The following is a 142,628-nucleotide window of genomic DNA, read 5'->3' as shown; positions in this document are numbered from 1 at the left end:
TCGTGGGGTGCCGTGTGAAGCTCCTCAGCCATTAATTACGACTACCCCCTGCGTATTAATGTTACAAGATATAGTCTAACAAGCGATAACCAATTCGATTCTTAAGTTTAGATGAGATTTTTATATCCTAGATGACTATAATATTAGATGATCGCCTAAAGGATCATTTAATAATTAATTCCACTTAAGAAGAACGTTATATTCTTAAAGCAGCACAGGTTCCGAGAACACGCAGTACAAAAAACATCATATTCTTACATTCTCAGTAAATATGGTGTGATTATATATGTTCAACATTTGATTGTTAAATTTAAAAACAACTTTTTTATTCACATACTATGTCCTCTGAGACAAAAGCATCGTCCTCTTGAGTACAGGTGCTTTAAGATACAACTTTAACACATTGCAAAGCAAAGCAATCTAATTAATACTCTTCGACTTAATGTTAGATCCCAAGCACTTGTCAAAGTGGTCTACTAATAATACGACAAACACCAAGATATGTTGTGCTAAGGACGTGCACTGTCCACTTAATTTGTAAGTGAAGGGGTTGGAATGTTAAATATACTCACAACATCAGTAGTTTTTTCGTGATCAGTCTCAATGAGAGTACACAAGTATCATACTTGCCAACTGCGGTCTCCCCCCTCCTCTATGAAAAAAAACTTCACCTAATTGTTAATTATCTGTCAGCCAAAAGCCCACCTGTATAGATTCCTTGTTTTAGACCACTAAAGATATCCGGAATTTATTGTACATGTGGAAAGTCTATTTAGATTTGTCTATCTTAATTGTGCAGATTTCATAATGGGAGAGTAATTGAATGATTCAACATTAATCAAGAAGATAGGGTTCTCCTAAAGTGAATAGATGTAGATGAGTTTGTGGGATCCGTGCAGAATTGACAAGTGGTGATCACAGTAGTTTATCGGAGAAAAATGTCAAGAAAGCCATTTACTGAATGGCAGGGCGACTTGGGAGAGTTTGCTAGTACTACTACATCTTAGAGGTGGTGTAATACCAAATCCTATAAGTACTGAAAACCTTTTTCGAGTCTGTAATTAGTTTTAATTTTCAGCAGGCAAAGAAAAGAAGTAACTGAACATGGTCATATAACATGTAAATGCAATGTTGACAAATTAGATGCTAATTGGGCATGATCAGATACTGTAAGAAACCATGATAATCGGACAAGCATTTTGTCAATAGTTATAGGTTTGAAGCTAAACACAATTTCTTATGAATTCGAACGGAGAAATCCATGCTTTTATCCTGTATCTGGATCCATGTATTTGAGTGCATGATAATTTAATCTTTGTTAATGTCAATTAAAATGCTTGTGACTTGATTTCTTTGTTTCATATTTTCTAAATTCAGTATTGCAGCGGTCTCTGCCATGTATAATGACCAGCAGAATTCATGGAACGGCTGATTAAAAAACTCATTTTTTGTTGAACAAATTATGATGGTGGTAATTCATGATGCACAGAAGAGAATATTATTTAATCTGCCAAATTGCGCTGAGGGATGTCCTGGATCCCTACCATCAACATGTTTACAATAAGCTTTCACCGCTATGTGCATTGATTATACTACTCATGAGCGGCAGTACTTGCACTGGGCGTCATCTTTATGAAAACAGACTTGCAGAAGGATCTCGTCTCCCTTGCGCACATGCCATGCTATGGATAGACATGTTGCATATATGTTATGTTGCATTTTGTTTCACGTCCTTTATACATTATCGATCAGATATTCAGATTCCCTGGACCTAGCGAGATAAATGACATATGGTTGCCATAAGAGTCGACAGATAGGGGTGAAGAGAACTTCTTTTGATGGGCAAGAGACAAGTAAAAAGAAGGTGGAGGATACTTGAAGTGGCCGAATCCCCTTCCTCTTTTTTTTTCCTGCTTCGGGTTCAAAGTTGTAATTCAGAAAAATAACAGCCACAGAAATCAAATTAAAAACCAGACTTTCACCAACCTGTTAGTCCAACTAATTACACTACTCACTGTACTACACACCTCAGTGAGATGCTACAATAGCCAAATGACACAAAGTATCAATGAGTAGCAGGAGATGCTACACTAGCCAAATGACACAAGGTATGGTAGATGTGCCCGTTTACAGTCTTTATTGCAGAACACTAGAACAGACAGCAGCAGATGAGATAGTCTCATTTCCTTGTCCATGAATACAGATCAATTAACGTTGTAGATATGGATTGTAAAAAACCTATGTGCGTCGGCCTTAAACAAAAGAGTAAGTTAAAATTTAAATAAATATTTACTGCATACTAACAATGCACATCTACCCGTATTTGCCTCGGAACACGAAGGCACTGTTGGGATTGAACACTCCAAAGCATGCGTGTCACTGATTGTGCACATCACAAGAAATAGCCAAGAGTGGTCAATTTTCTCGCTGCTTCGCTTACCTACTGAGTCTTATCCTCTTTGTATTTGGACCCATTAACTGCTAGGTGGAAGTGGGAGTCATTAATGGACGCAAACGATGAACGCTTCTTCCATCTCTCTCCCCGTCGACGTTTAAGTTTGAACATGATAACGTGGAGAAAAGTTACGTTGAAGCAAGAAAGCAACAAAAAGGGCAGAGGAAAGAATCCAAGGGAATTTCTGCAGCTCCTCCCCAAGAGACCCAGAATAACGCCAGATTCTGATTCTGCCAGTGGTGGGGGGAATTAATAGCAATGAATGCCTCTTTTTCCCGTCCCTGAGCTTGACCAGTGCATGGCGTCTCGTGCCTAGAGCTCTTCCTGCCACCACCTTTTGATGCGTAAAAGAAAAAGCAGCGGCAGCAGCAGTCAGCCGTCCAAAGATGGGATGTTACTATGCCACCAAACCCCCTCCACAGTATTTTTCTCAATCATCATAACAAGTGTATACATGTATATTAAAAGCCCGGCCCTTTTCTGAGAGAAATTAAAGAAATACAGGGAACAATCACAAGAAAGAGGAACGGATTACAGAAACAAGGCAAAAGATCCCATGCAAAATTGACTATTATCTACAGTGAGCACAAGATCTTCACATTAGCGGCGAAGCTTTTCTTGTCGGAAACGCTCCAAAAGGAGCTTGAGAAAAGGAAAACAACACACAGCATCTGTTTGTGACAGAGAGAGGGGAGAAGGGGAGGGATTGGTTTAGTTTCTACTGTGTGGTGGTGGTGATGGTGATCCTTTGGAGACAATGAAGCGGGTGGGCTCGGTTGCAGGAGTCCTCCATTGAAGGGCTATGTCGCGTGCTATGCTTGAGGCATCCGCACACGCACCCAAAATCCCACGCCGTGTGAACCCCACGCTGTAGAGGCCATGCTCTCCCTTCCAACCATTGGGGAATGGCATTTTTGGCATCCCATCTTCTGAGAAATGATCTGTGCCCTGCAGAAAGCATTGAAATAATTAATAAAGTCACACAAAGGTAAGAGTCAGAATGAACAATGGAAACGGTACGTTTTCTTGGATTATATGGTACAGAATATGTATTTCTTTGGGCAGCAGAATGGAGGAACTATTTATTTATCATTATTTTGTAAAGGGCAGAGCAGCAGGTAAACAACGCATTTATGGAATAAAATATAAGAAACGAAAGCAAACATAACAAGAAACGGTTCAAGTTTCTGCATCATATATTAGAGATACAAAAAAAAGACCAACCTTCTGCAGAACCAATAGTAAAAAAAAATATAGGCAGCATTCCCATGTAAGGACATAAAACGTAAGACACCTCAGGCTCTCTCTCTCTATCTCTGCAATTGCCTTTTCCCTTCAATAAAGAGAAAAAAGACATAGCGGATGCAACAAACAGAAAAAACCCATCTCTTTGGATTTTCCTCAACAAATGGGCAGCCCAAATCTTCTCTTTTCCAAAGCAGTCAGGGTTTAGAAGCACCAATAATTTAAAAAAAAGGAAAAAAGAAAAAAGGATACCGTATAAGAGTACCAAGTTTATGAATATTATCCCTTTGGGGAAAGCTGGCAAAAGTTAATATGAAAGAAAAGAGGTAACATGCTGGTTGTTGTGAGACAGAAGCGAATGGAATTTCACAATACACGCAGAAGCTTACCTTGAGCCAGGAGGGTACGTTGCTCTTGTACCCTGTAGCCAAGACTACTGAATCAAACTCCTCCTCCTGCCCGTCCACAAATTTAGCCCCATGGCACGTGACCTCCTTCACTCCAGGCATCACCTGTAAGCATCAAAAGGACACAGATGAAGAAAACATCAAGCACTTCACGTGGCTCCAAGTTGCTAAACCCTGAAGACTCCCAATAACGCACAAGAAAGTCTTGGAGAAAGTGGAAAAGCAAAGAAGCCCATGAACCACTGACCTTAATTTTCCCTTCTCTGATCTTAGCAAGTGCACCAACATCCAAAACTGGGGTTTTCCCGGCGACATTCTTGAGCTCAAGCGGACCAATCTTGGGTCTGGGAATCCCATGCTTCTTGGTGCTCCCAAATGTAGCAAGAGCGCATAATAGCAGGAACTTATCAACAACTCTCAGCGGCAGCCATTTGAGAAGCGCCATCGATATACCAAACGTTGAGAACCCCAGTATTTCTCGTGGCAAAACATGCACCTATATGCAATCACCCAAAAACGTCAGAAAGAAGAAAACAATAATGAAGAGAACCCTCAAACTTTCAGTACTTTCTAATGAAGAGAACCCGCCCACCAGAAAAACTCTCCTGCCATCACTAAAAGGTATTAAAAACTCCCATGAACGTGTTCGAGGTTGCATACTCAAAACACAAACAGCATTCTACAAAATCAATGAAGAAGGAGGAGGAGGAAACGTACAGAATTCCTGACGACCATATAAGGGACAGCGGCTTGGTTGCAGAGGTCCAAGCTGACCTCCATGCCGGAATTGCCGCAGCCCACGACGAGGACCCTCTGCCCACGAAAGTCCTCGCCCGACTTGTACTCGCTGGTATGAAGAACGGGGCCGGCGAACTGCTCCAGCCCGGGGATGTCAGGGAGCAGGGGCTCGGCGTTCTCGCCGGAGGCGACGATAAGCCAGCGGGAGATGTACTCGACGGTGCTTTTGGAGTCAGGGGAGGAGAGGTCAAGGGTTCGGAGACGCCAGAGGCTGCAGAGGGGGTCGAAGCGGGCGGACTGGACGGACTGGTTGAACCTGGGGCGGATGTTGAAGCGGGAGGCGTAGGAGTTGACGTAGGAGAGGAACTGGTGCTTGGAAGGGTAGTCGGGGAAGTGGGGAGGGAAGGGGAGGAAGGGGAGCTGACAGAACTGCTTGGGCAGGTGCAGCTTCAGCCGGTCGTAGGTCCGGTAGTGCCACAGCGACGCGATGCGGTCGGAGCGGTCGAGCACCACGCACGGCACCCCCAGCTGCCCCAGCGACGCCGCCGTCGCCAGCCCCGACGGACCCGCCCCCACTATGATGGGCCCGTTCACCCACACGCACCTCAGCAGCTCCGCCTCTTTCGACTCCATTTTCCACTACCACCACCGATACGTCAACGCTTCTTCGGCTTTACTTCGAACAGAGTCTCTCGTAGAGTGAGGAAACAGGAAGAGCAGACGGAAGCAAGGCAGAGAGACTGAGAGAAAGAGCGGTAGTGTTGGTAATGGTGGATGGAGGGGAGAGAGAGGGAGATGGTGGTCTTAAATAGGAGGGAGGGACTGGTTGCGTGCTTGCATGTGTGCATGCATGCGCGTGAATATGGGTGTGGAACAGTGGAGGAGAAGGCGGAGGCGTGATAGTGAAGGGAACGATAGGTTTCTCCGTCGAGGTTCGATCATGGCAGTAGAGAAAGGATTTCGGTGTCATGGGGGAGGAAGAGGTGCTCAAAACCGCCCTTGTGTTTTCCTGCAACTACTTTAATATCCCTTTCTCTTTTTCATTTCCTCGAAAGTCTCACTGTAAATCTGATGAGATTCTAAAATGTTGCTCGAGTATAAAACTTAATATGCTTTCGAATGATATAGAAACACCAAGACACGTGCTTTGTGATGTGAATATCAAGACAAAAGAACGATAGTTTTACAAACAAGTGATTTTCAGTAAATATCTCAATTTTCAAGTTATCGGTGCTTTAAAATCCCACCATAAAGTCGTGTTATTTGATCCAATACGACGAAATATGACGAAAAAGACTCGGACGTTCCCTATTCTCTCTTTTTTCGGATCTTGAGTTGTATTGGTGTCAGCGAATAGCAACGGTACACCCTTCAACTTGAATGTCACACCCTACCACCTTAAAACACAGAAACATAGCGCCCATAAAAATGAAACTAAAGACCTGCCTTAATATATGCTCCTAGCTCGACCAGAGGAGCAAATCCAAGCTCATTTAGAAATGTATCGTTCTCTTGAAAAGAACCATTAGGTAACAACATGAAGGAGGCATAGCATTTGCCTTTTGAATAATAACATGGGGGCATAACATAATGTAGAGAAGTAAGCGCACATGTAACAGGCTTTTGATTCTAGTGAGTGCTATAACCTCTGGCTCACCCCCCAAAAGCATAATATTATTGTACCTTCTAAAACTAATTCACAATTCAAATTGGCTTTTCTTTGACCGAGTAAACAATGTAAGGAGCAGGACCAACCACATTTCCGTGAAGAGTGGGTCAAGGTCCAAGAGAGATTTGCGTTATCTTGCAAGATCCAAAGCAGGATCTTTTTTCAGACGGTTCTCTCTGACATTCCCCAAATCCAAAATATATGAAAGTGGACAGACCGTAGAAATCTTATTACTTTTGGTGCACCAAGTACCTGATCAGAAAAGCTTGGGTAAGCCCGTGATACGGGCAGCCGGAGTGTCATGAACAGGGTGAGAGTTGCACTACAAGTTCCAAGAACAAGTAGGCTGGATCATGTCCAAACTCCCTGCTCAACCGTAATATTATATTGCTAGTCAAGAGGCCAAGCAGCTCATAGACCCAGTTCAGATCAGTTTATACATTTTCCTTTTTGATATGCGATCTGGGCTTAGATAGACATTTACTAATACCAACTTGTAGCAAACAATGCACATTCGAATGTTAAAAGCATGATCTTTCTTAAACTTGAAAAGTCGAAGACCCTACCTAGCTAGGTGAGCAGAATGTTATGTCATGTTCAAGATTAGTTGAATCAGCTGAAGAAAAAGCAGTTATGAGCAGCTTGTTGAGCACAATAGAGCTGAACGAAAATTGAAGTCGCCAGATTCAAGTGATTCAACCACTTTAGCTCTTGGATTCGAGAGCATGTGGTACATCTCGGTTTTAGTTTCAGATGTTCCATTAAAGACAGGCATCGTCATCTTTTCTTTTTCTTAGTAACGAAAAAGATCTATATTTCTGTATTGTGGTGCTTTCCAACTCAGTAGGTGCATGTTCGCAATGGCATGTCCTGTTTCAGTGCATACTTTCGTTATGGTGCATGGAATGCAACAATATTTTAATGCTAAAAGCCCCACTGTTCTCAACTTTAAAGAACAACATGGAATTTTTGCATGGCCCAGCTTGGGGTTGCTCACATGCACTTAGTGATCAATCTGCTAGCCAAGCTTAAACCAGACATCTTCAGTTTGTTTGGCTTGTTTTAAACATTCCAAATGAACTAAACCCCATCTTAGGACATGTCATAACCATCTTGAGAACTTTATAGCCCAGTGTGTCCCAGGAGAAGTTGGGGTACTTTAAGGTTGAGGTCTGAGGGGATCTGAAATCAGCGATAGCTTAAATTTACAGCTTTAACAAACTGTGGGCTTCAGCTTCATCCCCAAGCACGGATCTCGGATCCATGCTACAAATTTTAGTATATTTGAGGATTGGGTAGGGTGGGGAGGTTGTCTGAGATCAGTATGGATCTCGGGTCCATGGTAATCAAATGTGGCCTACTACAGTAAACTGTGCTAGTAAATTCAGGCCTGCCCCACAAATCTCCTAAGGTCAGGTGCGTGCTCTTTAATTAGGTCAAGTACAAGCTGATTTCGAAGCTGTTCAAGCTTTTCAATCTAATGTTTTTGTCCTTAAGATCTCAAAGGGGTAGAACATGCACAGTGGAAGAAGCTATCACCACAGAATTTTAGGTTGCTGGAGAGGTGACCAGTGGTAGAGCAGGTTAAACCAATATGTACAAGATTCTCATATGGCTATAATAGTTTCTCTTTTTTAGATAAGCCTCAGCACTTTGGTTTCCAAATTTGGTGATTGGTAATCTAAAACAAACAGATCCTCAAAATGTACAGAAGCACCGCATTAGGGTCTAGATTAGTGTTGGACCCAGCTGCTTTTCATTAGCATTCTCCTCACGTTAGCAGGGACACATCTAGTCATCTGTCAAATTATATTCTTCTTCTATACTTGACATACTCAAACCTTGATTGGTCTCTTGGGATATATACCAGGTAACTGGTAGGAATCAAGAAAAGCAACTTTGATAATGCTCATAAAGATAACCATCTACCATCAAAATGGTCCGAAGAGCTTTTAGTTGTTTTTTGGAATTTTGAATGGTCGACGGATATATTCCTGCAAATCTATCAACTCAAACAGGTAATTTAACTAGTTGATTCAAACAAGATTAATAATTGGGGAAGGGAGACATTTTTTGTGGTATCTATGTTGTTGTGAGCAAGCATCAGTATCCTCCATCAAGGGCAACCAGGAAGTGGCCACGCAAGTCCTTGTCCTACACTTTTGCTTCCAAAGCGGTGGCAAGCTCCAACCTCCAATTTGCAACTCACCCCGCAGATGATGCCATTCAATATTAGAATTCAAAGTTAAAAAGTGCAATAAATGGAGAGAGCAAGGGCATTCAAGTCCTATGGCTTGTCTACATCAATAGGATTGGTGAAAGCAACCCATCTGTGAGGCATACTATGGTTTGTGGTCTATATGAAAGGTGTGGCTAGCTGTTCAATTATTTCTTCTAATCACCAATATAAGAATTTCTTCATAATGCTATAATGATGTAGCTTTGCTGGGATTGGGTTTATTAGTATCACTTTCATTGCATGGCGTTGTCCAATTGTTGGAGAAATACAAAACCCGTGCAGCTGAAGTGCACATGCTAAAGCATGCATTTAAAGCAATAAACGTGGAAACAGTTCACTGCATTAATGAAGCAAGACTAACCAGATAGAAAGAAAAACGGGAAAGAACAATCTGCATGAAGCACTAATTAATATACAAATTAATATTCTAACCACGACTGGGACAAAGTTTCAGTGGTGGGACATGAAGGTTGAGAAAGATTCTGGAAGATCTGATTAATGTGTATGGATACTGTTCAACTTCAGCCTGAGCTACGTGTAACGAGCATCTCCATAGTTCATAAAAGGTTGAGTTCATCCAGACTTTTAGTGCCACATATATGTCATTGTGAACAAGTTTTTGAACAAAATAGTGGGAACAAGCGTCAACAGTAACAATGAACATTAACGTAATAGAAGCAAGGGTTTACTGGATATATATGAGGAAAAATTCATTGTTTGTGTGTATGTGTATGTGTAGCACACACATACTCACACATTGCATACACACACACACACACAGAGAGAGAGAGAGAGAGAGAGAGAGAGAGAGAGAGAGAGAGAGAGAGAGAGCTAGCTAATCACATTAAAGCTCATTTTCTCATTTTCTGTATCAAGAAAGATCAGTTTCATATACAGTTGCAGAAAAGCAACAAGGTATTTTCCATTTCTAGAGTATTTCCATAAAGATCTGGAAGCATGAACAGAACACATGGTTTCAAGTCTATGGTCATGAGTCATGACAGAAAATGAGCCTAAAAGATGTTGACACTCAATGGTATCATGATGTTCGTCATGATGGTGTTTCTGGCCATCTGATTTTCAGATATGCTGTAAATTATTACATGAAATATTTGCATGCCATCCATGTGGTTACCTTTTAATGCATTAAAACCAAATGAATTGTGATTTTTTAAGGTCTGAATAAAAGGACAATCACAAGGATTTAGGGCAATTGTTGTCCCTTGGGGACAAGGGCCTACAGATGATCCTGGACTCTGTTCTGTACCCACTTGGGACTGCACCCATATCTTGTGTGCAGTATGTGTGTGTTGGGGACCCACCACCATAAAAGCAAAGAATCTTTGCTACGGACGATGGGATGGGCTTCATTTTCCTTATGTCAATGTTTGGAGGCTGCAGCTGGACTATTGAATCGACTGGGTGAGGGCTAGGCCATGAAGATGGGCGTTGGTCTGAAGCAGTGGTGTGTCGGAAACTCTGTCTGAGCTCTCTGAAATGCCGGGCTGGCTCACCAAGATCTCCTGAGTTTTGTCTCCCACGTGCAAATCAGACTCCATTGTTTAGATATGGTCGGACCTGGGTCACGTTCCAGGTGGACCATTATCCTCAGTCAGCCATACGTATCTCTTTTGAAAGTTGAAACTCCGTTCAGTTTCAAGCTTCAGAACATATGTAAATGTAGAAACTGGGCCTTGCCAATATCTAATCCAGGTTTTTCACCTCCTTAAAGATGTCACAATTGCGTCTTGAGAGAGATGGCCATGATGAGACGACTGTGGCTGTTCATGTTGTAAGAGACATACATACATATTCAAGTGTTTATCTAATTGCAGTTAACGAGTTCAAAATCTAAACTCATAATGCCTTTCAAACAATAGGTTGTGCAAATGCTCTAATTTACGCTTAACTAACCACAACAGATTAAATACTGAGGGAATGGGGTTGACGTGCTCATTTGAACTTGCATGCCTTTAGAGGAACTACTGTAGATACAGAAATCCTCCATGACCAGGGTTCAGTGCTGATGCCAACATAGTTCTTCCTTTAGTGCAAGCGTGCAAGGTTGAACTGTTATGGGGTTGTGGGTCACTAGCTCGGTCGCTGAGTGCAGAATGAAGGCCAATCATATATATTTTTAGAGCCCACTCACTTATGGTATGATCACAGTAGAGTTGTTGCAATCCTTAGAAGATGGGCCCGTAGCCAGTGAGAGATGAACAAGACGAAAGGTTGCTGAACAGTCTTAGGACCAACTATCAAGAGGAGAATGATCAGTTTCCCGCACTTCCTTGCCGACTGCTCACTTGTATGGATAATTAATAGGCTGTTTTCCATATGAATATACAACCAGAGAAGGAGAGGAACTTGAACAAGGGTTCGAGGCCGATGGGCTTCTGGGCATAGTTTATCTGCGATGTTGGACTATCAAACTTTGATGAAAATGAAGGGGAAGTTTCTCAGTTTAATTATGTCTTTGTACCAATTATGTCTATTCCTCAATAGATCTATAGTGTAAGGCCTTTTGCTAGGTAGGACATGAAACTGTTTACTTGCCCTTGTCAACAGAGTTGGTCCGAGAATAGTTTATCTAATGCATATGGTAGAGTAGAGTGTCTCTTCCTGACAAAATTCTCTCCATTGGGATCTGACCATGCCGAGTGCAATGCACCATGCACCTTCAAGCGTGTAATTCTTCTCTGTGCTTCAATATTCCCATCAATGCAGTTGAGGAAGAAAATTTTCAGATCAGGGCAGGGGGCAAAGCGAGGATCCCCCCCCTCGATCAGGGTAAGGAGACATAATTTCTTCCTAACCTTGTTTGGCAATATTGATGGAGATTCAAACGTGCGTTCCGTAGATAGAACAGACATTTTGAAAGTATTGACACCAAAGTTCTCAATTTGTCTACTGCTTCCCCTCAACCCAGTGTCTGGTAGTGTGTCTCTTCTACATCCTTCATTATACTCATAAGTGAGGAATCAAACTATTTCTCGAGTTTATTGGGATTGACATAGGGAGCCTGCCTTGTCTTTCCATCTGTTGTTGAGTCCCGGATTCTCATGTGCAGGCTCCAGCTAACTACAGATAGTTGGAAAATGGTTTCTTGGAGACATCATCTCTACCATCACGTCAGTCCTTTGTTTTATGCCTAGAACATGCTTTTCTTCAGTATGATATCACATGTCAGGCCACCTGTTTCTTTCATATGCTTCACTATACTTGATAACGGAACCGTGGAAAACTATATTGGGAGCTCTCGGGGTTTAAAAATGAAGACTTTCTATTTTGTTACCTTGTTCGAGAATGGCACTTGCAGAACTTAATTAGTTATTTAGTAACAGTAAAAATCAGTGACTCTCTTTAGTAACAGTAAAAATCAGTGACTCTCAGGATTAACTTCGTAATTGGACCATCCCTTTTACTTCCTTACTTTTGTGCTGAAGGGGTTCTTTCCTTCGGTCGAACAGTACTGTACGAAGAAGTACAATTAGCAAGTAATGTTGCAGCCATGGTAGAACAGCAGAACGGAATCTACCTATTAAATGTCTGGGCATCTCACTGTTCATCTACGAAACCTAGAAACTTTGCCTCCATCACACTTCAACTGGGAAATTTATTAATTTTATGGCTCAATCTTTCAGATTAACGCTTCCAATACAGATAACTGTCTGCACAGTGGAGAAGATTCAATTTCAAGAGTCCATGAATCTAATATATATGGAGACATATTTTTCATGGGAAATGAAACATTAGATAGTGGCGAACAAAGGCTTGATGCAATATCAGTCATCAAATGAATAGAGAGATCATCTAGATTTCTCTCCCGCAATTTCTATTGAAGATTGTGAACTGGATTCAGGTTCCCTTGGGTTTCATTCTTCTCGTTTTACGTTTCTTCCGGCGAGGCAAAGGCTCAGCGGCTCGACAACCTATGGAGGGTAGGAGCAGCAGGGCAGGCTGTCTTGTCACAGGAGCAATCACGATTCAATTTCTATCTAGAGATCTGGGTGCAGCCCCCCGGCCGGAGACGACACGCGAGGTTTTACAAATGGTTCTGTAAGCTTAGGATTGAGTTTTGTTATTTGATTATCGAAGAAAATGTTGAGGTTCCATTAGACATTGTTGAAAGCCCCCACTTTTTTCCCATACTTTGGTTGCTTTTCGTATATCTGAGTGACGCCACTGTTTATAATTTAACTTTAGAAATTTAAAACGAAAACGGACCGCCCATCAATCCCTACTCTGTCTATTGCACCAATCTTTCAAGAATCCAGTTCCATATTATATAACAAAAAGAGACATACCAAATGGCTATACATCTAAGTTACCTTCATCAGAAGTCCTTTTCCAATTACAGTCACGTAATAAGATATAGCAATGTTCCTGTTCAGAGTTCAAACTTCAAAGACACTAAAACCATGAACTAACAAGCCTCCTCCTGAATTTTCTTTAAATTAACAAGAAAAGAGAAAATAACTAAATTTTTAATTCATTTTCAAACATGCCAACATGGAACTCTGAATACCACCATTGCTTTTTTCAAGGATAAGACAGGAACCTATTATTATATCATTTTGGATATTGCACCCCCTGGTAGAAATTTCTAGCGAAGGGGCCAGCCATTCAATGGGTAACCAAGTGGTGTAAAAGACTGTACTCACTCTTTCTCATTATTCTAGTTTTGGCGTTGCTTCAAGACATAGGGAAGGGAGTATGGTACAATCAATTACAGTATTGCACACCTCACTATATGTTTAGTTTAAAGGGAAAGTGTCCACGAGAATTGAATTGATAATTGAACTTTCATCGGCTTTTCAGCCTAACCAACTACTATCTTACGTTCCTTGAGCGAATATGTAATGACTACATGATATTAACAGATAAATAAGTAATAGTTGTGTTAGTCTGCATAGAAAACTGAACACATACATGTGCCTTCCCCACTCGCTCCCCCCTAACATCACATATTAACCATGCAAATGACCTTTAGTGGATTATCGGTCTATGAAGATGTTTATGGATTTAAAATAGATTTCAAGATGTATTGACGCAAAACACCATGTTCTTGCCGAAGAAACATGATGTGATTGCATTACGAGTTTAACCTGGGGGCACTTGAGGCATTTAACCTCGAGTTAATGGTTACCCGGGTTAACTAACTAACAAAATATTTACTACATATTAGAAATGAAATAATATCAAATTGGTAGGTGCATCTTTTATGGTAGCCAAACTTTGAGTCTGGTTTTGAATATTGCCAAGAGGAAAATCCAAGGGGGGGCATCTAGTTGACGCTGAACATCAGTACTGACAAGGAGATCTCTTAAAAGTGGAGATTCCTCCAAAAACTTCTGTGGCCCCTACGCTTCAGTACTGAGGCTAGGCAATGATGGGAAATCAATCATAATTCCAGTCGTTTCTTGAAGGGAAAGAAAAATCTCCAAACACGGGACAAGTGCTAAGCACTTGCCCCATAATCTCTATTTCCCCCTTTGTTAGATCCTAATTATGTGCTTAGAAAGGCCAAAAGAGGGATTAAGAATCCACAAATTACTAAAAGGTTAGGCAAGCAAGTTATGGAGACTGATCCTTCTTTCCATGATTTTTTTTCATTAGTGAAGGATGTGCTAAGCATGGTCAGATGAGGATAAAGAATGATGAGGATTATTATTGTTGGTTTTGCTGTTGCTATTATTATTAACAAGGATATCAATGGATTGGATTGAGATCATACATCTGTCGGAACTCCTCTAATGAAGTCGAACATATACAACAAAAAACGCTTACCACCAATTAAGAAATTGGATCGAATTAAGGCATGATAATGGATTGGCTTTGATTTGGATTTAGTTTTTCATAAATACATGATTGAATAATAATAATAGTAATTAAGATTGCCAGTTAATTTTTTCTATGTCTAATATCTATAGATTTTGAAATTCGGTTCTTAACGTATTATAATGTGGTTTGAGTTTAGTTATGAATTTAAAAGTTAGATTCAAATCAGATCAGATTCAAACTTTTTAATTTTAAAATTTGGATTTGAATGGACTTTCTTTGTTTATATTTGAATCAGAATATAAGAATATATGATCATCAAGTATCACAAAACACATACAATTTATTTGAATTCAATCTGTTGACATCCCTTAGTAGTAAAAATGGCATGCAATGGCTTAACCTTCCATATGAATGACTACCACCCAATTTTTGGGAGTTAAATGGGCGCCTTAACATTTGAGAAAATATCTCAAATGGGCGGCTACTATTAGCTTAACTATAATTAAGGTAGACGTAGGTTACAAATTTGAGGGTTTCAAGTTAGATTTCGTAAGCTTCTATAGAATCGGCTGCCGGCGGCAATGGCAGGGCCGGTGAAGAAGAACAAGCAGCGGCAGTAGCAGCATCGGTGAAGGAGTGGACGACCACCATTTGACTACCTCTGAAAAGTGAAAAGCTTATTGTCTGAAAAGCAGAGTTGGACCTTGCAAGGTGGACAAAAGCATACCTCAATGATGAATATCGACTGTCACTTATCATCGCCCCTAAAATAAACGGCCAGAAAATTTCCAAAGTGCTTCTAGCGGATACTGCCAAAAAATGTAAGTAATGTGCTAATAGAATACATGATATGATACGACGGATGATATGATACGGTGGTCTCTAATTCATATCGTGGGGAGAGTGGCATTTTTCGAGGGAGCAGCAATACTGTGGTGATCTTTGTTTTGTTTTGTTTTTGTTTTTTTTTTTTTATCAAACGCCCTTTTCAACACCAGCATAGCTGTGAGAAGCAAGTGGCCGGTTTATTTATGAAAATTTTTTACACAGGTCCTGAGATGCTGCTACTTGGTGACCAAAGGTTTTGCAATTGGATAAAATACAAACTTGATTAATTGTACAAACTTGATTAATTGCGTTAGTTCACATATGCAGGTTTTTATGACCAATATACTTCTCTCAAAGGCAAAGAAGTGTCTTTGATTTTTGTTTCACTCATGCCGTGTCCAATTATCTAATATTCCTGCCATTATCTCATATCTTTGTCGTTATCATACCTATTTTATTATCTCATATGTATGTTATGATAGAGGGTGGCATGAGATAATGACATAGTTATAAAATAATGACAGGAATATGAGATAGTGAGTAAGAGATAACGACATGAATATGAGATAATGAAAGAGGTGTGAAATAGCATCATTGTTAAGAATGTTCACTATGCATGTGCAATGTTAGGGCATTGAAGTAAATATGCATATTGGTAGTAGGGTTCACTTTCCGGTATATGGCTGTTGTGTACATAGAGTAACATACAAAGCTCATTCTCTTATGAAATTGGGCACAATTATGGATGACGAAAAAACCGGCAGTTGAGATGGTAGCTGAAATTCATGAATAGCAACAATGAATGATGGTAGAACACAACGAAACACCTAAACTAATGTGGAAGGTGGACACAAAGAGAGAGAGAGAGAGAGAGAGAGAGAGAGAGAGAGAGGTAGAGAACTTACAAGCTGGTTATATGCACAAGCTTGTTCACCTTTGCATTGTACATAAGTCCATGTGCATGACATATAATCTTAGGAGTGGGCTAGGGCCCCAATGAGAGTGGGCTAGGGCCCCAATGAAAGTGAGCCAAGAGGACAGATGTTGTGCGCTAAAGGTTGTGCATGGTGCACCTCCTACATGTAACCATGCCTCCACGACTTACCTATGAATACTCTCAGTGTTGACCATTGGAAACCATAAAACTGGCTCCGTTCGAGGATGGAAAGAGGAGAAACGCGCTTTAGTTATTCAAACCAGTGTTGGAGGGTACCTAGGCATAGTTGCATCACATATAGTGTTTTCTATCCCCTCCAATGCAGTTATTTGTGAATTACTTTGCTGAAAAGTAAATCTTCAAAAGTTGGGAAGGCCTTGGTAATACATTCAAATATTGAGTGCCTTTTTTAAATGTTTCATATAATCATTTGGTAATAGAGGGAGACCTCTGATCATCCTACTAACATTCTAAACCAATGATAACCACCTATTTATATAGAACTTGTGGGTTTTTATCTTTTGAAATAACATTTTCAAAAACAAATTCACTTCCCTTATCAGTACTAATGTTTTTATTGGTAGACCACTTTCTTTTTCAACCAGCACTTTAAATTCTTTAAATTTGTCAAAGATATCTGATTTTTGTGCTAAAAGAATAAATTCAACTCATATGTGTATAATCATCAATGAATAATAAGAGATATTTCTCTTATTTATTGACAATGTGTTCATTGGCCACAAATGTCACCATGAAGAAGTTCAAGTGGTTTCCTAGCCTTCCATGCTTTTTTTATTGGAAATGAAATTCGATGTTATTTTCCAAAAACACAACATTCACAAACTTTATCAGCCATTGAAATAAATGGTAAACCATGCAACATATTCTTTTGATTTAATAAATTCAAACCACTATGGTGCAAGTGCCTATATCGTATGTGCCACAATTTCAACTTGTTATTGGTACTAGCCACTAATGAACATGTATTCATAGTTGCAACCACAAGTGGAAACAATTTATTTTGTAGGATGGGGCTTTTTGTTATGAGATAAACCATGTACAAAATACACATCTTGAATAAATTTTTCTTTGCCTGATTTGATTTTCACAACAATAATATGTTTTCCTTCCACTTTTATCTTGTTATCATCACCTAACTTGACCTCCAACTTTACAAGCTCTTTAAAAATCTCTCTTTCCTGTCATATGATTGTTGCAACCATTGTTTAGAAGCCAAGCCGCTTTTTCACAATTGTTAAGAAATAAATTAGTATAATCCTCTACAATATTTGCTTATATTGTATTTTTCTCAAGGCAATTTGCTTCAATATGCCCAATTTTTTTTGTAACAGAAGTATTGCTTTGTTTTATAGTTTGGTTTGTAGGTATTACCTTCCTTAGAGAACTATGCACAATGCCTTCCACGGCCTCTTTTTCTACCATAAAAGCTGCCTCTATAGCCTCCTCTGTTGTGACTTCTAAATCCACCTTTTTGATCATTGGTCCATTCAATCAATTTCTCTTTTGATTTTTCCATTCTAGTCTAGAGAACATACTCAACAGTTTTTTCTTCAACTCTATTCATACGACTCTCACGCAAACTCATTAAGATTGTACGATGACAAATCCTTAGATTCTTCAATTGCAGCTACTACATTATCAAACTTATGAGGAAGACTTATGAATTTTTCCACAATCTTTTGATCAGAAATATTCTCTATGAAAGACCTCATTTGGTTTATAATAACCATAAGTTTGGAAAAGAAGTCTTGCACATATTTACCATTTTTCATAAAAAAATGTTACAAAATCTCTATGTGGGGTTTGTAACTTAACGGTCACTACCTTCTTGTCTCCAGGACAATCTTGTTTTAAAATATTCCATACCTGGTTGGCTGTGATTGCATTTGCAAAATGTTATCAGTAAGACAGTAATTGCTCGTTGCAAAACCAATAATGCTTTTGCATCTTTTTTTTGTTTTTCTAATTTGCCTCCTGATTTTCTAGGTGATTTTTCATTCTCCCTAGCGACATCATTATCAACCAAATCCCATAAATCTTGAGAAATAAAAAATGTTTTAGTCTTGATGCTCCAACAAGCATAAGTTTTTACCATTGAAAATAGAAACCAAAGTGCACGACAAGTTTAAGGAAATCATACCAAATGTCATGTTTACCAATATCTCTCTACGTGCTCAACTCAGCCTTCACTTTCCAACACTTCTGCTTCAGCAGTAATATTTGCAATTCCATGGCACACCTCAAACCTGACTTTGATACCACTTTGTTGGAAATGCAGAGTTGAAAAATTCTCAAAAGAAAGAGAAAACTAGCTACACAATGCTAGAAATACATGTACTTAAACATAAAAGGCTTCTTTCATTTCTCTATTTTTATCCATGACAAATACATAGCCTATTTATAGGTCACCAAGAGACTTAAGTTACACAATTCATTTGTATCTATTTAAACATAAAACTCCTTATTTTAATAACTATTCATAATTTCATAATTTTTTTTTCTTATGAAACTTTCGAACTAATGGACCATAAAGTAAAAGTAACCACCTCACTAACTCACGCCATAACTCATATTAAAAATATAGTGAAGATATGAAACATTAACAACCGTCCCATGCCCCTTCGGACAGAAGAAAGCAGTGAGCTAGGCGACTCAGCAGAACCTATCAGAGACAAAAGGACATGTTTAAAGGAAAAAATTTGAGAGAAATATAGAAAGGAAGAGAAAAAACTGCAGATCAGCACTGCAAATATGTTAATGAATACCTCTTCCTACCTTAAACTTCTCCAAAAGAAGTAACCCAACAGAGTCTCTCTCCCTCTCTCTCTTGAGGCATCCATTGATGTGGGTAGTCCTAAATGGCAATTCTATGAGGGCATAGGCTCCTGTAGTAAAAGGGCTAAGCCCTCCCATGCATATTGGTGACATCAAATCACTGTTACTGTTGACAGCCAGAACATTTACACTAAAAGTTTGTGCTGGGTGCTGCCTTTTCTTCAGTGTGTCCTTTCCTTTATTAGGGGCACCCTTGCCACTGAGAGAGAAAAAGGAAGAGACTAGATCATGTGGGTTCCTGATCAAGAATCTTCCACTCAACCTGAATCTTCCACCTCACCTGCAGGAAACATGGCTTTTTCTTTTTTCTAATGATAAAAGTGGATTGGAGAAAAAGCAAGAAGAAAGCGCAAGAAAAAGGTTGAGAAGAGAATGATTATTGGTAACAGTAACTTGTGAATGTCTGTTGGAATTTATGGAGGGACAAACTACTATCCACTGCCCATGCAGGTCCACTAAAGGCCCATAAATAAAATGTTTCAAAGTTATGGAATGAAAAAAAAAAATTTGTTTGTTCATGAATGTATGGTAACAAATTTACAATTGGGGAAATTTTCAAAAAATGCACCAAGAAAATTGTCAACAATAGAAAAGATAAGTAAGATTACTTTGAAGGTTTAGTTGTTAATATATTAAAAAAATACCGTTTTACCTTCTTAAAGTAGGACGAGAAATTTATTCTGTAACTTTATCAATACAATTATGTCTTCCTTGAACAGCTCTGTAACATTGTTAAAAAAGCAAATAATTATTTAAATATTAATAAAAATGCTAAGTTACTTGGATACAATTAATCATGTACTGATATTATCAGATATGGTTAACAAAGCCAATGCGGACTAATGAACATACAATTTGCCATCGTATTAAATGCATTTTGGCATTGCATTTATCATCTTAAACCAAGCTCAAGTTAGTAACAACCCATGATTGAATGATTAATTATTTCTTACCAATGGAACAAAAACATTACTTGTGTTTGACATACTATGAAAATGTTAAGTGTGGTTTTTGCCATTGCCGATTACTTAGCCGTGTTTCTCCCCATAAAATAAGAAAACTGATGATGTTAACTTTGTGTTTGTTTCACCGCACATCTCAGATCATGCAGACCAGCGATGACTTGAGATTCTAAGATCTTAGATCCATGAATTTAAGAGCAGACCTCCTCCCATCCAACCTTAAATTCTTGGTTTTTAATATGTTATTGAGATCTCCTTCCATCCAACCATAAATTCTTGGTTTTTTAACATGTTATTGAGATCTTCAAGATATCTAACACATTTTTTTTTATGCAGGTACGAACCTAAGATATGAGGTGATCAAACACAACCTTAGATTCTTCTGAAATATGCCCTAAGTGTTAAAACAAATTAATTTCACATATGGAGATCACATCACCTTACATGTGATTTCACAACAACAACAACAACAATAATAATAATTTCATAACAGCCGCTGAAAAATAATAATAATATCATAACAGCAGCTGGAAAAAGCTGCGCATGCAATCATAGGAGACAACTATGGACATGCAATCCTTGGTCACAACAGTGGGTGTGATTGCCATCGTACAAGTGGTACGAATGGAGCGTCTAATCACAGGCAACATTTCTAGATTGCTTTCTTTTATGATTGCATTTATTTTGTTTGCTCTTGTTTGGCTTTGGAATATAAACATGGCTACGGTTCGCAATATATATATATATATATAAAAAGACCTGACATCTTTTCTTGACGATTTCGACATACATGTAAATTAAAGTTGATATTCTTTAATTTGCTTTTTTGAAAAAATTCGTGGAAAGTGAAAGTAGGGCTGCACATGGCCAATTTGAACTTGACTCAATTTGAAAAACTTAAACTCTGCTTAAGCTTGATCGAACAAGCCTGAGCTCGACTTGATGATACAACGTCAAGCACACATTCGACTCGTTTAACTCCTTTGTTTTAACTTATTTAACTCGTTTAGTTGCTACTCGTTTTACTATTCTTCTATTATAATCCAACGTTCATTTTGTAGTCGAGTTTAAGTGACTTGAGTTTTTGCAATTCAAATTCGACTCGTTTAAGATTTCGACTTGACATATATCTGAACTCGAGCATATAAATGAGTCAAGATCAAGTTGAGTTTTGACTGTTGAGTTCGAATTGAGCTCGAGCTGGCTCGACTTGTTATGCACCTCTAAGTGAAAGGCAATATGACATAGCTAGGGTGTGGGCAGCTATTTTCATGGTGGTTGCAGTTGTTCTCATGGTGGGTTCAGGTGAGAATTGAATCCACTGCTTCAACTCAAAAATGAAGAGATTTTTTTCTTTTCCAAAACGAATACGCAATAAAACACCCTCTAAGCGACACATCTACTCAATTGGCTTAATTTGCAAAAGATGTTTAAAGAGCTTGGATGGCCATGGCCTATAATTAGCACCCCATGAAGACAATATATTGAAGATTTTTGAATCCTCGTGAAGATTTGTAAGGCAGTTAACTAAGAGATTGGTTGTTCTGGTTCTTATCTTTTAAAAGACAAAATTATGAGGACATATTGAGACTTGTGAGGTTATGAACCCAAGCTCGATGTGAGAGTGGGTCGAGATGTTATAAAAAAAAAAAATCGTTGGGTACTTGTTTCTAGCTCTCTCAAGAGCAATAATGTCGAGAGAGTGAAATGCTATCTAAGCACGGTTTGCACCATCATTCATTCGTTTTCACCTGGGCACCAAGAGATCAGTTACACTCGAGCTGTGCAAAGACTTGAAGCCAAACAAGTAGTGAGTCCCTAAGTTTTGAATTTCACTTACTATGATGACAACCCAAACTGTTTGACAGCAGAAATATGTTTAGTGTATCATAAATGTGCTGCCTTAATATTTGATATTGATTTTCATCATCAGCCAAGAAGCCTGCAAAGTGGCCGACCTAGTGCGTTTCATGCAACATGTTAGGTGCGCCAAGAAGCCTGGTAGGACCAGACACTAGTCACAGCCAGATCCAATTAAACATGAAATTTGAGTCCAACCGATGGCGTTACGTTTCTCTTGAGTAGGACAAAGCGGGGACATTTTTGCTCCAGCTGTCCTGAACAGATTTGTTCGGGACGGAAACACGTCTAGAACACGGTCACTACCCAAAGCGCGGCCAGCTCACTAACCGTTTGACTGGACAAAAGCCAACCACGGACCGCCACGTGGACGCTTCCACCCGAAGAAACCTTTACGGGGTCCTCAAACCACCGCCCGTTAACGACTTAACGATCGCTTTTACCAACGAGTGACACTTATAAAATATCGCTGAATCAAGCCCACTTTTTTGACCAACAAAATGAGGAAACTTTCGGCGTTATGAGAAATAGATGAGATATGGTTGGAAGATAGTTTCTTTTCCAGAAACGTGGCGGGCGATGGAGGAAGGATTTATGTCGGAAATGACACCGTGGTTAGCGCATTTGAATCAAAGTAGGAAAGCGCGTCGGAATGTTGTGATCTTAGGGGAGGAGGCACGGAAGCTTCCGCCGGAGACACGGAGGACGAAATGGGTTGGAGATAAAGCGGCATGGTGTTCGGGAACCTCATGTTGGGTCCTGTCCTGTGTTCATTTCGGGAGGCTGGGGTTTGGAGGATTTGGATTTTGCGTGTATCTCGTAGATTTTTTTGACGGCGAATTGCGTTTTGGTTCTGGGGGCAATCACCGGCTGCCTTGGGGAATTTCCTGGAGAATCTTGATCTTTTCCTTCCAAGATGGTGGGGGTTCACAGAGAAGCGGAGCATTCCCTTCCCAACGAGGCGCTGAAGCTCCTTCGTTGCTTGGCGTCAGGATGGGACGACGTCGTCGATCAGAAGGAACTGAGAATCGTTCGGCTCAAGGGAGCGATGACGAACGAGGTGTACAAGTGTGGGTGGCAGACGGAGAAAGGGGCGTCCACCAGGAAGGTTTTGGTTAGGATTTACGGCGAAGGGGTCGACGCCTTCTTCGATCGCCATGATGAGATCCGGACGTTTGAGTGCATGTCGAAGCATGGGCAGGGGCCGAGACTTCTGGGCCGTTTTCCGGAAGGCCGCGTAGAGGAGTTCATTCATGCTAGGGTAATGCTTAGGCCTGTAGTTCTTTCCAATTGACTCGTGGCACTCACGTCGCTCCTTTTCTGTTTTGTTTCTTGAATACCATTGTTTTCTTTCGAAGCAAAAAGGGTTTGGCCTCTCTTATGTTCTCATTAGCTGCTAGTTCGTTTCATTTAGTCTCTAATTTACATCAACTTTGTGCTGTTTGTTTCTTTTTATTGTAAAAGGATGATGCTGCCCTGGGTTTCTGATTCTGCTTGGTGCCTTGTTCCTAAAGATATTGTTATTCTATGAGGACTCTTCTGCTTATTGATCAGTTGGAATAAATTTTCTTTTGTGACCGTGCTTGGTTCGACAGTGGTTGCTGGGACGTTTTATTTAGCATCTGAAATTCGCCAATTCTTTCTGCTTCACTTCATTTTTAAGCTAAGACGATCAAAGTGCATCAAGCTTTTGACTGATTCTGATGCTTCAATCATACGAATGTGTGTATTAAATTGGAACAGAGCGATCCATAATCAATAAAGTAACTGCTAGATTTTGTAACCGTTCGTGCTTCCATTATTTCTGGATCCCATGATTAGCATCTGAATTATAACTCTTCCTCTGTTTGCTTTAGAGATAAGAGAATGAGATTGCATCGTGCTCGTATTTTCTTGATTCCTGATAGTTTTCTTGAATGGGGTATGATAAGTTTCCTATTGGCTTCCATTTCAACATTGTGAGTTACCAGCTTCTTTTACTGCACTAATGGGTTTGTCTTTCGCTTATATGTTTTCAACCCTATTCTGCTGGTTAAATTCTACCTCTTATTATGAGTCATTTGGTTGTAGGAGGAGGAGGACATAATGTTATCCAAAAGAGAGAGAGAGAGAGAGAGAGAGAGAGAGAGAGAGTTATTTGTGTTTTTACCTTCGATTGCTTTGATAATAATAGTGAACTTGCTGAACTTGTGATTTTGCATCCTTTCTTGACTAAATATGTTCTGTTTCCTCTTTTCTCACGACATGACAGACTCTTTCAGCATCTGACCTGCGTGATCCAGAAATATCTGCACTTGTAGCAGCTAAATTGAGAGAATTTCATGACCTGGAGATGCCAGGCCCTAGGAATGTCCTGCTGTGGGATAGGCTGAGGTATATGATCTCTTCTGTTCAGTCGCTTACAGAAAGTTCAAAGGTACATACTTAATAAATCTTCTCACAGGAACTGGCTCAAAGCGGCTATAAAAGTGTGTTCTGCAGCTGAAGCTGTAGAATTCGAGCTGGGAAAGATTGAAATGGAGATAAGTACTTTGGAAAAGGAGTTGTTCAGGGACAATGACAATATAGGATTCTGCCACAATGATCTGCAGTATGGTAACATTATGATGGACGAGGAAACCAAAACTGTGACCATAATAGTAAGTGTTCCTCATAATTTTTTCATTTTTGATATGTCACTTTCATGCCCAGCTAAGTTACTTTTGACTGTCTCTTCCATCATGTAGGCAGTGTTCTGTAGCCTGAAGAGAATTTAGGCTAAGTTTTTTCATGCATACGATGGGTGGACGTTTTCAGGAAAAATAGTCAGATCCTCCCAGGGCACACTATCCTGGATTTCAAGGGTGATAATGTATTTTCAGAAAAACTTATCCCATGTTCGATTACAGAATGTATGTCGTTCACTATACCCTAAAATACCTTTCACGTCTATCAAATGGCCCCCTAGATAAGTCATCCTTTCCTTTGCATTAAGATTTTTTCTTTTCGACAAAGAAACTAGACTGGGATATGAAGGATTCAAAGGTTAGATGCTTTTTGGCTTGTCAAAGCATGTTTTCCTAGACCCTGGGATTGTTGTTCCCTAAAAATTTTATACAAGCTTGGTTATCTGTTACTCTCAAAAACTGTACCAGATTGCACTTGATTCGTTTAATCACCTCCCTCCCTTTGTAAGTTATATTTCAACGACATGTTTGGTCTAAAGCTCAATCCTGTGACCTTGAATCAATAAAAGAAAAAAGAAAAACTAAAAGCACTCTTTTTACTGAGCAGACTTGTATGTGTGTGGGTGAGAGAGAGAGAGAAAGAGAGAGAGAGAGAGAGAGAGTTCTAACTGTTCAGTAATAACCAAAGAGAAAATCTAAAACACCTTAGGCAACGTAAATTAAGCTGAAAAGTTAGGCAGCTACTGTGAATAGCTGATTGTTTGGTGCAGTCTATAGTATGTTCCATTTGCTAACTATTTGACTGGTACAATGGCAAGTGGAAGCAACTTGATTTTTTCTATCCATAAGATTTGATAGAATGCCTACCTGTATATGTATGGCTAATATTTGGGTGTTCCTTTTGAGATCATCGTTGTGTACTGTACTCTAACTCAACAACTTATTCTTCTTCCTTTCTCCCTTTTTAGGACTATGAGTATGCTGGCTTCAACCCTGTTGCATATGACATTGCAAATCACTTCTGTGAGATGGCTGCTGATTATCATACTGAAACACCTCATATTTTGGACTTCGAGAAATATCCAGGTTAATTGGCTGCTATTTATTTAGGAAGAAAAATTTTGAGGTCTCGGTTATGAGACAATATGGCTAAATGTGGAGAAGAAAATCTTCTTGCTAACTCCGTTCATTTTCTTTCCCTTGTGTTACAGGTCTTGAGCAACGTAAAAGATTTGTGCATGTGTACTTAAGTTCTTCAGGTACATTTGTGTCTGGATACCAATACAAATATTCGATTATATGGAGGTTTCATGCATTGCATGTTACCATCTGCAAATGGTCCAGGGGGTCAAGTAATCTGTTTAACCCATTAGGTGTTGTCTTGTCTGAACCATCTGGGCCGTAATTCCACCTGAATATTTAGATAAACCTTCTTGATAAAGGTTTTGCTTGGCAGATGTCAAATAAATAAGAACATGGAAATTTGAATTAGCAGTTATACATGATGCAGAAAATAATGCAGCCTACCCAATTATTTTGGAGAATACCCTTGATGAAGTTTATGTTTGTTGCTTGAAATATATCTCCCAGCCAACTAGAACTAGTTTTGGTGCCAAAATTAGTTGGAATATTTCGCAAGCTTTTCATATCAACTAGGTTGTTAACCCCATGGAAAACATTTACGCTTCCTGTTGAGATTTTAGCACCTGATAATCAGTGGGATATAAAAGCAGACCTGTCATATTTATGTGAATGAACAAGATGATTTCAAAAGAAGATGTCACCTGAAATATTGATCTCTAAAATTTTGGTTTTAGTTCTTTTTTTTTGATGTCATGTTTTCTGTTGGCAGTTTTGTTTGTTATTCTGTCAAAATCATCAAAATCTTTGTTTGACAGAATAACTAAATACATTGCATTTGATGCATCCTTTATCGTTTTCAGGGTTAAGAAAATCAGGTTGATGTGTTGAATTGGCTTTGATAATTTAGACATCTTTAGCTTAAAAGAGGTTAAAAGTGTTGCATGCACTCTCCAGGTCTCCATTACAAAAGAGTTGCAAGACCTCAATCTGAGAATCCCTTTTCTTTTCCAGATGAATGGCTTCACTATTCTTGTTGACAATCTTTTGCAACAATATCATTAAGGTCCTATCTGAAACTCAGAAATGCTGTTTCTTTTCCGTACAGGTGATGAGACTAGTGAGTTTGTAGTTGAGCAGCTTCTGAACGATGTGGAGAAGTATACCCTTGCAAGTCATCTGACCTGGGGTTTATGGGGAATCATCTCGGTAATGCTACTAAATTCTCTCATTTCTTTTCCTGTTGTTTGACTTAGAACTGGTAACCAGATATATGTTGCCTCTGAAACTGTAGCTTTTAAGTTCATGATAACCTTCCTTTTGGGGCCAAAGATAGCACATTACTTTGAGCCAAGCAATCAAATTTTTCCCAAAGTGCTTTGTGCTTCTATACTGACAGCGTGTGGTAAATTTTGTCCATGTGCAGGAGCATGTCAATGAAATCGACTTCGATTATATGGAGTATGCAAGGCAAAGGCTCAAACAATACTGGCTGAAGAAACCTTCTATTTTGGGATGTTGAAGTCACTTACTTGCCTGTATATCTACCTTCCAAATAGCCTGTAAATGTAAAGGATTTAGATTTTTTTTTTGCTCAACGAGAATGCTTACTGTAGTTGCATTTTTTTTTTAAGAAGAAGTTTTGCATGTTATCTTTGGTGTTGCCGTCACTCCCAGGTCTCTAGTCTCACATCTACGCGCTCACGTGGTTCTGGTTCCTGAAATGGGACAATTCGGACAAACCTTTAATCGGCGGTAGCATCTTGATATCAAGAGTAGAGATAACAAGAAAATAACAATCGACAACCAAATTAACTAAGATGGTTAAAGAATCAGAAAAAGGAAAAATATTAATCCCTGAGGAGTGGAATCAATGGAAAACTTAGCTCTGTATAGCATTCGAGGATCCTCTGTCCTTCCATTTTTTTCTAGTGACAAGCATCTTTCCTGATGCCATTGCACGTATTTCAACATGCTGTGCTGAAACCCAAACACTTCATAGAAATTTCAACGTTCCACCACTAGAAATCCAATATCGCCGACATTGTGATAAGCACGATTAAAAGTCATAATGCCAAGATTGCATAATGTGTTCGATGGTTAAATTGAAAGAAAAATATTCTTAAGAGAAAAGCTAAAACTGACGTAAAAGTGCAGGAAGGCAACTACAAATAAGTAATCTTGACTTTGATGATAAAAAAGGATGTAATGGTACCAACTTCCGCTAATTTGATTATATGTATAATCTAATGATGTTCAGGCCTTTTCTGAACCAAGTATGATTCAGGATAAAATCTGACGTTCATATGCAATCATGTTAGATCAGAATCAGATCCAAATTCAATTATGAAACTGCATACTGAAATCAGGCCTTTTCTTTTCCCGCTTTTTCGGTCCCATATCTTCTTCGTTAAAGATCATATACTATATATATATGTATAATAAGTAGCGTATAACAGCCGCACCAGTGGTCTAGTGGTAGAATAGTACCCTGCCACGGTACAGACCCGGGTTCGATTCCCGGCTGGTGCATCTTTTTTTTTTTTGTGCCTTCTGGAGTTTCTTTATCACTCGGTCTAATAATGATATACTTTTATTGCCTATGTGCAGGCCGTCTATTGAGGAGCTGGTGAGCCCTCAACCGCGTCAGGTGGGTCCAGATCTTTGAGCGCATGACGTCCTAGGCAACTTTGGTTTTTTGAAAAATTTTTGTCATTGCCTTTAAACCAAGTTACGCACGAACTCTAACTCAACTGAACTAGAAACCAAATATAAGAAGTTCAATTAAAATTTCTAGATTTGATTTAAGGACCTTGGATTTGATTTGGGTTGAAAGTTGGTGCAAGTTATATGTTGGAGCTTTGGTATTGTAGCACAACCATTTCAAAAAATTAATTTTTCTTTGGCCTAATTCTCTCATAAAAAGAAAAGTAAGAAAAACACACAACATTAATGTATTATATTTATGTAGGGAGCAGCCGTACGACTTTCAGCTCCTTCTTTTTAACCTGCGCGCCGGCATGACTGCCATTGGGAAGACGCTTTGACATCCGTTAGATTTCACTCACCATTTTTGCTTCTATGATTTATGTATGGCTTGCCGTCCATTTCTTTTGGATGTGTCTCGTTTTAATGAATTAATTTTCAGCTCTTCCTCTCTCTCTTTCTTCAGCAAGCCTCCAGGGGTACTTTTTTTTCGCCGGAGTCTGTAGCTCGTCTTGTGCAGAGAGATGTTCATTTTGCCATTCAACTACGGTGTCGTTCTCTTTCTGCAGCTGGGTGATGTTGCCGTTCTGTCTTTCCACTCTCTTTTCACCCCTCTTATTTTGTTTTTTTTTGTACGTTGTTTTGTATATTTTCTCTTTTGCTTTTGTCTTGCGGTTTGTTACCCTAATTAAGGGACTTTTTGTCCCCAAATTTTGATATACATTCCCATTTTATTGGTTCTCCATATATATATATATATATATATATATATATATAATTTGTATCCGGCCATCTAAATGATCCAAGACTCATGCATATATATATATATAATTTGTATCCGGCCATCTATATATATATATATATATATATATATATATATATATATATATATATATATATATAAATTTTAGCGTGCATGGGGCAGCTGCTAGCTGAAGGGATCCACATCATACTCGGGGATCCACCATCCATGAGTATTAGTGTCAAAATGAGACCGAATTCCAGTCCCGTGTCCTCCTTGAGATCTCCATTAATGTTAGAGGGAAGAGAATGGTTGAGAAGTACAAATCGGAAATACATAGAGAGAGAGGAAGGGAGAAAGAAATACATAGAGAGAGAGGAAGGGAGAAAGAAATAAATAGGGAGAGAGGAAGGGAGAAGGAGAAGAATAATAAGAAAAAATAGTCTTAAAATCTTTTTCTGAGTCATGTATTCAATTCAACTCCCATGCATGTGAAATATTTGAATTGATAGTGAAAGAGAGAGAGAGAGTGCGTGTGTGGAGTATGATTAACGGTGACAAAACGAGGCTCCCCGTAAGTTTTATTTTGACAATTTTATGTCATGAATGATTGTAGTATTCTAGTGGTGGCGCCGTTCATTTCCTTCTCAATATCTCATATGCTCAAATAGATCATATTTAAATCAAACATACTCTTTATTGTATCCGGTGCTTTGAATGTTCATATATATATATATATATTTCGGATTTAAATTTAAATTCAAATATGAATAAAAAATATGTATGTCATATCTGTATCTGAATCCAAATTGAACAATCCAAATCCGAACTGAATCTGATTTTTAAATTAACATCAAAACCTAGATCCAAATCTGATTGGATGTTGTTCTTGAAATCTGAATCTGACCCAATTTCTTTGTTGGATATATATTTTCAGTATCCAATTCTCGTGAAATGGTTCAATTGGATATCATACCTAAATCGGTTTATTGACATTCTTATGTACAATCAATATTGGAAAAATGATCGATGAATGCATTTGTCTAAGACATCGAATTAGAGGAATTTAAAGCCCTCAAACTAGGTCATCTTGACATACTAAAAAAGAGAAGGTACAACTGCATTTTGTAATGCCAAATTATGTGTTCATGTTTTATTTGATGAATATAATTTATAACCAACGTTTTTATTTTTTTTATTTTTATACGTTTGTTTTATTTTTTTAGTGTTTTTTTTCTAAATAAAAAAAGAAAAAAAAAAAACCCATGTATATCGTAGAGAAAACATTATCCTTGTTGTATGCACATAAAGTACCTCATCAGGATATCTTAAGTTCATTTTACACCGTTTAAACGAGTCTCACACCACGGACCTTTATAAATTTGGCACCTCTCAGTGGGAAGCATGTGAGAGAGATTTCTCCTTTCACGTGAGGCGCATTAAGAAAGGAAGAGCCACCTTCATTCATGATCTCCACCGCTGTATATTACTCACTTCATTCACAATTTAATGGATCTCTGCATGAGCTATTTGCGCTCCTTGAAGTTGAATTGCTTTCCCTTTTCTATGGCTGTGGTTGCAGAGGAACTTAATTTATCCCCATAACTCTGCAGTGCGCAGCAAGAGATGAAGAAGGGATTCAGAAACTTCTGCAATGGCGTTGCATCGACATCCACGCTTAAGCAGGGGAAACCAGATCACCTCATCGCGACCACCGGAGACGGAGGATCTTCCTGCATGCTGCAGACACCGTCGCTGTGGTCGTCGTCTTGCATCGAGGACATGACCACCCTTCACGATCATCTGACGGCGCCGGCACCAACTTTGGAGGAGATGGTAGCGAGGCTAGATATGGAGGAGGCGGCGGCGAGGAGGGCCAAGCTGGCCCAGAGGAGGTGGCCGGGACGGTTGATAGGCTTACCGGAGGAGGAGGATGAAGAGGAGGAGGAGGAGGCACGGGCGACGACCATCAGGAGAAGAATGTCGTGCGTGAACAACTCGGACATACTGAAGTCCGCCAGGAACGCACTCAACCAATATCCCCGCTTCTCCCTGGACGGCAGGGACTCCTTGTACCGGTCGTCTTTCCAGAACCGTCTGGTCTCCGCCAAATTAATCTCCGGCAAGCAGACGGATACTCGCTTCGGTCTGGAGACGGGCACCGGCAAGAACAGGAGCGGTTGTGTGCTGCCGGCGACTCTGGGCGGTCAAACCGTGGCCTGGTGCAAGCCGGGCATAATCCCTAAACTCATGGGCCTAGAGTTAATACCCGTGCCGTTGTTCTATCCGACCAGCACGACCAAATCCAAGCAAAAGAACGGCCAGAGGAGTAGCAGCGGCAATAGCGTCGGCATGCTGGAGAAGAAGTCGGCGTGTTTGAAGGGAAGGACTTGCACACAGGCTGGTGTGCACAGTTGCGGGAGAACAGGCGGCCTTCGCCACATGGGCCGGCCACTACACGGTTTTGAGGCGGCCAAGAAACAAGGGTCAGATTGGCATATAGGTCGCATTCGTTAGCTCTCAATGATTTTCTACAGGGTCTTGAGAGATGCAATATCTATATATATGGTTGTTCACCCCTTTTCCACTATATATATAATCCTTACTTCATTTAAGTTGCATCTGTTCTCCACAGATGCTCACTGATTTCCGGCTATTAATTTGTGGGCTGCTGGTCTTATTTCCTGCACTAAGGAGTCTTAGTGGATTGAGCGATTGCTTTGCGAACAGTCAGGTTTGCAAGATTTTGTTTAAAATTGGACTGAGTCCTCGCTTTGGTGAAGAAGACAGTGATCTTTTTGGTCATCTGCATGTTTTGATTTCAGCGAGCAGCTTGACATGATGCCATGTTGAAAAATACAAATAAGCAAATAAAAAGGATTGAACATGGCATTTCACTTGTGATTGCTTTGAATATCCCAGTTAAAAGTTAGATCCATGGAAGGTCACTCAAGTCAATAATGCTAAATTATTCGACTAAACTTTTCCTTTGTCGCCTTGCAATTGCTGCCACTTTTATGATACGGCTTGATATCGTCTGATTTCTGCGTGATGTCCTAATTAATTAGCTGTGGAAGAGCGTGATGGTAGCTGGCTGTGTACATACAGTGCCATCTCCACCACACTGAGATTCTCTGAAAAGTAAAATTAAGAACAAATGATCTAACAAAAGGGTTATTCTTCAACATTCAGTAGCACGAAAGCAGAGAACATCAAAATATGGCGGGCATGGAATCATGAGAGTTAGCCATGAAGAAGAAGAACTTGGGAGTCACGAGACTGTCGCCATCTCATGGGTGTGTGTTGTGCACGAAGGTGAAGTACATAAAGAATATTACATCGGATGAACTTGGTCGAAGTTAGTTTGTATTGACTTCTTTAATAATATATACTTGGGGGGGTCATCATTGCGAAATAATTTTCATATTCATTAGCTTATATTTGCACATTTTAATATAAACCTTAATATTTGCGCATGTATTTTAACTATATCCAGAGCAGTGAGCTTCCTTCTATTAATATTTAGAATTGATGGTCTTTTTATAAGCGCTGCAAAATTAAATATTTGCATTCATGAAGATAATTATAGCTATCTTTTCATTTTTTAAAAGATAAAACAATAAATTTTCACGTGTTCAACTGCATGTGACTCGACAAAAATGAACTTATTTATATACTAGTGTCTTCTTTAAACTAACCATAAAAAATCAGGAGTGGAGAGAGAGATTTCAAGTGCTTTAGATGTCGATAGATGTTTAAGGGAAGAGTTGGCTCAGTAGTTGGAGGAAGAGGGATTCCTTCTAGGGTCAAACAGCCAGGATGATCTTATAATTTATCAAAATTCTTTGTTTGATAACACAATTCCAATGTCATAAAAAAAATGAAAATTTTAATTCTAGAATTCCACAATTCTGACCCTATCAAACATCCCCTTAGTATGGAAAGAAGTTCTTAATTCCGATATTATTCGGCTTCCAACTTTTAAGAATTTGCTGCTTAGAGCTGGAGTTGACTGACCTCAGATTTCAGGGTCCCTTGATAGATATTATTCATCTTGTATTTGTTTCCAACATTTTTTTTCATGGTAAATTTACCACGTTAAATTCTTTCATGCCATCAAACAGAACCTAGGTGACACTGTGGTGGCTGATGGGGTAAAGAAAGTGTAGACCTAATGGTTTGGTGATAAGATCTTTGTGATTTCAAACCAGCCTAATTGGCTGCACGCCTTGGAAGCATAGCTGGGGGGAGGAGCCATCTTGACTGAAGGTTTGGATGGATTCCTAGATACACAACCAGTTCAGTTTGTCTATTTCTCACATTGCACCAGCATTTGATGTTGTTCTTGTTCTCTATTCATTGTAAGGCCTGGTGCGATTTATGAGAGAAAGTTGCGTGCGGTGTGCACATGGTACACAATAAAGAAGGGAATAACATTTTGATAATTTGTTAAAAAGAAGAGTTTTCTATAGTCTCTTTACCTTTTTTTATTTCTATTTTTGTCCTTACAAAAATTTCTTTTTTCAGCGTGAAATAAGGGTATTTTGTTCATTAACCATATTGACACATGAAAATTCATGCATAAGTATGACACGTATAACCATGTTAGGTGACTTAGGGTGCTTTGGAACTAACCATAAATAAAATTTTAATGTGCTGTCCATAATACAGGAAATTTAGGTGTACTTTTTCCTTGTTGCTAATTCTTTGAGTATGTTTTTGAAAATTTTCCTAAATTGGGGAAGCCAATAATTGAATATCAAGGCGACCTTAATGTTGCGATAGTAAAATGTGCTTAGCTTGCTTCAAGGAGCTTAACACAATCGGGTGACAGGTGACTCATACTCACGGGGTCTAATGTTCAAATCTCATGGTCACTATCACATTATGGGTGCGTTACTTTTCTGGGTTGTGGGCAAATGCAGCAGCCGAGTTGAAAGATATACTTTATGTTCAATAAATATACTTTATGTTCAATATGTTTAAGAACCTTGAAAACAATGTGGAGGTTTTAAGTAGTTATCTCCGTGTAAACGTTAAAGAAAAAATATGTGTAGCTCAAGCTACTCATCCTAAACAAATTAAGGAAGTATTAGAAGGAAAAATTGAATGGAAGGTGCTCTAGTTTGTGTTGGCAGTGACAATATTATCCATAATTGAAGGATTTACCACCTAATTCAGACATGGGGCGTGACTGTGACTTAGTAAACCATTGTTATAAGAATCGGATGTCGCCATTGAAGCCGCAAAAAATAAGATTATTATATTTATTTTTGAAGAAAATGCATAAAAATAGCTAAAATAATTTGACTAAATAATTTTCATAACGGTACTACTATCTTAAAATGCACAAACTCCTTTGCATGCTTATTATTGACTAAAAGGGGTACATGCTTATATTATATTTTATTTTCCCTTCTACATGAACTAAAAAAAATATATATATATATATATCATACATCCCATACGCATGCATGATCAGACGTCTGAATTAATTGACACATGGTTATAATCAGGGAGAGGGGGTTCCTTTTTTTTGCCTTAATTTCCTGTTTTTGTTGATTATAATTAACTACTCCGAGCTTATGCAAATTTCAGTTGTTTAATGGCTAAAGGCCTATCAGTTAGTTCTCCACATTTCCCAACATCGGTAGTATTGTTTGATGGAAATTGGCTTGGTAGGAAAAGCAGGGAAAGGACTTGGGAAGGGAAACCTGGCCAAGTGCATACATGTTTGCTGTCCACATTCCTGGGAAAATCTTTCTCTGATTTTGCCGTTCCTCCCTCACCCTCATGTAGACCACACTGAATACGTGATTTTGGCCGGACCTGGTTATATGCGCCATTTTAAGTGACGTGGAGCCATTTTTCTCTCCCGCACCTGCATAAAAAATCTAATCGAACCGAACCCATATCTAGCCACATGGGGTGCCCACATCAGACATGGGTTGGCGACTCAACCGCCCCTCGACAAAAAAATCCTGGCTTAGCCTCGGGTTGACACCCACAAAAAAAAAAAATCCTTTCTTCCCTACATTGGAATCCACATTCTAAAAATCTCTCTCCTTAGAACAAACAGCTGAAACGTAAGAGTTCTCTTGCCTTGTTCTGTTTTTGGCAACAACCTTACGGGGGTAAGGGCGAGTGAGTTGCGTGCACCACTTCATACAAGCAACACATATATGCCAAAAGAAAATGGGTAAAGAATTAGACATATTTGGGCAATTATCTTTAAAAAATGTCTTTTTTAGTTTTTTCACTTTTTTCGGTTTTCTTTCCAAAAGTTTTCTTTTTCCATCAACTAAGAACATTTTCGTCCTTAACCATACTGTATATGAAATTTCGGCATATTTCATGACCCGCTTCACTTTACAGGGCGTTTGACTACTTTGGATCTAAAATCTGGGAGTCTTTATATGTGCAGCTGTTCAATCCTACTTTTTTTAATTTGGTCCTACCCATCGCTCCTCTTGGCCCGACCCGCAGACAGTTTGACTCGACCTTAAAAAAAATCCTAGCTCCACCCCTGCTGCCGACGTCGTGGATAAACTTGCTATCTCAAGGCGAGATCTTGTGGACGGATGAAAATTTGGAAAACGTTAGTAAAAAATTTTGGTGGTTTCAAAGGAGCTCGAAAGGTGGGGGTCATTTTCAAAAGTGGGGATGGAAAAGTAGATTTTCCCAGGAGCAATGGGAAATCTACAATTACCACATGTTGGAGGCTCCAGCATCTTCCTAGAGCCTTCTTGGCTTTTCTCTTGTTTTGTTTTTGTTTTTTGTTTTTTTTTTTAAATCTCTGCCTTTTTCTGTTAATTAATATTCAAATATTTAATATCTGTTCTATTTTTTTGAACAAAATGCATACAAGTTTTTCTTTTTTTGGGCAAGATAGAAATTGGATTCAAATAGAACAGTATGCGACAGGTAATCTTTTAATTATTTCCCATCACGTTTAAGCCTTTCTTATTTTTAATTGTTTTGCTTTAAGAGTAATCAGATAATCTTTTCAAGTATATTTCACAAAATTAGAGAGAGAGAAAGAAAAAAAACATGCCTAATCCTTTAGGCAGAAGCAAGAATTCCCTGAAAAAGTAATGGAAAATTTTTTCAATAAATATGCAACAAACAAGTTTTTATCAAGACGAGTATTTCATCATACCAGGCAACAAAAGAGTCAAATCCCTCACATTTTCAATTTATCATGCATGCTTTCGATGTCGGGATGTGTATATGATTTCTACATATGATTTCTACTTTCTTATATTTTATCTACTCAAGAAAGAGACTATGTAGAAAAATGTCAACGCCTTGGGGCTTCAGTTTTCTGGACATTTTTTTTTTCCATAGAATTATAATTGAGTTGTCTCCATTTATAGAAAACAAGAAGCTCGTGATCTCCCACATCATCAGCATGAAAGAAACTGTTATCAAGAGGCTTCAGGACCAGGTGTTTCCTTTGAAGACACCACAAATTAATGAAAAAAGAAAGAAAAATTCTATTTTGTGATCGATAAATGTGGGACAATAAAAGAGAAATAAAACCACTCAAACACGTGAAGTGAGGACGTTCCAGAACAGATGTTTTATTATTATTATTATTACTATTGTTGTTGTTGTTGTTGTTTTCCTCTCTCTTCTTGCAATATGATACAACCGTTTTTTTTAACATGGCACTCAACTACATATCGAGCATAGATTGCTGAATTCCGTCACTAAAATATAGGTGTTTGAAAAACATGCGTCAGGAAAAACATCAGCAAAACCTTTAAAAATGTCTTGCTTATTTTTATTGATATTTTTTTTTGGTGCGTTATGGTGTCACAATTGACGTTCAATTACAAAATTTGGTTGGATTCAGATTTAAAAAATGATATCCAGTGAGATCCATATTCTATTTTGGTCTTAAATAAATATTCAACATAACAATAAGCAACAGTATAGCCAGTATTTTTCTATATATAATATATATATATACAAGTTATAAAAGTTAGTTCTTAACATATCAGAATTGGGCTTGGATTTAGTTGTAAATCTAAAACTCAAATTCAAATTCAAATTCAAATCAGATTGGGATTGTGAATTCAAAAATCGATTCGCATAGAAATAGTGCATGGAGTATTAGTTATTTGCATTTGAATATGAATTGATCATAGGTAAAAAAAAAAATATATCTTAATTATTTGAATCAGATCCATTGACATGCCTATTCGATTGTCTTATCAACCAGGTTTAAAAAAGTGACATTGGACAATGTTGTGTCTTTTCATCCGGCCTTCTTAATTTTACCCACTCATTCAACTTAATTACCTTTTCACGGCGGTGGACAAAGCCCCGCAACTAATGGCGCGTCACAATGTTGGTAAAATCTGACCAATGATTGCTCACACACGGCCAAATGCTGGATCTCATATTTTTCGTTTCCATCTTCTGTCCTTATGGAGGGATTTCTCCTTCGATGGATCAGGGATATTTTGGTCATTTCACACTCCAGCTGGTGCATGTAACCAACTTTGGTTGTCGTTTATGGGAAAATATGTCCCACCTTTAATAGCGGGATTCCTAAGAAAATTCAGAAACATAATCATTCATGGAACCAACAAATTTCCAGTAAAAGTTGGTCATGTTTACCAAACTCTAAAGGATTTGGAGAACATTTGAGTTGAAGGAATAATTCAGACCAAAAGGTAGAGCAAGTTCATGCTTGGCAATTGCCAGCATATCAAACAAAGACCCTCCAGGGGTTTGTGGTCCATGTGGCCTTCTAGATGATAGAGACTAACATGAAGAAGAGGATGATATGTATGAATGACTTTTGGCAAGGCAGAATCATTTTATTGGAGGCGGCTTTTTAACGAGAGCTTCAGAGGGGGGCGGAGACAGGATTTTTTTTTTTAAAAAAAATTAATAGCTGAACGGATAAGTGTCACAATTATTGTGGCCAATATTAATTTTCAAAAAATTTTATGATGGCTCAATTAAAAGTTGTGAATATATATATATATATATATATATATATATATATATAATTATATTTTTTAAATAAATTAGAAAAGGCATGGCTCTTGGTAATGTCGCCGATGCAAACCCACCGGAAGTGGGCTCCCATCCTTTGTTGGCTTTACCGTTGGAGAGTGTGATGATCTTTGAGCTGTCAATGAAATAAAGGTTTGGGCCTTCCTCGAAAAAGGTTGCATTGGATAGAAAGAAAAAGAATCATATAAATTAATTTAAAGAATTGACTTGAAACGACAAGATCTTTTGCTTTGAACATTTTTTTATTCATGGAATGTGTGTTTGTGAATGATTTGATAAATTCATGTCGAAATTTATGATTTGAAATTGTTTATGCAAGTAATTTAATCGTTAACTATCAATTCGCATTGCTTAAAAAGTCGAAGAAAAGTGGAACTTTGAGATTGAAGTCAACAGTTATTAAAAAAATTTTAATAATAAAAAGCACTTTTCACAATAGTTTTTAATAACACAAAGTAAAAAATAATTATTTAATCATAAAAATAACCGACTAATTTCAAATTTTTTATATACATGTATATATAGTACCAATAGTTGCATCAATCATTTTCATTGAAAAAGCTACCCATTGAAAACTTTTTCTTCCAAATGTTATCCAAGATGTTTTTGGTCAAGTCTAACTCTTTTAGATTTTTTTTTTTCATTTGGTTTGTATTAGAAGCGGTAAATTTCATCTTCCTTTCATCTTCTTTTCATTACATTAATAAAAAGTTATCCTCATATGGAAAACACAAGGAAATCGTGAACTCCCATTTCTTCTAATTTGCATTTGAATTTTGGATTTGTGAACATCTGATCAGTCCAAATAATATGTTATGAGAGGAACGTTCAATTTGAATTCAGATCTCTACCTTTTTTTAAAGTGTTAACATTTCATAGGAAATGATGGGAGCTTCGACCTTTTTCTTGAGTAGTAAGATGAAATACTTCTCCTACTCGCTTAATAAATGTTAAAATTTCATGCCACCAAATATAAACTGACATGTCATGCACATTAGAAAAGGTTGGAAATTGCCAAGAAACTGTTGATCTTACCATCCGTCATTTTAATTGAGCAGTACCATTAATTGCCATGGACCACAAATTTGATTAATTTGTAAGCAATGAACTAAATAATCACAGCCGGGAAGACCAAAGGTATGTATCTTCAATTATTGTCCTGATAGATCTCAAAACATTCAAAATGCAGTGAACAGTTTTGTTTCTCATCATTTTTGTGGGAAATCAACTACAAAGCTAAGAAAACGCGGTCAACTTTTCCCTACGATCAAGTCGCAACAGAAAATTTGGACTTAAATTCGCTTAAAGTCACGCTAAAACACAAACCATGCATTTTTTTCTAAGGGGGTTCACATGGCCAGACTACTTTGCGTGTTATAGCCATAAAGGTGAGAATGAGTTTTGTACAACATCCTTGTGAGTATATATTGAGAATAGATCATACTACCAATATGTATATTTACTTTAATGTTCTAACTTTGTCTTTTATCTCATACATATGTCCTTTTTTCATACCAATGTGTTTATTGTATAAGATGATGATAGGTATAATAAGTATGAAATACCAACATTTGTATTTGATAATGAAAAACATATGAGATAAACGACATAAGCGAAAAAAATAGAACTAAAACCCTTCTTTGCTAATCAAAAGTATATATTGGTCATAACCATTAACATATATATATATATATATATATATATATATATATACTGCTCAAAAGCATTTTCATCATTAGCATACTATCTTCCTGCACTTAGAGCGTATAACCCCGCTCCGATAAGAGGCTGGAGCCATACTGGCATGCAACAGTACTACTCAAGTCGACAGTGTGGGCTACCGCCGGCGGATTAAAAATCTCGTTAAAGATAACAATTGCATGCAGCCTCGCATAAGGGGAACGTGGCTCTGCCACTTGTCTCATCCGATTAATAAAAAACAGTAGTCCAGAGCTCCTCTGGCGCTCCGAATATTGGTTTCAATTAGTGGACCTCCACGATGATGGCGTCTCTCTGCACTAGAAGGCCAGCAACAGGAGATGGAATTGTACATTGACGACAATGCTCTCTCACCCCATCATCGTTGGGTGAGGTTTCACTAGACAATTTACATCAAATCATTTTTGGAAAATATCTTTTCTTTGATTTATTTCATACAGATTGATTCATTTTCTTTGTTGGTTTGGCAGTTTCTCTCTATTTGTCAGTTTCCGTCTTCTTATTGCTGTAATCAAGAGTCGTTGTCCTCCAAATTGTACACCCGTTTGCTCTGTCATGGTAGGAGGAATCCAGTGTCATCCCCTGCGCCATGTGAAAAAGAGCCGTTAGTTCACACCATCTCCCGGGAAACACCACCCTGTTTCTCTCTCCCTGCCAACTTTTAAATTGAACTCTGCATCTCCCTTGCCAACTTTTAAATTGAACTCCGCATCTCCCTCGCCAACACTTGAGATTTCTTCATTTCTTTTCACAATTTCATGACTCTTTATTTTCTTGGACGAGTTTTTTCATCCTTGAAACAGAGTCATTTTATGGGCGTTATCATTAAGATTGCGCCTTGTTTGTAAGCAAGAGATATGGAGACAGGAGGTGATATTTACAGAGTTGGGACTTTCAGAAGACATGGGTCCTCCTCCATTTGGAGGAACAGTGGGAATGATGCCTTCTCAAGGTCTTCAAGAGAAGGGGAAGATGATGAGGAGGCCCTCAGATGGGCAGCTCTTGAGAAGCTCCCCACCTATGACAGGATCAGGAAAGGGATTCTCAGTGGTGTTGCAGGTGATCTTGCTGAGGTCGATGTTCGCAAGCTCGGCTTCGTTGAGAGAAAAAACCTGCTGGATAGGCTCGTCAGAGTTGCTGAGGAAGACAATGAGAAGTTCCTTCTCCAGCTCAAGGACCGAATAGATCGGTAATTCTCTTTGAATATTTTCTCTTCATGTGCGAGCTCTCTTCATGGCCTGGTTTTTCATTGGTTGCTTTTGGATCTTGTGATTCTATGGGGGATGTAGGGTCGGAATCGATATCCCGCTGATCGACGTCCGGTTCGAGAATTTAAATGTTGATACAGAGGTCTACGTTGGCAGCAGAGGACTGCCTACTTTGCTGAATACTGCTGTCAATGTGCTAGAGGTAAGTACAGTTACTTTCTATTCTGCAATGTAGAAGAAACATTGATGGAGATACTCAAAGGCTGGTGACTTGCTGAATTTTTATTGGAAAGGGTACCCTGAACTTCCTCCATGTTCTTCCAAAAAAGAAGAAGCCGTTGTCCATTCTTCACAACGTCAGTGGAATCGTGAAGCCTAAAAGGTAAAAAAGATGCCGTCCATCTTTTTCTGCCCCTTTTACTCTCAGAAGGCTTGACTCACATAATTTCACTTGGCGGGTCATAATTTGCAGGATGACGCTCATTTTAGGCCCTCCAAGTTCCGGGAAGACCACTTTGCTGTTAGCCCTGGCTGGAAAGCTTGATTCGAGTTTGAAGGTGCGAAACATAAGCTTCCAGACTTTGCACTTTTGGTGAAAACATTTCTTGAAACTGACGGGGATCCACTTCTACTGAATTATTAGACTTCAGGAAGGATAAGTTATAATGGGCACGAAATGAACGAATTTGTTCCTCAGAGAACCTCTGCATATATAAGCCAGCATGATCTTCATATAGGAGAAATGACGGTCAGGGAAACGTTAGCTTTCTCTGCAAGATGCCAGGGAGTCGGTTCACGTTATGGTAAAACTTTAAGTTTCATGTGGTAATATGCAAAAGTTCTCATATATTTTTGTGATATTTTGCATTTTCTTGTTGAGGTAGATTTGCTGGAAGAGTTGTCTAGAAGGGAAAAGGCTGCCAACATTAAGCCAGGATCTGATCTTGATGTCTTCATGAAGGTAGCATATTAACATACTCACCATCTCTATTTAAATGTATGGTGTCTTTGAAGACGACTTTGATTACCTTCCCCTATTTCCCGTTCTTGCAAACAGTGATATTGCATATATTCTCTTTTTTTCTCCCTTCTTTTTCCATTTTCCTTTCATGGGATTCACCTGGCATCACAGAGGCATCATTCTATATTTTTTATTTATTTATTTTTATTTCAGTAGTCAGAAAACATGTGATTTTGAACGTTTAAATGGAGACAGTAGGGAAGGTAATATTTTACTGAGGTTTCAATATTAAGAATTTCCAGTTTAACCTCTTTTAGGCTTCCTCCCTGGAAGGTCAGAAGGCTAGTGCAGTGACAGACTATATATTGAAGGTGAGCAAAACAAACGGTTGTTTCTGTTTCCTTTATCAGAAAGACAAACTATATTTCTCAAATATCTTACCCTGCTTACAATATCAGATTCTAGGTCTAGACATATGTGCTGACACCATGGTTGGAAATGAAATGTTCAGAGGAATTTCAGGGGGACAAAAGAAACGGGTCACAACAGGTGGAGAAAATAATGCTAGTTTAAAATACATTTCAGCATACTTCTCCAGTACTCAGCCTTGATCAATCCAATACAGTTCAGGGCTTTTATGTTAACTCATTTTGATTGTTTTTCCAGGAGAAATGCTGGTTGGACCAGCTAGAGCTCTCTTTATGGACGAGATATCAACTGGTTTAGATAGCTCCACCACTTACAAAATTGTGAATTCAGTCAGACAATTTACCCATATTATTGGAGCCACAGTAGCCATTTCTTTGCTGCAACCAGCACCAGAGACCTATGATCTTTTTGACGACATCATTCTTCTCTCTGATGGTCATATTGTATACCATGGTCCTCGTGAGCATGTACTTGAGTTCTTTGAATCTATGGGCTTCAGGTGTCCTGAGAGAAAGGGCATTGCAGATTTTCTACAAGAGGTAAGCTCTTAGTCTATTGAGTTTTTGTAAATTGTAATTCAAAAATATGCACATGTGAGATCAATTTCTGCTTTAATGAGTTTGTCTCTTTGCATGTTTAATATATTTCTGAGGGTTCAATCTACTTCACATTCACCAGGTGACATCTCGAAACGACCAGAAGCAATACTGGATACATGAAGAAGAAACCTACAGATTTGTACCAGTGAAGGAATTTGCAGAAGCGTTTCATTCATTTCATATTGGACAACAATTATATGCAGAATTTTCTATACCATTTGACAAGAGTAAAAACCATCCTGCTGCATTAACAGGTTCCAAATACGGTGTAAGCAAGTTGGAGCTGTTAAAAGCATCCTTTTCAAGGGAATTACTGCTGATGAAAAGGAACTCTTTTGTCTACATTTTTAAAATGATGCAAGTGAGTATTGCATCTATCGGCACCCAGTTCTTCAGGAAGTTTTGAGATTATTGTATGTCTTATAGCTTATGTCTTATTTATTGTACTTTTTTCTCTCTTTTTTACAGCTTATAGTCCTTGCTTTTATTACGATGACTCTCTTCCTACGTACTAAGATGCACCGGAACACAATCAATGATGGAGGGATTTATCTGGGTGCACTATTTTTTGGTTTGATTACAATCATGTTCAATGGTTTTGCGGAGCTCTCCTTGACAATTGCAATACTGCCTGTTTTTTACAAGCAAAGAGACTTGTTTTTCTATCCAGCATGGACATATGCAATTCCCGCATGGATTACTAAAATTCCAATATCAGTTGCTGAGGCCTCTATATGGGTGTTTTTGACTTACTATGTGGTCGGTTTTGATCCAAGTGCTGGAAGGTGAGTTATTAGTTAGTATTTGAAGCTTTTCTATCATTGTGGTTGTATCATGATCTATCACAAGTTTTCTTCATATATACAAGAAGATACAGTATGGAAAAAATAGAAATAGCCAAATAACTAGTAATTAATAAGTTGAAGTGGAAAACTTGTGCAATTGAATTGTGGAATTGACTGATATAAATCATCATTCTATGCTCTACTTACAGGATGTTCAGGCAATTGCTTCTGCTTCTAGGAATCAACCAAATGTCGTCTGGCCTTTTCCGTTTAATTGCTGCCTTGGGCCGGGACCTCATTGTTGCAAATACATTTGGTTCATTTGCATTGCTTGTAATAATTGCTCTTGGTGGCTTTATACTCTCACGGGGTATGCTCACCTGATTATGTGTTCTTTGGTTCCTCAAACTATGGAATTAAACATTTCTTTTCTTGTTGAATGATAAAACAACTTATCATTAGACCAAGTTGGTGAAGGTATCTTCTTCATGTGCAACAGATAACATTAAGAGCTGGTGCATCTGGGGCTACTGGATTTCACCAATTATGTATGGACAAAATGCCATTTCTGTGAATGAATTCCTTGGGAACAGTTGGCACCAAGTAAGTTTTGGCCCCAATTAGAAAGATATTATGCAGAATTCAAAATTATAGGTTATCATTGATTTTTTTTTTTTTTTTTTTGTAGGTTATACCGAATTCAACTATGTCACTGGGTGAAGCAGTCCTGAAAGCACATGGAATGTTTGGTCGAGGGTACTGGTACTGGATTGGAGTTGGTGCCCTGATTGGATACACTTTGCTCTTCAATGGGCTCTTCAGTGCTGCACTTGCTTATCTTCAACGTGAGTCTTATATTCTATCTGTGTTGGTGTATGTGGTCTTAATGTTATTCTCTAAACTGGTGAAATGGTGGCTATGCACTTGCAGCTTTTGGAAAATCACAGGCTATATCTGAAGAGGCATTGAAGGAGAAACATGCTAATTTGACTGGCGAAAATGTAAAATCAGAATTATCTTCAAGAGGAAGAAGGATTACGGAAGGTAATTTCACCAGACAAACCCCAGATGCTTATTATTAACTGTATCATGTGAATCACCCTAGCAATAAATATAAATTTGTTGTGCCTCTCTTTCAGCTCAATCAGAATCAGTTGCTGAACGTGTCCATAGCCAACAGAAAGGAATGGTCCTTCCATTTACACCCCTATGCATAACATTTGAAGACATCAGATATTCAGTGGACATGCCACAGGTAAACATAAAATATTAAGTTCTCTCTCTCTCTCTCTCTCTCTCTCTCTCTCTCTCTCTCTCTCTCTCCCTTCTTCATATCATCAGGCATCTGCCTTCTAAACGTGATCTGAATTTTCTAGGAAATGAAAGCTCGAGGTGTTTCTGAGGACAAATTAGAGCTGCTGAAGGGTATAAGTGGGACTTTCAGACCTGGAGCATTAACGGCCTTGATGGGTGTAAGCGGAGCTGGCAAAACTACTTTAATGGATGTGTTAGCAGGAAGAAAGACTGGTGGCTATACTACTGGAAGCATCAAAATATCAGGTTATCCGAAGAAACAGGAAACCTTTGCTCGTGTTTCGGGTTACTGTGAGCAAAATGACATCCATTCTCCCCATGTCACTGTATATGAATCACTTGTCTACTCTGCTTGGCTTCGTTTACCTCCTGAAGTCAATTCTGCTACGAGAAAGGTTGGTGCTGAATCACATTTATAATGAATGGTCTTCCCTTCCTCAGCACCTATCCATAGGGTAGGCTTTCTTATTGCAAGGATCAATCTCTGCAGCTATTTGTTGAGGAGGTCATGGAACTTGTGGAGTTGACATCATTAAGGGAATCCCTTGTGGGGTTACCAGGTGTAAATGGGCTCTCAATTGAGCAACGTAAACGATTGACAATTGCAGTGGAGCTAGTTGCTAATCCCTCCATAATATTCATGGACGAACCAACCTCTGGCCTCGATGCCAGAGCTGCAGCAATTGTCATGAGAACCGTCAGAAATACAGTGGATACTGGAAGGACAGTTGTTTGCACAATTCATCAACCCAGTATTGACATATTTGAAGCATTTGATGAGGTGAGGATGTTGGTAAATGACTTTGTATAACCATAGTGTGTACCAACTGAAACTTACAATGATGCTAAAGCATTATGTGTAGAGATTCTCCTTGTTAGTCACATGATGCAACTAGGTGTATTTTGCTTGCTTCTTTGTGGATCACTTTTTCTCTTCATTTCAGCTCTTCCTTATGAAGCGAGGTGGACAGGAGATCTACGTTGGGCCGTTGGGCCAGAAATCTTGTCACCTAATTTCCTATTTTGAGGTAACAAAAGCTATTTTCCACATGCAAGTTTAGTTTGGAGCTTGTGTCAAGGTTAAGTAAAGTGATGATACACTGTAGGGCATCGAAGGAGTAAGCAGGATAAGAGAAAGGTACAATCCAGCAACGTGGATGCTAGAAGTGACCTCTGAGGCACAAGAGGACATTCTTGGTGTAGACTTTGCTGAGATCTACAGAAACTCTGATCTGTATCAGTGAGTACATTTTAACTAGTTTTATTCTTAATATCTCCATACGACAGGATTACTTTGCTGTAATGAAGAAACATGTTGAAGAGACAAGTAGGATCATATTTAGTCATTGGTTCCCCTGTCCAAGGTTTTCATGAATTTATAATTTATATGTGCTGATGGCTGCAGGAGAAATAGGGCTTTGATAAATGAGCTCACTTCACCTCCACCTGGCTCTAAAGATCTTTACTTTCCAACAAAGCACTCTCAGTCCTTCATCACTCAGTGCATGGCATGCCTGTGGAAACAACACTGGTCTTACTGGCGTAACCCTTCATATACAGCTACACGTTTCTTCTTCACAACCTTTTCAGCCTTGATGTTTGGGGCCATTTTCTGGAATCTTGGCATGAAAAGGTCTGGATTGCTTCAATATGTATACATTTATACATACATAAATATATATAGGAACGGAGGGAAAGAGAGATTCTGGGGATATGAATTCTCATTTTTTGACATCTTTCACAGGAGTAAGCAACAGGATTTGTTCAATGCAATGGGCTCCATGTATGCTGCTGTTCTGTTTATTGGTATCAACAATGCATCATCTGTTCAGCCAGTTGTGGCTATTGGAAGAACCGTCTTCTATAGGGAAAGGGCTGCTGGAATGTATTCTGAATTGCCATATGCATTTGGTCAGGTATGCTACACAATGGTGAATATACTTACTAATGCACATTGTCTCTACACGCAAACAATTAATAAAACATTCTGTATTGTCTGGCTATCCTTGATTTATTCGTAACTGAGTGGTTACTAGTCTAAAGACCTGAATTTTCAAGAGCTAATTAGGTTGTTTACATGTGCACAGGTTGCTATTGAACTGCCATATGCCTTGATTCAGGCTTTGATCTATGGAGTTATAGTATATGCAATGATAGGCTTCGAGTGGACTGCTGCCAAGTTCTTCTGGTATATATTCTTCATGTACTTCACCTTCCTATACTTCACATTCTATGGGATGATGGCAGTTGCAGTCACTCCAAATCATCACATCGCCGCCATCATCTCTTCTGCATTTTATGCAATTTGGAATCTCTTCTCTGGATTTGTGATTGCACGTCCGGTATGTGATCATCTACTCTGTTATATCTTGTCGGAGATTTTGAGAGTGGCACCAATAATTTACATATTTATATCCTTTTCAGAGTATGCCAGTGTGGTGGAGATGGTACTACTGGGCATGCCCTGTTGCTTGGACGTTGAATGGGTTAGTTACTTCACAATTTGGTGATGTAAAGTCAAATCTTGAAGTGGCCAACTCTGCAGCAACAACTGTGACAGTGGAGGGATTCATCCGAGCCTATTTTGGATTCCGCCATGACTTCTTGGATGTGGTTTCCATAATGGTTGTAGGATTTGCGATTCTATTTGCATCTGTTTTTGCATTGGCAGCTAAGGCCTTCAACTTTGAGAAAAGATAGTAGCTCTTGGATGTAGGTAATTCAAAACAAATTGCTTAAGCAGATCATAAAGTCACTTATATGAGAGTGTACTTTGTATCTGCTAATTGTAGGAATAGTCTTCCATCCACTTTTCTAGCGTTGATAGGAAAATATATGCAGCCTAGGGTACTCATTTCCTCGTATATGTTAAGGAATAAAAGCACATTTGATTCGTCACAATATTGAGTTTTAATAAATGCACAAAAAAATGGCAGAAGTGTTCATCTTTTTCACTGTAGACCGTGTAACTGTGGTCAAGCTTGCTTGATAGACGCTTAGGAGATAAGCATGTTTCCCAAGATACTTGAAGAAACAACAGCAGCACAGCTTTAGTGCACAAACTTGATAGTTTGAAATTTGGAAAGCAAAGAAAGTGAACGTCTATCCTTCAACCAGCAGCGCGTTGCTGAATATATCTGCTTAATCCAATCCATGCGACGTACTCTTGTAGTCCTATGATTTCCACCTCAACAAACTTGTATTTTTCTTTGATACCAAATGCTTAGCTTACACATTAACGTGTGGGTAATTTGATGGCAATTGGTGTGTGGGAGTGCTTATCTGGTTCTAGAGCTCGTCATACAAGAGGAACTCACCCAACTTATGCTGTTGCAGTATAACATAAAAGAGAGAGGGAGGGAAAGAGAGAAACAAACGCGTCGGGAGGACGTGTGACAGAGATTACTTTGGAAAGTAAAACTAATAGATAAGAAATCGTAGGAGAGAGTTCTAAAGTCCAAAGGACTTCTCTAACTGGCATAGGGATGAGAAATTTCAGAGAATTTGGATTTGAACGTTCAAAAGTTAAAGACTCAATGGTAAGCAACGCTAGTGTTCTTCTATCAACACGGTCTCTCTTGTTCCAGCTAAAGACTCAAGCACATCATTCATACATCATTCATTTTAACGCGTCAACATTTTTCTTTCTTAAATTGTTTCTGATGGCCTCCCAAGGTTTTTTTCCTTCTCTGTACCCTTATGGTGGAAGTATACATAAACTAATGCAACACTCCCTTGTTGATTGAAGAAACTCGTGGGCTTGACTAATTGGGTGTCACCTTTCAAAGGTAAACTTGTGGCGACAATGACCATTGGAAACTCAGGATGCAGGGTGGCAGACGAAGGTTGATGGCAGCTTCTTCCAACGGCCCCTCCACCCCCGATTATTTTAGACACATTTATTAACTAAGATTGATTTTATTGATTAGATTGCAAGCATATATATTAAAATTGTCTACGTAAATGTTTTGTTCTTAATGAAATCCAATCAAATTAATGTTTATTAATGAATATGTTTAAGATAATCAATAATAAATAACATCATCATAGCATCAACCTAGAAAATACTAAGTTATATGCTCGTAATTAAATCAATCGAATCAATCTTCAGTGAATGGTTGAACGAAAAATAAGGATAAATAAGTGATGGGTAGTTCACACATTTTTCTTCTTGTTTTTATCTCAATCATCTATTACGATAAATCAAACTGCCCTTATGAAGCATTTGCTTTGGTTTTTGAAATGAAAAAGAGGGCATCTTATACGTGAAAGCGAGAAAGGGAGAGAGAGATAGAGAAATAGGAATTGCAAACTTGGGAAGTCACCAAAGTTATGATTTTGGTTAACGATAAAGCAATTAGCAGTGGGGCCTAAATTTTACAAATATTTTGCACACTTTTGAATTGCAAACCTTGTTAGTTGTTTGCAAAATCATTTCTGCAAATTACCACAGTAGGGGTGGAGCCAAAAATTTTGTGGCTAAACGTAGTAATAATAATAAATTTTAATTTTATAAGGAGCATCAACATATAACTAATAAGAAAAATTGATCGAAGGTGTGTGGCTCCCCGTGGATACATGGCCTCCAGGTTTAATTTCGAAAATGTTGACTATGAATTTGAATCTCAGAAAATGCTGGAAAGAAGCGTATATTGCCAACATTGTCACGTTTTACTTAGAAAACTGTATTTCTCTAGAGAATGTGCATTTGACTCTTCTAGAAGGAAGATCAAGACGGATTCCTTCGAATTACGGCATTTAAAGCTCTGCTTTTATTTTTTAAAACTTTCAGAAGACATTGTGGTCCTTCTCTCTGATCTCATCATCAAATAAATATGTCCTAATAATTGAAACGCTGGACAACTGAACCAAATGTTGATGCCACTTCTAGAATCAAACAGTGGTCAATTAGTTAAAGGGTGCAAATGGATCTGATACTGTTACAGGTACAGATGAACCCGATGCATTTTAAACCGGACTCCCACTTTAAAATTCAGATCCTATTCAGGTTGAGAACGATATTTTTCACTAAGGCTTGGTTATTATGTGGCTTGATTTGAGAGGTGCCCATATTTGGCTGAATGATTTTAACTAATCAAATTCGTCAACTATACTTTCTTCCCATGCATTTATTGAATGTCTCACGTACTTATGGAAAGCCTGCTGGAAGATGCATGCTTTCTTAATGGGTGAGCTCTGCAGTTATCGGATTCCTCGATAGGGCTGGCCGGTGGCCAACAGTGGGACAAAAAACATGCATCTCGGTCTCTCTCTCTCTCTCTCTCTCTCTCTCTCTTACAAAACCCTTAAGTGTTACACTTGTTAGGAATCTTTATTTTTTCTGCAACCTAACCTTATAATTTTGATTGTAAGACTGATTTAGTGGGAAGCATATATTAAGTTAGTCGTTTTTTTTACTTCAATAAATATTTTTTAATAATTGAAAAATGAACGGATCTTATAACACAAAATTTGGATAGTAGAAAAGATGAATTTGTTAACCGAAGTATTATATAACGTTAGTGTATGTGTGTGTATATATATTTATAGCAGACAAAATTCTGGTGTAATAGGTACCTCTAAGATTTTCAAGTAAAAGTGCTTCAAAACTTATTTGTTGTGCTTTTTGAAATAATAATATATTCTAACTTTTATTGTTTCAATGGATTAGGAGATTGTACTTAATAGACATTGACTACAAAAAAAAAAAAAAAAAAACGTTGATATACAGAACAAGGAAGAATCAATGTTGTCGGATGCCAGATAGTTTTTAGATGATCACTCAAATTTGAAAATTTATTGTTAAGAAACCATAAATTATCGCTAAAGCCACCATAAACCGTTGTGGCATCATACACAATTGCGAATGCCAATACAATACAATAAATTTAAACATTGCCATGATCCGTTACTTTAATTCAAAGTGTAAAGATATGAAATATTAAGACTCATTAAATGATAGCTGGTCATTGGTATGAATGTTTGTTCACACCATTCACATGAAATTGTTTCGTAAGAAAAGTGTTTTCTTGCTCATGCAAATAAATGAGATCACGTTCAAATCGTGAATTTGTTCCGTTAATATATTATTAACTATATCCACTTTTTCATATATTCATGATTTCGTATTCAAATTAATTTGAATATGAATAAAAGAAGTCATATCTGAATCCAAATCCAAAATCTAATTGGACAATTAAATTTTGATCCAAATTTTAAACCGAATTTGACCCATTTTCAAGATGTAAGAGCATTGGATATAAGATATCAGTTTAAAAATGAATCTGACCTAAATCTGCATCCAAATCCAACCACATATATATATATATATATATATGTATTTTCATAATGTTTCACAAATTCGACTATGTATTTTCAAATGTTCTCTGATTCATATCAAAGCATCGTAAATGCAGTGAACAGTTTTTATTTCTTGTCACTTCTATGGGAAATTAACCACAAAACTAAGCAAACGAGGTCAACTTTTCTCTATGATCAAGTGACACGGAAAATTAAACTCGCTTAAAGCCGCGAGGCGAAAGCTCCCGCACCACACGCAATAGGGCGAGCCTTGTGATGTTCAACTTGACTCCAAACTCGTTCACTTGAACTGTTGACCTTGTTCAATGGAATGGCCTGTTTACAAGCTTACTTCTATGCATTTCATAGTTTCAATCAACTCTATCTAGAGCTGGTCAGAGAAGTTTGAACTCAGGAATCTCTCGTTACATGAGTCAAACTATAGTTTCAAAATTTTAACAAGAGCCGATACAAAATTTTTTAAGTTTTGTATATTGGTTAAGCTAAACTTTTTAAAATTTATATATAAAATTTTGATTTTTTTTTTCTTAATCAAAGAAGGAGCACCATGACCCCCTGCCTTTGTCATGGGTTAGATACAATTAATCGTATCACATGCAGTGTCGGAGCTTTCAAGATCACATGGTCATGACTTAAATTATATGTGGTGCCTACACCAAACATGTATCACCAATGCGAGTGGCCCTCGACTAAAACAAAGATGGTTCCGCCGCCACTAATCATATCCGATTAATCTAAAATAGGCTTTGGCAGGTACATGTCGACCTGGATTGAAATTTGGTTAAAGGAAAGCATTATCGTTTAATGGGACTTTGAATTAAGTTTTCTTGTTTTCTTCTTCAAGCCAGCATAATAAGGTCGATTCTGGTTGGAAACTTTTGGAGAATGGCTGCTTCGAAGAGAAACAAAAGAACTCATTTATGTTCCGTTCAAAACAAGTTGCTCCAAGCTCAATGATTTTGACTTGGCTTGGCTCGCGACACAATTGACTCGTGTTTGAAACAGGATAAGGGTAGCTGGTAAACGACCAAGTTTACCAGATCCATATGACCTGTGAATCAGAACCAATTACGTCTCTTAAGAACAGTATTATGGTCAAAAGCTTGCTTAGACCCGGTTCCAATCTTTGAATCTTTGAATGGTGCAGTGCCATGGGTCAGAGACCGGCTGGCGCTCCAAAATTGATTTTGAACCGGGAAGCGAGAAGTTTCAAGTAGTTGACCACTCTCATGATGGCCTCTATCTGCATCTAGAACGACAGCAATAGGAGATGGAAGCAAGTGCGTCATTCCTGGCAGCTTCCGAAAAGAGCCGTTACTTTCACACCATCTCCCGGGAAACACCACCCTGTTTCTCTTTCCCTGCCACTATTTAAATTGAAGTGCTGAACTCCACGTCTCCATTGCCACGACTTGAGATTTCTTCATTTCTTTTCACAATTTCATGATTCTTTTAACTTCTTGAACAAGTTTTTTCATTCTTTAAACGTAGTGGTTTGTGGGTGTTGTGATCAAGATTGGAACCTGCTTGTAAGCAAGAGATATGGAGACAGGAGGTGATATTTACAGAGCTGGGAGTTTCAGAAGAAATGGGTCCTCCTCCATTTGGAGGAACAGTGGGGATGATGCCTTCTCAAGGTCTTCAAGAGATGGGGAAGATGATGAGGAGGCCCTCAGGTGGGCAGCTCTTGAGAAGCTGCCCACCTATGACAGGATCAGGAGAGGGATTCTCAGTGGTGTTGCAGGGGGTGTTGCTGAGGTGGATATTCGCAAGCTCGGGTTCGTTGAGAGAGAGAGCCTGCTGGATAGGCTCGTCAGAACTGCAGAGGAAGACAATGAGAAGTTCCTTCTCAGGCTCAAGGAGCGAGTAGATCGGTAATTCTCATTGAATATTTTCTCTTCATGAGTCGGTCTTTCATGACTTGGTTTTTAATAGGTTTCTTTTGGATCTTGTGATTCTATGGGGGATGTAGGGTCGGAATCGATATTCCGCAGATCGAAGTCCGGTTCGAGAATTTAAATGTTGATGCAGGGGTCTATGTTGGCAGCAGGGGACTGCCTACTTTGCTGAATTTTGTTGTCAATATGCTAGAGGTGAGTACAGTTCCGTCCTATTCTGAATATAGAAGAAAGATTGATGACAATACTCAATGGCTGGTGATTTGCTGAATTTAGGGTGCCCTGAGCTTCCTCCATGTTCTTCCAAAAAACAAGAAACCGTTGTCCATTCTGCACAACGTCAGTGGAATCATGAAGCCAAAAAGGTAAAAAGATCGAGTCTATCTTTTTCTGTTCGTTTTGCTCTCAGAAGTCTTGACTCACAGAATCACTTTGGGGGTCATAATTTGCAGGATGACGCTCGTTTTAGGCCCACCAAGTTCTGGGAAGACCACTTTGCTGTTAGCCCTGGCTGGAAGGCTTGATTCGAGTTTGAAGGTGTGAAACACAACCCTCCATTTTTTTTTTTACTTCATTCCCCGGGTGAAAACATTTCTTAAAACTGACGGGGATCCACTTCTACTGCATTACTAGACTTCAGGAAGGATAACATATAATGGGCACGGAATGAAAGAATTTGTTCCTCAGAGAACCTCTGCATATATCAGCCAGCATGATCTTCATATAGGAGAAATGACAGTCAGGGAAACGTTAGCTTTCTCTGCAAGATGCCAAGGAGTTGGTTCACGTTATGGTAAATTAAATCTCTAAGTTTCATGTAGTAATATACAACATCCACATATATTTTTATGACCTTTTACGTTTTACTTGTTGAGGCAGATTTGCTGGAAGAGTTGTCTAGAAGGGAAAAAGCTGCCAACATTAAGCCAGATCCTGATCTTGATGTCTTCATGAAGGTAGCATATATACATACTCACCACCTCTATTTAAATGTATGGTGTCTTTGGAGACGACTTTGATTACCTTCCCCTATTTTCTTTTCTTGCAAATTTGACAATGATATGCAATATTTTCTCTTTTTTCCTCCCTTCTCTTTCCATGTTCATTTCATGGGGTTCACCTGGCATCACCGAAGTATCAGTATATGTCTCATTTTTATTTCAGTAGTAAGAAAACATGAAACTTTGAGTGCTTAAATGGAGACAGTAAGGAAGGTTTGATTTCTACTGAGGTTTCAACATTAAGAATTTCCAGTTTAACCTCTTGTAGGCAATGTCCCTGGAAGGTCAAAAGGCTAGTGCAGTAACAGACTATATATTAAAGGTGAGCAACACAAACAGTTGTTTCTGTTTTCCTTCATCGGAAAGACAAACTATCTTTCTCAAATGTCTTACACTGTTTGCAATGTCAGATTCTAGGTCTAGACATATGTGCTGACACCATGGTTGGAAATGAAATGTTCAGAGGAATTTCAGGGGGACAAAAGAAACGGGTCACAACAGGTGGAGAAAATAGAGCTAGTTTAAAATACATTTCAGCATACTGATCAAGTACTCAGCCTTGGTCTATGCAATACAGTTCAGGCATTTATGTTAACTCATATTGATTATTTTTCCAGGAGAAATGCTGGTTGGACCAGCTAGAGCTCTCTTTATGGACGAGATATCAACTGGTTTAGATAGCTCCACCACTTACCAAATTGTGGACTCTATCAGACAATTTGTGCATATTATTGGAGCCACAGTTGCCATTTCTTTGCTGCAACCAGCACCAGAAACCTATGATCTTTTTGATGACATCATTCTTCTCTCTGATGGGCATATTGTATACCATGGTCCTCGTGAGCATGTACTTGAGTTCTTTGAATCTATGGGCTTCAGGTGTCCTGAGAGAAAAGGTGTTGCAGATTTTCTACAAGAAGTAAGCTCTTAGTCTATTCAGTTTTTATAATTCAAAAATGTGCAGCATGTGGGATCAATTTCAGCTTCAGTGTGTTTGTATCTTCGCATGTTTGATATGTTTCTGATGGTTCAATCTACTTTACATTCACCAGGTGACATCCCGAAATGATCAGAGGCAATACTGGATGCATGAAGAAGAAACCTACAGATTTGTACCAGTGAAGGAATTTTCAGAAGCATTTCATTCATTTCACATTGGACAAAAATTAGACGCAGAACTTTCTACACCATTTGACAAGAGTAAAAGCCATCCTGCTGCATTAACAAATTCCAAATACGGTGTGAGCAAGTTGGAGCTATTAAAAGCATGCTTTTCAAGGGAATTACTGCTGATGAAAAGGAACTCTTTTGTCTACGTTTTTAAAATGACGCAAGTGAGTATTGAATCTGTCTCTACGCTGTTCTTTAGGAAATCTTGAGATTATTGTAGGAGTTTTATGTCATATTTATTTTGCCTTTTTTCTGTTTTTTTTTTCTTTTGCAGCTTATTGTCATTGCTTTTATTACGATGACTCTCTTCCTGCGTACTGAGATGCACCGGAACACAATCAATGACGGAGGAATTTATCTGGGTGCACTATTTTTTGGGCTGATTACAATCATGTTTAATGGCTTTGCTGAGCTCTCCATGACAATTGCAAAACTGCCTGTTTTTTACAAGCAAAGAGACTTGTTTTTTTATCCAGCGTGGACATATGCAATTCCTGCATGGATTACTAAAATTCCAATATCAGTTGCTGAGGCCTGTATATGGGTGTTTTTAACTTACTATGTGGTGGGTTTTGATCCAAGTGCTGGAAGGTGAGTTATTAGTTACTATGTGAAGCTTTTCTTTCATTATGGCCGTATCATGATCTATTACAAGTTTTCTTCATATATACAAGACAACCTGTATAGACAAAATGGAAGTAGCCAAATAAGTTGCTTTTTTAAGTGGAAATCTTGTGCAACTGAAATGTGGAATCGGACTAATACAAAGCACCATTCTATGTTGTACTTACAGAATGTTCAGGCAGTTGCTTCTGCTTCTAGCAATCAACCAAATGTCATCTGGGCTTTTCCGTTTAATTGCTTCCTTGGGCCGGGACCTGATTGTTGCAAACACATTTGGTTCGTTCGCATTGCTTGTGATAATTGTTCTTGGTGGATTCATACTGTCACGGGGTAAGCTTACCTGATTGTGTTTCTTTCTTTCCTCAAACTATGGAATATAAATGTTTCTTTTCTTGATGAATGAGAATTAGTATTAGACCTAGTTGGTGACTGTATCTTCTTCCACTGCAACAGATAACATTAAGAAATGGTGGATCTGGGGCTACTGGATTTCACCACTTATGTATGGACAGACTGCCGTTTCTGTGAATGAATTCCTTGGGAACAGTTGGCACCAAGTAAGTTTTGACCTAATTAGAAAGATTTTATGCAGAACTCAAAATTATTGCTGATCATTGATTTATTTTTTTAGGTCCTACCAAATTCAACTATGTCATTGGGTGAAGCAGTCCTGAAAGCACGTGGAATGTTTAGTCGAGGGTATTGGTACTGGATTGGAGTTGGTGCACTGTTCGGATACACTTTGCTCTTCAATGGCCTCTTTAGTGCTGCTCTTGCTTATCTTGAACGTAAGTTTTATAATCTATACATCTTGGTGTATGTGATCTTAATGTTACTCTGAAATGGTGGCTATGCACTTGCAGCTTTTGGAAAATCACAGGCCGTTATATCTGAAGAAGCATTGAAGGAGAAGCATGCTAATGTGACTGGAGAAAATGTAAAATCAGAATTATCCTCAAGAGGAAGAAGGACTACAGAAGGTAATCTTACTCAGACAAACCCCAGATGCTGATTCTTAACTGTATCATCTGAACCACCCTATCAATACATATAAATTTGTTGTGCCTGTCTTCCAGCTCGATCAGAATCAGTTGCTGAACCTGTCCATAACGAAAAGAAAGGAATGGTCCTTCCATTTACACCCCTATGCATAACCTTTGATGACATCAGATATTCAGTGGACATGCCACAGGTAAACATAAAATATTATTTTCCCTTTCTCTCTCTCTATCCTCCGACCCCCCCCCCCCCGCAAAAAAAAAAAAAAAAAAAACCCCTCTTTATATCATCAGATGTCCGCTTTCTAAACAAGATCTGAGTTGTCTAGGAAATGAAAGCTCGAGGTGTTGCTGAGGACAAATTAGAGCTGCTGAAGGGTATAAGTGGGACTTTCAGGCCTGGAGTATTAACAGCCTTGATGGGTGTAAGCGGAGCTGGCAAAACTACTTTAATGGATGTGTTAGCAGGAAGAAAGACTGGTGGATATATCACCGGAAGTATCAAAATATCAGGTTATCCAAAGAAACAGGAAACCTTCGCACGTGTTTCGGGTTACTGTGAACAAAATGACATCCATTCTCCCCATGTCACTGTATATGAGTCACTTGTCTACTCTGCTTGGCTTCGTTTACCTCCTGAAGTCAGTTCTGCTACGAGAAAGGTTAGTGCTGAATCACATTTATAATGAATGGTCTTCACTTCCTTAACACCTATCCGTAGGGTAGGCTTTCTTATTGCAAGGATCAATATATGCAGCTATTTGTCGAGGAGGTCATGGAACTTGTGGAGTTGACGTCATTAAGGGAATCCCTTGTGGGGTTGCCAGGTGTCAATGGACTCTCAACTGAGCAACGTAAACGATTGACAATTGCAGTTGAGCTAGTTGCTAATCCCTCCATAATATTCATGGATGAACCAACCTCTGGCCTCGATGCCAGAGCTGCAGCAATTGTCATGCGAACCGTCAGAAATACAGTGGACACAGGGAGGACAGTTGTTTGCACAATTCATCAACCCAGTATTGACATATTTGAAGCATTTGATGAGGTGAGATGTTGGTAAATGACTTTGTAAAACCATAATGCATACCTATTGAAACTTATAATAATGCTAAAGCATTAGGCTTAGAGATTCTCCTTTTTAATCACATGATGTAACTAGGTATATTTTACTTTCCTATTGGAACTACGTGGATTTTACTTGCTTCTTTGTGGGATAACATATTCTCTTCATTTCAGCTCTTCCTTATGAAGCGAGGTGGTCAGGAGATCTACGCTGGACCATTGGGCCAGAATTCTTGTCACTTAATTTCCTATTTTGAGGTAAGGAAAGCTATTTTCCACATGCAAGTTTAGTTTGGCGCTCGTGTCAAGGTTAAGTAATGTGGTGATACACTGTAGGGCATCGAAGGAGTAAGCAGGATAAAAGAAAGGTACAATCCAGCAACGTGGATGCTAGAAGTGACCTCTGAGGCACAAGAGGACATTCTTGGTGTAGACTTTGCTGAGATCTACAAAAACTCCGATCTGTATCAGTGAGTATATTTTAACCAGTTTTCTTCTTAATATTTCTATATGACAGGATTAGTTTGCTGTAATGAAGAAACATGTTGAAGAGACAAGTCGGATCATATTTAGCAATGCCCAAGGTTTTCATGAATTTATAATTTATATGTGCTGATGGCTGCAGGAGAAATAGGGTTTTGATACAAGAGCTCAGTTCACCTCCACCTGGCTCTAATGATCTTTACTTTCCAACAAAGCACTCTCAGTCCTTCATCACTCAGTGCATGGCATGTCTGTGGAAACAACACTGGTCTTACTGGCGCAACCCTCCATATACAGCTACACGTTTCTTCTTCACAACCTTCACAGCCTTGATGTTTGGGGCCATTTTCTGGAATCTTGGCATGAAAAGGTATCAAATTGTTTTAATATACACACACACATACATATATATAAGGACAGAGGGTGAGAGAAATTCTGGGGATATGAATTCTCATTTTTAGTATCTTTCACAGGAGTAAGCAACAGGATTTGCTCAACGCAATGGGCTCCATGTATGCCGCTGTTCTGTTTATTGGTGTAAACAATGCATCATCTGTTCAGCCAGTTGTAGCCATTGAAAGAACCGTCTTCTATAGGGAAAGGGCTGCTGGAATGTATTCTGCATTGCCATATGCATTTGGACAGGTGTGCTACGCACTGGTGAAGATGCTTATTAATACACATAGCTTCTACATACAAACAATTAACGAAAGTTGCTGTTTTTTCGTAACTGAGTGGTAACTAGTCTAAAGACCTGAATTTCTGAGAGCTAATCAGGATGTTTACATGTGCACAGGTTGCTATTGAACTGCCATACGTTTTGATTCAGGCGCTGGTCTATGGAGTTATAGTATATGCTATGATAGGCTTCGAGTGGACTGCTGCCAAGTTCTTCTGGTATATATTCTTCATGTACTTCACCTTCCTGTACTTCACATTTTATGGGATGATGGCAGTTGCGGTTACTCCAAATCATCACATTGCCTCCATTATCTCTTCTGCATTTTATGCAATTTGGAATGTCTTCTCTGGATTTGTGATTCCACGTCCGGTATGTGATCATCTACGCTGTTATTTATTGTTGGAGATTTTGAGAATGGCACCAATGATTTACATGCCTCTATCCTTTTCAGAGTATGCCAGTGTGGTGGAGATGGTACTACTGGGCATGCCCTGTTGCCTGGACGTTGAATGGTTTAGTTACTTCACAATTTGGTGATTTAAAGTCAAATCTTGAAGTGACCAGCTCTGCAGCAGCAACTACGACAGTGGAGGAATTTATACGATCCTATTTTGGATTCCATCATGACTTCTTGGATGTGGTTTCCATAATGGTTGTAGGATTTGCGGTTCTTTTTGCTTTTGTTTTTGCATTTGCAATTAAGGCCTTCAACTTTGAGAGAAGATAGTATCTCTTGGATGCAGGTAATTGAAAATAAATTGCTTAGGCAGTTGATAAAGGCACTTAAATGAGGGTGTATTTTGTAGGAATAGCCTTCCATCCACATTGCTAGCGTTGACAGGAAAAGTTATGCAGCCTAGGGAATTCATTTCCTCATATATGTAAAAGAATAAAAGCACATTTGATTATGTCAAAATATTGAGTTGTAATAAATGTACAAAGAAATGGCAGAAGTGTTTATTTTTTCATATTTTTTCATTGTATACCGTACAACTGTGGTCAAGCTGGCTTATTTGACAGACGCTTAAGAGATAAACTGGTTCCCTAAGATACTTGAACAAACAACAGCAGCACCGCTATTAGTGCACAAACTTTGATAATCTGAAATTTGGAAGCATAAAAAATGATGTAACGACTATCCTTCAACAAGCAAGGCGTGCGGAATATGTATCTGCTTAATCAAATCCATGCGACGTACTCCTGTGATTTCCACCTCAACAAACTTGTATTTTTCTTTGGTAGCAAATGCGTAGCTTACACATTAACGTTTGGGTAATTTGATGGCAAGTAGCATTAATGTGTGGGAGTACTTTTATGGTTCTAGAGCTCGTCATACAAGAGGAACTCACCCACCTTACAGTGTTGCAGAACCAGATACATACATACATACATATATATATATATATATATATATATATATATATATATATATATATATATACACAAACGCGTCAGGAGGACGTGCAAGAGAGATTACCTTGGAAAGTAAAACAAATAGATCAGAAATCGTGGGGGTGAGTTACAAAGTCCAAAGTCTTACATAATTTAGCATTTGAACGTTCAAAAATAAAAGACTCGATGGTTAGCAACGCAAGTGTTTTCCTATCAACAGTCTCTCTTGTTCCAGCTAAAGACTCAAGCCCATCATTCCTTTTAAACGGTCAACAATTTTTCTAATTGTTTCTGAGGATCTAGTGAACGCTCTTTGATCTGAGATAATCCGTTCTTGAACGATACCACTTCTACTATTCAAGAAAGTCCGCGCAACCATATTCCCTTTTTCTTTTCCGTCGAAGGAGGGGACTTGACCAATTGGGTGCCGCCTTCCAAAGTTCAACTTTTTGGCAACAATGACGATTGAATTGGAAACCACGGGTGCACTGGTATATTTGGAGCGGAGGGAGAAAGGGGGAGACTTTGGCTTCGGCTTATTTGAGGTATATCTTCCCCTCCCACTCAACACACTGAGGTTCCTTAGGCCTCGTTTAATGGCAGATAAAAAGGAATGATAAATTTATCATGGAAAAAATTCATGGTAAAAAGTGGGACCTCACAGGGTTCGACTTTTGTCTTTTTTGCAAGGTAAAATTAGCTGACCTTTCTATTTCAGCAGGGTAATTTTTCTTGTGTTTGATTTGAAAGCGAAAAGTCATACAAAAACGGCAAGTTTCTCTCGATGCACAGCAAAATCTATGTTTATCAAACGGAGCCTTACAGACGCGCTGGCTGGTTTTCAGTAATTAATAATTTGTGGGTTACTAGTCTTAATCTGTGTATTCATCAGTCATAGTATGGTTGGTTCCGCGTCATAGGATTCAAACTGGCGCATCCCTCAACATATATGGTCCATTCTGCATCATAAGATTCAAACGGATCAACATAGTCGTAATCCTTTAGCATTAACTTAAATTCAAAGTGTAAATATATAAAATATTAATGCTCTTTGAATCATATAATTAGCAGAAGAAACCATTAGTAATTGCATCCATTGGTATGAATGTTTGTTCACACTGTTCCCATGAAATTGTTTCCTGAGAAAAGTGTTTCCTTGGGTCAGGTAAATAAATGACAGCTTTGTTCTAGTTCTTCGTGAAGAATCATTTGAAACCAAGAAAACATTGTCAAAAAAAAAAAATGTTCACCCTTCACAATTCAGTGGTCATACTTGTGACGGCTCTTTCAAGCCCTAAATATTTGACTAGAAAATAGCACAAAGAAATTGAATTCGTTGCCCAACTTATATTAAATAGATGAAAGATCCATGACAAAACAGAGGCGTTCAGTACCAGCTTCCATCACGAAGACTCGTCTGCAGTAGACATTCTCTTTGTTTAAGAAAGATTCATGAAGAAATGTGTTCATTGAAATCATTTTGTGCACCAAAGAGACCCTGGGCAATATGAAGCCAAATTTGACTACACATACATACTCATTGAGATTAAAAAACAAATTTTTTTTAATTATTTTATTGATTCATGTGTTAATTATGCGCACAAACAATAATTAGAGCATTAATAACAAAGACCCATGATGACAAGATCTAGTCTTCAAAAGAGACTTGTTCCAACAAATGAGCGTGTGGAATGTCGGAAAACATTCACAGACAGCATCCATATGCAACAAAGGCTGAAAATATAAAATGAAACAATCAACCTTCCATTTTGGTGTTTACTCACGGGAAACCACCTTCGGCATAAAACTCCCAATGATCGAGAAAATGTTATAATTTCTCTGGCTCGGATGCATGTGTATGCATACACACACATATAGAGTGATGACTAAAGTCGCAACACATATATAAACCAACTTTCTGAATGAGTTAATGGACTAAAACTTTCTTGTTCGATTGAAATACAAAACATCAAAGCAAGTCACGTTATAGAACTGAGTCTAAAGAATCCACCTGTTGGATCCAACATTCAAACTGGTAGTGGGTATTTCCACTGCTCCTATCAAAACACTGCTTCAGCAATAGCTCTCGCGACTGGACCCATAGACACAACACTGTGATGCTATGGAAGTAGTGGCGGAGCCAGAAATTTTTTTAAGAGGAGCACTGATTTACAAGTTTTCATACTTGAAAGGGTACTTACATGTATAACAAAATAAATATTAAACGATCTTAATATAAAAATAAAATAAAAAATTAAAAAGCTGGTGTGGGCAACTGTCCACACCAACCTATATGTGGATTCACCACTGTATGGAAGGAGAAGGAACTGTAAGCTTTCTCCATTCATTGCATTGGTAAAGAGAAAGGCGTCTCTTGCTATCTAGATTTTAGTTCATGTGCTGTTAACGAGATTTCGATCCCCTGTGCACGTCAATATCATCGGTTACCTCATCAAACTTGGATTTGGTTTCAGAAAAGCTAAATCTGTGACCAATCTGGTCAAGTCCGAATCTAAAATGAAGGGGAAGGCGAGTCCAGCTGCATGGAGGAGAGTCCAGGGAACAAATGCTAATTTCTTTCTCCATTCCAATTACAATTTGTTGATCTCAACTACCCCAGTGTTGGAATCACTTTCAAGGTTGTCTTGTCAGGATTTTACAAGAGTCAAACCAATTCGAGCTCGACTCAAAATCTCTCAGTTAAGCTTGCGCTCAACTCATTTGTAAACGAGTAGAACTCAAGCTTAACTAAAAACTTGACCTTATAAACAAGGGTAGAGCGAGATTTTTTTTTTTAAGGAGGGACCTGAATAGTATTTTCAAAATTTGTATAAGAAACCGAATAATAATCTTCAAAAAATTTACATACATCAAGTTAAAAATATATGCATAATTTTTTTTTTCAGGAGGCTATGGCCCCAACCAATCCCCACCCTTCCCTTTGCCCCTGCTTATAAATGAGTTTAGTGCATTGATTAAACTCGAATAAGTTCAATATATATATATATATATATATATAATTTTTAAATGAAAGAGATCAAGTTCAATAGGGAGTTGGTAAAAGAACTTATAAAACGAGTATAACGCAAGGAACCGACTGGAACTCAAGGGACTCTATCTATCAAGTCAAGCTTGAGCTGACTTTGTCCAGCTCAAGCCAAGGAATGTAGGAATCATATCAAGTCCAGCTGACTGAGCTCGAGCTCAGCTTGCTGTTGCTTCCTTTAAAAACCAACAGGATATTCAATGAGGAGGAAGGCCACCAGATTGCAATTCTCTGTAGGAATGCAATTTATTTCTCTAAAAGCTAATGCTTTCTAGTTGGTATAGTTTTTTTATATATATAATCTCAATAAACAAATAAATATTGGAAGTAAATTGATATTCTTATTTCTTCTATGATGAATGGTAGATTCGTGATCCTTATTTTGCTTTCCTGCTTTTTAATTTTTACTAGTATTTTGAAAATAATGAAAGAAAAAGTGACATACGACGCTTTGTCTCCTTTAGCGGCCAGAATTTTGGAAATGATTAAAGCAACAATACGGCAGAAGAAATTATGTAACTGGATCAGATACTGTCGACCTCCCATCCGATTTTGAAGAGCGTGTGTGATATTCAAACTGAAGTCTATTGGAGATCTGGTAATCATCTGATCAGATTACCTAAGTGTTGAATCTTGCCAATTTGAGTTAAACAGGTGAATGTTTATCCTTTTGCAGTATGGCTGGCATTTGGTGGCCATGGTTCGCTTCCGAGCAATGGCTGCAATGCTACTGGGAAGCGTGCTTCCAGGCCCCGTCATTTTGTTGTGAGGAGCACTGACCTTCATCCCGTGTTCCGTCCCTCATCGACTCTCATGGCCTCCTCCTTCATCCTCCCATCCTTCCAAATTTTCCCCACAAAACGGCAGCCTCACCCATCATCTTCTGCAACAGCATTCCCAATTTTACCTTCCTCGTCATCTTCTTCCCTCACAGTCTCCAAGTCGGCAGAAACCAAGACCGACAACCTAAGCGCCAGTGGCTACTACTCTGGCTGTGTGGACCAAATTTCCAAACTATGCGAGGATGGTCGTCTCGGGGACGCCATTTCCATCTTCAACCAAATGAAAGAAGATGGGATTCAGACTGGTCACGATATCTACGGGGAGATATTGCAGGGGTTCGTGTACCAGAGATCTTTGTTTGGGGGTAAGCAAATCCACGCCCAAATTATCAAAAACGGGGCGTCGTTTTCAGAGAACGAGTTCTTGCACACAAAGCTTGTAATCTTCTACGCAAAGTGTGACGTGCGTGTTGCGGCCGATTACTTGTTTAGTTCATTGCCGTCGAAGAACGTGTTCTCCTGGGCTGCCATGATTGGTTTCTACGTTAGAAAAGGTTTGAATGAGGAATGCTTGTTGAGTTTCTCCGGTATGCTTGATAGTGGCGTTTTGCCCGACAATTTTGTGATTCCGAATGCTCTGAAAGCTTGCTCTTCCTTGCAGTCTCTACAGTGTGGGAGGTTGATTCATGGGTACATTGTGAAACTTGGTTATGGGTCATGTGTGTTTGTTGCCAGTAGTTTGGTCGATATGTACGGGAAGTGTGGAGAGTTGGGGTGTGCACGCCTAGTGTTTGATGAAATTCCCGAGAAAAATGCAGTCGCTTGGAATTCCATGCTTGTTGGTTATTTCCAGAATGGTGAGAATGAAGAGGCCTTGAGGTTGTTCTATCAGATGAGGGTTGAGAGCGATGTGGAGCCGTCACGAGTTACCATTGCAAGTTTTCTTTCGGCTTCAGCAAATTTAGCATCATTAAGTGAGGGTAAACAGGGTCATGCTATTGCAGTGCGCTTGGGCCTTCCATTGGATAGCATTCTGGGCAGTGGTCTTGTAAATTTTTATGCAAAGTGCTCCTCTATAGTAGACGCCGAGCTGGTTTTTGATCTAATGCTCGAGAGGGATGTTGTTGTTTGGAATTTGCTGATCTCTGGGTACATACAAGATGGGCATATTGAAGATGCTCTTGACTTGTGCCGCAGAATGCAGCTCGAGAACTTTCGGCCTGATTCAGTTACATTAGCTTCTATTCTCTCTGCATGTGCAGATTGTGGTGATTTGCGTCATGGACTTGAAGGTCATGGTTACTGTATCAGAAACAACCTTGAATTAGATGTGTTTGTTGCGAGCAGCATTATTGACATGTATGGAAAATGCAGGCGGATCGAGGATGCTAGAAAGGCTTTTGATTGCACCATGCAGAGAGATGTTGTATTATGGAATACATTAATGGCAGCTTATAGTGAATCTGGATGCAGTGGAGAAGCTCTTAAACTCTTCTACCAGATGCAGCTAGCTGGTTTGCTGCCTAACGTCGTATCATGGAATGCAGTAATTTTGGGATTCCTGAGGAATGGACAGGTAACAGAGGCGAAAGATTTCTTCATGCAGATGCAATCTACTGGTACTGCGCCAAATTCAGTTACGTGGACTACACTGATCTCTGGCTTAGCTCAAAATGGACATGGATCTGATGCCTTTGATCACTTTGAGAAGATGCAAGCGGCTGGACTGAAACCAAATGCTATGGTTATTGTCGGATTGCTGATGGCTGCAACAGCATTATCGCTTCTACAGCCTGGAAAGCAAATTCATGCATATATAGCTAGACACGGCCTAGCAGTATCTCCCTGGATTATGACGTCTCTTGTGGACATGTATGCTAAATGTGGGAGCGTGAATCTAGCAAGAAAAGTTTTTGATGTGAGTTCAGTTAATGACTTGCCTTTATATAATGCAATGATATCTGGCTACGCGCTGCATGGGAAAGCTGTCGAAGCTCTTTCTCTGTTCAACCAAATGCAGCTACAAGGAATCAAACCAGATGCCATAACTTTCACTAGCATCTTGTCTGCATGCAGTCATGCTGGGTTTTTGGATGAAGGTCAGAGAATCTTCAAGGAAATGAGCTCGATTCACAATATTCAACCTAGAATAGAGCACTTTGGATGCGTGGTAGACATTCTATCTCGCAGGAAAAAAATATATGAATCGCTTCCGTATATTTCTTCTATTTTGAATGAAATTGATGGCCCGATTATTGGGTCATTACTTGCTGCATGTAGAGACCAGAATGATGCTGAAATTGGTGAAGCCCTGTTCAAAATTCTACTTGAATTAGAACCAAGCAATTCAGGGAACTACATAGTTCTGTCAAACATGTATGCAGCTTCTGATCGATGGCATGACGCGACAAAGATCAGGAATATCATGAGAATAAATGGGTTGAGAAAGAATCCAGGTTGCAGTTGGATTCATATAGGAGGTAAATCACATGCCTTTGTTGCTGGGGACAAATCACACCCCGAAACGGAAACTCTGTATCAAACGTTGTATTTGTTAGACAAAGAAATGAGATTTGCTGATTATATCCTTCTTATTAATGATAAAGGTCGTTTCGCTTTTCCTTTAGAAATTGCTAGATCTCAAGGTAGTGAAGATTGATTGATCTGGCCTACAAGTTGAATCTAAACCTGCTAATTTTTTGGGCCAGTCTTTTTGTGGGCATTTGCTCATGCTCAAATCTCAGGAAGTTCTAACCACAGACCAACATGGTCCAAATGGTTGCTTACACACAGTAGTGGACCCTGTTGTTTCGGTTTTTTTTTTTTTTTTCTTAAAAGAAAGTTCTGTTTATCGCAATCTGGCCAGCTTTCCTACCATATAATAGGTCTGCTCCTGAAAGAAAAACCCAGGATGAGCCGTGATAACCAGGCCTTTTGAGAACAAACTAAATCTAGAAGATGTAACTCTGGGTTCAGACCTGAAATGGTTTTCTTTCCACAATTCAATTATAAGGAAAACTATTGAGATCTTTGGACGTGTTGGACCAAGGACAAAAGAATTAGGCCTGGTTTATGGGCTCAAACTAGTTTTTTAACCTGATTTTGGATGTCATCCAAATGGTCCCTTAGTTTTTTTTTCTCGATTCGTTCCTAAGGAAAACTATTGAGATTCTTGGATGTGTCGGCAAAGGACAAAAGAAGTGTTGGCTTGTAATATCCAGTTTTAGTTGTTCTTAGGAACCCCTACTGCCTCTCTAGCAATAGAAAAACTCAGTGCTGTCAGTCTCAGTTTTCATACCTTTGGCTTATTGGCTGATACTATTGATTTGCGATGGCTGTCTTCTCGTTTTCTTATGTGAAAAGTAATTGATAAATATTTTAAGATATTTGACAATAAAAAACAAATGCTTGATATTGTAAAGATCTATATTTGTCAAAACTCGTTTCTTGACCACAGAAGGGCATAGCTGGTCGACTAAAGGGTCAGTGAAGATTTGCGCGCTAGTCTGATTCATGTGCATGCTACTCATTTGAACTGTAAACGGTAAATGCTTGAAACTCCAGTTAATTGACGGGTGCCCACCCCCTACTTCGGTTACAAAAAAAAGCTTAAAGTCCCAAGAACAGGGAAAAATGGAAGCGGTTTCGGCCTCTTCGGAATATCTCTTTCTCCTTCAAAACTCTTTCATTTTCGCTTACACGGCTATAGAGATGATTCGTGACATTTTTGGAATGAAGTAAAATTTCCAGGAATTTTGGTTGGATTCTTGCCGTCGATAATCTTCAATGTTGAAAATGGTAACGAACGACAAGTGGAGCCTCGGAGCAGTTTGCACTTCAATGATCAAACAACTCCATGAGCCAACAACCACTCTGCATGACTGTGGGGGAAGAAAGCTTGGGCACAAGTTATGATTTGAAAAGGAGCACAAATTGAAATCATTCTCAGCTGTAGATTAGTCAATCGAAAACTGAAGCTCAAAAGGGTTTGAACTTTGAATTCAATGTCTTGGGAAGCAGTTGTCAGTGAGCAGTCAGTCACTATCAAGGTCTACTGTGTGGTGTAAAGTAAGTAATAAACTCCACCAAGAAGTCCACCACAATAATGCAGCAGAAACAGTGTCTGTTGAAATAGATTTGTTTGGATAATAACTTTCCAATGGCGTTAAATTATCAAAAGAATGAGGACAAGTTGGTTGCTAAGAACTAATCTAAACAGTTCTCACCTGAGTTCAGATCCACAGTGGGACCCGTCTCAGTTTTGTCTTCGAGCTTAGAAAGTCTGACACAATTACTTCTGGGAGGCACACTTCCAGTATTGTTTGTCTGCTAAAGCATCTAACTCCACAATGTTGAGGTGCTTTCGGGTCAGGTACTAAACTTGGTTGGATCCAATTGGGGTCTGGACATATCAAGGTCCTATATCCAGGTCCATAAGACTATCAACCCATGAAACCGTCGGAATTCATCTTCGGTCGTCTCGTATGTCGGTTCGTATCGGCTTTTTCACGAGCTCTCTGGAACGTGTGCGGGAGACAGTGGGGCTTTGCCAGGAGATCAGGACATCCTGACCGTCGGATCGAAAAAGTTCAAAGCCTCGATGGAGAAAGGACATCAAGCCCCTTTCACCGTGCATCACGCGTCCGGGGGGATTTTTTTCGGTGACATAAATACCCTCGTCGAATCTCTCCTTTTACAATAGCGCCGCCCACCGCCCGGTTCCCGTGTCCCGAGAAAATATATCTCACGGGCGGAATAATAAGAGAACGACGCGGCGAGGATTTGCCGACTTGGGCCTGGTGACGAGCGATTCGGACTTGACTCGCTGTGGTCATGACGTTACGGGTTCGAACGCGGGTCGGCTCGTTGCGACGCCCGAAACGGGCTAAGATCGGTTCGATGACCGAGGTGGTGATTTTGGTTAACGAGGAAACGCTTTTGTCAGTATTAGGACGGCAGATGTGGGCCCCGCGGTGGTGGGACCAGGGGTCAGGGGCATCTCCGTCCTTTTCTTGGCCAGCTGTGCTTCCCCTAGACAGGGACGGCGCAATCGAGACAAGTACCCTCGCACTGTCAATTATTCACGAGAATATCCGACGCCTTCTCCTTCACAGATCACACTGTATTCAGTTCCCGCAATCATGCTCCAGAACTGGATCCCGGTTCGGGTTTGAAACCTAAGGATTGGATCATCAAACGCGTGACAACCAGACGAGGTATCAGATCCAGGATCCAGATGAACCAGATCATGGATGGAAGATGGCCACTATTTCTCTAAGTTTGACCCATGATCTGTGTCTCCGCCAATCAAGGGATATTCTTAGTCCACACTTCCGAACTTGGGTTTAGTTGATTTGTGTTTGACCCGTTTCATGAAGAATCAAATGCATTGTCCATACAAGGGGAGAAAAAAAAAGGACTAGATCAAGAAAATAAAGCATGTTTACTCAAATGACAAGCTTATCAATTAGCCAAGTAAATTGATGGTAGAACACTCGGCATGTCAATAGGAGACAGTCAGACAAAATCATGATATAGATCATGATTTGGAGAAAATAATGCAATAAATTCAACATCTTGAACTTTAGTGGAGCTTCAGTTGTTGAGTCAAGCTGCAACTCCAGAGTGAGTTCAATGAGCACGGAGATGACGCAATTGGTGAACCCGACCAACTTTGGCATGGATCAACTAAATGCCCGCAGAGTTCACAAACACAGACAGTCAATCCAAACAGGCCTTTTCCTTTGATCTGGCCCTCAATTGTATGTACAAAGCAAAGTGGTGCACAAGAACAATGCACATTCTAAAAAACACCAAACCACAACCAATAATCAAATATCAAAAGCATGTAAAACAAAATCTAAAGCCCTTTAATCCAAAGGATAAGAATAGAGGGAATGTATGCTGCTCTTCCCTATCTTCTCCTCCATCCTCCATTGCTTCCATTTCATGGCGTTGCACCTGCAGGAGGAGTCCGAACTTCCGGCGGCGTCCTCCCACCGGACCCCTTCGACTTGTCGTCGGAGGATTGCCGCTGCCCATCGTCTGTGTCAGCCCGGTTGATGTCTTCGATCATCCTCAACACATCCCTGATCTGTGGTCTCTGGTCTGGCATCGTGGCAACGCAGGCCATGGCAACTTGCAGCAGCTGCACCATCTCCTCCTCAATGTTTTGATACCTCATCAACTCCGCATCAAAGACCTCTGCCGTCCATTCTTCACGCACAACCGACTGCACCCACCTTGGTAGATCGATCCCTTGATCGTTTAACGAAGCCTGGTTGGGCGATTTCCCTGTCAGGAGCTCCAGCAGCAGAACTCCAAAGCTGTAAACGTCAGACTTGTAGGTAACCTTCCGTGTCTCCATCACTTCAGGAGCGCGGTAGCCAGCAACCCTCGCAGTGGGAGGAGTAGTGGCGTTGGAGAAGAGTGGGGAAAGGCCGAAATCCGAGACACAGGCATCGAGATTCGGCCGCAGGAGGACGTTTGAGGCCTTTATGTTGCCATGGACAGTCTTTGCTGTTTCATGGAGGTGAGTTAGCCCTCTTGCTGAATGTACAGCAATTTTCATCCTGCTGTCCCAGTCCAAGGGTGTTCTTCCTGATCCTCTGCTACCTGCAACAATGTTGCGTATTATTGATCAAATGGGATGCCTATACCCGCCGAAAGATGTAAAAGATCTATCATTTCATAAACTTCTCGAGCTCCTTCCGACTGAAACTTAAGAAACATTTAGAACTTGCATGTGAAACTAACGTGCGAACCAATACCATAGTTCTCATTAGCATTCCAGCACACAAAAAAAACCATTTTTCCCTTTTCAGCAATTTCAGGCATGAAAAAACAAAGCCAATGAAAGTTGGAAAAAAACCCAGAAACTTCTTTCTCGAGTTTGACTACTGGCAGCAGAATTGCAGGAATAAGTATTCCTTCTGCTTTAATGCCTTTGGCTGTCACGTTAAAGCCTCTAATTTTGGAGAACTTGTGCATAACAATGCTGATGACATAAAATTCAATCCTTGATCCTTCTAAGAAGTTTCCTACTGGAAATGACAACTCGAAACTAATAATGAAAGCAAATACAAGTAAGAAATCAAACCCAAATCTAGTGTTTCTTTTTTAGGCCAGCTAACATCGCGACAACTTGCAAGAAATCCCAAAATGCAGCAAAATCTACACATCATAATGCCATCTCCAAACATTCCCAACCCACCAACAATATTTTCCATTTCTCTACATCCCTTCTGCACTCTCCCTCCTTAGATGCAGAAACGCGCCTCTGTCAGATCCATTAATTACTCGCCACTTACAGACCAAGAAATTAAACGCATCCATTCATCCATCTGATTCAGTACTCCAGAAGCGCTCCAAACAACGAATGACAACATAGACAGTGAAAGAAAGAAAGAAAGAAAGCAAGCAAACAACAGAAGAAAGAAAAGAAAAAAAATGAGTTGCCAAGATAAGATGACGAGAATGAATGAACAAATTACCGTGCAGCAGAGAGGACAAGCTTCCTGCCTGCATGTAGTCCAGCACCAGAAGCTTCTCGTCTTTGGAATAGTAGTACGCTCGGATGGGCACCAGATTAGTGTGTTGAATCCTCCCGAGCACCTCCATCTGAGCCTCGAACTCTCTCTTCCCCACCGCAACGTCCTTCAATCTCTTAACTACAACGGTGGTTCCCTCTTCAAGGACCGCTTTGTAGGACGTTCCCACGCTCCCCTTCCCCAAAACTTCCGCAGAGGCCCTAAGCAGGTCCTCCAGATCGAAGCTGTAGCCACCACCATTGAAGAACACGAGCTTGTTCCTCTCTGCCTCCTGACCAGAGCTCAAAAACTCGTCCTTGGACGACGAAGGCCCCCCCACCGCCTCCACTACCCTCGTCGGTGGCTTGGCCGTCCCTGCTCTACTCTGCCTTCGCCGCAGACACAGAAGCAAGACGGCCAACAAGAGCAAGAGAAACAGCAAGGCGCAGAGAATCACAATTACGATGATTGCAGCACGAGAGAGCCGCCTCCGGTGGCTCGCTTGCGGCTGGGAAGACGAAGGCGAGGGAGCCGGAGGAGAAGGAAAGAAAGGGTTGCAGAGGACAGGGAGGGGAGGGCCGCAGAGGTCGACATTGCCAGTGAAGGCCTCGGCTGGGAACCGCTGGAGCGGCCGCGGCACGGAGCCGTTAAATTGGTTGTTGGAGAGGTTCAGGGAGGTCAGGCCGGGGATGTCGATGGCCGGAATGGCGCCGGAGAACGAGTTGTTCTGCAGGAACAGCCCCGTAAGGTGAGTGAGGTTGTTGACGGCAAAGGGGACGCGGCCGGAGAAGCGATTAAAGGAGAAGTCCAGGCGGGTGAGACGGGGGAGAGACGGAATGAACGCCGGAAACCCGCCGGAGACGAGATTGTGCTGGATGTAGAGGCTGCGGAGGAGTTTGAGATTGGCGAAATCGTCGGGCAGGGGACCGGAGAGGAGGTTCGACCGAAGGCTGATGACACGTAGCTGGGTCAAGCGGCCGATGGTGGACGGCGGGATGCTTCCGACGAGTCCGACGCCGGGGAGGTGCAGTTCGACCACCCTGAAGCTCACGGAATCGCAGACGACGCCGACCCACGAGCAAGGAGTGGAGGAGGAGGCGTTCCACTGGACTCGCGCAGGGCGATGTACGGCGGAGAGGAATCTCAGGAGAGCTTGCTTGTCATCCGCCGGCGAGTCAGCAGCAGCACAGGAGGAAAAAAGAAGAAAGACGAAGAGGAGGAGATAAAGGGCCATGGTGGGAGGTGGCGCTGCTGCTCCTGCTGCTTCTGCTGCTGCTTTTGGTTCATAAATGGGAGAAAGAACCACCCATTGACAAGACTAGCGGGATTTCGAGCAGCTCTCTCTGCGAAGGCTGGAGGTGGAATTCGCGTAAGGAGTAGGAGACGTATGGAACACCAGGAAAGCAGAGCGGCAAGATGGCATTCTCAGGTCCTGCAAGCTGGTGGTTTTCCGGCAGCCGGAAACTTCCCCAGCCAGCAGGTCTATCGGAGAGTAGACAGCTCCCTCGTCAAAAGAGTGATGCGTTTTAGGTAGGAGAGAGAGAGAGAGAGAGAGGACAGTTTTTGGGAGAAGGAATGGCCCTTTTGATGGGAAAGTAGAGAGAGAGAGAGCGACTCGCTTTTCTTCTTTAAAACTTTTTCATTACCGGAATTGCCCCTCCTTTCTATGAGATGTCTACTTACTGCCGCTTATCAAACGTCCCCTTCTTTTTCTTACCTCACCTTTTTCTCTTTCGCATTCACAAAAAAAAGTCACAGTTGAAAGCTGCACATGCATCTTCTCATCATTCCCTAAGTATTATACCTATCTATCTTTTTTTACTACAATAACAATAATATTTTACCATAAAGTATGCACTTCTTGTATTATTTATGGACCTACGTCTAATAAAATACTTGAAAAAAAAAAAAAAACAAGTCCCTGTCGATGTATTCACGAAGATGAGAAAATGTTTAAAAGCCTATTAAGAAGTTCAAGCTGGACTTTAGTACTGCCTCGTAACATGGCTTTGAAGTCTAAAATTTCGATTCTAATCTGATCTATGCGTTTTGATGATCTGAACCAGAGTTGCATTCCTATGACGATGTTTGATAGCCTTGTAGTTGTGATTTTATGCGATCGCAGACTTGATATCTACGTTACATTACAAAATGCGCATATGTGGTAACTTCACATCTCATATCTAATGTTATCAAACATAATTTTAGGTCAGTTTATAGATCCACAATTTTAAGAACCTATATTATTCTCAAGTTGAAGTTCAGTTTGACTAGTTGGACAATAATAATAAATTGTTACCGTCTCTTAAATTTGTCTCAATCTTTGTATTTATTGTCACAAAATTTGTCTCAATATTTTTGTTGGGGTAGATCTATAAAAAAAATTTGTCTCAATTTTTAAAGTAGATTCGTACGACGACGGCATTCTAAATATTTGTAGGAGGCTTGCACGGTCTATATGTTACTTTTTTATTTGTGTTTGATATATTCTCTTTCTTTTTCTCTTTCATGTGAACTAGAGGTTCATCTCACCGTTTGAAACAACGCCTGAAGCCCTCCCTCTCCTCTCCATTCTCTCTGTCTCTAGAGTCCTTAGGTACGTCGATATCAACGAAGACAACGGTGCGCCTTTCAACTGGGATGTCGCGCCCTACTATCTTAAAATACATGACATAACATTCATGAGAATCGAACTAGAGACCTACAATTATTCAGGCTCTTAGCCCAACCAGGTACGCTATGCCTCTTGAAGTCGGGTTTTTTTTTCTCTTAACGTTTCTCAATGAATTATTTTTCAACATTTGATGAAGATGGAGAACGTTGTGGGGCCGTTGGATTTTGCATTGAAGTTTTGAAAGGGCGCTCTTACATTTTGAAATTTACATGAATCCAAATTTATTTTCACTAAACATTTAGATCGTTGGGATATGACATTCTAAATAGCTTTCAAAGTTGAATAGACTCGACGATCTCCACCCAACGGTGCCATAGTCTAGTTAAAGTACTTCATACCAGTTTGCCAGATTATTCATCATGGTTAAACCCTCAAGAGGTCACGAACTCCGGTCAAGTCGGACCCAGCTGATCGAGTCAACTCATAGTGGGCTCGAGCCGCAATGGCTCGGTCGGGGCCAGCGACAGACCAGTCCAAAAGCCTGCTTTTGGAATTCACAGTTTTCGCAATCATTTTCACTGAGAGGAAGAAGAAGGAAAAAAAATGTTATTATATTGGCAATTGATTTTCACAAAAAAACAAAAAATTAACGGTGGGGTGCGGCAAATTGGGCACCAAAAAGTCAAAAAATATTATTATATTAGTAATTAATTCGGAGAAAAAACAAAAAATTACGATAAACCGACAGTGGTAATGAAGTGATGTGGGCAGCAAACGGGACGCCGGAGTCTTTTGACCTAAGCGAGTGGGAGCCTTTTGGGGTGGCAGTGGAAAGAATCCAAAACCCGGTTGGTTGGAGGCCAGGTTGGACAAAAGGAACCAGATCCTCAATTATCCAACGAAAACGCGGGTCTAGATCTCGTCTCTCATTTCTAGCATCGAATCGAATATATAGGCCAATTTTCCTTTTTCTTATATTTGTTTATTTATTTTTTCTACACCGATTAGTAGCTCTAACCCTGGCTTTTAACAACTTGGGACCTACAAAATTAGGAATCTAGTTAATTCATCATTTAACCAACCCTCTTTATTAAGTTTTATATGATGAATTTTCATAATCTTAAATACATGACTAAACTTTTTAAATCAGAGTCTTACTACGCGTATATGTGTGGGGGTCTACAAGCTCTAATACTATTGCCATGATCTTTTTTATAAGTCCTTCATTCAAGATTTTTCATAATCTTAGACAAAGGACTTATCTTTTAAAATGTTGCAATTAACTCTCTTGACGCACATGAGTGTATACATGGGAGATCCGAAGCTTGAGTGTTGAACCAACTATAATACTATTGTAACAATCTTCTTTTTTTTTTTTTGTGACATGAGTGTATACTTAGCAATCTGTTCCTAACAATTTCTTTTTTTTTAGGGACATAGTGCAGGTTAAGAGCTTGTGGATTGACAGGTCTTTAGTTCGATTCCCGTTGACATTATGTTCATGTGTTTTGTAACACCAAAGCAGCTTAGAACCCTAAGAGGGAGGGGGCTTTGGGCGCTTCAAACAGTGGGATAACCCTCTTCCTAATACAACTCTTAAAAGTTTTTAGATATGGTAATAACATTTTTTTTGCCCAAACTTAAATGCAGCTCCCACTAGCAGCAACACATGACACAAGGAATAATAACACCTTCTATGTAATTATTTTTTTGGACAAGCATAAATTTTATAATTTTCCAAAGAATGTGTTTATACCCGTTCGCATTATCTTATTCTGTATGATAAGATAGGATGGTGCACAAATTTTATATAGTAATTCTTTTTTTTTTTTTTAAACTTTGCATATAAAAAGGCGGAAGCAGTACAGAGGAGCAGGGCAATCTTTTGCGGCTGGTTATTCCAAATCTTTAAATTTAATCGGTTTACTTCAACAATATTCTGCCACGTGTCCACATCAAGTCAGAGGCCAGCTGGCCTCCCCTCCTCAGTCCTCCCCCTTTAGCTTGGTTCTGCTTTTCACCCTCATAATAATTTTCTTTTTAATATTCTTTTCTTTTTATCCCTCACATGCATTCCTCCCTGGAACATTCTCCATCTCCATCTCCATCTTTATAGTGACAACTTCATCAGCTAAAATTGGTAAAGTGGTTGATAAATAAATAAATAATATAAATAAAAGACTTTCTCTCTCTAAAATTTCAGCATCATAAGTTTTTCTTGGGCACATGATGATTATGGGACGGTAGTATATAGAATTATACTTGGGGAATTAACTACTTTTGTGGCAGTTGGATTCATATGGGAAATAAACTTATATTACCGTTGATGAAGGTGTTTGGTAAATAGTACACGTTTCCGTTGGATGTTGGGCCACTCATTGAGTTCAGGATAAGTATTTTTTTTTTTTCTATAGGAAAATTGATTTTAGAAGTTTAGGGAGAAAGGAGTCAACCCATTCAAGTATTCACGATCTAATTCATCCCAGCGCCATGTGCTTCGATAATTTATTTTTCTTTTAGAAAGAGAAAGAACGATGGCATAGAGAAGAAAGATTAATTCTACTGCTCAGACGAGAGTCGAAGCTTGATTCCTTGTTCGCTTTGGAGTCTATAGCCGTATCAGTACAAGTAGCACAGATCTACGCATGACATGTCGCATAATGTGACCCAAGTTCGCCTGTTTGAACTGTACACATTGAAGCGATTGCACATAAGAGTATCAAATTACAAACTACAAACAGAATTTTCATTTTGAGGTTCATGAAATTTTAATTGTAGAAATGAACTTGCAGATCGAATGATATATTTTAAACGTTGACAAGTCAACGTGGAATTCATTGGGTGCTTTTCTAAGTTGATATATAGAGTTTTGAACCAAGGAATTTGAATTCAAACAAGGTTTAAAAGTTTTGTTCTAAAATTGTGTACAATTAATGTGAGGGCGTGATGGAGACCGATTGGATCTGACGAGAGCCACTCACCTAACCCTAACCCTGTGAACAAATAGCAAGGAAGGATGGATTTTTAACTCATGGACCAAACTTTTTGCAGTAATACCGTGAATAAACTTGTCATTTCTGAAAAATCGTTATGGCCGTCCCTAGGTTTTTTTTTTTTTGCCGTTATTAAAGCCCACAATGATCTACTTTTAAATTGAGTGGGCCGGTGAACACGAGTTGAGTTGAGTCGAGCCGGAGTTCAGTCAGCTCGAGCTCGGCACGACTAATGAAACCTCAAGCTCACTCGGCTCGAGCTCGAGAATAGTTCGACGGAAGCAGATCAAGCTCGACTCGACAGTTATGTGTTGAACTCGGGCTCGACTTCATTAAGGCTCGATAAAATCATTTAAATAGAATTGATATACATTGTTAGGTATTGAGGTCGGGCTCGACAAACTCGATTAAGGATCAAACTCAACTCGGCAGTTACATGTTGAGCTCGAACTCAGCTTGATTATTTGAATGAGTCGACTCATGAACTCCAGCTCGACTCATTAAGCAAATGACTCGGCTCGATCTCGTTCACGAGCCGAGCTTTAAAGAGTCGAGCTCGACTCATTGTTCACCCCTAAACACAATAATACTTTTGGGTGAGCAAGAAGTTAACAAGCTACGAAAAGACATGAAGTTCCGCTCTTCTCAAATTCTCCTTTCCTCTAAGGCCTTAAATGTGCCTCCGGACCTCAGTGGAGTATATAGTCAATAAAAATAGTATCCACAAGAATCAAACAAACATACATCATATAGACAACAGTTATTTTATGAGTAAAAACGTCAGGATTTTTCGGTAAAAAAAGACTGCATTTTCCAAAAAAGATGTTGCCAACTGAAGCTTTCAATTAGCAACCCAGATTGAAATTGCGATCAAGAGTTGCTTGATATCTGTCAAAATTGAAAACAAGAACCTTCATAAGGGGTAAACTGTAAGGCTGCAGTTTCAATCAAACGCTCACAAATTGTCAAACCATTTGATGTAACATGGAATGGAATGTGCTAAAAAAGGACAAAATAACGCCAAGCATGCCATCAAACTTTAGAATAAGAGAATACACATTGTTTAGATGGGCTAGCCACCTAAAACAGAAAAAAAAAAAAAAACAACGGAAAATCTTATTTAATGGTCTTGGTAAAATTATTTTATGCTAGTACTTACGACTTGTATATTATGTGTTAAGTATAACAGTTCTTTGTAAGATATTGCTTAGCAGTTAAAATGAACATTTACAAATACTCAACCACTCATCAACGTAGTTAAAATATTAAACAATCTTTCAAATAAAACTTCAATCAAGTCAATGTTCTACATATATTGTTGCACTAATAAACTGATATTTTTTTTTCCAAACTGTAAGAAATAGATGAGAAGATTGGTCAGATTTAGAGTAGTTAAATGTATTGAGTCAGGTCGCGATCGGACCCAAAAGCTGCCGGGAACTGCAAAAGCTATGCAATGGATCCGCATCTTTGCTTGACATTGGATCCCAACTACATTGGCCACACACTGTAATGTAAAGTGAGAAAAAGATCGCCAAGCGTGCTAAGTTGGCCACGTAGTATAAAATTTATATATTTACATATTACTAGTCTACTTATATATATATATATATATACATGAATTTTTTTTAATTAAAACGGTGCGAGAGTCAGGACAGAGGCCGAGTCGGAAGAAGGACAAAGGTGAACATGTGTAACGGAAATCGATCTACTAGCACAATTAAAAAATTTCTAGCTTCACCACTGCAATAGTAGTGATCTAAGACTCATGGTCTTCACTTTATATATTGAACTTTGTATATTGATGAGTGTGTTGGGTATTTACCATAACTGAAAAAGCAGATTGACAAAAACTTTTTTTGTTAAGTTCTTAGTTATTTTACTAGCTGTTTTTCTTTTCAAATTCATTCCACAAAGCACTTTGTACTACGACTAGAATCTCATGATAACGTGCTGACCAGCTTTTACAAAGTTGGGATTCTATTTGGATAAAGATTTTATGAGAAGCTCAATCCATCAAGCACTAACGGGCTTGGGTCGGATCATGGCACTGTTTGAGTCTAGTTTTCGAAGATGAGATCCATATTTGTCAAATCCATAAGGATCTCAAATCGCCTCACGTCACTGAACATGTGTGTTTGATGGAGGATAAATATTCCTCAATTTGGAACTTCGATAGGGTGAAAAATGTCGCTGCGTGCGTGTCGCTGTTTTGAAAGTGAGACGGCTTGGATCAGGTTCACGTGACTACAAAGCTACCCAAGATTGATTTCCAGAGCACCAAACGGGACCATTTTGGATTCTGAATCGTTTGGCCAGGTTGTGAAATCGATGACTTTGGGGGACCTGACCAAACCAAACATGTGGCAGATCAAGCAGCCACTGGTCCAGATCCAACTTCAAAACTTCTGGTCCAGATCCAATTCTCCCCCCACGACATGCATCCTTCTTCGAGCGGACCTTTTCTTTAAGGATGCAAACGGTTCGTACCATTTAAAGGTCAAGTCCAAATCAAATTGAACCTACAAAATATGATTGAACGCGAGTACCAGATCTAATCCATTTAATTTGGATCTCCACTTTTAGACCTGGCTTTAGGCCAGCTTACTATACGTGACTCTTGAGAAAGATGAATATGGATTCAATAATAGCTAGTCTTAAAAGACAATGTCTCTCTCTCTCTCTCTCTCTATATATATATATATATATATATATATATATATATATATATATATATATATAGAGAGAGAGAGAGAGAGAGAGAGAGAGAGAGAGATTGTCTATATATATATATATATGACAAACATTCCAATGTAATGTATGAGACAATGTGTTGTGAGAAGCAAACGGATTTCTCTGCCCAAACGCAAACACAAAAATAAATGAATCTCATCACATTTGTGTTCTTTTGTTTTAAAGTGATGATCCGGAAAAGATCAACAGTTAAAATTGTTTTTTAAGCATCTAATGTCTGAATACCTAGAATCTATCTGTTTCTTTTAAATCAAGAAAATTGAATTCAAACAAGATTGAAGTTTTTTAAAGCAAAGTGAATTGAAACAAGATCAAATATTGTTCAAAGATTGTGCAGAATTGGTATGAAAGATGTGAGGACATGAGAGGGACCGGTTGGACCTGACGACAGCGACTCCACCTACTACTAACTTTAAGAGCCAAAATTTTCACAGTAATACCACAAGTAAACCCTGCATTTCTGAAATTCACTGTGGCGGCCTCCAGTTTTTTCTGGCGCTGTTTAGCTTACAATGATCCATATTTAGCTTTGTTAGGTTCAAAAAATTTGTGTATGAGAGGTGGACTCAACTTAGTGTCATGTCAGTTAGGGGGTGGAGTTAGAAATTTTTCATCGCCGTGTCAAATTTAAAGTTTTAAAATTTTTGACAGTTGAAATAATCATTTTTCAAACTTTATATATAAAACGAGTAAAATTTTCTAAAATTTATATGTAATTTTGGTCATTGCGACTTCTGTACACCAATTTTTCTGCATATATAAAGACATCAAAAATTGACAGGGCCGAAATAATCATTAAGGTGCTCCTGCCTGTGAACGTCAGGGTGTGAACATGTTCTTCTTTTTCTTACTGTGTGAGATAAGTTAAACACGTGAATTAAGTACTTTTCCTTTGTTTTTTTGTAGTTCTTGCCTATTTGTTGAAACAAAAAATGAAACAGAAGGTATTCCGGATCACGTCACGGACGTTCTACCCACACAGACAAACACATTTTATATAGGTATTTGATAGCCTCGAATCCCAAATCCAAGGCTCATGTGATGAGACCCAGATCTCATGTGAAATCTCTCGTGTTGTGAACACGAGAGGCGTTTGATAGTCCGAGGCAACAGGCCCGAACAGCATAGCAGAGCCAGAAATTTTTAGTTGCAAGGGTCGAATTATAGTTTCAAAATTTTAACAAAGCTCAAAATAGAGTTTTTCAAGTTTTTTTTTTATACATTGATTTCACAAACCTTAGTGATTATGGTCTCTCTCTCTCTCTCTCTCTCTCTCTCTCTCTATATATATATATATATATATATATATATATATATATATATATAAAAGCCCAAAAAAGGGGACCATTTTCGGATCCTGGACCGCAACTTTTTTTCAGCCAAGTTGTAAGACTGACCCAACCGTGGCAGAGATTTTGGGGGCATTCAGGCAACTACTGGTCCAGATCCAATTATGCATCCTTCGTTGAGCCAAACTTTTTGATAAGGATCCAAATGGTTTTGGACTCTTTTTAAACAGTGAAAGAGAATTAGAAGTCAGGTCCATATCAAATTTTCAAGCTAAAAAAAAAAGTGATTGAATGACCGTACCAGGCCAAATCCATTTGATCTGGATCTCCACTTTTAGCAGCAAAGCTAAACTCTGCTTTTCATGACAGCAAAAGAGATTAGACCATACGTGACTTTCCACATTGTTTAAACAAATTTTTGCACCCAATCATTTCCTAGACCTTTTCCAGAGACCTTCTCAATCTTGCTCACACGGAAAAGAAAGATGTACGTAGACGGAGATGAATGCATAGAGAGTGTAGAGATTTGAGCATTTTGAGTATTTCCCACAACATATATTACCATGCAGATCCCTTAACATGGAACTGAGTTATTATCATGGTCAAGATATCGCAGTATGAATAAGCAACATTTTATTCTAGTTCGTAATGAAAAAGATGAATATGAATCGACAAAATGATAGTCCAAAAGATATTTTTCATTACCAACATGCAACGCATTTTTCTAGTTCAGTGAGCAGGAGATTATTCTTACTACCCAAGTGAAGGTCGAAGCTTCGCCACGCTTCCAGGATCCAAAGCTGTTTTACGCATCTTAGAATGATGCACCTGCTATATATGCTTCAATTTGTATATCAGTGCACTTTCTTTCATTTGCAGCACAAGAGATTGGTGCCATAAGAGTTTGAAACAGATACTGGCCGCCTACCAACTCTTACTTTCTAGTTGGTAATGGAAAAGATGAGTTTGAATTGAAAAGTATAGATAGTGTAAAAGACCAAGTATCAAGGTTCCAAATCATACAAACGACGAAGTCTCAAGGTTCCAAATCATACAAAAAAGACATTAATTATATATATAAGCAAGTTAACAATCAATTAGTTGGAATTTGGTTCCTTTTATAGTGAACCATGTTTTAAACTTTATGCATGTGACAAGTAGGCCTCCCACTTTTAAACCATTTGTGGGGCTTGTTGTGATGTATATTTTCCAAGACACCTCAGTTCATCATCTCTGGTGTCTCCTTTAAAGCTCATATAATGAACCATGACCTCTTGCTTTTTGCTTCTAAAAACTGTAATTAATTTTGAGTACCGGATCCCCAGCAATGAGTTTCCTAATTAATTTTTGTTTTGTTTTAAACTTTGATGGAAAAGCTCAAGAGGGCCATGCTTTGCTCGATCCATCAGCTTGGTCCCTCGCCCTGCGCCTACTTTTTTTTTCAATTCTGTTGGCGGATGTGGGGCTCGATACTGGGACACGCTTGCTCTGGTATGTTTGGTATGTCTGGCGACAAAAGTACCGGACAAGTATGGCCCGGTACTACATATATATATATATTATTCTAGATGATACTGTGAAAATATTATTTTAATGCATAGGTTAGAGAATTCAGTTCTTTAAATGATAAAAAAATATTTGAAGCTCTGCCTCCTTACGTCCTGTCCCTGTCCCCCAAGGAAGATTTTCTTACTAATCATAATCTTTGGAGGCTGAGAGGGTGGTGGAAGTAAGCCATGACTGAGCTGGAACGTGACTCCCTCTGATTGGCTCCACTGTTCTTGAGATGGTGGAGTCGATCTTTCTGTAGCTTGTCGTCCTCTGTTTGCATTGTGTGGAGATGCATGTTTGTTTATATATATATATATATATATATATATATATATATAAATGGATCATGAATCAATAATATTGAGATAAGAGTACTGAACTATGTGCATCTAGGGCAGTACATATAACAAATATTTCAATTCTAGCTGTATGTGGCAGCGATGAGATGCGACCAAGTTGATCGCCTGTTAGAAGAAACCCAGGCAAAGTGATTGCATTAATGGGATAGTGAGTTGAATGATTGCAAGTCCTTTACTTGGTTTTGAATTTAAGTTGTCATCTTTTCTTTTCTTGCAATTGGGTAACTAAACTAATGTAACTTAAGCATTAATCTTGATAGTTGATTCTCAACATTTCTTCAACAACATGAGCAAATAATAATGCTTCCTCATGACCCCACATGTATGATTTCCTTTCCTAATTACTTACTTCTGGATGCAACTATGTCCTATAGACTTGCATATATTTGGGGACACGCTGATCTCCATCCCACAGTTATTTTAATAGACTTGGGCTTATCAGGCCCACCTGGCCCGGCCTGATAAATTATCGGGCCGGCCCAGTGCCTTCTTTTTTCAGCTCGAACCGAGGTTCGAGTTTGGCCGAGTACTAGGTACCCAAGGTTCGAGTCTGGCCAAGTACCAGGTACCCACCGGTTGCGTGGCCTGATGCCCAGGCTTACCCCCTCAAGCAGTTAGTAACCGTATGAAGGCCGAAGGTAAAGGAAGAGGGGAGAGGCTTTCAACCTCTCATTCCGAGGGTACATCCTCATGGTCACCCACCAAGTCATGACATGGTTAAATACACTTTATGTTGCGCAACTATATATATATATATATATATAAATGCTTCAATCTTACGGGCCCTTTGTATATTCTAATTTCATTATGGTCGTCTTTTTCTTTCAAAGTGACAGCCTCTGAGCATCAAGCTAATCAGCTTCTTTACTTAGAAAGCCAGCAAGACCTGCTACTTTATTATCTAATCTGCGCTCGCTTTCCACAAGATCTCTCGCCTTCACGTCACTTCTTCATCGGCTTCTATCATCCGCGGCTTTCCGCAACTCATCTGCCTCTCCTTAATTAATTTTCTGTTTAATTCACTTGACTACCAGTGTTATGAGAACCTTTTTTTTGTTATTACTTCGTAAGAGTGTTATTCGTTGGATCTCTTGGAGGAAACCCTCATTATCCTCTTTTTTTATTATTTTATAACCTGTTATAAAAATGTTTCTTGTTCGGATATAACTAGGAAATTAGCTTAATAAAGATTTTACACGTATACAAAAAAAAAAGCACATATCTCATAAATTTGGCAGACATAAATTTGAAAGCATCTACATCAATTTTACTGTGTATAGGCCAAGCTTGAAGGTTTTGATGCATGAATTCATGATGAAAAAAAAAAACACCAACGAAAATTTTCCTGGAAATAATTTGCTTGCAGTAAGTTGTGGATGTAAAGCAAGAACGCCCATTGGGCTAGATCAAAAGGCAGAAAAGTGCATTATTATAGCATTATATATGAAAAATATTGAATGGTTGCTTTCTTGTTAAAGAATGATCAAACACAGCACAAAAAAAAAAGGATTAAGTGTGCATCAAAAGGGGATGGTGGATAACATTGTTTGATTTGATTTGAGGCCATTAGTGCAAACAAGAAGTTTTTTTTAAGATGTGTGCCTGGAAGTATTGGTCATTCAACATTCACTAAAGTTCAAACGCATAAGTACCCTAAAAAAATGACAAAGAAAGTTCATCAGATTACATTGAACTGTTTTAGAAAGAAGTATCATGAGAATAAATTTTGGCAACGAAAGTAGCAATAAAGGTGAAATTAATTTCTTGTAAATTTCACAGTGTTTCACATGGAACATCCTTAGTAAGAATTTGATGCTTTAGTCACTCGCGCAACTATAATCCACACTTCTCTATAGTGAAAATACAAACAAATATTTTTCAAGTATGTTGACACATGCGTGAACATGTCTAACTAAATTTGTTGTAGAATATGAAATGGTGATGAATGCACAAAAATACATGGAGAGGTTTTCAAATGAATAAACATATGGAACTAACTATTTTTTTAACTTAATGGAAGTTTATTTGACAGACACTTTCAGTCTCACAACTTTTCGAGATCTGAAGTTGCTTGCTTCACTTGTCTACAAGCGTAAACTCCATACAACTAACATGCAAGTGGAAGGTGTAGTTGCTAAAGAATATACAATTTTGTACAAGTGCAATGTAAATTAAGAGGATGTTAAGTTTCAATTAAGATTATGTCAATCTTCGTGGGTTGTTTTATATTAGTCGATATCTGCTTTATTTAATATTGAACAGCGTTTTTATTGCAAATGAAGTGGAGTCACAATGCAAAAAGTGGTCTTACCAATGAATTTGCCTCATCACAATTACAAATGACTACTTCCTTAGTCATCAAAAAGATATCCCATCTTTGAAGGCAAAGCATTTTATTAATGAAGCATTATGTGGAGGGCACTTTTACATGCATGCATATGAGTTGGAGAAAAAAATTTTGGTGGCCACATTAAGCAATTTAAGTATGGTACATGGTCAATTCATGTAGTGAAAGCAAAATCACATCCCACACCGTCTTAGTGAGAGCCGAAGCACACCCGCCCCGCTCAATCAGGACTCGACTCTTGCCCTCAATTGTCCCAAAAGTTCTCTCTGCTCCTCTGTGGTCTCGGCCGCCCGCCCAGTGCCAACGATACCGGCACCCGTATCGCACGTACCCTACTTACATCACAACGCCTTCTACCCATACTTCCCCAAATCACACCCGCCACACCGCACCTGCACTTGGTCGAGCTGAGTCTGCCCTTGCTTGTTCACCAGCAGGACGAACTGGATCCCCACCCCCTTCACCTCTTTCTTCCATCTATCTGTCTTTTCTTTTTCTCCTATCCACAAGGTCCAAGGATGCGTCGGTGCCTCAAGGTCCAAGGATGCGTCGGTGCCTCTGGAATAGGCCTGCATTATACGTCAACTACTGTCATATCACTGTGTCTGCACGCAGTAGAAGATCGCAGTAGAAGATCACAGTAGAAGATCAGGTGATGTTTTGACTCACACCAGTTACTGGCTGCCTACTACTGTTCCACGAGTGCGCCAACGCTGCTCAGGATAGGATAGAAGCAAAAACACATCCATATTTTTCAAATGATTTTGAGAATAATTCTAGATTTTTATATGACTTTGAGCATAATGAAGCCACTATTGGATACAAAATTTGGTTTGTGGTAACGGTAATGATACATGAAATTCCATCGAGAATTAGACAGAGAAAGCAATTTAGGACACCAAAGTTCCCATCCATTTTATTAATATGAACAAATGGCTACACTGTGCAAAACATTACAAAATTGAACCACAAACCCCGTGAACACAGTTGTACAAACGGGAAGTGAGAAAGAAAGCATGAGGAAAAGAAAGAGACGAGGAAGATGAATGAGCCAAAATCGTGATACTCATTTCATATACGTTTTGAGTATTTATACAAGTTTACATATATGTATAGATCTAAAAATCTTGGGATTGGAAGATCACAATCCTGTATAAAAGGAAAAGTTATCTTAGTTTTAACGTTTCTAAAAATTAGCTTGTTGATTTTCCTCTTTCTGAAAATTAGCATGCTGATTCTTCGATACTCCCCTCAAGTTGGCGTGTGCAAATCTGGAACACCCAACTTGATGCTTAGAGTTTGAAAAGTGTCTCTTCCCAATGGTTTAGTGAAAATATCAGCTAGTTGCAAACATGATGATAACTTTGAAAGTGGTTCCATTCCTTGCCAGAGTTCAAAACAATTTCATATGTTAATAACTTTGCCGTATCCGCATCATGATAGGTGTTGAGAACATGATGCTTAACACCTCTAAAGAAACTTGTGTGGATTCCACAACCTGCAAAATCAACATGTACCTCTTCTTCTTAAGCAAATACAATTGTTTGTAGACACAGATATTGATTGATTTGAAAAAGAGACAGTACTTGGAGAACTATTAATTGAAACGCATATTTGCTTGGGCTGAACTGTATGTCCCCGTCTTATATCTCCCTTTCCTATGGTAATTTGATATCTTTAGAAGCATTTAAAAAAGTTGGTCGCGGAGTGTAAGAAGGGCAGTGAGGGAGAGACAGTTAGCAACTATGAAGTGGCATAGCTGTCCTTCAATTTCTCATATAACGCTTACCCCTTTTGATCTTTAATCAAAGGTGGTATTGGGCCTTATATATATGTTCGGGATACACATACATAGGCAGGACCATCGTCAATTTCAAGCTGATTATAACATCTAATAAAACTACGAAAACAGGTTATCAATCGTAAGCTAAACAAACTCACGTATTTGACTTAAGGTTTTATATGCTCAAGGAGAGAACATCATTTTTTTTATTAGTTCTAAAGCTTTCTAATATGGGGATGACACCTGCAGAGTTAGTTTTGTAGGCGATTTGTCGAATACATTATGTAAGGAAGAGTTTGTCTGGCCAATATAAAACAGAGGTTTCTCTTATGCGTCGCCCATATATATACTGCAACTTCATGTCCAGATTAGATATCACATACCGCATTAATCATTTTCACTTACCTCATCGCAACGGCATATTAATGTTGGCTGTCGCTCTTTAATATCTTAGAGCATTGCACAATTACTATGATAGGTTATGTAAAATAAGGGCAAATTCCTTACAAGCAGTTGCTCGAGTAGAGTTTAAAAATAAGTTTTTTGAATTTTTATGTAATATTGGAGGTTAAAATCCAGAGATCCACTTCTAATTATAGGTTGTTCAGTCATGCAAATAGGACTTTATGAGGAACCATAACTCCAACGTCTAAAATACTTGAAATTTGTTATGCTATGTAAGCTTGTTTGTACCTCTCATAAACTGCTCTCTATTTATAGGTTTTGGACCCTAAAGATCATCATTCGTACGGCTAGAATATTGAAAAGAAACCTCGAAATATGACTTTCAATTTTGAAAAGCATAATATTAGACAATTCTTTGTGCAATTATATTTCATCTTATTCTCATTCTCTTCCTCGTTTTCCATCTCAACAATCATATCAAGATATATGGTTGAATAGTAATCCGTCTTGAGCCCATCTTAAGATGAGCGGCAAGGGCCAAGGAGCCAGCCTATAGAATTGCTGCAACTAAGGTAGCAAAATGGAATTTCAGCAAAAAAGTTCCTTAAATTAGTAATCAGAAATGGTGGGTGATTTATAAATAAGAGAATGAAGATGGGAACCAAAAAGATGAAGTTTATGGTTTAAAGCAAGATTTATGTGAATAAAATGAATATTTTCCGTGCCGGGGAAAGAGGACTTCATGCCAACTATCAACCATTTCATTTTACACAACGTTATAGGAACGCCGTTTCGTTGTATACAAAAAATTTCACGGTCCAATTTTTCTGCGAAGGCATAAAGTCACTTACTTCGAAGCGATGAGAGTATCTTTGATCTGTTCTTCTGATACAGGAAGGAGACCCTGTGATTCTGTTCCATCGAAATGGAAAAACAGACGGACGAGGTAGATCGAGAAGAGCGCTGGGCCGCTGGCATTGTTCCCCGATAAAGAGGACGTCATGTTCCACTAGTTTCGGGAAAAGCAAAACGGAATGCTTAAGAACGAATCAAACGTACGCGGCCAGTAGGCAGTAGCGTCATGTAAGAATTGAGAAATACATAACCGATAAAACCTGAGAATTCATGGTGCATAGTACGTAGCTTGTCATGCATATGTTTAAATTCTGTAAGTGTCAGAACTCAAACCCGTTGGAATTCGAAGTTAGTTAAAGACACTGGCCGTCAATAGCAAGCTATAGCCACTGACTTTCCGATACTTTTTCATGATTTACATCTGCTTCTTCTGATTTTAACAAATTTTCCTCGTTCTAAATTAGAAACGTCATTGCTATTCAATCAATTCAAAGAAATACTGATTGGGATCAATTGCGCCGATTAAATGAATCAACTCCAAAAACAAGTTACAAAAATATGCGGGACATTTTGAAAAATATGCAGGCAAAGAGAGAGTCTGTCCTATATTTCCTGTTTACTAAGATCCTACAAAAGAGAACCACCTATGGTCGTTGGAAAACAGGCACAATACTGGAATCTTCGTTAAAAGGACAAAAACTCCAGCCGTGAATATACGTTTTAGCTAGCTAAGTAAACAGAAATTTGCCGGGAAAAGAATACCAGCAGAAACTGGTGACTGGTCTTCCTAGATGGCATGCATTGGACAAGAAAATGCACAAAATCTTGGAAGAGGGACAACTATCTAGTGGATCAAGCAAAATTCAACAGGAAATTTCAATTAAAGCTAACATAAGCCGCATATGTTACAGTTGAAACTTCTCAAACAATAAAAACTAGCTCCAAACAAACAGTATGTGTGCTTCAAGCAAAAGGTGATCCCCTCCAGCTCCACCCCCATTCTGCAGCTTCTTCTGCCAAGATTGCTAAGTCCTTAAGCTGTCCAAGAAGCTCTGCACCTCTCGAAAACCTTCAGCTGAGATACTCCTATGAACACGGGGCTTAGGTGCAGAAAGATTAGGCGGGGGATTTGCCTGGAAGCAGACCACTACCACCGCTAAATTATCACCACTCTTGCGCTTGAGTGCTTCGCTAACCAGTTCTTTACAGCATGTCAAGGGATCATTGTGCTGCTGCAATTGCCTTCGGGCAAAATCAACTGCATTCTGACTTATGAAAACGTCCCAGATACCATCACATCCAATGATAAGAAACTCATCCTCTTCTGTCAAATTCATCCTTATCATCTCAGGCTCTCCACTCAATGGCCCCAAATTGGGTCCATCACCAGTGGCAGGGACTTTCAAGCCTTCCATGTGCCAATCTCCAAGAGCTCGGGCAACATTCAGTTGGCCATTAAGGTAGCCATCAGAAACATAGCCACCAGATGCCTCTATCCGTTTCATTTCTCTCAAGCTTCCAGGTTTGTGATCTCTTGATACCTCAATTGCCTTGCCACGACGGCAAAGCACAGCACGGCAGTCTCCAGCATTAGCAACCACCAAGGACCTGAAAGATATAGTCTTGCATAACCGCTAAAGGTAACATTAAAACAAAACACAAGCTATGACAGGATGGACATTGTGTCTTAAATAAACAATTGGCAATTCATGATAAACACCAGGAACTGGCAAGATACTACGGCACTAAAAGTAAACTATCTACTCCAGCAGCTGCTCACATTGAAACTTCAAGTTTTCTGCCACAAATTTTTGGTCCAGATGAACCAAAAGTTAATAAGTTTGAGTATTTAAAATTTCCTGATTATGCTTCAATAATCTAGAGTCTAGATGAATTTACCCATGCTGAAGTCACCATGCTGAGGAGACATCAGAGCTTCGACATTATGGGTGTGCATTACTTGGCAAAAGTTCTTTTACATACCGATCAGAAAAGAAATGACTTGAGGCCCCAATTATCTAAAAAGTATGTAATAAAAGGTAAAAAGATCAGGTCAGAAAGAGAATTTCAATACTTAACAAAAACATTCATGGCCAGATCCCCTGCTTTCATAGGTTACATCTTCCTGAGCTGCGTTCTGCAGAAAAAGCAGCTGCCATGTTTTCATAACACAGTCAAATCTATGAATGTGCATCAGGTCTCCACATCTCCACAAAAATCATCTGGCTAAGAGATGCACACTCACAGAGTTTACATATCTGATCCTGAACACGACCTTGAACATTTTGCGTGAAAAAGTTGGTCCGATTTTGCTCTTATTTTACTGGCTAATCATAATCATGCTTGTAACACTTTTAGAGTAAAAAATATGACATTGTTATATAAAAATAGATTCAAAAACTTGTTTATATCTGGAACCCACATGGGTCCAGAATCCAGATTCGCTCTATTTGAACCTTATACCTCAAATTTTAACTAAGGAATAGCAGTAGCAGCACAAAGAAAGTGTCTTTGTAATTTTCAGCCCAGATACTTGAGTTAAAAGAATAAGTCAGAAAAATTCAGCTTAATCAGTATCATTTACACATAAAAAGATAATTATTCGCACACCAATTCCTACATATTAGGACGTGAAGACTCTCTCTCTCTCTCTCTCTCTCTCTCTCTCTCTCTCTCTCACACACACACACACAGTGTGTTTTGCATAATCATAATGTCAGACCATGAGGTGTCTGATGACTTTTTGTTCATTCCTGTTTTTAAGTGCATGCACGTGTGAGGAGCATGCCTGTGGATGCTACCCGAAACCCATCCAAGAACTCAATATGTTCTGCAATTTTAGTAAGACATAGTCATAGACCTCTAAAACACAGCAGAGGTTGTGATAGAGATAAAACTGTGCAATAGATCTGTCATCTGAGAATTATGAGAATACAAAGGTGAACACTTTGAAGTCTGAATTCTATACCCTAGCAAGAAAACAGGAGCACATTAAGTACAATGGCAATAGCACAAGCGGTCAAATACTGGAATATCTCACCTCCCAACTATTACAGCAGTCAATGCAGTAGTACCAGATGCAAGTGTGGCATCAAGGGAACATGCTTCTGCAAATGCATTATCTGTCCGCAGAAAAGCTGCAGAAATAACCTTCTCTATCTCCCTTGGAAAATCAGCATCCTCTAGTATTAACCTTGGCAGGTTGTCACACGCAAAATTTGCAGCATGCTTGCCACCATGGCCATCAAAAACCTTTTCACAAGAATTATGAAAACATTACCAATAAGTGTCAGTATCCAATAAGCGCCAGTCTAAAGTCGAAAGAAAAGACTTAAAAACAAAGGATCAAAAAATCGGAAAAAATAAATAGTCTGTTTGCTTCTACAGCAATAGTAAGCTGGACTAATAACGTGATGAACATTGGATATGTTAAATCAGCTTCTTTTTTCCTTTTCTATAGAACATCATTCCACACTTTGGCAGGTCATTTTACTTTCACATTAAACTAAATCAATGACAGATGTTACATCAGCTTTTTCTCCCTTTTTCTTTTCGAAAACATCATGCTATACTCAGGCTCCTTCACACTAAAATTATGTAAATCTACATATTGTCAGAATATGCAGATGAAAAGGACAAGAAAAAAGATAGTGAAGTCTACCCCATAGAAGGCACTGGGTGACCCCAAATGTTTGCAGTCATGCAAGAAGTCATCGAAGCACACATAGACATCTTCCATGGTCCTCCTGATTCCAATATCTGCCCATCCACCCGAGCGGACAACAGGGATGAAATCACTTTCAGAATCTTCTTTTCCTTCTTGGATTTCAAGTTCCCCAATAGATTCTACCTCCATATTCACCTGAGACAGGCTCTCCTTATTCCATATAAAAAGGAAAGGAAGTAAAATTATATGGCTAACATAATACACGTCAACAATAAACACATAGGCCATGCTGATAAATTTATGGAAGAGAAAGACACGAGCATCTCTTTTCCAATACTCGTCCACCCGCTTACACTTAAAAAGTGTATGCAAGTTTAGCTTACGACTTATCAAATGAGTGAACTCAAACTAGATGGTTTTCTTAAAGCACTAGAAATCAGCACCAAGGAAATTGTGCATGCATCATCATTATCATGACCCCAAAAGCAAGTCAAACTTCACAACTTCCACTCATTCAACTGAACAAAGTAGTTACCAGTAACAGCAAACTGTTGATAGGGGAAAAAATCATAAAGAGGATTACCTCAAATAGAAATTACAGAATGAATAAATGGAGAAAAGGAAATGACATGCACTAAAATTATGTGCAAAGGGCAGGCAACTATTCAGAATATTGCCAGGCTAATCAACCTCCCCACCAGCTCTTGATTGATTTGGGTTCCTAAATAACCTCACTTAGGAGAGAGTTGCATTAAGTCAGTACAAAAGGGGAAGCTAGCAGGCAATGCTTATACGGTGTAGGTGCAGAGCAATTTCAAAAGCCTTGGGTGCGCAGGAGCACAGATATAAGTACCACCATGGCCGTGATAACATCTAAAACTATATAACTCCGAAGTGTTGAAATAAGGGGGCTATCTTTTAGTTGTGTCCATGTGACATAGCTAGCAAGCATTCATGGACGACATGCTAAGCATTAAACATCTCTAATTGATGGAACCCCCTTAGTAGTTAATTTCTTCTTAAAGAGCTTGTCATCATGATCCCAGTCTTAGATTTCTGAAGTGCAGATTTTTTACTGCCAAACACTTTACCAGCCCAACCAGGTTCCTGCAGTTGACTATCAACTGCATGTTCAAAAGTGTGCTAAATCTGAACTCAGTATACCAGACCATTTTTCATAAATCAGACGAAAAGTTGCCCTGCTGGCTATCACTCAGCAGCAGCGACTCCCTGACCTACTATGCACACCCATTTAAATGGCTTCCCACCCAAGATTGAGTGCAGGAAAAAAGCTCCACTGCCATTTACTGACGAAGGTCTATTCCAAACCCAAGTCCTACTAATACTGTGTCTTAAAGAAGTTGGCAAGTTAATGCCTGAGGAATGAATGGAGAACACTCAAAGTCTCCAAACTAGAATCTCTTGATTTGGAGATAGAGTGGAGACAAAAGAGCAAATAGGAGTACAGATGTCTTTTCACCTCCTCAGACATCTCAAGGAGATGCAGTTGATAAATACACTCTAACCTCCCTTTTGCACCTCAACTCCCACGACCATTTCGCCTCCATTCCTAAACAAAGCCTTAATGTAATGAAGCTAATTAATATTTCAAAACAGTAATCAATGTGGTCATAGGCATTAGCGGTGTTGAATTTAAGCAATTCAGACTTTTCTAAGGCATTGAAGGCTAAAATAGGCTAAGCAGCAATTTTAGTGTCAAATATGGCTGGTTTAGGTTTGCTCCTTGGCCACTCCAATGATCAAAGACCACTGAAACCAGAAGAGACACCTACTTTAAGAAACTCCATATTAGCTACCTTCTAACGCTTGAGACACAAACCATGTTGGGAAATGATGGTCGGAGTATCCAATAGTACTGTCTATCATGCACTGGAAAGCAAATCAATTTTAGTATTATTAATTGAGAGACACCAATATTATGAAAACTAGCAAGTTATTGTCCAAAAAAATGAGTAAAAGCCAAGATATCCATTCAAATGTTGTCTACAGATCCATTTTAAGCCACCATAGACTAGATTTTGTTTACATCTACACACAGCAGACTTTGGCAACAAGAAAATTTTCATGAATCATCCTCCCCAACTACATCAAAAGGACATAGCTGCAAATATAGTGATACAGAAGAAAGCATTGAAAGGATGAGCGTTCTACTGATAAATGATGCCTAGAGGAAAAAAAATAGGCAATTGAAAAAGATAAGCGTGGCCCCACTATTTTAGAAATGGGACTCCTGTCCATTCTAGGAAGCTTGAGATTGTTCAGTTTGCCTCCTTATGTTGCCTTAAAAATGAACTTTCCATACAAATTTTGATGGCTTTGATCATGTCTTTTTGTTCCAAATCGGTCTTTATAAGTGTAGTTGTCAAGCTCTAACATAACCACTTATCGAAGCCGATAGCTTCCGAGTGGCTGACATGAGCTTTGGAAGCCAAGGAGGGAAAGAATCACGTTTCTACTGATAAATGATGCCTAGAGGAAAACATAGGCAACTGAAAAAGATAAAATGTTGCCTCACTATTTCAGCAATGGGCAATTTGAAACTCCCATCCGTTCTAGGAAGCTTGAGATCGTTCAGTTTGCCACCTTATATTGCCTGAAAAGTGAACTTTCCATATAGTTTTTTGTCGGTCTTTAATTATGTCTTTTTGTTCCAAATTCATCTTTATTATTGTAGTTGTCAAGCTCCAACATAAGCACTTGACTGTATCGAAGCTGAAAGTGGAAAAACTTCCATCAAGTAAAAATACTCAGCTGGATCAAGTTCATGGTTGAGATGCACATATTATTTGAATACTACATTTTCGTCCATAATCCAATGCAATAACGATGAAACCAAAATCATGTAAAATTAAGACATGTTCAGAAGAGTAGAGGCAAAGATGGTAAAAGTGGGGACCTCCAAGTTCAGCTCCCCATCGACTTCGGAATCATCATATGCGCTACCGACGAATCGTTCCACCCTGCTTGCCCTCTAAAAAGACCAAAAACCAATAGCAAAAACATTTATGCATTAAACCACACTCCAGAAGAAAATGCTCATACTAAAATCCAGTGAAACAACAAAAAAAAAGCTTTAAATTCACGCGAAAGGAAACAAGAAAATCAGGAGGACAAAAGAGGAAAAAGCAATCTGATTCATCCGTATTCAAGCCAAATAAACAATGAAGAACAACAATAGACAACAGCCAAACGGCACTGTACGACTTCTGCAGTACAACAGAACAGGAGCAATGGCTCACGCCAATTTCTCCGATCCTAGCCATATACTTCAAAATCCATTCCACCAACAGAGGGAAAAAGGAAAAACAAAAGAATGGCAGTCTAACGTCACGTTCGGGCTCCCCATGGCACAAAAAGAGACAGGCCGTAACCCTAAACGAGATACCTCAGAAAGAAGAGAGAAAGAGACGGAGCGACGGAAGAAAGATCGCACCAGTGCGGCGTGGCGAACATGAGGGCTGTTGGCGCACGGAGAACCGAAGTGGGCGTTGCCGAAACACTGCCGGTACGCACCTCCGAGCGGGTTCGGCGGCCGGTCCTGCTCCCTCGACGAGCTCCCAATCTCCCCTACCGCACTCGCCTCCATTTCCTCACATCTGAAGCGGAAACAAACAGTAGAAACAAAAATGCAGGACGCGGAACGAAATACCTTGCGAAGACAACAAAGACTCCACGCTACTCAGAAGCAAAACAGGAAGGAAGAGTAAAGGAAAATCAGGAAAATCTCTCTCTCTCTGGTGTAGTAGGCAGTAGGTGCTAGGGTTTTTCTTTCCCTCTTCCTTTTTCCAGACGTTTTTCCTTTTTTCACCGTTTGGTTAGAAACTTTTTCTGGTTTTGTTTTTCCCACCCGGTTGAGCTTGCTTGAGGAAGGAGCCGGGTGGGGCCCAACGGACGCGTGGCAACAGATCTGCGGACATCAGCTGACGGTGGCACGTGACGTAAGCGGACCCCACTCGTTCTGACTGATCTGTCAAGAAAAGTCAAAAGTCAAAAGCCATCGGGAACCGAAACCGGGTTGGATCCGCGCGCTAAGGTCCAAGTTCTATTGGGCTCCATGAAATGCCAAGGGACCTAATTTTAATTGTACGTAAATCTAATATAGAATTTAAGAACCAACTTTCAAAATACATGCACATTTACAAAATTTAACTTGACCATATTGATGTTTATTATATGATCTGAAAACCATATTTGAATTAGGAACTCATTTTGTATAGTTTTCAAAATGGATTCTTTTGCATATCTGACTTGTTTATAAAAAAAAAAAAATACAGTCAGATATCTAATTTGAATCCGATTTAAATCATGTCGCCCCTTTTCACGACATCTAACTTTGCTTTCAAAACTTTCAATGAGCACAAATTTTGAGGATTTTGAGGGGTTTAAGAAGTATACAATCTCTTAGTTCTACGCCAAAAGTGTTGTGTGCTAAAAGGTGGGATTTGTCCATAGTCCGCTCATGAAACTTTTTTCACTGTTCACATTGTTTTGAAAGTTTGGATCATATGATTGTTGATCTTAGCCCGTGACTCACCATACCAGCGGAGTCGAGCCTGAGTTCAGTCAACTCGACTAATGAAACCTTGATCTCGACTCGGCTCGAGATCGAGAATAGCTGAACAGAAGTAGCTTGAGCTCGACTCGGCAGTTACATGTTGAGCTCAAGCTTGACTTAATTAGACTCAACAAACTCGTTTGAATATAATTGATATTCATCGTTACATCTTGAACTCGACTCAATTAAGGATCGACAAACTTGATTAAGGCTCGAGCTCAACTCGGTGATTACGTGTTGAGCTCGAACTCAACACGTAATTACTCAGGAAAACTCATGCACATGCAGCTGTTCTTACTTCTTACCAAGAGCACCAAATTCCATAAGCATGCCTGTTTTGAGGAAATTTACTACTTCCAATTAGAGAGATCTAATTAATGATCTTGGAAAAAGCAGCTGCCTGACAAAAATGGTAGGTAGAGATGAAAGATGTTTGTTTTTACTGTGATCTCATGGTACTTCTCTACTATTTTACTCCCATCTTTGTTTGTGCTTACCCTAATTTAAACCTTTGGTAAAAGAACCCAAGTGAGCATTATTGAATGCTGTCTGTCAGTCATTGAAAACAAAGATACTTTCAACTCTTGTTGTCCACAACAACATGAGCAGCTTTTGTCTTGGCATCTCTCATTTCCCACTTATTATTTACTTGCCATAAATTCGGGGACACGTTGGCGCTGTCAGTCGGGCAGTCGTGATTGGATTGACTCATTCAAACGGCAATCGTCTCGGAAAAAGTTCGAAAACAAAATACCTCGTTTGTTTAATAATTTCAATTTCTTAAAAGTTGAGTATTTTGATTCTACAATTACATGATTATGGGTATATCAAGTGACTCCTAAATGTTTTTGTAGACTTGTATAAAATGAGATATCTTAGTAACTTTGTACACACACACACAAAAAAAAAATTGTTTTAAAATGTTAATTCCCTTTCATTTGTGGATAAGTTTTCCAATCCACAATATTTCATTTTTTTAAACATTCTAAACTAAAGATCAACCCAATTAAGGAGTGGCATCTGGCCTTAATTACAGAAGCCTTCTTGAAAAACAACAAATGTAACTCATCTCCTTAGACCTAACCACTAAGAATCTTGGTCTATTCTAAGTTAGCCATAGAGCATTGACAATGTCATGATAAAGGATTACCTAAAAGCCGGTTGCCTTCTCTAATGTAGCATAGGTCCAAATCTCTTGGGGCAAAGCGAGAAATTTTTCATAGAAGGGGCTGAATTAAAGTTTCTAAATTTTGACATGGACCAAAATATCATTTTTTAAAATTTTTATATAAAACAAATGAAATTTTATAAATTTTTTAACTTTTTTTTAGAGAGGGATAAGGCCCTGCAGGCCCCTCCTTGGCTTCCCCCTGTATAAGACTGCAGTGTTGGTTTGAAGGAGACAATTAGTTCCTCAAGGTATAATTATCTATACAGTGTGTTCTAGATTGCTTCCAGTTTTCTTCTTTTTGCTTCCCTCCACGGCCTAGCCTATCGTCAGGATTGAAGGGTCTTGCCATTTTTTCTTACATATCTCTTTATCAAAATATGGGCAACCGCGAGCACTTTTAAGGTCTACTATTAGTGACGACTTGTTTGTGATAAATTTTTAAATTTTAGTCATCCAATAATATCTATGAGACATTTGACATGATTGAATTGTTCCTAAAGAGTGTAAAGGTTGTCCCCCAATGAGAACAACAACATACTTACTAGCCTAAAGAACTAAGGCAGATTCATGAAACATTATTCTGCTTATAATGTTTTATGAATCTATCCTAATTTTTTGGAGTATATTATTGTTCCTATTGCCAATCAACCTTGTAGAAAATGAAAATTTAACTTGTAAATTTTTAAAATTTTAGTTTAGCCTGTATAAAAAAAATTTAAAAATTATATTTCAACTCTTATTAAAATTTTGAAACAATAGTTCGGCCCCTACAACCGCTCCACTAATAAAGAGCTGTACCATACAAAGAGGTCAGCTTCCTAATAATGATATTTCTAGGTAACTTAATAAACTGAGATACATCCGCTATTCTCAATTATATAACCTGACGTCATGCTCCCAACTAGATCTTATACAGGAAAAAATGTCACTAATATTTTCTTGTCTTGGATATGAGATCTCAGGTACTCTAAAATCACTGAGGATCACATATTCGATAGTAAGGTAATCTATGAAGCATCTTTGATGGTTCCTCTCCAGGGATCCATCACCCTGTGATCAATCCAAACCATTCAGTCTCTGCCTAATAACTTGTTCACTAGTTTGGATTTGGATCTGATTTTTCCTGGAACCAAATCTACGTTCTGTCCACCCTATGACCTGACTGAAATGTTGACATTGTCATCAGATCCAGATCTGAAATCCAATTGGTAATCAGATCCAATTTTCCCCACTGAAGCGATCGAGTGATTCAGGTGAAACCCAGATCCAGCATCAAGGTTTCAGACATCTTCATCTGTCGCCGTCCTCGGGCGGCGGGACCCATAATTCCGAGAGCGAGGGCCACGTGGCACAATATCACGGGTCCAGCTCGGCAAGAGATCCAAATGTGGAAGTAGGTGGGTTCCAGCCTTTGATGATAAGGGCGTGCCCACATTGATGGATCCCTTTAGCATTAGTTTGTACTCCACAAACTCCACACCAGTACTCGACAGTTTGAGAATCCTTGTACTGCAAGAGAGATTAAACAGGACGTCCTACTTCTAAAGGAATACAATAATCTCTCTCTCTCTCTCTCTTCAATAATATCTCTCAATTTTCTTTGATTCTCAAGTATTAGGAGTGTTGTTTTTTTTTTTCTTTTCCATAGATTCAACCACATACATGAATCTAAGATCTTAAAAATTTATTGGAGTATAGAAGTTAATCGAGGTATGGGCATTTTCAAGTTTTTTTTTTTTTAATATTTACATTTGTACGTATGTAGTTAGATTCTACATATAGCAAGATTGATTAAAAATAGTTCAAAACCCTAAAAGAGATGCACAAAAACCATACTCGACTCCCCCTCCTTCTCTCTCTAGTATATATATACATATATATATATCTGAACATGCATGGTAGTATAAGGGATTCATACGATTGAGTATGAACAAGCACATAATGGACGGGTCTATAGATTTTTCTTTTGTTTTTTTTTTTGTTTCGAACTATCTTTTTAGATTTTTTTTTAGTGAGATTGTGACGTTTGTTTGAACGCTGAGAATTGAGAGAGAGTGTGTGTAGTGCAAGCAATTTAAGTGTTGGTTGGAGGCCGCCGGGCCCGGACCTACCACACTCACCGAACACGCCAGCAATTGTGGACGAAGTGGAAGGGAAAATGCTGGCTTGAGTAACGCAACTAAAAATGTGACTCGATTCCTCCAGACTTAGTTGAACAATTCATGTTCATGTTAGAATTTCTTTATATATTGTTTTAGTCCGCGACATGCTCAGAAGACTATTGTTAGTGGCTGATAGGCGGCCAATTTCTGGTTCAAATTTCAGTTGTTTTCGCTTCCATACCGGAGATGGTAGTTGGAGACCACTCATCTAAAGCCACGCGGAAACCACATGGCACCAATGAAAGTTCACCGTCCATGTCACCTTCCAATCTCTCAATTCTTCGTGATAAAATATCTTGAAAAATGTCTTGATTTTGGTCAGACACACTTCCAAGTAACCATGACAAAATCATGATAAACAAAAAAAAAAAAAAAATTGTATTCATGAAAATTTGGTTTCCTCCCTTTCCCTTGGAGTCACTAGCGCCTCAAATAATGCCGTTTTAGGATTCAATCCAAGGCGATTCCGAAAGAGTCGTGACTCAAGCCACAACTCGCCGTCCTGAATAAAACCAAACGCAGAACTCCCAGGTTCTCACGCCAGAACCGGCTTTTGTTTATTCATTTTCTCTCTCTATAAAACTGTTGCAGCGCAAGGAAGACAGCAACCAACAATTATTAATCAACCAGAAATGGCCCTCCCCATCTCCAATCTTTCCGTTTCCACCAATGCAATCTCAAAATATGGCCCTGAAATCAAGAACTCTTTGACTCCAACTTCCCCACAGAGATCCAACAGTCTGAGGTATGTTTCTTTTCTTTCTCCCTGTTTCTCATCCTTGGATCTCACTTCCAAGCCAGAATCTAATGCTAACTGGGTTCCTGTTAGCGATAGAAGGACTAAAGTTCCTTGTGATCTGTGAGATTCGTTTGAGAAATTCTGGTTTTTTCGTGGCACCATCTGATGCATCTCCAAACTTTTTAAAACATGGCGGCGGTGATTCAAAGTAACTTGAAGAGAGCATAGGTTTCCCCTGTTCGCCATCTGTAATAAAAGACCAGTAGCTTCCGGTTTATGAAGAAGCAGCTGCTTATACTCTTATCTGTGCTTTCTTCAGAATAACAGAAGAGTCTTCCTGGAACAAGCAAGTTGCTCCCAAGCTAACGTGCATCATCATCGGAGTTGGCGCCGGCTTCCTCGGCGGCGGTGAAGTAAAACTTTCGGCAGCCGCGACGGCGGACGGCGCCAGAGCAGAGGAAGTGGTGGTGGCGGCGGCGCAGCGAGGGAGAAGCGTGAGATGGAGCGATGCAAGGAGGTGTCCGCAGTGGAGCCCAAATTCTTTGGAGACGGTGGTGCCGGAAAATCTGCCGAGGCCTTGGAACAGAAGGAACTACGAAGTTGGCATCATCGAGCAGTCGGCTCCAAGCCTGGGAGGCTCAATGAGAGGAGGATCCTGTTTCTCACTCTAAAAGTATCTATGACGTCCAACGGTCTGGATCTGATCGAGATCCTGCATCAACGGCCACAATCTCCCCATATCATACAATAATTATTCATAGGCTTATTCAAGTTTATACTGTAAATAAGATTTTACATCAACACCGTTCTGTTGGGGGACTGGTTATGTCAAGTGGTTATGTCAAGTTTCATTACAAGCTCAATGATGTGATATCTAAATTCGAGAGAGGGAGGGACTAAAGGCCGAAACGAGGCCCGCATTCGGTGCCACTCTCACACGACACTTCAACTTATAGTTAGTATCAAAATACTATATATATATATATATATATATATATATATATATAAAAGAAATGTTTGAATTCCAATCTCATTAACATCATCATATAAGATTTTGAGATCTAACTTGTTTAGATCCATACCCGATTCTTTCTTTTTTCTCCAAAAAAGTGTTCCATTGGATTGTGTTAGTTGGGTTAATCCATGGGGACTTTTGGATCCTCAATCCCAAAGGTCTAGTTTTAAATGATGTTTTATATAGATCTGCCTCAATTTTATAGATTCATGAAACACTATAACTCGATATTCAGAACAGATTCATACCACACTGTATCCATTGCCAAACTGTTTTGAAGGAGTTTAATAAGACTCATGGGACAGTTCCTAGTTTCGGCATCAACTTTATTTGCATTTTGAGAAAAAACTTTTGCATCATAGCCCGTAATTGAATCTAACACTATAACTCAATATTTAGAACAGAGATACATAGGACACTGCACCCATTGCTAAACCGTTCTTAAGGGGTTTAGTAAGACTCATGGAACAGTTCCTAGTTTCGGCATCAACTTTATTTGCATTTGAGGAAAAACTTTTGCAACAAACGCTTCATAGCCCGTCATTAACCTCAGTTACAGTCACGGTAGTGAATGAAGACGTCTTATTTGAGAATTTCAATCAAAAGTTAGGCCCTCATTTGTGAAATGAGTAAGTTTGGGTCGTCTTTTGTAAATTCTCCTAAAGTTAAGCGGCCATCTGTAATATATATATATATATATATATATATATATATATATATATTTATTTTGAAAAGTAACTAAATTGCCTTTGAAAAGGAAAATAGGCAAGCTCCATGTGTCTTGTTTGCTGACCATTGGCCAACTTCACCACCTACACACCATCTGAAAAGAGACAATATATTCGCCGGCACAAACCGAAGATGTTTGCATATACACGTTGAACTCATGTTTGGTTTGACTAATGACTTCTAGTATTTGGATCGATAAAAGTAAGCGCGCAACCAGTAGGTTATGACATGACATATTTTGCCGTGGAAATGTAGTTGAACTGATCAAATGGAATCAAAAGACAAATTATACTGGAAAAATATACCTAGGTTTTAGTGGGAGAAGAATTAGGTAATAGTGGGTACAGCGTCTTGGAAGTACTTCCTTACAAATAATCACTCTAAGACTCGTTTTGAGCAAAATCTCATACTGCAGTAAGTATCAAGCACCGTCTCATACTGCGGCCAGCTGCAGTGGCATAGTTATGGTAAGATTACAGCAGATTTGGTCTGTAATCTGATTTAGATATGCTCGATGAAAGAATTACACCCATATTGTGGTCATTTAAATGCATGTCAAAGTTGATTTTTGCTGATTTCTTCTTCTCTCTCTCTCTCTATCTCCATATTCAACAAAATACATAATAAATGGAAGTCATAAGTTTACCAGCTTCATTCAAATTGTCATTTTGAGGATGTGTTATATGTATTTCTGGGTGAAACTTTTGATCGTACTGCTCTGGATATATATATATATATATAAGAGAGAGAGAGAGAGAGATTTTCTTTACAAATCTTAAGATCTTAATGAAGAAACTGGATTTTGTTTTTTACTGACAGCTTTTTTCTTTTTGGCCTACCAAGAAGTTAGGAACGGAGATAAAGTGCAGGGGTAAAAGGAATTAAAAAGGGTATATAAAGGGATTATCCCTTTTAGTGGTTAAAAGAAAAGGTTAAAAAGCGGTCATCCCAACACTCCCGCTCTAATTAATAAAACTAGGAGAGCAGACTGAGCAACTTGCAGATTAAAGAGGCCATGTCCTTTTCTTGTCACATGCCTACTGCCATTCATGGCACCGATGCAAATGGGGCCGAAAATTTATTTAGGGAACATGGTCCTGTTATGAAAATATATAGAAATGAAAAAAAAAAAGAAATTTCATATATAAATTGTTTTTTTTTTTAAATGTTTTTGTGGGAGAAGTTAGGGAGGGTGTTGGGATAAATATATATATATCTTGGAAGTAAGATTGAAAAGCAATCCTGCAAAACAACAAAACCCTCTCACACATCGAATCCCTTAAATTTGAAATGTTCATGATTTTAACATTTTATGCTTGCAAGCTCACATTGGAAACATGACATCCAAAATGAATAAAAAAAAAAGTGTTTTGTACTTCATAAAGACAGTGAGACATGCATGTAAGAAAGGCTGTGGGTTCCTTCCAAATTCTAAACATAAATTAGCTTAAAACACTTGCATTATCTGCTCAGCCGGCCGGGGATAAGACCTGAAGTTGAAGAAGTTCAAAAAGTACCTTCCCAAGTTTAATTATTTCCCTCATTTTAATAATCTCTTGGCATGAACTCTGCAATGCATTTTAATTGCTTGAGTGATAAAATACATCACGACAATCTAATGTTCAAAATCGCGTCACGTTTGTAGAACATGAGATGAATGGTTGCCGTTTGTATGGTTGGTGGGAATTTGGAGATTCATGTCCCTGTCTTTGCCTCGCTCCAAGAATTCGTGAAGCAAATCGTGAGTTTCAGTCTTTGTTCAAACATCGCATATTCGTGGGTAGGCTGCTTGGACCTCCTCCATGGTTTTTCCTATTTTCAAATCAATTTAAAATTATTTTACTGTTAATATTTTTTTTTTAAAAAGGTGGTATATATATAATTTTGTTGCTGAAAGACCTAGTAAAACTGAAATTATTGGAGTATATCCTGTGGCCTAGATTCTCTCAAGACGGACAGTTTTGAGAAATGGTTGTACCTGAATGTGGACCTTTTCTAAGTTCAGCCTTTCATTGATGTGTCCCAAGAAGCAAAAGGGCAATGAAAGAACTCCACTGCATAGAGAGTGTGAGAGGGAGAAGAAGCGAGAAGGCAGCACGCACAGTCTGTGTTGATGGGGATGCCCCTGCAGCGTGTGGCTACAACCACCCAATCCGGTCCCACCCCTTTATCGCATTGTTCTTGACGACCGGAACGGCCGAAACTATTTGGATCCTTCCTTTCCTTCCTTCTACCCCGCTCCCCAAGTGGCCATTTTCTCTGCTTCTACTCTCGATCACTCTTACACTCTCCCCATCTATTCCTGTGCTGTAGTGTATATTCCTCCGTGTACCTCTGAATCATCCACCCCCTTCTTCTTTTCACAGCTGGGGACGCCATGTCTTCTGCTTCTTCAATGGCGTCCATCTCCAGATTGGTCCACAAGGAAGGCTGTGGATCAGCTTTTGGTGTCTCTGCACATAAACACTCTGGTCTGTCTCTAAGACGAAGCCCATTTTACGTTGGTATGTGCTGCACTTCATTTATGGATTCAGGTTGGTCTTTTTCATGGTCCCCATGTTTGAGCAGAGATAATGAAAACAGGTACAAGAAGTGGGCTCCGTATATCTGCTAATCTGAAACGTGTTGATGCTGACAACAATGGATGGGGTGCACATCTCGGTAAAGGCACTCCATCCTTGCTGCTTCACAGATCCAGGTATCGTGAAATCACTTTATTTATTCTTCACTTCTCTAGTTTGAAGTATAGGGTCTTCGTTGCAATTGACTCTTTCTGTGGTTTTCTGATAAACTTGTGGTCTGGTGTTTGTAACCTCTCAATTTTACTAGATCAGTGCTCTATAGAAGCTTGAAAAATAAATATTCCCGAACTTGGACGCTTACTTCTGAGATAATGTTTAGGCATGTAAAGTGCACTGCCAAACAGTCCCTGAGAAAATCAGTACAGCGTGGCGACGAAGTTTTGTATGAGCACTAACTTCAGGATTATAGGGTGAATCCAGCAAAACTAACCAGATTTGTGAGGATATTGTCTTCCTACTAGCAAATAAGAAGCCACTCATGGACGGATAAGTGTTATATATCTAAATTGTATCTTGCAAAGATTCAATTTAACCGAGATGGACAGCCAGGAATTAAACAGTCACCTTAGTTGATCTTACTACTTTGCAATAATAGCTTCAGTACACATTTCAATCAGTATTTCTTGATTTGTTATTCTTGAAGAATCTTTTCTGCTGAAAAGAAATTGTGCTAACCAAGCATGACGTTGGAAGCATTTTAATCTACGGATAAGCCCCAATGTAGCAAGAAAAGGATGAACGGATGCTAAGTTGGTGCAAGCATGACCTGGTGGATTGTTGTTGCAGGCTTATGCTGCTAATCATTTCCCATGAGCTCGTCTGGCTTGGCTGATACCAAATTAGTACATCTACAAATATTCCATAGGTTTTGGCTTATCATTATTGGATCATATTATGAAGACCGGTAGGCTCTTATTGAACCGAATTAACCTCAGATTTGCTTAACGTCTTTCTGAATGCTATGTTGAGTATTAGTGAAAGATGATTTCACTTTTTTGTATGACAAGAGAATGCTGAATACAAGGAAATATTCTTCACGTTGTCTTGTATATAAATGGAAATTTACAGGCCTACAATAACTGGTATATTTTAAAGCTTATGGGGGTTGGAGTGTGTGTGTATGTGCCTGTGTGTGTTTCTTATTTTAGGTGGGGAAAGTAAGTTTCAACCAAAGAAAAATGCTGTGCTGAGTTTTTAGAAGAATATAAGAGATTCTTAACAATGCTTTGCGTTGCATTCTTCACTCCCTTAGAAGGTGCAATGTAGTTTTCCACTGTTTCATTTGTGGCCAAACCACTGTGCAAAACTGTTTTTCATAGACTTGCATGTTTGTTATTTGTATTGATTTGATTGCAAGGAAAAACACAGTTAACAAACCAATGTAAAAAGAGTTTTGGAAACTTTCGGGATGAGTCTTGTTAACCATTTTGTTCAGAGACCTGACAGACTTATGAATTTATCCCAGGTATTTTGAAGGTTTGGACGTTTATTAATTTTTCTTATAGTGCTGGGGATGGTCCTCCACAAGGCGGTCCCTGTTAAGCAGTTCTGGTTCATGTTTAGCAATCAATGACAATCTGAGGTTTTGCGCTGTTAGATTAAAATGGCGCATGATGGACAGGTGATTAAATTTGTTGAATGTTGTCAAGGATTAAGTGATCTTGAATAGACATTGTCCGATGCTCTTGTTAAACTGTCAGTGTAATGTTTAAGAAAATGTCAGAGTTGGAAATAAGCTGTAGATGAATCTTATGAACAAAATAAAGGTTAATAGGTTGAACAGCGGGAGTGCTTATTTAATTTCTTTAATGAAGATGCCTTCATGAAAATATTTTCTCTTCAAAAAGTTTCTTCCACTCCATGATTTAAGAAGCACTTGTGAGGTTTGAGTACAATAGGCTTTTGTTGAGTCATAGTCAACAATACCACTGATATTTTGGAAACATTGCAATATTATCATCATATTGAAGCTAAGTTGATAATATCATCACAATATCACATGGTTATCAAATATTATTGAAAAACAAATTGGCATAAGATCATGTTAAGATATTCTTTATATTCTTCAAAATATATAAGAAATCTTCCCTTTCTTATATTTTTGAGTATGTGATTTTTTTTTTTTGTTTTTTTTGTTCCTTGTTGTTTTAGAGAGATTACTTTTAACATCCTTGTCAAAAAAAATTCAGAAATATACCATCTCATATTTTATCTTATTATTCTTTGTTACTTTTTAAAGTTCTAAATCTGAAACACATTTTCAAGATTTCCTAAGAAAAAACACATCTTGGAAAGAACTTCAAGAAATGCCTTGTTGCGAAAGCTGCTCCATGAGTTGTATGGTGTGAGATAGATTGATCTAGGAAATGGTGATAACATAATAGTTTCCAGTGGGTTGACCAAATGAATTGGAAATCAAATAGAGAAGTGCAGGCTCTACGTATACTTGGTGAGCACAGCATCCACTCGTTTGGAGAGATCAGTTGACATATTTCAATTTCTTCCTGCAAAAGATGATTCAATGTGATGTTTATGCCTCTGAAAATAAATAGGCAATGGACTGCTTCTAGCATTCAGCTAACCACTCTTGTTATGATAAGGCATGATGATATTCAAGGTCCAAATTCTTAGTTAGCATTTCATAACTGCTATTCCTATACTAATTGGTAACAAAATTAGTGAAAACTGAAAAGTGACAACATTATGCATGAAATGGACAAGTTAAGACATAAGACAAAGATGTAGTTAGTCAGATAATGTTGACTGAGTCAGTAGAAGTTTGCTTATGTTCATGATGTTTATTTATGTGCATGTCATGCTGAAACAGTACAGATGCTAAGTACCAATGTGTCAGTAAATGATTCCTGGATTGTTCTTATCTTATTGTGTCTAATCCTCTAAAAGTTTGCAATCATTGTTTCTGGATTCTGTTTTGCACCCTGTTTGTTGCTTTTTGCAACTATGATGTATTCATATGTTTTTCTTTTAACCTAGGAAGCAACATATTATACAAAAGTTATGTACATATCAATTTTTATATGCTGAAAAAATGCTGTTATTTTGAAGCTTTATGAATCTGGTCCATAACTCCTTGGTTCTTGAACATGGCGTCCATATGGCGAAATCTGAAAGAGATGCCCAATAAATGTAGGTGCCATGTTAGGAGTGCATATTTCTAGATATCATGGTCCAGCTTCTGAGGCTGGGCCATCTAGTGGTGTCATTTCTCAAAGCTTGTGCATGGCAGAATCTGTTCAACTGTAAGCTTTAATACAGAACAACTGATGTAACTTTTAATATGTTAACCTCAGATGGCAATATTCTGATATTATTAAAGCACTATAAAGGTCAAATTGGTAGTCCCTGTGGCCAGTCCTGGACAGTCACATGAACAAAAGAAAGTTAAACTATCGGCCTTTTATCTTCTGAGGCAATACTTGAGTTCTTCAGTTATTATTGGATAAGCAAGCTATCTTTGACAGAGCAATTCTTACTTACTGATTCTCAGGAGTCAACAAGTTCTGTGCCAAGCAGAAGCCAATGTTTCTGGAGATATCCCGAGAAGCAGCACAGATGGGATGAGCCAGTATGAGAGGATAATTGAGTTACTGACAACTTTATTTCCTCTATGGGTGAGTTCATTTTCTGTGATCTGCATTTTCCATTTATGATAATTAAGTCATATACTTAAAATTTTTACTATTGTATGATTTACAGGTTATTTTGGGAACTATTATTGGCATATACAAGCCATCTGCGGTAACCTTGTTCTTCCATTTCTCTGACTACTGTTTTAAGTATTTGATTATGAAATGCTATTAATTTACTGGCTGGAATTGAAGAAATATTTTGAAGTTTCAGGTTGGTTGACTTGGGAAATGATTTCATTGACTTGCAGGTGACATGGCTAGAAACTGATCTTTTCACTCTTGGGTTAGGTTTTCTCATGCTATCTATGGGGTTGACATTGACATTTGAGGACTTCAGACGATGTATGCGGAATCCATGGACGGTAGGATTTAAAACCTATTCATATGCAGTAAGAGAAATATTTAAAACAAAAGGTGTGGTGGAACAGTTTGGGACTTCTGACACACTGAACTAGCTTGGTTATAACTGCAAATGGCTGATCCTGTTTAAAACTAGGTGAATTCTGATTGGTCAAGATTTTCTCCAGTGAGGTCCAAGTCAATAGTTGGGTTTGTCCATCCTAGGACAAGCCACACTGGTGCAATGGCCATGCAATGAATATGGCACTGACTTTGGGAAAACTGTGTTTTACTTAATTGTTCAACCAGTATAATAAGATATGCTTTAGCATGTTGTTACTTGATGATGACATGACTGGACCATGCTCTAAATGTGGACTAGTTGTCATCATGCTGATTTTTCCACGTGAACTGGTATTAAGTATCAAAATATGCTTTTAGCTTGTTGGATCTTGACCATGCCATGACATGATCATGCTCTGAAAATGAACTCAGTTATAATCAAGCTGGGTTAGCCAAGCCCTTAAAATGAGCTGTGGCTGTATATCCTTTCTCATGCACACCATCCCACCACCACAATCCCTTTCCCCCAATTTACTGAATGTTCTTACTTTTTACAGAATAACTTGACTCATTTGTGCAGGTTGGTGTAGGATTCCTCGCGCAATACTTGGTGAAGCCTTTATTGGGCTTTCTGATTGCCATGGTATGTTATTATCTAAGCCCCTTCCTTATCTTCATCTTAATAGGATCTACCAAGCAACTACTTCAGAGGATATTTTGTAACAGTTCTTCCTATATGATAGGAAAGGATCTCATGATCATAAATGGATCTTATCTGGGATAAAAAAATCCCAAGTTTGTGTAAAAGTACCGAGACAAACCCTCTTGGGAAATTCGTGAGAGTGATATTTGTGATTGTGCTCCCTACACTAGTTTTATGAAGTTATGGGCATGTATTCACCTACATTTATTGCTTGAGCCTGCATTTGGTGTTTAGGATCATGTATTTGTTTGGTCTTCAAAAGCTAATCTCAGGTTTAGCAAACAGATCAGCTGTTTGATTTTCTCCATTCACAGTTAGTAGGGGCATGAGGCATCTCTATGTCTTCAAGCTCCCAAACCCCAAAAAAAGAGAATCAAGTTTTCTTCCTGCTCCATATGTTTCATGTTTTCATAGTGCATAGGCTTGGTGGAAGCAGGTATTGTACTCATGGCAATGTTTAATTTTTTGATGTAATAATGATTCTTTATATACCTATTTTCCATATAATTGTACCGTAAACTGCCATTGCAGAGCATGCATTATATGCATAGATGAACAATGTCAGATTTTAGTTTAGTGAATATTAATCTTCACACCTGTATATCTGATTTACTTGATTCAATAGTCTTTGAAGCTATCTGCTCCTCTTGCAACTGGTCTAATTCTGGTCTCCTGCTGTCCTGGAGGACAAGCGTCAAATGTAGCCACCTATATATCGAAAGGAAATGTTGCACTTTCAGTTCTGATGACAACGTAAGTGTAACCTCTGTTTTCTATGTTGCCATTCTTGCTTTGTAGTTCACTTTTGTGGAGCACCACTTTAAATATTTAATACAAATAGCTTGTCATGTTCACCTATTAATCTTTATGTTGGCTTCATGTTTCTGTTTGGGTGATTGTGATTGTAAATTTGAAAATATGAATGATGCATGGATGCATTTGGAGATCCTAGAAGTAAGATTACAAGTTTACAACAAATGAAGATACACTCAGGCATAATTTGCTGCTTTCTTGTATTCCTTTTCTTTACTCAATTATGATACTGGCAGCCATCTTATGCTGTCATTTTTGAGCTGAATCCGGTGAAGCTGTATGGTAAAAGTTAAAGTGTGTTGTTCATTATATTGGAGAATATTTTGGTTAAATCAGCTTTCTCCATCAAGCTAATGCAATCAATGTGATGATATTGAGATTTAGGGAGTCATGACTGGAGTTATACCCAAACAATGAGCCCAGATTGGCTTAAAGTAGTGGCGAGCTCTTTTATTGGATGTACTGTAAGGTAATGGGTGATCCTTGCAAATTCAACAAAAACATAGGAGTAGAAGTTAGCTTCTTTCACAAAGTTAAGAAGGATTTGTTACATATAAAATGCTAAAGAAGACTAGAATTGGAACGACCCAAACTTCTGATTTATGTCTGTTTACAACTTACATCATAATGCAATTTCTTTATTGGGAAGAACAATGGCAATGAGGAGGCATAATTTCAGTTTTGGGTTGTGATTTATGCATCTAATCAAGAATTCAAGATTCCCTTCCATGAAATTTGACATACAGAAAAGGAGATGTGGCAGTTGTTTTGATGAGTTTATTTACATTGGGGATGAGGGAAACATTGGAATGACTGTCAGACTATGCTTGTGTCAAAAATTGGATAACTTAGGATGTGAAACTGTAACCATGTGGCTGACAGGTTTTGCATTCTTTGCCTTCCTAGACCATATTTTGCATTTTCATGGTTTCTGTTAAGTTCTTTGGCTTCATTTTGTAAGAAATAAAAATTATAGTTAACATAATTGTGAAGATTCCAGCACTCCATTGATCTTGGTCCAGAAAACTGTACTTCAGAACCCCATGAATCCATGATCCACATGGTGAAATCATTTAGGGGCTGTTAAATTGTTATTCTTATTTATTATCTTCTTATTGAAGGTAGCCAAAAAAATTGATTATCATTGTCTTGGAAAGAATTTTGGCGTTTCTGACTTCTTAATGGTTAATCTTTGACAGTGCTTGTTGATCATGCTTGGACAAATTTTTTACTTTCTATATTTTGCAGTTGCTCAACAATTGGTGCTATCATTATGACCCCTCTGCTGACAAAACTTCTTGCTGGACAGCTTGTTCCTGTTGATGCAGCTGTAAGATGTGCATACTTAAGCGTTGCAGATTCCTTACATGTGGTGTCTTATTATCTGATTTAAGCTTTAAACCTGTGATGATTTCTACAAAAAATGCTTTCATTGGACAAGCTAGCTGCTGTGATTGTGAATGTGGATACCCACATTCAACACTGTGCCACAATGATATATGTTAATGTTACATTTGTAAATTTTAGAATATAAGGACATTATGTGTTTATTGGTAAAAAATTCCATAGTTGCATGACCAGGTTTTGCAAAAGTACTTCTCCTAACCCTTGATGGAGCTATGCTCTTGAGAATTTTTATAAATACTTCTATTTTGCTTCGTGACTTTCATATCAATAAATATTTTATTTTGTTGGGGATATTTCATACGTTTCATGTTATGTGGCTGATAACAGGATTCATGTTAAAAAAAAAATCAAACTGACAAATTGAATGCTGTCTCTCTCTCTCTCTCTCTCCCCTCCTTGCTGCGGCTTTGCCCAGTGATACCAAGGATGGGGACGACCAGCAGTGTCGACTGTCAAGGCCACAATATTGCTTGTGGTCATCTAATTGAATCAATCCCTTTATAAATATTATTGCTGAGCTGTACATGAATGGACATGCTTGGTTTGGAATCTTCTTATGGACTTGAGAATTTATTTCCAGTTATGGATTTTATAGATACTCCTATTGTTCTTTGTGACTTAGTGATATCAATAAATATTTTATTTTGTTAAGGCTATATCATATGTTTCATCTTATGTGGCAGATGATAGGATTCATGTTAAAAAAAAATCGAACTGACAAATTGAATGCCCTCTCTCTCTATTTTTTGCTGTGACTTTGACCAATGATAAGAGGGATGGGGTCAAACAGTAGTGTCAAGCCAAAATATTGTTTATAGACATCTGATTGTATGAATCCCCTTGTTATACTATGCTAAGCTGTACATGAATGGACATCTTGTGCTATCAGTCTCATGTTTGTCTTTAATCTGTTCTTTTGACATGCAGGGCCTTGCAATTAGCACATTTCAAGTTGTTCTTGTGCCTACTATTGTTGGAGGTATAAAAAGGTTTACGGATGTCCATAAATGTTATGCAAGACAGACATCTGTCTGTTGTTATAAAAACCTGCTTGCTAATATGTTCTTTCTCAGTGTTGTCACATGAATATTTTCCAAAGTTTACGGAGCGTATAATCACGGTGACACCATTAATAGGGGTTATTTTGACAACCCTGCTTTGCGCTAGCCCTGTAAGTAGACAAATGCTGATGGTAACTTATCCTATTTTTTAGGAGACCTTTTATGAACAAGATGAACAATTTGTTCATCTCCAATTTTCCAAGCATTTGCTGCTACTCTTGCTTATGATAATATTTTCTTGTCCAAAGATTGGTCAAGTTTCAGAAGTTTTGAAGGCTCAAGGTGGACAGTTGATACTTCCTGTAGCCCTTCTGCATGTTGCTGCCTTTGGCCTTGGTTATTGGCTTTCAAAATTTTCATCTTTTGGTGAATCTACATGCCGAACGATTTCTATTGAGTGCGGGATGCAGGTAATTATGTGTTTTTTGCCTCTATCATTGTGTTGTTTTTTTTAACTTATCCATTGATTTAAAAACTTTGCTAAGCAGCACCTTTTTGAAGCCCTTTCTTTCACCATTCACATTCTGATCTGCTGCAGTACTTTCGGCTTTCTCTTGATTTTTTTCTCATCCCCCTTGTCCCCAGTTTTTGTGTTCAGAATTGTGCATGAAACAAAATTATATAGATAGTTGAAGAGAAAATCAGATGACTTATTAAGGCTCCTACTGGCATGGTGTTTTGTCACACGCTACCAGAGTACCAGGACATATACTATTTTTTCTGAAAAATAGCCTGTGTTCAGTTGAAACTTGAAAGATGAGGAAAACAACAATTTCTTTAGTTGTATTGCACTATTGCTACGTTCTGCAAAAATGTAATGTTAATAATTCTTCAAACACGGAACTATTTTCATTACATTCATGAAGTTAAATGAGTAATCTTCTTAGGCTCTTGAGAAATAACTTTTTGCAACGTCACATGCCATTGCAAGTGGGGAAGAGATAAGACGTGTTTATATTACGTTCATGATAAGGTGGATATGCACAATTAAATATTTACCTCCAGTACTAAGTTGTCTTTTGAAATAGTAGAAGCATCCTTCAAAGTGGTTCATTATTGATTAAAAGAACAATGATTGTTGCAAATGGAAATTCAGGATTGTGAAGTTCCAGATATTACAACATCTTATTGAAAATGAGCTCTACACTGGTCCGACCAGGGGCTGTGCACAATTCAAGAGTGCATGTTACATCTGAGGTCAGCGAGTATCACATTCTCAGTAGGTATCCCATTTTTCCCGGAAATTTCACATGGCATAAACTAGACAAACTTGAAGGATTTCACAAATGGATGTAATCAAGAAATGTCAAGCTTGGTCAACTGACAAATTTTGACAAATTAGGAGAATTTGGCGCCTAGCTAGAAAGAGTTGGGAAAATTACTATTCGAGTGTTTAATTACGAAAACTAGGAAAGTGTTATCGGATCATGGATGCTAAAATCAGGTATAGCTAGCTCAGTTTCATCTGTTAGTCTTTATTGGCAATGGATATTTCGTGGAGCTTATAGTAGAAATATCTATCATCTATGAAATTACTTCTCTTCATCATTTCCAGGTTCTCTTCTAAGCTCCTTTTTGCAAAAGTTAAGTGTTTTATTTTTATTGTTTACCTGAATGTTCAATTGTTTAGTTGGTTTTGGTGCCTTAATTTTTCTCTTGTTTGTTGCCCTTATCAGAGCTCAGCACTTGGTTTTTTACTTGCTCAAAAGCACTTCACCAATCCGCTTGTTGCTGTGCCTTCGGCTGTTAGTGTTGTCTGCATGGCCGTATGTTCCTGATCCAACGCCAAAGCAAATATTTCTAAAAGACTTCACATTTCGTCAATTGTTTGTAACAAATGTCCTTGTTGGTGGTTTTGGCCTTCTATTTCAGCTTGGTGGAAGCGCACTTGCTGTCTTTTGGCGAAACAGGCAAATTCCAGCTGATGATAAGGATGACTTCAGGGAGTGACCCATTCAATTGCACTATCATGGAACTAATGAACTGCGAAGAACAAATTTGGTTCCTGCTGACATCAAGCACTCCGAAACCATTTTTGTTTTATTTTCTTTGTTTTGATGTCTACTCTGCTTCAAAGGCCTGTCTTTAGTTTTTCTATAGGATTCCTGGATTTTGTTTCATTGTCAAGTTGAATCTTCCATGTTCATTTATATTAGTAGTTGCATCTAATTAATTAGCTAGACTGTAGAAACATCATTCACCTTTCAGTTCCTACCTCCTATCGGGAACATTTCAAGTTATCGAAAGACATTATTCTTTTGAGAACATTGTTAATAGAAATCTCTTAGTTCAACATGTCGTGACAAGTTGTGCACATATGTACAGCACGTTCACACACACACACACAGGTAAGAAAAGACGTAGGTAAAGACGCTGGCATGTTGGGCAGGGAATTTATTGTCTGGTCTAACTTATATAGGTGGCTGACCGGTCATTGCTTTATAACTGGAGGACAAACTCCATTCTCAACTCCTCTGGAACAAATGGAGTGAGTTACAAGACATTCTTGGATCATATAATACTTCATTTCCATCCTCATTTTCCCTCTTCTGGGATCTGTTTATGGATTGTAGATATGATCTTCATAGTCTTTAGGATCAGAGACGATCACAGACTGGAATCTAACAGGCATGATTTCAAGGATGAAGGCACAATTAAAGGAATGACTCTTATGAAATCAGGGATGCTTTATCCATTACACAGATCTGAGGAGTGCGAGATTGTTCTTATTCCTCATGAAGCGAAGAGAAATCCTGTTGCGTGTCTGTCCATCCTGGTTATGTTGCATGGATGCTTCCTGCATGTTGCCACGATTTTGACTGCTTAGAGGAGAGACGACAGCTATGGAAGATCACAAAATTTTGATTGCAACTTGTGATTGAAAAGAGCGAGTAACTTTCAATTGGAAGGATCCCCGAGCTAATTCTTGGTGGGGGTGCCTCGTTTCCCGAAAGCTCCAGCCATCAACAAAAGCGCCATTGCAACATCGTCGAGGAGGAATAGTTCTCCATCTAGGAGATACTTTTTAACTTTGTTCCAGATAAAGTGGTTCTAAAAAAATTGCACATTGTTATAGTTCCTTCCGGCTCTGGCCCGAATTAGCTACCAGTTCTAGAGAGCAGAATAAATCCCTCTTTCTGACAGATGCCCGAATCCTCCAAAAAGTCGCGGACATGTGCATTCATCTCTTTGGAGGACGTAACAAGTAAAGCATACGTATTTGTTCGTGATGATGGGTAGTTGATACTGGAATAATATTCTAAGCCTTGCAAAATTTCTTCTTCTTTTCTGCTTTTTATTGTGAAAACTACAGACTCGTTCAACAGAGAGAGCGAGAGAGATAGAGAGAGATTTTGCCTGGTCGATAATGAACATTCAAAGACGTCGCCCCGTCCTCAACTAATTACAACATCAATATGATAAACATGCACTACGTGGTCGCCCTCCTTATACCAAGATCCCCAGAAAAAAAGAGAAGTAAAATAGAGAGAAAATCCAAGGAAAAGGTCATCTGGAAAACTGCAACACCTCAAACGTAATCAGGCAACTCAATGATATTTCGAGAAAATCCTAGAACTTAAGGGTGATGTCGCTTCCGGTGCTTTCCTCACCATCTTCCTCCTCTTCGCTCCTCAACGTGGTCCTCCTCTTCAAAGACAAAGCTCTTCCCATCGATCTGCCCCCCTCATTCTCGGTGCTCTCCCCTCTCCAGCTCCCGCTCTCCGACCTGCCTTCTTCCTCGACGCTCTGGGATCGCTCGCCGGCAGTGCTCGACCGCGGCGAGCTCCGGGAATTCGAAGAAGTCTTATTGTTATTGTCGTCGCTACCGCTGTTACTGTTGTCGTTCTTGTCCTTGTCACCAGCATTGCCATTGTGGTTAGCAGTCAACTGCTGGTCGCAGTAGACGTGGCGGAGCTGGTGGTGTGGAGGAGTGCTTAGTTGAGTACAGAAGTCCTGAGGTAGAGGGGAGGGATGGCAGTAGTGAGTTGGTGGCAGTGGCTGCGTCGTCGGCGGCGCTGATTGTGCTGCTGCCGCCGCTGCTATGGTGGCACTGTATATGCCGGTTGCAGCGGTGTGGGCTGCTGTTGTGTACTCTGGCTGGACCCAAATACCACCCAGAACAACCAGCTGAGTTGCAGGGGTTGTCACTGCCTGTGGAGTGGGGCTCGGCCTTCGTGTGTGAAGCCTGTACTTCTGTACACCACACAATAATTAAAGCATCTCAGATGGCTTGTTCCATGGAAACTTCCTTGAAGGAGACCAAATCATGGAAACTTTAGGCTAATCAGTAACGAAGAGTGCGTTTTGTGGAGGGAAACCACCAAAATTAATTCTGGACAAGTATATCTTATTATACATGTAAAAAGTTTTGGAGTTATGGCGGTACCAATACCATCTTATTATACAATTTCTTTTTCTTAGTTTGTGCATCAAAAAGTTCTCTCATGTCATTAGTTTTGCTGGTTCATAGCCTTTCTGGGTACAAAACCAAGCGCTCCAAGAGAGCAAGTTGAGATCTGCTCCAAATCCTGAACTGGGTCATTGCATTCGCAGCTAGAAACTGTACGTGAAGAAACAGCGCTTTTCTTCTTTTTTATTTGAAATGTATCTTTAAGTATACATACATAGAGAAACAGCAGACGCGCGGCATCAAGTTAAGGTACCAGTTATCGATAATTTTTATGAAATTGTTCTCTAAGTAGTCACACTAAAGATGGGGTCGACTTCTCTTCTCATACCCAAACGAGGGGGAAAGTAAAGAACCACTGTATATCTGCCACTGTTAGTGAGTCCAAGGAAAGTTTTGGGACCAGTTTTTCATCTACATATAAAAGATTACCATGTTGTGCTTTTTCTGCTGTTCAGCAACTTTGTTTGGGATGTAACAGCTTTAAATGTATGGTGTCACATACAGAAACACGAAAGTTTCTTGGGGACTAATTATAAATAAACTGGCAGGGAGAGAGAGAGAGAGAGACCTGTAGGTGGCTTTTAACTTCGTCATTGGTTAATCCGTCAACTTTCATCAGTTCACGTATCTGCTTGGGTGTCGCCGCTGCATAAATCAAAGGTAACACCAAATCAGACTTCGCTGTGAAATGGTAGGAAAGAATCTCAAATGTAGAAGCATTCAGATTTTCATAAGCAAACTTTGCAATGAAAGTATTAGGCAATAATCTAAAAAATGGAATCATTTAGATTTTCATGCATCTCTCTCTCTCTCTCTCTCCTCAAGTAGTAATTACCGTGAGAACCACCTAACTGCTGCAAAGCGTTCACAAACCGCCGGTGTAGATCAGGCGACCAACATCTCCTGGGTTTCCTGTGAGTCTGCCCCCCTCCTGCTGCTTGCACCTCATTTCCGCTGATCTTTTCTGTTGCTCCACCCACCACACCGCCGCCTCCGTTGCAATTGCCTTGACTTGCACTGCTTTGATCATTAGCCTTGATTCTAGAGATTGGAACTGCCAACTCCACCGTCTCCGGCCGCTTGGTCTCGTCTCCGTTCTTGTCGCTGGGAGCAAGCTCCAGATCAGGCAGCTGGGATCTCAAACCCTGCTGAGTTGCACCGTTCCTTTCCTTGGAGAAAGGAAGAAACGCGCCACCGACTCTCTGTTTAACGTCCAAAGCCAGCTTAGAGCTTCCGACCAGACCATGCTCGGGCTCCATCGAAACTGCAGGACCTTGGTTCTTGCTGCCATCATTGGATTGACTCCATATCTGCGTCGTCGCCATCCAACTTCCGGTGCCGGCCGCCGTTGCGGTGGTTGCATCAACAGTACAGTTGAGGCTTCTTTCTGACGTCTCCTGATGCTTAAGAGGTATGAATTCCTCAAGAACGGGCATGGGGTTGTGATTCGCCTGACTGCCGGCTGCTAATTGCTGCCTGGAAGCTTCCATGGCTGCATGGCCAGACCAAAAAAAAAAAAAATCTCAAACTTTAGCTGTTCATCTTCAGGCCAAACAAACGATAACGAACGATCAAAACCTCAATCACCGAAGGTGGAAACATAAGAATGATTTCAAAACCTTTTTGAAAGAATTAAACAACTTTTATGTGGAACACTCTGATAGTGGGATGTTCTATATGTTCATGGCTTCCAAAAGTATAATATAACAGGCGACCGACTTCCTGAACATTGGCCATGCGTTGTTTGTCGCCTGAAAAGCTGGTTGGTTCGACGACCTGAACAGCCATGTCTCCGGGGGGAGCGGGGTCCCATCAATCTGCAGGACACATGGCTATTCATAAGGAAGAGGTAAGCCTCTAATTGGCTATGGCCATGGTTCGCCTCGAGATTGAGGACATTAAAGAGCTTTTCGATCGCCAGCCAGCTAGAATTTCTGACTTTTGTGCAGTTTAACCAGGGGGCAATCTTAAAGAGTGACTTCTAGGAAGCATGTATTTAACTTAATAAGTTTTTCAGTTTAAATGTAGATTTCAAAAAATACCAATAAAAGTTTGTTCCTAAAAAATCAATATCTTTCACAGCAAAAAGTATGCTTCTTACTAAATCAGTATCTACAAACATGTTACCATATCATATTCCTTTAAAAGATATTTTTGACGCCTTGTCTTTCGTTCGTTTCTGATTTGAATTTGGAGTACACCCCTTCAGAGAGGGAAAGAGAGAGGGGAAGGGAGAGAATTGCGGATGAGATTCAACAGAAGTGTACTGGTCAACTTACACGTGCGTTACGTATTCTGATGATGGTGTTCAACAGGAAATTAAGAAGCTCAAATTAAAGAAGGGTAGACGAAGGAGGGACTGGTATGTACCATCGTTGAGGAGTTGCATGCAGAGCGGGAGTTCACGTTTGAAGGCGTCGATCTTGAGGCGTTCCTCTTCCAGGCGGCTGATGAACTCTTGGAGCTTGTGGGTCTTGTCCAACTCCTCACCCAGCGACTTGAGGAGGAAGGAGAAGCTGCAGGGCTTGCCCTCTATGCTGAACTCAGTTGAAGGATTCATCTCTTTCTCTTGATCTCTCTGAATTCTTCTAATTCTCCCTTGGCAATGAGTTCATGTAATGGGATATCGTGGTGAATGTGGAATAAGAGGTTTAAGGGAGCTGGCGGGGATGCTGTGGATGAATGGAATATGAGAAGACGAGGAAGGGGATATCGGGGATCAGTCTCTTTTTAGAGGGGGAGAGAGAGGGAGTGAGCGATCAAAGAATAAAGTAAGGCTGTGAAAAAGAAAGCGATAAAGCAAAGGATGGTAATTTCTTTGAAACAGCAAAGCTGAAAAAAAAAAAAAGAGTTTACAACATGGAGGATGAAGAATCAAGTGGAAAACCATGTGCAGTACTTCCTCTTGGCTCGTGAAAATTCAAAATTTCTTCAAATTTTCACACAAGAGATTTTTTATTTCCTCGTTTGGTTTCCAAATACTTGTCTACATAAGAATTACAACTACCCAAGTCCTCTTTTGTTTTCCTTCGAATAGAGGAACAACCATTTCAACACAAAATCAATCAGATCAAGGCATTGAAGTTAACAACTACTGAGAATTCAACATTCAGGAGTTTGCATTCCCTGCGGCAAGGCTGAAGATATACAGAGACTTTATAGAGAGAGAGATTCTGCTGCGCCTTCTCTCCCCGGCAACTACCAACTTTTCTAACGAAGCAGATAACATCACTCCCTGATGAAATGACCTAACATTCTCCTTAGTCAGAGTCGTAGCTAGCTAGCTAGTATTATTCAGGCTGGTCATTTCATTCGGTGATCATGGCATAAGAACAAGGATAGTCTTCATACGTTACATCTTATAATTCCTAGTCCAAATGGATGCAGAGGCATAAATTTATTAAACTTTTCTGAAAAAATTTATCTAAACCCATTAACCAAGAGCAGAAAAAAAATTATCATATGAGAGAGAGACAGAGGAATTAAAGTTGGGAATCTGAGGCTTGTGCTTAGTGACTTTAATGCAGTGGTGAGGAAGGTAGGAAGATTCTAGTGATCTTGGAGAATTTTGGTGGCCAAAGAAAGAGTGCATCGAATTCGCTGTTGCAATTATTGGATTTGATTGTTGGACTAAAAACCTCAAAAAAGGGGAGTCTTGATTTGCAAGCCTCCAACGCCAACCTTTTTTTCCCCCTCTCTCTACCACAAAGATTCCCCGTTTCACCACCGTTGGTTATCCAGAGAAAGAAAGAAGGTGGATGAACATCAAAGATTACTGTAAAGGGTAGACTGTAGTGCAATTAAACACAATGTTCTTTTCAACTCAGAATTCCATATTATTTTCAAACAGTAATGGATTAAGTTATCTTCTAAAACATCAAAAATTGATGTCCGGATCAGTTCCCTTAGATCTTTCAACGAAATTTATAATATAAAGTTTCGGTCATTAGATCTTAAATCTCAAAACAGCGTAGACATAAAAAACACAAGCTACAGTTCCATTAAAGTTTATGAGCAATTTGGTATTTTGAAGTTATAGAGAGAGAGAGAGAGAGAGAGAGGTGTCCCGCCGCTTCACATGGAGGCCCACCAGCATTCACCACCATGAATGGGAATCGCTTGCAGACACGTTCCCACATATTCTCCACTTGTGAATATCCCTTTTGTCTCTCCGATTTTACCAAAGAATATTTCTTTTTCTCACTTTAGTTACAGGAATATGGCCAGAGAGAGAGATGTTTCTGTTCACATGAAGATAGAAGTAGGGAGAAGGTATCTCTCGCTCGCTCATTCAATGGAAAGAAATGTAGGAAATGGGGTCTGAGTCGGATGGATCGGAAGACAATCTAAAAAAAGACCCTTCTTGGAAATGTTTGGGAAACTGACCAAAAGTGTGCTTTTGTACATTTCGAAACTCGATCCAGTTGCAAGTACTATTTGGACGGATCGTGTCTTCCTCTCTTCTCTTTTCTCCTAAACAAATTTTCCATCTTTTGCTTTTTCTTTTGAGAATAGGCACAACACAGCAACTCTTTAATCATGGACCATACGTTGACAGCCCTTCCTTCCATCGTCCCAATCACTACCACCCTCCTCCACACACACACACACACACACTCTCTCTCTCTCTCACATACAGAGTTTTTGCTTCACCAACTTTTTGTGTTGTAAAAAAAAGTCACTGAGTGCTTTATCTAAGACATAGAAAACAATCTTATTGGAATGTAAGACTAAATATTCTTCTTACTCACCCTACCATAAAGGTTTTTGCTTATAGTCAATTACAATTGCCTGGGGTTTAATATATTTAGCATGGTACTAACCGTTTTTATGCATGTGCCTTTCACCAAGAGATGTTGCAGTAATTCCAACGCATCTGCCTATGGACAGTCAAATTCTCACAAAATCCCAATAAAGAAATTAATCAACACAGTGTTCATTTCAATTAGCTCTTTGCTCGTCAATGGACTCATTTGCCAAGATTGATGTTGGTTGTGAGCTTTTAAGCCTTTCTGGTGAATCTCTGTCTAATAAACTACCCTACTGTAAATTTCTAATGTAAAGCAAGTCCAAGATGCTTTTAATTTTCTTCTCCGAAACCATGTATGATTTCTCACTGAGGATCGGAATATACAAGAAGCTAGGATTTATCACCGTGATTCAAAACTAAGATTATATTGAAAAAGCTGGAATGGGAAATTGAAAGGAAGTTTTCCAATAAGCTTTTGATTGAACAGTCCAAAAAGAAAATTGCATAAAGTGACTATCCACCTAAGTTCCTAGCAAGATTAGAGCTCCTAACTGATCAATATAGATCATTAGAGTCTTAGACTAGCTAGCTAGATCCATTGGCCAATACAAGCTGAAGATGTATACATAAAAAGTTCACATAATTAAAATTCTTCTAGAAAACTAGTCAGATCACAAATCCCTTTCGCACAAAACTTTGTCCATCTTTCCGTCCGGTCTCATTGTTGCCAAGAAAAATATTCATTCTTCATGCAATTATCCCACGTACATTCTGGGGCTCCTTAAAATCTTTATAGAAGATGCTGACAATGCTTGAAAATAATATTGATCAAAACAAAGTACATGGAATTTCCTGGCGAGCCTCTTTATACTTGCGCCAAAAAGGCGTGCTGTTTGTATCAAATTTGCATATTCTGATTAACAACAAAAATGAAAGATGTGATTTGTGTCCTTTTTATCTTTTCCATAATATTATTTTTTGCATGGTAATTTTGACTTTCTTTCTTTACGTTGAGCCGCTGACTGTAGAGATAAAAAAAGTGAAAAAAAAAGGGTCACGAGATAAACTAATATGGAGTAACTGGAATATCAAACAGTCATATTTACAGGTGCATCACTGCGTTAGTCGCCTCCTTTTATCTAAGTAGTTTACTTTGTTGGTAAATTATATTCACCTCTCTATTTCATTCACAGCATTTGCTTAGAAGTTCTACTTTCTAGTTTAATAGAATATATAGTGGGGACTAGCTAGGGTTCGAAGTACTGGTTCACATCGTTTGAGGATTTTGTCAATTTCTAATGTACCAGATTCGATTTCGGTCTGACCACAATGCATTTGTTTGCAACTCTAAGTGGGGAGGGAATATATGAGACTATATATCATAAGACACGCATACTTTTCTTTCCTTTGTTACTCTTCACGCAAGATGAAGCTAAAAGAGAAGAACCTCATATGGGCAGGCCGCACACGCAAGTGGTTTTATCACTGCTGTCAATAATATTCAGCCTTTAGATCTTTCTCTCTCCTCATCGCCGAATTCTATGGCACTCCTTGTGTAGGGGGATGTCCACTTTGCTATTCGGCTATAACATCATCTTTTGTTTGCTGCTGAGTGACTCTGTCATTTCGTCTATTCACTCTCACCTCATCCTCCTTATTTTGTTTTATTATGCTACTGTCTTATATCTTTCATTCTTTTGTTTTGTTTTTGCGGTTTGTTCTTTTATCTAGGGGACTTCTTGTTCCCAAATTTTGTTATGCATTCACATTTTATCGGTTCTCTCTCTCTAGCTCGCTATATATATATATATATACACACACACACAAATCATCACTAGTACTATCATAAACCATCATCACCACAGCATAAATGGAAGCTTCAAGGTTAATGTCAATTTAATGATTTTTTTCTATAGTAATGGCAACATTGAACTATATATATGTCGGGGAGTTCTATGTTGCCTCGTACCTATTGGATATATATATATATATATATATATATATATATATATATATATATATATATATATAAAGAGGGAGAGAAAACGAGAACGAAAGAGAATGGGAAAGAGAAAGGAGAGGGGACAAGATGAGGGTATAAAAACCGGTCTACTTCTCCCCATAATGACACTCATAATCTCAAGATCAATACTATTCCTCAATTCCATCATAATAACACCCTCCAGAAATTGAACTGACGACTTGGCTATAACATGTCACCCAACCTGACGGATTGTGCTACCCATCACTTGCTAAAAGGGGGGAGAGGGAGATAATCGTTGGATCAACGTTGAAGTAGGCAGGTTCACTCAATATACCTAGCTCAGTATATTGTCGTATTGTCCATGAAGCAAGTGTTGCTTTATTGGTTGGTACATTCCGTTGTTCCTTCTTCCCCAGTGGAGGATGCTAAAAATAATGTGCAAATTAGGGGGTGTTGTCCCCTAGCTGGTCTTGTAAAAGGGAAAAAATGTTGTGGTTTTCCGATCACAACCTGGCCTTTAGTTGATATCCTTCAAAAACCACTAACTCTTTTGCAAATCTTCATACCCTGCCTCTATTTTTAGAGCAGGGCATATGTTATGTCCATAACAAGGGACCATGTGCTATAGACTGAAAAATGACCAAAATGCCATGCTGACTAAATGTAAGATTTCCTCTATAAGGACAACAATAGTATGGGTCAAAAATAAGGGTGGGCGTCGGGCCGGCCCGGTTGGGCCCGAGCTTGGGCCAGGATTTTCTGGGCCCGATAGGCCGGCTCGGGTTGGCCCGGCCCATTTAAGTTTAAAAAAAAAATATATTTTTAATTTTTTTGTTTTAATAATATATATTATTATTAATAAATATATTTTATATTTAAAAATTATTTTATGATTAAAAATTTTTATTTTTTATTTTTAAACGGGCCGAGCCCAGGCCGAGACCCGGGCTATCAGGCCGGGCTGCCCGGCCGGATCGGGCCAGCCTTTATCGGGCCCGGCCCGGCCCGATGCCCACCCTTAGTAAAAAATGCTCTTGCAAAATGACCAAAATACTCTTCGGGTTTAAACTACATGTGGGCACACACTTTTCTATATTTACGGCATTGTAATCCTGATCCTTTGATTTTTAACCATTTTTTATCTTTTTTTTTTCATGAAAGCTTTTATTAAGGATATGAAAAGAATGCTAGCCCAACAATTTGTAAATATATTCTTACCATCAATTTCTAAACACCCAAGACCCATGGAGAGAGAAAGAAAGATAAATACAAGCTAAGTGTTCTTAGATTCATAATTAACCTTCTGTATTGTTAGAATTATTGACAGATCATAACCAAAATCATGTTGCTCTATGCTGGGTGGGGAGATAGTAAATTTACACTACACGATTACAGTAAAAATACACTATATCAACTCAACTGACCTGGTCATCTACCAATCTGAGTCCGATTCCCGAGTTTGCCAACTTATGGCTTACACCATAACACAGAAATAGTTTTTGCTCTATTTTGATAAGTACCTGACCAATTGAGCCAAGCTAATAATATCAACTATGAACACTAACACTAACGCAGTCTTCTATGAATTTCTACGGAAGAAAGGAAAAGTATGACCCCCAGCTAAACACTTAGAATTGTCATAGAAAAGTGAGGCGGCTTTTGGAATTATGATTAAAAAACAGGTCCCAATCAAAGAAAGGGAAAGAGGCAATAAAGATGAAGATCACGTTAGGTCCATGCTGTGCATCTGAAACCCTACCAATTTAGCGAAGCGCAAGAAAAACAAGCAGAAAAGATGAAAAAGAAGAAGATGCCCTTCCAAATTCACTTTGGTTCCCTGAGAATAGAAAAGTTCAGCAATGGCTCCATGGAAAACGCCATCGACTTCTTTTTTTTTTCATTTCATTTGTTTCCCTTTCTTCTTTTGGGGGGAAAAAAATAACAACGCAAGGCAAGTTCGAATCTCCCCTTTCAGATAAGATGCTTGGGATTTTTCTTTTTGTTAAAATATATCGCTCACCTTCCGACACTTATTCTCCAAACAATCCCAACTTTTTCTTTTCTTACTGGTTTTTTCGCTTTAAACTTTGGAAAGGAGGCGATTCTCGGATCGTTAAGCTCCATCGATCGCTGACTTGGAAGGTGGAAAAGGACGTCTACATGCATATCCCAGAAGCGTCCATGGAGAATAATCCTTGTTGTCACCGTTCCAAACACTACAAGTAATATTCCCTCTTCCATTATGTTTGTGCGCAGGTTTAATTTTTCTTTTCAAACATTCTTTGATATTTTATAGCGTTGATTTTTGTCGCTAACCATTTGCATTTACGAGAAAAATGGTGGAATCATTCAAACAATTCAGGGTCTAGCGCTCTAATTTGTTCTTTTTCTTTTTTTCCAACAATTTTGTCACAAAAAATGCATTTTATTAGAAAAAAACGCGTATAAACCGTGAAAAATAAGTCAACAGTATAAGACGTGAAAAAAACACGTTTTAAAAAAAATGCCAAAAAACAAAAAACATGTATAATACTCGTATTATACATATTATACCCTTTTTTTGTTTTTTTATTAATTTTTATTTTTTATATATTTTTTCAAAATTTATTAAATGTTTTAATTTTTTTTAAAATTCGTTAAGATATTCTCGAGATATACAACTTTGTCGTATTATACTCGAGAAATTTCTTACCGTATATTACCCGTACACATTTTTTATGACAATATTTTGGAGTAAAGCTATACATTAGGCAAGTTGAGCTCGATTAACTCTACTTGACTCACTCGACTCATATATTGCTTGGCTCAACTTCAAGTTGAGCTGTATGAGGTCAGTTCGAGCTCGATTTGACAGACCAAGTCTTGGTTCAAACTCAGCTCGTTTAAGCTTGATCTCTATTCACGTAACTCTAACTCGACTTGTTTATAAGCTCCAATTTTTCAATTAAGCTTGAGCTGAGTGAGTTTGAGTAAAACTTGTGCAGTTAAGCTCGACTCATTGTACAACACTAGTTTGGAAGGCAGAAGAACAACTCCACAAAAGTGGCCGTTGAAACCACACCCTAAAAGTTCTTCTGAACTCAGTATGTTGGAAATTGGCGACATTCCGAGAAGATATGGAGAAGATGATGAAAGGAACGATGGTGCTTAATGTCTGAATTTTTGCTGTGATTTTTGGAGAAGGGTTGTACATTAGGCGAGTCGAGCTCGACTAACTATACTTGACGCGACTCATATATTGCGTGGCTCAATCTCGAGTTGAGCTGTACAAGGTCAGTTCAAGCTCGGTTCGGTAGACTGAGTTTTAGTTCGAACTCGATTCGTTTATAAGCTCCAGTTTTTAAGTTAGGCTCGAGCTGAGTGAATTTGAGTAGAACTCCCGCAGTTAACAGTTGGATACCAGATCGAATTCAGGTTTTGTCGTCCAACTGCATGGTGAATCGAAATCCTAACGAAGTCAATTTTTTATTTTTTTTAAATTTTTTTTTATCAGATTCATCTGAGTGGGACAATATCTATTAACCCATTAATAGATTAGTAAATCTAAATCTGCCAATAGTTTCAACAAAATGATATGAACACACAAAAAAATGATTTACAGGAAGCAAAACTCTCATGCATCAAACTAGCCTCTGATCTCACTCTCTGCAACAGGCAATCTGAATGATCTTTGATCTCTCTTTCTTTAACAAACAATCTGAATGATCTTTCCACTTTTATGCAGATCTTCCGTTCTCCCATGACATACAACTCTCATGCAAAAAAAAATTGTGAGGCAATATCATGTCCTCGGTACATGCGCTTCCAAACGTGCTCATGTCACAAATGACGTATTTTTCTTAAGAGTTCCGCTTTATTGGTCAATTTTTAATTTGTTACCTTCCCTCTCTTTTCACAACTTTTTAATTCCTCCATTTTTCCTCGAGCAAGAAAAAATCAAGAAAATTTTTAAGTACAAAATGACTAAAATACCCCTCTCTATGGAAAAAGGAGACCAAAACGAAAGGGACGTCCGTTTGTGGTAAAAACAGTGGAACAGCTCATCATTTTAGGCAAACACGACCACTAAATTGACCGGAAAAGCGAGTCGTGCAGTTGTGAGGGATGATTTTGTCAATAGATAAGAAGGCACGGATGTTTTAGTAAGTTTAGTATAGAGAACGTATACAGTATTTCTCACGAGTCGATAGACCAAAAATCTAAAAATTCAACATAAGAAAAAGTTTTGCAATTTGTAAGCGAAATTTTGCTGAAGGGAGAGTAAGGATTTCCTTACACTTCAAAATTCAAATATTCAAACCTTTTAACTTATAAAACATCATCAAAGTGATATTTTATTTGAATTAGTAAGCTTTGAATCTTGGAAATTGGATCACGTAGGTATTAATTAAACGGACCGAAAATACAAAAACTCATATATTATATATATGTTAAATTGCGATCAAGGATAATGCATCGTTTTTTATTTTTATTTTTTAACTACAAAACACAAGCTAACCACCTCTGTCCTTTGGGCATCTTCTAGAAACTCAAACAAAACAAATGAAGATGTTAATAGATCAAAGGCCTTAGGGGCGGAGTAGGATTTTTTCTTGAGTGGGCTAGAATTATAGTTTCAAAATTTTAACATGGGCTAAAATATTAAATTTTCAAAATTATTATATAGAATAAATGTATTATTTTAAAAATTACTTATAATTTTTTTTAGTGGTGGCCAAAACCCCTGCCGGACCCCCTCGGCTCCGCCCCTAACTTCGATGGACGTACAACTTCTCATGTTTTCAAGGGCATGTCGCACGTTATGCATGCATGCAACAGATATGCACTGTACAAAAGAATGAGAGAGTTGGGATATTTTAGGGAGCTAGCAACATGCAGGCTGCTTCGGCCAAGCATGACAAAGCATGACAGGAGGGAGTTCACATATGATTGCTTTAGAGGCTGTTTGGTAAAAGTAACATGTTGTTCTGTTTGATTTGATGAATGTGCTCCAAAAACTGAGACAGATTTATGAGACAATAATATTGTGTTATTGTTGCGAAAGAGGCCTTTATAGGCCGTTTGGAAATAGTAAACGGCCTTATCTCAAAAATTCGTTTGATTCATTTGACACTTTAAAAAATATTTCGTATATCTAACCACACTTTTTAGGTCTACGGATGAAACAGTAACATATTATTAATATTCCCAAACAACCCCATAAAAACCTTTCTCAACAAGTAGAGTCAGTACCACTCTTTTTCCCTAGTTGTAGTCTTACAAAGAGTTGAAATGTAAAAGAATGGTTGGTTGGTCTAACCACGTGTTGACGATAAATATCAGCATGTATCGACCCATCAAACGACTTACAGGGCACGCTGATCATCAGGTGGCACGGCTGCTTGGTCGGATCGACTCAAACACAGTCTGTTATATTTGAACCCAAGTCCATAGTTCTACTCAGGAGTTTTTCTTCAATGGAGCCAAATTATAGTTTCAAAATTTTAACATGGGCCAAAATATAATTTTTTAAAATTTTTATATAGGATAAATGTATTATTTTAAACATTACATATAAATTTTTTTTTTTAGTGGGAGCCAAGGCCCTGCCGGACCCCCTTTGGCTCTGCCCCTGACCGTGATGGACATACAACATGACAAGGGCATGTCCCTAGTGATGAATGCAACATATATGCACGGGATAAGAAAAGGAGAGAGTTGGGTATTTTAGGAAGGTAACAACATGTAGACAGCTTTGACAAAGCATGACAAGAGGGAGTTCACATATGGTTGCTTTAGCCGCTGTTTGGTAAAAGTAACATGTTGTCACTGTCTCATTCTAAAAATTGAGACAGATTCAAAATAATAATATTGTTTATTATTATCAAACAGGTCCTTAGGGGCTGTTTGGAAATAGTAAACTACCTTATCATCTAACCCAAAAATTAGTTTGATTTATTTGATACTTTAAAAAATGTTTCGTAAATCTAACCCCACATTTTAGGTCTGATAGATGAAACAATAACATATTATTAATATTCCCAAATGACCCCTAAAAAACCTTTCTCCTACCTCTACAAGTAGAGTCAGCACCACTGTTTTTCCCTAGGTGTAGTCTTACAAAGAATTGAAATGCAAAATAATAGTTGGTTGGTCTAGCCGTGTGTCGACGAGAAATATGAGGCAACTGCCCACGCCAGCCTATATATAGCTAGTTGCCCGCACCAATTTATATGTAGCTCTACTACTATTTTGAAAGTACTCACTCACCGCCCAAGGCGAAAACATGCATAAGCCTTTCCAGTTAAAGAGCAAATGACAGTGCAACTTAGTCTAACTGCCCTAGTTTCTCCTATTAAAAACAGCAAAAAGAATGGGCCTTTATTATGAGTAGGTTGCCACCTTATGACAAACTACACAAAAAAAGTCCACAACCTTGACTAGCATTAAAGTTGGAGATGCCAATGTATTTCATTTTAGACCGGATATTTGGCTCGACCGATCCAACAAAAAAATCGGATATGGAGAAAAATTTAATATCCTAAGAAATCGGATCATGTTTTGTTTGGATTTAAGAAATGACATCTGAATGAATTCAGATATGCATATAAAGATCTGATCGGATTTAGATACAAATTCAGATCAGATTTATTTTTAAACAAATGTCCATCTAATGCTCTTGCATTTTGAAAATTTACAAAATTTGGTTCAAATTTTAGATTCGGATTTAGATATAAATATAAAAATTGGATTTGAATTGTAAAATCAGATTTCAAATTTAGATTCAAATATGACTTTTCCTTGTTCTCAATTGAATCCGATTTTACTAAACGTTAACACGAGACACTTGCGATACAATAAATGCCCCCACGTTACTTTGATGCAGGCACCGGTGAAAACGTAATGGTCTTTAAACCTGCCGGTTTAGAATCTTAAACGCACCACATCAGAAAATAAATAAATAAATAAATAAATAAATAAATAAATATATATATATATATATATATATCATTGGGAAAAACACAAGAATTGTTGAATCCCAAATAATAATAAGAAAGCATCCATGCGAACATGTCAATACGATTGAAACTAAACAATAAAGATGAGATTGGAATTGTAGTATCTTAGAATTAAAATTCTCAGTTTTGATGAAATGAAAATTGCATTATGAAACAAAAAAAAAATTTGATTATGAAATTATAGGTTTATTCTTGAAACAAAATTTCAGAATTGTGATTACACACTAGGGGTTGAATTATGATTTGGAAATTTAGAATATTTTCGTCTTCATTTAAGGCACATATCAAGATGCTTTTAAGTTGTCCATTCTAAATTTTAGTTTCCAAGCACATCATTTCAGTTTTAGAACCAAAATTTCAAACCATCAAACACAAAGAGAAACTAGAACTGAAATTTTCATTTCAATTCCAGTTGAGGTGGAATTTTATTTCAAAAATTCTAACTTTAGAATCAAAATTCAAGGCAGTCAAACGCCCCATAATATTCATTATTTCAGTATTACAACAAAAACCATGTCCTTCTTATGGCTTAGTTATCCTTTAAAAGCAAATGTTTTTAAAAAGTTATGCTCTTCTTATTCAAGGGGCTATCATAATCATCTAGATGCATTAAGAAGTAAATTATTTAACAGTTTATGCCAATAAAACATTCATCTATCTTTTCACTTCATAGCTGCTTTGCCTCTCAGTTTATATATATATATATATATATATATATATATATGAATTTCTATAGTCAAGGTATGGCCGTAGAAGTCCCACGCCACTCACACACACAACACAATGTATTGCATTTGGCTATGTGCGAGCTAAAGCCGCCCAATAATTTTCATGGAACTAAAAGTTAAACTCATTAAAACTTGGCTCGAGGTCAAGTCGAGTCTTCTTCTTAATCATGGACGAGTTGATGACCCGAGTGGTTTATATAAGCGGAATGGAGTTGGACTTCACTGAACTCGGTTCGAGTTGTTGCAAGAAACGATTCGCAGAACTCCTTTTTTAAATATTAAACAGCTTTCCAAATGTGTCGAACGATCGGGCGGCGGCGGGAATTCTTTCTTCACTCTTCTCCTCGGTGGTCATCAAATCCTCCGTCGCCTTGCCTTGCCTCGTCTCCGACCTTCGTCGAGTTCTTCCCTCCCGACTACCGCTCTCCCTGGCCGGCCGCCGCTTCCTCCAACTCTCCGACGGTCGACCTCCCGTCCGGCGTCCATACCTCGGAAGCTCCAGTGACTGCAGTGTCCGGTCGGCCTCAGGCGTCAGGTTACTCAGGTATATCTCTCTCTCTCTCTCTCTCTGTTGTGGGTAGATGGTAGCCGAACAGCGAATAGCCTATCACCGTCTCGCGCTCCCTTTTCTGTTCCACCGGCAGCCATCGCCCATCGGCCGATCACTGTTTACGATGGTTGCCGATGGGAAAAATAAAGAAGGTGGGTTGGGGGGGGGGGGTTGAAATTTATGAGGTTTTTCCTTGTGCTGTTTACCAACATTAGGGCTCCTCACTATGTCTGTTCCCCTTCTCTTCCTCCCGGCAACTTCTATGCGTAGTGGCAGAATAGAAGTTTTGTCGGGTTTTCATGTATTCCTTTTTGGGTGTTCTCATAAGTGCAGTCGACTGCATTTTATTATCTTCGATTCGGTGTTTGTTTCCTTTCTTGTGCGAATTCTGTTGTTGGGTAGCATACTTTGGTGATTTTTAGCACTTTTCTGATTATTCGTGCTTTTGCTGATTTCTGTTGTTGGGATTGAGTTCATCACGGATGCCTGTTCTTGGGCCTGGTTCGGATATGTTGGTGTTCATTTTTAACTTTGTTTTCTCCTATTTTGATTTTGCTGGTAGCCTGGTCTAGTTTTCATGATAACTGTTACTACTTTTATTTGTGTCGTGTGTAGGGTTTGTTCTCTCCCTGTTGGTGATCCTCCTCGCTTTTTATGCTCTCTCCCTCTCTCTAAGGGTTTCAACTTTGATTGACTAGTTTGTGTTCCTTTGATTCAATGAGTTTGGTGATATCCTGGGCTTATTGTTTGAATGATTTTTTTTCAAATGGCAGGATATTGTCTGATATGCAAACACCTTTAGCAGATTGGATGTCAAGCACCGTCAGCCCAGAAGCTGCGTTGGCACCGGTGTAAGGGTACTCTTATGATGAACAAGATTGAGTAGTTTGTGTTGCTTTGGTTCAGTGAGTTGGGTGATATCATGGGTTTTTTGTTTGAATGAAAGTTTCCAAATTGCAGGATATTGTCTGATATGGGGGCACTTACAGCAAATTGGATGTCAAACATAGCCAACCTAGAAGGTGAGTTGCCACCGGTGCAGCATCCAGGTGAGGATTGCAATAGGAACAACTTTCACCCAAGAGCAGTTGCTCCAACAGCAGCTCATGTTTGCTTTCATTTCATATGCTGTTATGTTTCTTCATGGTTATTTATTTTTAGCAGCATGCTGTTAAAAAGATAACTATGTTGCACTTGCTTCTAGTATAAACTTATTCTTGGTTTTGGGCACTTACTTCTAAGTTAAAATTTTGCTGTCTTATAGTTTTGCTGCTTAGAATGATATTCCATACAAGTTGAATCATGTTTAAATTGTTATCTGGCTCATTCTGTTAAAAATTGTGTATATGTGAGGAGTAGATCGGTTGATGCTTTTCTTAACTATGTTTGTACACTTCAGCCAAGCAATACTGTCTTGGAATAAATTATTTAGTGTTTCTGCTGCTCATGAGATATAACGGTCTCTCTTTGTCTCTCATTTTACGTGTTAAATGCAGCCTTGAAATACATCCTTTTAGCACTTTTCCATCTGTTCTGGTTTCCTAGCAAATCTGTCGCTACAACCAATGAGCTTTCTTTGGTGTTGCCATTTGACTTTTGATTTTGATTTTGTCTAGTAAGAAATTCACATCTGAGGACTAGTTAGGTTTGCATCACTTTTTCACATTTTTGAAGTAGAAATTACAACTGTTTTAATGCAAAATAACCAAATGGCTTAACCAAATGGCATTCAAACCCTGTATGGATTAGCGCATGGACACAAGGTTGGACTTGTGCAGTTTTTGATATGAATCAACCACCACTTGACTGCTTCTGTGGTTATGTTATTTAAGAACCTTGATGTCACCTTGTAAACCACCAAGTATGCAATGGCCTTTGCTATTCTAAATTCCTTATTTAACATGGTAAATATGATAAACTAGAAATCTTTGATGTGGTGTAAACTTGGAGACTGACTAGGCCATCAAGCATCACATTAGAAGAATGGCCACAGCCACAGATCTATTGTAAATTTTGGCCTGGAGCTATAGCTCAGCTCGATCAAGCGTGTCACAGCTCGTAGGTGTGTTGCAGTAGGCTATGGACGAAGACGGCAGCGAGCATGCTGCTGCCGTGGAAGGAGATGGCAGCAGAGGATTTGTGGAAAAAGAGGAATCAAATGACATATATTGATTTTATAACTTTGGGTTTTCAAGGAACCCTCACTCATGATAAGTGAGCAAGGTGAATATGAAACCCTCACTTGCTGCACCAGCGTTTTCATGAACCAGAAAACCCTCGCTCCTGCACCAGCCTTTTCTAAGTGAGCGTTTCAGATTGATTTGAAACCCTTTGCTGAGCAAGGGTTTTGGATTTGAACCTCTTCCTCCAATGAGCGAAGGTTTCAGGGATTCAAATATGAAACCCTTGCTTGCGGGTTTCTTCCCTCACAGTCGTTGCTTTCATTCTAGCGAGTGAAGGTTTCATCCCTCACTCACTGCGAGCCATGGTGTTTTGAAATTCAAAGCAATGGTTTTGAAGAAAGAAACCCTTGCTTCTGCAAGCGCGGATTTCAGAATATGAAACCCTTGACTCGGAGTTGGAGAGAGCGAGAGAAAGGTACCTTGATTGGCATAGTGGCTTTGCAGCAACAAATGAGAAGGGCGGGGATGGTGTCGAGCATTTAGATGAAGCATTGAAGACTCTTTTCATTTGGATGAAGCATTGAAGAAGAAGAAGAAAGGAGAGGGACAACGTTGGATGAAATGAAATGTAATATGGAAAAAATTTTGCTCGAGCCAAGTCGAGCTTAAAACATTAGAGTCCAGTGAACTTGAACTCGGCTTGACTAAGAATGCGCATCCCTCACTCGCTGCGAGCCATGTTGTTTTGAAATCCAGAGCAATGGTTTTGAAGAAAGAAAGCCATGCTTCAACAAGCAAGGATTTCATAATATGAAACCCTTGACTCAAACTTAGATCTAGAGAGAGAGAGAGAGAGAGAGAGAGAGAGAGAGAGGTATCTTCATTGGCGTAGTAGCTTTGCAGCAAATAAGAAGGGTGACCATGGTGTCTAGCATTTAGATGAAGCATTGAAGAAGAAGAAGAAAGAGAGGAGAGAAAGCGCTGGATGAAATGAAATGTGATGGACAAATTCGAGTCGAAAAATGATCTCGAGCTCGACTCGCTTATTAAAATAGCCGGCTTGAACTTGATTTCAAGCCAAGCTTGAGTTGCTCGGCCTCTTTTTTACCCCTAAAGACCACATATCTAGACCCACAATAGTATGCAAATTCAACAATTTCTGGATAAAAAAATTTGAGTGCATATGTATTGTTTCCTCCTCGAAAAGAGAAATGGTTAATGCAGTCGTTTGCGAAACTTCCAATCGGTTGAGGACCATGTGTTCATTGGAATTTGTCATCCCTAAAGCAGATTTAGATTCAACAATTTTTGGTGATGCCAATCTTATAATTTTCAGATTAAATAAGTTAATGATCTACACGGTCAACTCAATCGAAACCTGACAATTTTATGGACCTAACAAGACCACTGATCCTGATGCACCAAGATCCAAATCAACCAATTCTTGGATCAAAAAATTTGCAGGCATATAAATTGTTTTGTCCTTAGTTTTTCTTGGAAAGCGAAATGGGTAATGCAAATTGTTTATGAAACTTCCACTCAGTTTAGGACCTAGTGTTCATGCCAATTCTCACCCTTGATAAGATAGATGTTCTAATATTTTTCAATCAGATAAGACTACTGATCCAGATCCACATTTAGATCCCATTCCACAAATTCTATAGACCAGATAAGGCCATTAGTCTAGTCCTAGAATGCATCCAAGTGCAACAATTTCTGGGTCAGATAGACCCTTGATCCAAACTCACAACTAGAACCGAAATGCTACAAATTCTGGATCAACTATGGCTAATGATTTCGATCTACAACCAGGTTCAAACTTAACAATTTTTGGATCAGATAAAACCATTGATCTAGACCTACAATTATATCAAAATAATACAATTTTTTGGATCAATCGATGACCTATTGTTTATGGGAATGCATCACCTTTAATAAGATACATGTTCCATTATTTTTTGATCAGATAAGAGACCACTGATCTAAACCCACATCTAGATCTCATTCCACTAATTTTGTGGACTAGATAAGAGCACTAGTCTAGACCTACAGTTGCATCAAAGTGCAACATTTTTCAGATCAGACAATACCACTTATTTATAACCACAATACCATCCAGGTCTACAATTTTAAGATCAGATAAGACAACAACTGATCCACATTCACAAACTCACCCAAATCCAACAATTTGTGGATCAGACAAGTCCACTAATCCAAACTCGCAAAAGGTCCTAATGCACAAATTCTGGATCAAACAAGACTACTGATTTCTACCCACCATCAGATTCAAATTTGACACTTTTCGAATCAAATAAGTCCACTCATCTAGACCCACAACTATTTCCAAATAAAACAATTTCTGGATAATATAAAGTTACTATTCAATTCCATAATCATATCTAAGACTGCTCACCTACAACTTGATTCAAATTCAATAATTTCCTGATCAGACAAGGTCGTTGATCTAGACCCACAATAGTTTGCAAATTTAGCAATTCTTCGATCAAAAAATTTGCATGCTAATGGATTGTTTCATTTGAGTTTCCCTGGGAAAGGGAAATGGTTAATGCAACAATTTCCGAAACCTCCAATCCTTTAAGGACAAGGTGTTTATTGGAATTCGTCACACTTAAACCTGATCTAAAATCAACAATTTTTGGATTAGGTAAGATCATTGGTTCAGACTAACAAATAGATGTCTATCCCATAATTTTCATGTCAAATAAGTTCATTGATCTACACTGACAACCAAATCCAAATCCAACAATTTTTAGATCAGATAAGACCATTAATCTAGAATCGAAACGTGATCTAGAACCGAAACATGATCCAACTCTACAATTTTAGGATTAGATAAGACAACTGATCCAGATCCACTTCGAGACTAAAACCCAACAATTAAATCTAACAAGGCCACTGATCCTTGGGCACATCAAGATCCAAGTCAACCAATTCTTGGATCAATTGACGACCTTGTGTTTATGGGAATTCATCACTATTTATGAAAAATTATTTTTGGATCAGACAAGACAAGACATCTGATCCAAAGCCACATCTATTATCCTATTCCACAAATTTTATGGACTAGAAACAATCTTTTGTCTGGACCTACAATTGTGTCCAAATGCAACAATTTTTGGACTAGATAAGACCATTGATCCTGAACCACAATACAATCCGAATCTACAATTTTAGGATCAGACAAGACAACTGATCCAGATCCCTAACCTCACCCAAATCGAACAATTTGTAGACCAAACAAGGTCACTGATGCAAGCCCACAACAAGATCTGAATGCAACAAATTCTAATCAAATAAGGTTGTTGATTTAGACCCACAATCAGATCCACATTTATCAATTTTTGGATAAGATAAAACCACTATCTGAACCTGCAACTATATCCAAGCAAAACAATTTTTGGATCATATAAGTTACCATTCAAAACCACAGGCACATCCAGGACCCCTGATGTCTAGTTAGATTTAAATCCATCAAGTTCTTGATTGGACAAGACCACTGATTTAGACACATAACAATATGCAAGTTTAACAATTTCTAGATCAAAAAATTTGCATGCATACAAGTTGTTTCTTCATGAGTTTTTCTTGAAAAGAGAAATGGTTAATGCAACTGTTTGTGAAGTTTCCAATCGGTTGAGGACCAAGTGCTTATTGGAATTTGTCACACTTAAACCTGATTCAAATTTAATAATTTGGGGACCATGTAAGACCATTGATCTAGACAAATAACTAGTTGCCAATCTTGTAATTTTTGGATCAAATAAGTTCACTGATCTATACCGACAACCAAATTCAAACCGAACAAATTTTAGATCAGATAAGACATTTGATCCAAAACCACAACATGATCCAAATGTACAATTTCAAGATTAATTACGACAACTTGCGAAACTTCCAATCGGTTGAGAACCATGTGTTTATTGGAAGTTGTCACCCCTAAACTAGATTCAGATTTAGATTCAACAATTTTCGGTGATGCAATTCCTATAATTTTCAGATCAAATAAGTTCATTGATCTAGATGGTCAAGGTGATGCAATTCCTATAATTTTCAGATCAAATAAGTTCATTGATCTAGATGGTCAATGCAACCCAAACCCAACAATTTATGGATCTAACAAGACCATTGATCCAGGCGCATCAAGATCCAAATCAACCAATTCTTGGATCAAAAAATTTTCAGGCTGTTTTGTCCTTAGTTTTCATTGGACAGAGAAATGGGTAACACAAACTGTTTATGGAACTTTCAATCAGTTTAGGATCTAGTGTTTATGGGAATTCTCACCCTTAATAAGATACATGTTCCACTATTTTTGGATCAGATAAGACCACTCATCCAGACCCACATGTAGATCTCATTCCACAAATTTTATAGACCAGATAAGACCATTGGTTTAATCCTACAACTGTATCCAAATGCAACAATTTCTAGATCAGATAAGACCACTGATCTAGAACCACAATACCAACCAAATCTACAATTTTAGGATCTGATAAGACAACTGATCCACATTTACAAATTCACCCAAGTCCAACTATTTGTGGATTAGACAAGGCCACTGATCCGAGCCACAACTAGATCCAAAATGCAACAAATTCTTGATCAACTATGGCTATTGATTTCGGCCCACAATCATATTCAAGCTTAACAATTTGCGGATCAAATAAGACCACTGATCTAAACCTACATTCGTTGATCTACACTGACAACCAAGTCCAAATCCAACAATTTTTGTATTAGATAAGACCACTCATCCATAATGCAACTCAATCCAAATCTCTAATTTTAGGATCAGATAAGACAACTGTTCCAAATCTACTACGAGACCCAAACACAATAAGTTTTGGTTCAGACAAGACGAGCAACAAGATCCAAATCCAGCCAATCTTGGATAATTAAATTTGCATGTATATTGACTATTTTATCCCGAGTTTTCCTTTTTGAGATAAATGTTTAATTTAAACTATTTATGAACTTCTAATCAGTTGAGTACCTAGTGTTTATGGGAATTCATCAATCATCACCCCTAATCAAATAAATGTTCAGCTGTTTTTGGATCATATAAGTCCACTGATCTTGATCTACATCTAGATCTCATTCCACAAATTTTACTGACCAAATAAGACCATTGGTCTAGTCCTACAACTGTATCCAAACGGGGCAATTTTCAGATCAGATAAGACCATTAATCTTGAGCCACAATACCTACCAATGTACGATTTTAGGATCATATAAGACAACTGACCCACATTCACAAACTCACCCAAATCCAACAGTTTGTGGATTAGACAAGACCACTGATCCAAACCCACAACTAGATCCAAAATGCAACAAATTTTTGATCAAATTAGGGTACTGATTTCAACCCACAATCTAATTCAAATTTAACAATTTTCGGATAAGATAAGACCATTGATCTAGTCCTCTAAAACAATTTTTGGATGATAAAATGTTACTATTCAATCCCACAATCACATCCAAGACTGCTAACCTACAACTTTATTCAAATCCAATAATTTCCTGATTCGACAAGACCACTGATCTAGACCCACAACAATATGCAAATTCAACAATCCTTTAATAAAAAAATTTGCATGCTTATATATTGTTTCATCCTGAGTTTCCTTCAGAAAGAAAAATGGTTAGTGCAACTGTTTGTGAAACTTTCAATTGGTTGAGGACCATGTGTTTATTGGAATTCGTCTCCCATAATCCTAATTCAGATTCACCAAGTTTTGGCTCAGGTAAGACCACTGATCCATATCAACAACTAGATGCCAATCCTATTATTTTCAGATCAACTAAGTTCACTGATCTACACCAACAATGCAACCCAAACCCAACAATTTCTAGATTTGACAAGGCCACTGATCCGAAGCCACAACATGATCCAAATTTACAATTTTTGGATTAGATAAGTCAACTAATCGAGATCAATTGAGGGCCAAGTGCTTATTGGAATTCATCACCCTTAAACCAGATCTAAATTTTACAATTTTTGGTTTAGGTATCACTACTGATCTAGGCAAACAACTAGATGCCAATCCAATAACCTTCGAATAAATAAGTTTGCTTATCTACACCAGCAAGCCAATCCAATCTCAAGAATTTCTAGATTAGATGAGACAACTGATCGAGAACTGCAACATGATCCAAATCAATTTTCAGATCAAATAAGACAATTCATCTAGATCCACTGTGAGGTCCATTAATCAGCTAATCTTTCCCTAGGGAATGTAGAGAGAAGATGGCAGCTGGAACTTGAGACTCTTCTTAGCATGAAAAAATAATTGACAGTAGAAATCCAGAGTTAAATGGCTTTAAGGAGGGAATGCCAACACCAATTTTTTTCATGAACATGGTCAGAGGGAAGTGGCAAAAGAAAGCTATCATGCTTGTCGATGTGGATAGTGTTCGTGTAGAGGATCTTGAACTTATATTGGAAATTCGCACTAACCACTTTATGAATTTGTCAAGTGTGGACCCTTCAGGGGAACTTCTTTGATTGATGAGTTACATGTCAGTGATGGGGAGAATCATTTGCTGAAGGATTCGATTTCTGACGATGAACTCCCATTGGGCTTTTAAAACGCGTTTTTTGTGGCAGTGGTTCCAACCATAGGCTGCCATCCATGTGATTATGTCAAAAATAGTAGGTGCCCTTTTTGTTCAAGCTCTTCTTTGGCAAGTTCATTATTTATAGGATGGGCTGCAACCAAATGGGAATTAAGCTGGCCACGCAGTGAAGACCTGCTTTGCCTGTGTTGTATTGTAGGCATTCTTACCAGTGCGTTGGGTTGTTTGTTAGTTATCTAACTAACTAGATAGTTATCTATCAAGAAGGATCCGTATCTTGATTGGAGATACTCAGATGAATCGATGAATCGATCGTCACTATACTCTATCCGGATAGATATGTCCCTATGAGGTATGAGCGACTCCGCCGATCATTTCTTAGTTGTTTTGGCCATGTCTGTTTCTACTCCGAAGAGGAAGGTTTGGATCTTTCAATCTGATGTCGTGGGTTGCTTGAGATCTTGGTGAAGGAGATCATCAATTGGTCCGCACAATTGATGGAGGCTAATACTTGGCTAAGGAAGAGACACGTCATCTGTCTTTTGCAATCCTTGTGTGCGCACCCATCTACAGAAGGTTAAGGACGACAAAATAGGGGGTGTCTTCTTGGGCTTGTCCCACATTAAGGCCTTTGAAGAGGTGCAAGC

General features: G+C 38.8%; 11 protein-coding genes, 1 long non-coding RNA gene and 1 other non-coding gene across 15 annotated transcripts; 9 read left to right on the top strand and 4 right to left on the bottom strand.

The window, feature by feature from the left end:
- Nucleotides 1-2,985: 2,985 nt before the first annotated feature.
- On the bottom strand, nt 2,986-14,853 carry LOC116246091 (probable indole-3-pyruvate monooxygenase YUCCA1). Its single transcript, XM_050080938.1, has 5 exons — nt 14,824-14,853; nt 4,825-5,172; nt 4,355-4,603; nt 4,090-4,212; nt 2,986-3,403 (listed from the first exon to the last, which is right to left on the bottom strand). The coding sequence occupies exons 1-5, from the start codon at nt 14,851-14,853 to the stop codon at nt 3,167-3,169; spliced, it is 987 nt and encodes a 328-aa protein (XP_049936895.1). The 3' UTR covers nt 2,986-3,166.
- A 7,795-nt stretch (nt 14,854-22,648) lies between these two features.
- Nucleotides 22,649-27,378, top strand: LOC116246240 (probable choline kinase 2). Its single transcript, XM_031618002.2, has 7 exons — nt 22,649-23,241; nt 24,232-24,353; nt 24,424-24,619; nt 25,615-25,732; nt 25,858-25,905; nt 26,835-26,935; nt 27,153-27,378. The coding sequence occupies exons 1-7, from the start codon at nt 22,897-22,899 to the stop codon at nt 27,246-27,248; spliced, it is 1,026 nt and encodes a 341-aa protein (XP_031473862.1). The 5' UTR covers nt 22,649-22,896; the 3' UTR covers nt 27,249-27,378.
- An 809-nt stretch (nt 27,379-28,187) lies between these two features.
- TRNAG-GCC (transfer RNA glycine (anticodon GCC)) lies at nt 28,188-28,258 on the top strand. Its single transcript has one exon. It is a non-coding gene; the product is annotated as a tRNA-Gly (tRNA).
- Nucleotides 28,259-30,708: 2,450 nt separating this feature from the next.
- Nucleotides 30,709-31,830, top strand: LOC116245697 (uncharacterized). The gene has a single exon (XM_031617207.2). It carries the CDS (start codon nt 30,801-30,803, stop codon nt 31,689-31,691), a length of 891 nt encoding a protein of 296 aa, XP_031473067.1. The 5' UTR covers nt 30,709-30,800; the 3' UTR covers nt 31,692-31,830.
- Nucleotides 31,831-40,398: 8,568 nt separating this feature from the next.
- Nucleotides 40,399-48,176, top strand: LOC116246413 (pleiotropic drug resistance protein 1-like). The gene is made up of 24 exons (XM_031618281.2): nt 40,399-41,115; nt 41,216-41,336; nt 41,428-41,516; nt 41,607-41,691; nt 41,778-41,937; nt 42,019-42,095; nt 42,413-42,466; nt 42,554-42,644; nt 42,762-43,063; nt 43,203-43,484; nt 43,592-43,908; nt 44,118-44,278; nt 44,408-44,511; nt 44,597-44,753; nt 44,839-44,952; nt 45,048-45,163; nt 45,285-45,617; nt 45,713-46,003; nt 46,167-46,250; nt 46,329-46,462; nt 46,628-46,855; nt 46,967-47,138; nt 47,310-47,564; nt 47,647-48,176. Exons 1-24 carry the CDS (start codon nt 40,784-40,786, stop codon nt 47,920-47,922), a joined length of 4,335 nt encoding a protein of 1,444 aa, XP_031474141.1. The 5' UTR covers nt 40,399-40,783; the 3' UTR covers nt 47,923-48,176.
- Nucleotides 48,177-52,837: 4,661 nt separating this feature from the next.
- LOC116246412 (pleiotropic drug resistance protein 1-like) lies at nt 52,838-60,432 on the top strand. Its single transcript, XM_031618280.2, has 24 exons — nt 52,838-53,417; nt 53,516-53,636; nt 53,718-53,806; nt 53,894-53,978; nt 54,075-54,234; nt 54,321-54,397; nt 54,711-54,764; nt 54,853-54,943; nt 55,060-55,361; nt 55,495-55,776; nt 55,887-56,203; nt 56,406-56,566; nt 56,690-56,793; nt 56,868-57,024; nt 57,100-57,216; nt 57,313-57,428; nt 57,564-57,896; nt 57,992-58,282; nt 58,474-58,557; nt 58,636-58,769; nt 58,925-59,152; nt 59,256-59,427; nt 59,579-59,833; nt 59,916-60,432. The coding sequence occupies exons 1-24, from the start codon at nt 53,086-53,088 to the stop codon at nt 60,189-60,191; spliced, it is 4,338 nt and encodes a 1,445-aa protein (XP_031474140.1). The 5' UTR covers nt 52,838-53,085; the 3' UTR covers nt 60,192-60,432.
- A 3,996-nt stretch (nt 60,433-64,428) lies between these two features.
- Nucleotides 64,429-67,343, top strand: LOC116246084 (pentatricopeptide repeat-containing protein At5g55740, chloroplastic). The gene is made up of 2 exons (XM_031617780.1): nt 64,429-64,500; nt 64,579-67,343. The coding sequence occupies exon 2, from the start codon at nt 64,716-64,718 to the stop codon at nt 67,341-67,343; it is 2,628 nt and encodes an 875-aa protein (XP_031473640.1). The 5' UTR covers nt 64,429-64,500; nt 64,579-64,715.
- A 2,761-nt stretch (nt 67,344-70,104) lies between these two features.
- On the bottom strand, nt 70,105-73,793 carry LOC116266617 (probable inactive receptor kinase At2g26730). Its single transcript, XM_031647903.2, has 2 exons — nt 72,178-73,793; nt 70,105-71,299 (listed from the first exon to the last, which is right to left on the bottom strand). Exons 1-2 carry the CDS (start codon nt 73,445-73,447, stop codon nt 70,632-70,634), a joined length of 1,938 nt encoding a protein of 645 aa, XP_031503763.1. The 5' UTR covers nt 73,448-73,793; the 3' UTR covers nt 70,105-70,631.
- A 16,215-nt stretch (nt 73,794-90,008) lies between these two features.
- On the bottom strand, nt 90,009-96,666 carry LOC116257130 (probable protein phosphatase 2C 57). 2 transcript variants are annotated; one of them, XM_031633744.2, is made up of 5 exons: nt 96,285-96,666; nt 95,748-95,822; nt 92,825-93,040; nt 92,204-92,415; nt 90,009-90,771 (listed from the first exon to the last, which is right to left on the bottom strand). In XM_031633744.2, the coding sequence occupies exons 1-5, from the start codon at nt 96,435-96,437 to the stop codon at nt 90,189-90,191; spliced, it is 1,239 nt and encodes a 412-aa protein (XP_031489604.1). In that variant the 5' UTR covers nt 96,438-96,666; the 3' UTR covers nt 90,009-90,188. The 2 variants fall into 2 exon arrangements, with proteins under 2 accessions (XP_031489604.1, XP_031489608.1); XM_031633748.2 differs by having other exon boundaries at nt 92,825-93,025; nt 96,285-96,665.
- A 4,641-nt stretch (nt 96,667-101,307) lies between these two features.
- LOC116266612 (protein CHLOROPLAST VESICULATION) lies at nt 101,308-102,363 on the top strand. Its single transcript, XM_031647889.2, has 2 exons — nt 101,308-101,484; nt 101,798-102,363. Exons 1-2 carry the CDS (start codon nt 101,372-101,374, stop codon nt 102,147-102,149), a joined length of 465 nt encoding a protein of 154 aa, XP_031503749.1. The 5' UTR covers nt 101,308-101,371; the 3' UTR covers nt 102,150-102,363.
- Nucleotides 102,364-105,265: 2,902 nt separating this feature from the next.
- On the top strand, nt 105,266-116,133 carry LOC116261070 (probable sodium/metabolite cotransporter BASS2, chloroplastic). The gene is made up of 13 exons (XM_031639679.2): nt 105,266-105,726; nt 105,806-105,920; nt 109,313-109,436; nt 109,522-109,563; nt 109,703-109,816; nt 110,437-110,499; nt 111,185-111,312; nt 112,621-112,702; nt 113,707-113,758; nt 113,853-113,950; nt 114,089-114,250; nt 115,517-115,606; nt 115,713-116,133. The coding sequence occupies exons 1-13, from the start codon at nt 105,600-105,602 to the stop codon at nt 115,788-115,790; spliced, it is 1,275 nt and encodes a 424-aa protein (XP_031495539.1). The 5' UTR covers nt 105,266-105,599; the 3' UTR covers nt 115,791-116,133.
- Nucleotides 116,134-117,350: 1,217 nt separating this feature from the next.
- On the bottom strand, nt 117,351-121,043 carry LOC116250689 (myb family transcription factor EFM-like). 2 transcript variants are annotated; one of them, XM_031624515.2, is made up of 4 exons: nt 120,622-121,043; nt 119,087-119,743; nt 118,820-118,896; nt 117,351-118,034 (listed from the first exon to the last, which is right to left on the bottom strand). In XM_031624515.2, the coding sequence occupies exons 1-4, from the start codon at nt 120,809-120,811 to the stop codon at nt 117,411-117,413; spliced, it is 1,548 nt and encodes a 515-aa protein (XP_031480375.1). In that variant the 5' UTR covers nt 120,812-121,043; the 3' UTR covers nt 117,351-117,410. The 2 variants fall into 2 exon arrangements, with proteins under 2 accessions (XP_031480375.1, XP_031480383.1); XM_031624523.2 differs by lacking the exon at nt 120,622-121,043 and adding an exon at nt 119,871-120,185.
- Nucleotides 121,044-132,970: 11,927 nt separating this feature from the next.
- LOC116246075 (uncharacterized) lies at nt 132,971-134,782 on the top strand. The gene is made up of 3 exons (XR_007574593.1): nt 132,971-133,255; nt 134,035-134,112; nt 134,222-134,782. It is a non-coding gene; the product is annotated as an uncharacterized LOC116246075 (long non-coding RNA).
- Nucleotides 134,783-142,628: the final 7,846 nt, after the last annotated feature.

This window comes from Nymphaea colorata, chromosome 1 (assembly GCF_008831285.2).
Source record: "Nymphaea colorata isolate Beijing-Zhang1983 chromosome 1, ASM883128v2, whole genome shotgun sequence".
Taxonomy (NCBI): Eukaryota; Viridiplantae; Streptophyta; class Magnoliopsida; order Nymphaeales; family Nymphaeaceae; genus Nymphaea; species Nymphaea colorata.
This window is presented reverse-complemented; position numbering and strand designations above follow the sequence as displayed.

Bases quoted from the DNA above. Each gene is read 5' to 3' on its own strand.
- LOC116246084 (XM_031617780.1), top strand. From the start codon at position 64,716: ATGGCCTCCTCCTTCATCCTCCCATCCTTCCAAATTTTCCCCACAAAA.
- LOC116246240 (XM_031618002.2), top strand. From the start codon at position 22,897: ATGGTGGGGGTTCACAGAGAAGCGGAGCATTCCCTTCCCAACGAGGCG. The intron at 25,733-25,857 runs GTTAATTGGCTG...CTTGTGTTACAG, and splicing joins GGACTTCGAGAAATATCCAG to GTCTTGAGCAACGTAAAAGA. The intron at 26,936-27,152 runs GTAATGCTACTA...GTCCATGTGCAG, and splicing joins GTTTATGGGGAATCATCTCG to GAGCATGTCAATGAAATCGA.
- LOC116246413 (XM_031618281.2), top strand. From the start codon at position 40,784: ATGGAGACAGGAGGTGATATTTACAGAGTTGGGACTTTCAGAAGACAT. The intron at 44,754-44,838 runs GTGAGTCTTATA...ATGCACTTGCAG, and splicing joins TGCACTTGCTTATCTTCAAC to CTTTTGGAAAATCACAGGCT. The intron at 45,164-45,284 runs GTAAACATAAAA...TGAATTTTCTAG, and splicing joins ATTCAGTGGACATGCCACAG to GAAATGAAAGCTCGAGGTGT.
- LOC116246091 (XM_050080938.1), bottom strand. From the start codon at position 14,853: ATGATCATATATTCTTATATTCTGATTCAA. The intron at 5,173-14,823 runs ATATAAACAAAG...TCCCGCTTCAAC, and splicing joins ATTCTTATATTCTGATTCAA to ATCCGCCCCAGGTTCAACCA. The intron at 4,604-4,824 runs GTACGTTTCCTC...GATTGCATATAG, and splicing joins ATATGGTCGTCAGGAATTCT to GTGCATGTTTTGCCACGAGA.
- LOC116250689 (XM_031624515.2), bottom strand. From the start codon at position 120,811: ATGAATCCTTCAACTGAGTTCAGCATAGAGGGCAAGCCCTGCAGCTTC. The intron at 118,897-119,086 runs GTAATTACTACT...TGATTTATGCAG, and splicing joins GCAGTTAGGTGGTTCTCACG to CGGCGACACCCAAGCAGATA. The intron at 118,035-118,819 runs GTCTCTCTCTCT...TGTGGTGTACAG, and splicing joins AAGTTAAAAGCCACCTACAG to AAGTACAGGCTTCACACACG.
- LOC116257130 (XM_031633744.2), bottom strand. From the start codon at position 96,437: ATGGAGGCGAGTGCGGTAGGGGAGATTGGGAGCTCGTCGAGGGAGCAG. The intron at 95,823-96,284 runs GTGCGATCTTTC...TGGTCTTTTTAG, and splicing joins ATGTTCGCCACGCCGCACTG to AGGGCAAGCAGGGTGGAACG. The intron at 92,416-92,824 runs GTAGACTTCACT...TCTTGTGAAAAG, and splicing joins CACCCAGTGCCTTCTATGGG to GTTTTTGATGGCCATGGTGG.
- LOC116246412 (XM_031618280.2), top strand. From the start codon at position 53,086: ATGGAGACAGGAGGTGATATTTACAGAGCTGGGAGTTTCAGAAGAAAT. The intron at 53,807-53,893 runs GTAAAAAGATCG...CATAATTTGCAG, and splicing joins GGAATCATGAAGCCAAAAAG to GATGACGCTCGTTTTAGGCC. The intron at 53,979-54,074 runs GTGTGAAACACA...CTGCATTACTAG, and splicing joins GGCTTGATTCGAGTTTGAAG to ACTTCAGGAAGGATAACATA.
- LOC116266612 (XM_031647889.2), top strand. From the start codon at position 101,372: ATGGCCCTCCCCATCTCCAATCTTTCCGTTTCCACCAATGCAATCTCA. The intron at 101,485-101,797 runs GTATGTTTCTTT...TGCTTTCTTCAG, and splicing joins CAGAGATCCAACAGTCTGAG to AATAACAGAAGAGTCTTCCT.
- LOC116261070 (XM_031639679.2), top strand. From the start codon at position 105,600: ATGTCTTCTGCTTCTTCAATGGCGTCCATCTCCAGATTGGTCCACAAG. The intron at 105,921-109,312 runs GTATCGTGAAAT...ACTGATTCTCAG, and splicing joins TTGCTGCTTCACAGATCCAG to GAGTCAACAAGTTCTGTGCC. The intron at 112,703-113,706 runs GTAAGATGTGCA...TTTGACATGCAG, and splicing joins TTGTTCCTGTTGATGCAGCT to GGCCTTGCAATTAGCACATT.
- LOC116266617 (XM_031647903.2), bottom strand. From the start codon at position 73,447: ATGGCCCTTTATCTCCTCCTCTTCGTCTTTCTTCTTTTTTCCTCCTGT. The intron at 71,300-72,177 runs GTAATTTGTTCA...ACATTGTTGCAG, and splicing joins CTTGTCCTCTCTGCTGCACG to GTAGCAGAGGATCAGGAAGA.
- LOC116245697 (XM_031617207.2), top strand. From the start codon at position 30,801: ATGAAGAAGGGATTCAGAAACTTCTGCAATGGCGTTGCATCGACATCC.